This window comes from Coregonus clupeaformis, chromosome 20 (assembly GCF_020615455.1).
Source record: "Coregonus clupeaformis isolate EN_2021a chromosome 20, ASM2061545v1, whole genome shotgun sequence".
Lineage (NCBI taxonomy): Eukaryota > Metazoa > Chordata > Actinopteri > Salmoniformes > Salmonidae > Coregonus > Coregonus clupeaformis.
The window spans coordinates 16,446,478-16,580,426 of record NC_059211.1 but is presented as its reverse complement, the minus strand read 5'-3'; the positions used below and the strand labels follow the sequence as shown (position 1 = coordinate 16,580,426).

The window sequence follows — 133,949 nt, the reverse complement described above, 5'->3', positions numbered from 1 at the left end:
GGTAAACACGTGTATGTGACCAATACAATTTGATTTGATTTGGAAATTACCTAAAGTTCATTCAAACATGTTTTATTTGATTAAATTTTTTTGTTACTTTGTTTCCAATATGGCAGCAGAATAATTGGTTTTATAACAAAGAGTATAACCCTAACCCTAAAGTTGATTAATTAAATATATTTCAGAATGTAAATGAAAGAAAATGACTTATCCAAGGGCTTGCCAATGGTTCTTCCTTGCCATTTGTAAAGGGCCAAAAAGAGCCCGTCGGCAGACATTGTGCATGGCAAAATGGGCTCACTGAACCCTGGAAATGGGATTTGCAGCATGCCCGGATCTCTCTCTTTCTCCTTCTGCCCATTCCAACACTGCCTGCCACGCCAGCCTACTCCCAGACGTTTCCAGGGAAACTCCGCCAGGCCAGCATCTGAAAACAATTTGGTTCTTAATGAGAATTTACTTCACACAAGCGGTGTGGGAAAATGGGGACGGGGGGGGGGGAGACGACGACGACGGAAGGAGGAATGGAGTTCTGCTCCTTGGACACTCAACATTGACTGCCATGTTTATGTACAGTACTTGAAGGAATGAAACTGAGGCTTTAATCGAAACTGAAGTTTATGCCCCAAATGTCTGGGTCAAGGTTTTATTTTTCTATTAAGAGTAGGTATTTTGATGCTTCTCGGCTCACGTCCTCTGAAATTCCTCTGATCTTTTCCTTATGAAGTATTTGAGATGTATTGCTTTGTCTCTCCATATACTTGTACTTTTTGATTGCAAAATGGGTAGATGATATGATAAACTTTTGAAGTGTGACACTTCTCCCTTTCTCTATAATATTGGGTATCTAGGCTTATCAAACTATCAGCTCTCTCTTACTCACCTAATATTGCAAATGTATGTCTCTCCGATTAACCCTTTAAGTGGAAAACAGCCAGGCTTAATCTCTGGGACATTCCTCCCCAGACTTTAAATCGCAGCCCAATTAATGGCTGTGGTTGTTGTTTTAGTGGCTGATTATGTAATGACATTCTGTGCTCCTCTGTGAGGTGATTAAGTTTGCCATGGGGAGTAGTGCCAGCTTCAACTGGCGACTCTCTTTGTCCCTTGGTCCCTTTTCTCTCCCATTTTGTTTGAGGCCAGTCAGCCAGAGGCAAATTGTCCCTGCAGCGAGGGGCAAAACGGTTGGACGGTGCTGTGGTGAGTGTCCTCCTCCCACACACAAACTATGTCCCAGTCCTCAGCCCCTTGGTTAAATGTACTATAACCGAGCATAGAGGGGGGCTTTCAGAGTAAAGAAGCAACTTGTATTGTATACCAAAAAGAATGGTAGGCAGAGGGGGGTGGGGAGAGATGTATAGAGAAAGTAAGATAGTGTGGACTAAAAGAGAGTGGGGGAAAGGTAGGTGTTTGAATGTAGCTATTTGGAGACATTTCATTAAAATAAGTTCCCTATCTTACTGTATTTTACCATGTTAATATAATGTATGCCACTTGGTAGATGCTTTTATCCAAAGCCACTTACAATTAAATGATTGCATAAATTTCTATGTGATCCCTCTGTTGTGCAGAAACTCACTGCCTTCCTGAAGACAAATAATGTATACGAAACGCTCCAGTCTGGTTTTAGACCCAATCATAGTACTGAGACTGCACTCGTGAAGGTGGTAAATTACCTTTTAATGGCATCAGACCAAGGATATGCATCTGTCCTCGTGCTTCTAGACGCCTTTGACACCATCGATCACCACATTCTTTTGGAGAGATTGGAAACCCTAATTGGTCTACACGGACAAGTTCTTTATTTTTTATTAAATATTTTTTAAATTGTAGATTTTTTGGTTTGTTTTTATTTTCGCTTTTTTTGGGGGGGTGGATCAGCTTAATATTGCAGATAGATTGTATCTTCTATCAATGTAATTGTCTGCATCACTTCCAATCCCCCATGTTTTTTTTATATATATACAGTGGGGGAAAAAAGTATTTAGTCAGCCACCAATTGTGCAAGTTCTCCCACTTAAAAAGATGAGAGAGGCCTGTAATTTTCATCATAGGTACACGTCAACTATGACAGACAAAATGAGAAAAAACTTTCCAGAAAATCACATTGTAGGATTTTTAATGAATTTATTTGCAAATTATGGTGGAAAATAAGTATTTGGTCAATAACACAAGTTTCTCAATACTTTGTTATATACCCTTTGTTGGCAATGACATTTTTACATTTTAGTCATTTAGCAGACGCTCTTATCCAGAGCAACTTACAGTTGGTGAATCCTTTTTTTTTATACTGGCCCCACGTGGGAATCGAACCCACAACCCTGGCGTTGCAAACGCCATGCTCTATCAACTGAGCTACATCCCTGCCGGCCATTCCCTCCCCTACCCTGGGCCAATTGTGCGCCGCCCATGAGTCTCCCGGTCGCGGCCGGCTGCGACAGAGCCTGGATTCGAACCAGGATCTAGTGGCACAGTTAGCACTGCGATGCAGTGCCTTAGACCACTGCGCCACTCAGGAGTATACAGGTCAAATGTTTTCTGTAAGTCTTCACAAGGTTTTCACACACTGTTGCTGGTATTTTGGCCCATTCCTCCATGCAGATCTCCTCTAGAGCAGTGATGTTTTGGGGCTGTCGCTGGGCAACACAGACTTTCAACTCCCTCCAAAGATTTTCTATGGGGTTGAGATCTGGAGACTGGCTAGGCCACTCCAGGACCTTGAAATGCTTCTTACGAAGCCACTCCTTCGTTGCCCGGGTGGTGTGTTTGGGATCATTGTCATGCTGAAAGACCAAGCCACGTTTCATCTTCAATGCCCTTGCTGATGGAAGGAGGTTTTCACTCAAAATCTCACGATACATGGCCCCATTCATTCTTTCCTTTACACGGATCAGTCGTCCTGGTCCCTTTGCAGAAAAACAGCCCCAAAGCATGATGTTTCCACCCCCATGCTTCACAGTAGGTATGGTGTTCTTTGGATGCAACTCATCATTCTTTGTCCTCCAAACACGACGAGTTGAGTTTTTACCAAAAATTTCTATTTTGGTTTCATCTGACCATATGACATTCTCCCAATCCTCTTCTGGATCATCTAAATGCACTCTAGCAAACTTCAGATGGGCCTGGACATGTACTGGCTTAAGCAGGGGGACACGTCTGGCACTGCAGGATTTGAGTCCCTGGCGGCGTAGTGTGTTACTGATGGTAGGCTTTGTTACTTTGGTCCCAGCTCTCTGCAGGTCATTCACTAGGTCCCCCCGTGTGGTTCTGGGATTTTTGCTCACCGTTCTTGTGATCATTTTGACCCCACGGGGTGAGATCTTGCGTTTAGCCCCAGATCGAGGGAGATTATCAGTGGTCTTGTATGTCTTCCATTTCCTAATAATTGCTCCCACAGTTGATTTCTTCAAACCAAGCTGCTTACCTATTGCAGATTTAGTCTTCCCAGCCTGGTGCAGGTCTACAATTTTGTTTCTGGTGTCCTTTGACAGCTCTTTGGTCTTGGCCATAGTGGAGTTTGGAGTGTGACTGTTTGAGGTTGTGGACAGGTGTATTTTATACTGATAACAAGTTCAAACAGGTGCCATTAATACAGGTAACGAGTGGAGGACAGAGGAGCCTCTTAAAGAAGAAGTTACAGGTCTGTGAGAGCCAGAAATCTTGCTTGTTTGTAGGTGACCAAATGCTTATTTTCCACCATAATTTGCAAATAAATTCATAAAAAATCCTACAATGTGATTCTCTGGATTTTTTTCTCTCTCAATTTGTCTGTCATAGTGGACGTGTACCTATGATGAAAATTACAGGCCTCTCTCATCTTTTTAAGTGGGAGAACTTGCACAATTGGTGGCTGACTAAATACTTGTTTTCCCCACTGTATACTCCCCTTTATTACTTTTCAACCCCACCATCCTTTCCCTACTTGGAGTAAATTAGTGAACAACAATGCCCAGGCCTCTACTTCCGGTCTATACGTACTATCTACACCTTATGGACAGAGTTAATTTTACAATAATTCTATCAATATATATATATATATATATATATATATATATATATATATATATATATATATTTATTTATTTATTTATTTATTTTTTGCTCCTGAACTTCTTCTACTCTCAACCTCTCCGATCATTTTCATGATGTCCATCCGGTTTGCTTCTATATGCCAATTTAAATTGAAAGATTCTAATTTTTGAATCCGGTGTCGTTTTGCGTGTCAGTTCATAAACACTATGCCATGGGATCGGTACGTCAAAGATCTCTTCCCAACTATTTTGCAATCTATATGGGACGGCTGTCAATCCTTTGGTCCTTAAGTGAAACTGATATACTTTTTTATTTATCACAGTTTTCCTTAACCAATTATGTTCTTTAATACAAGGCCGACAGACAAGTTCCTTACTTTCTCCCCCTTCCACTTTCCTCTTCCACTTTTGCGGTAAGGCTGCAATTATTTGGTTGTAATTTTGAGTAGAGCAGACATTTCCATATGTTTTTGTTAGCTGCATGTGCGACATAACTCCACTAGTCCTACCGATGATATCATTTACGAAGATTATACCTTTTTTAAACATTCTATCAAAAAATAAAGGTTTTTTGTCAATTAGTATATTTGAATTTAACCACAATATTTGTTGCATTATTTGTTCTGTCGTTTCTGGAGGATTAAATTGAAATTGCAACCAACTTTCTATGGCTTGTTTTAGAAATAGTGATATTTGGGAGATTATTTCCTTTTCAAATAACTGAAAGTGAGAGGTTGTAATCTGAATAAAGGGAAAAAGGCCTTTCTTGAACATTGGGTGAGACAATCTTACTAATTTGCTTGAGAACCAGTTCGGATTTAAGTATAACTGTCACGGTTCTCTAAGACCGAACCCAGAAGCAGACCAGGACAAGGTGAGTTGAACGAATGTGAGTGTTTATTTACAGATAAAAATATGCAGAATAGTCCAGGAGACGGAGCGGGTGGCGGAGATGAGTAGGTGGTGGTGAAGTGGCAGATGAACTGATGGCACGGCAGGGGTTGGGTGAAGGTTCCGGGAGAATGATGTTTATGGCTAACGATCCGGCAGGGAATGGATGTCAGGTCAGAGCTTATGAAGGAGTGATGATCAGGACCAGGTGTGCCGAAGCTGATGAGAAGCAGGTGCGGGTAATCGAGAGATCACCCGCCTAGCAACGTCGCCCGGCAACCGGACAGGGTGCGTTCAGGCACCTTCGGGAAACAGGAGATTCAGAGCAGAAAAACGGCAACACAGGCAGGAACAGACTCAGGACGCAGGGTTCATGACAATAACTTTTGTATGACTGAAGCTTTTAGTGATAGGTCTAATGCTTTAATATTTAATAATTTCTGTCCTCCGAATTCATATTCATTATATAAATATGCCCTTTTAATTTTGTCTGGCTTGCCGTTCCAAATAAAATTTAATCTTTTTTTCTCATATAATTTAAAAAACTGTTCGCTAGGCGTAGGCAAGACCATAAGCAAATAGGTAAACTGGGATAATACTAAAGAGTTAATCAGGGTGATTTTTCCACAAATTGACAGGTATTTTCCTTTCCATGGTAGTAAGATCTTATCTATTTTTGCTAACTTTCTATTAAAATGTATTGAAGTGAGATCATTTATTTCCTTTGGGATATGTATTCTGAGTATATCCACATCACCATCAGACCATTTTATTGGTAAACTACATGGTAATGTAAATTTTTTATTTTTTAGTGATCCAATACGTAATATAGTACATTTGTCATAATTTGGTTGTAATCCAGAGAGGTTAGAAAATGTATCTAGATCCTCTATGAGGCTGTGGAGGGATTCTAGTTGTGGATATAAAAGAAAACATGAATCATCAGCGTACAATGACACCTTTGTTTTTAAGCCCTGTATTTCTAATCCTCTGATATTATTATTGGATCTGATTTTAATAGCTAAGATCTCGATGGCCACAATAAATAGATATGCCGATAGTGGACAACCTTGTTTCACTCCTCTTGACAGTTTAAAACTTTCGGAGAAATAGCCATTATTTACTATTTTACACCTAGGGTTACTATACATGATTTTGACCCATTTTACAAGAGATTCTCCAAAATTGAAATGCTCCAGGCATTTATATATAAACCCCAGTCGAACTTTATCAAATGCCTTTTCGAAGTCTGCTATGAATAGCAGGCCTGGTTTCCCATATTTTCCATAGTGTTCTATTGTTTCCAATACTTGCCTTATATTATCTCCAATGTATCTTCCATGTAAAAAACCTGTCTGATTAGAATGAATAATATCCGACAATACCTTTTTAATTCTATACGCTATACATTTTGCTAGGATTTTTGCATCACAACACTGAAGTGTAAGGGGCATCCAATTTTGTAAATGGACTGGATCTTTATATTTTCCACTTGTATCCTGTTTCAGTAATAATGAGATCAGACCTTCTTGCCTGGTTTAGATCTTATCTGTCAGAAAGATATCAGTTAGTCTCTGTGGATGGTTTGTCCTCTGACAAATCAATTATAAGTTTCGGTGTTCCTCAAGGTTTCGTTTTTGGACCACTATTGATTTCACTATATATTCTACCTCTTGGTGATGTCATTCGGAAACACAATGTCAACTTTCACTGCTATGCGGACAACACACAGCTGTATATTTCGATGAAACATAGTGAAGCCCCATAATTGCCTACCCTGGAAGCCTGTGTTTCAGACATAAGGAAGTGGATGGTGGCAAATGTTTTACTTTTAAACTCAGACAAAACAGAGATGCTAGTTGTAGGTCCCAAGAAACAAAGAGATCTGCTGTTTGATCGGACACTTAATCTTAATGGTTGTACTGTGAAGGACCTCTGAGTTACTCTGGACCCTGATCTCTCTTTTGACGAACATATCAAGGGCAGCTTTTTTCCATCTTCGTAACATTGCAAAAATAAGAAACCTTTTGTCCAAATTTATGCAGAAAGCTAATCCATGCTTTTGTCACTTCTAGATTAGACTACTGCAATGTTCCATTCTCCGGCTACCCGGATAAAGCACTAAATAAACTTCAGTTAGTGCTAAATATGGCTGCTAGAATCTTGACTAGAACCCCCCAAAAAAATCATATTACACCAGTGCTAGCCTGTTAAGGCTAAGGCTGATTTCAAGGTTCTACTGCTAACCTACAAAGCATTACATGAACTTGCTCCTAGCTATCTCTCTGATTTGGTCCTGCCGTACATACCTACACGTACATTACGGTCACAAGAGGCAGGCCTCCTTATTATCCCTAGAATTTCTAAGCAAACAGCTGGAGGCAGGGCTTTCTCCTATAGAGCTGAATGTTTATGGAATAGTCTGCCTATCCATGTGAGAGACACAGACTCGGTCTCAACCTTTAAGTCTTTACTGACGACTCTTTCTTCAGTAGGACCTACAGTTGAAGTCGGAAGTTTACATACACTTAGGTTGGAGTCATTAAAACTCATCTTTCAACCACTTCACACATTTCTTGTTAACAAACTATAGTTTTGGCAAGTCGGTTAGGACATCTACTTTGTGCATGACACAAGTAATTTTTCCAACAATTGTTTACAGACAGATTATTTCACTTATAATTCACTGTATCACAATTCCAGTGGGTCAGAAGTGTACATACACTAAGTTGACTGTGCCTTTCAACAGCTTGGAAAATTCCAGAAAATGATGTCATGGCTTTAGAAGCTTCTGATAGGCTAATTGACATTATTTGAGTCAATTGGAGGTGTACCTGTGGATGTATTTCAAGGCCTACCTTCAAACTCTGCTTTGCTTGACATCATGGGAAAATTAAAAGAAATCAGCCAAGACCTCAGATAAAAAATTGTAGACCTCCACAAGTCTGGTTCATCCTTGGGAGCAATTTCCAAACACCTGAAGGTACCACGTTCATCTGTACAAACAACAGTACGCAAGTATAAACACCATGGGACCACGCAGCCGTCATACCGCTCAGGAAGGAGACGCGTTCTGTCTCCTAGAGATGAACGTACTTTGGTGCGAAAAGTGCAAATCAATCCCAGAACAACAGCAAAGGACCTTGTGAAGATGCTGGAGGAAACAGGTACAAAAGTATCTATATCTATAAGTAAAACGAGTCCTATATCGACATAACCTGAAAGGCCGCTCAGCAAGGAAGAACCCACTGCTCCAAAACCACCATTAAAAAGCCAGATTGTGGTCTGCAACTGCACATGGGGACAAAGATCGTACTTTTTGGAGAAATGTCCTCTGGTCTGATAAAACAAAAATAGAACTGGTTGGCCATAATGACCATCGTTATGTTTGGAGGAAAAAGGGGGTAGCTTGCAAGCCGAAGAACACCATCCCAACTGTGAAGCACGGGGGTGGCAGCATCATGCTGTGGGGGTGCTTTGCTGCAGGAGGGACTGGTGCACTTCACAAAATAGATGGCATCATGAGGAAGGAAGAATATGTGCATATATCGAAAAAGCGTGTGCGAGCAAGGATGCCTACAAACCTGACTCAGTTACACCAGCTCTGTCAGGAGGAATGGGCCAAAATTCACCCAACTTATTGTAGGAAGCTTGTGGAAGGCTACCCGAAAAGTTTGACTGGCCGGCAGGGATGTGGGTTCGTTTCCCACGGGGGGCCAGTATGAAAAATATATATAATAAATAAATAAATGTATGCATTCACTAACTGTAAGTCGCTCTGGATAAGAGCATCTGCTAAATGACTAAAATGTCAAATGTAAAAATGTAGATAATAAACAGAGAGTAGCAGCAGCGTAAAAGAGGGGTGGGGGGGCAATGCAAATAGTCTGGGTAGCCATTTGATTAGATGTTCAGGAGTCTTATGGCTTGGGGGTAGAAGCTGTTTAGAAACCTCTTGGACCTAGACTTGGCGCTCCGGTACCGCTTGCCGTGATGTAGCAGAGAGAACAGTCTATGACTAGGGTGGCTGGAGTCTTTGACAATTTTAGGGCCTTCCGCTTGGACCATGTTAGTTTATTGGTGATGTGGACACCAAGGAACTTGAAGCTCTCAACCTGCTCCACTAAAGCCCCGTCGATGAGAATGGGGGTGTGCTCGGTCCTCTTCTTTTTCCTGTAGTCCACAATCATCTCCTTTGTCTTGATCACGTTGAGGGAGAGGTTGCTGTCCTGGCACCACACGGCCAGGTCTCTGACCTCCTCCCTATAGGCTGTCTCGTTGTTGTCGGTGATCAGGTCTACCACTGTTGTGTCATCAGCAAACATAATGATGGTGTTGGAGTCGTGCCTGGCCATGCAGTCATGAGTGAACAGGGAGTACAGGAGGGGACTGAGCACGCACCCCTGAGGGGCCCCCGGATCAACATTACATTGCAGCACAAGAGGCTGGTGAGGGGAAGACGGCTCATAACAATGGCTGGAATGGAGTGAATGGAATGGTATTAAAACATATGGAAACCATGTGTCTGATACCATTCAACTAATTCCGTTCCAGCCATTACAATGAGCCCGTCCTCCCCAATTAAGGTACCACCAACCACCTGTGTAGTGCATTATAACAAAATTAGTATTAGTATAATCAAATTTAGCGGAGCGACTGAGGGCATAACACAGTACACAAACTGAAAGCAACTCATATAAACAGCAGCACCCACAATAAATAGAGTAATAAAGGATTAAATCCATTTAAATAAATAAACAGCAGCCTTGTGGTCCTATGCTCCAATCTGGGCATGAAACAATTTGTTTCCTCCACTGGCTGCAGTCAGACCTCTCCCACGGCTCGCAGTGGGGAAGTCACCAGTCCCCTATGTCAGGTTGTTGTTGCTGACTGTGAACCAGACATATCAGGGGAATTGTCAAGAATGTTTTTTTTTGGAACTGGTCTGTTTCCATAGCCCCCGATGCCCTCAACAACCCCTAAGGCTCACACTGTGGAGAAACTTGTTCTTGAAATAGCAGAGGTGGTATTGTAAGATGGAAATGAGGGTAGAAGAAGAGCACAGATGACGTTTGTCACTGGATCCATGTAGACAACAGTTTTGTCTCAGACTTCACAATGTATTATTAATACATCGTGAGTCTGACATGTATGGTGAATTCAACTGAGTGAAACATGAGACAACGATTATTTCTCCCAATTGCGTCACACTGACTGAACTGACAAGAACAATTGTCGTGGCAGGATAATCATGTTTCAGCAATGAGACATAATCGTTGGACTTGGAAAGGTCCTTACACACATATCATAACAACAACACATCCTAACGACAGATAAACTCAATGTACAAACAATGGAAGGTCGATGTGAGAGCTGACATAGCTGTTCACTATGTGGATGACTAACAGGAGAAAACACCTCTGCGATTGCATGACACTACACAAGGAATTCAATTCATTTTCAGAAATGGGATGCACAGGCGAGAGTGGCTCATTTCCTGGTGACATCCAGGCTTCCTGTCACTAGTGTGTCCTCAGCACCCCACAGCGATACACACATCCTTCCTCAAAAATGTTGGGCCAGTAACTGAAAGGTTGCTGGTTTGAATACCCGAGCTGACAAGGTGAAAAGTCTGCCCATGTGCCCTTGAACAAGGCCTTTACCCTAATTTGCTCCAGAGGCACCGTACTACTATGGCTGACCCTGTAAAACAACACATTTCACTGTACCTATCCTGTGTATGTGACAATAAAAAGTTTGTATTTTTTTAAACACTGACTCCAAAAGTTGGAGAGCTGAGTTTGCAATTGTGAAATGTGACCACCGAAATATGGCTTTGCTAACAATGGGATGTTCTCTGGGCAAAAAGAAGAGGGCTAGAGGAAAATAAAGTGCAGGAAAGTGAATATGACAGAGGTAGCTAAGGTCATAACTTTACTGTAGCCTTACTCTTTTTATCTGCTGTTGAATAATAGCATCCAATCATACATCCCTTAGTAGGGTTTTTAAATGTTATGACCAGATGTTTCTAGACCTGGATCTCCTGAAAACGAAAGGATAACGCTACAGTATGGGGCATTCAGAAATGTTTTCGAGGCCACACAAATCCCCAACTACAGGAGAATATGAGGAGTAAAAGAAACGTGGAAATGTAAAACCAAGTTTAAAAAAAGATTCAGGTTGATTTAAAAGCTTCAGCTAGCCAATGTTGTGCAAACCTTGCAGTGACAAAAAGCATCTAGTTAATCTGGCCCTATATGGTAAATTAGCCAGTATGGTTGTGATGGAGCAGAGGCCCACCATAGTGTTTGATAGCGGACCCCAGTGTGTGGGTGCATCCCTGTAGAATGGCCATCTCCTTCTCTGGGGTCCTCTTAGCATTCACTGGAGCACTCATCACAAATGCAAAGCCCCAGTGTTCAAGTCCATGGGGCCTGAATGAGCCCCCTTTGTGCAGTAATTGGAGATTGTTCTGTTGAGGCTAACAAAGTAGTGCTGGTCCTCCCCTCCTCTTCTCCCTCTCTTTCCCACTATCTCCTTCCCTTCATCTCTCTTCACCACTGTCATTCTCATTACGCTCTCTACACTCTCTTCCCAACAGTTGTGTAACTTGTTGCATAAATACTGTACAGTATAAGCAAACTTTGAGCACAAACGTCTAGGATTGACTTATGTTTTTATGGAAAATCCTTGACATTGTTTCCTTTGAGCACTTGTGAACTTGTTTCTCTAGCTGCCAAATACTGCAGGTATTTGCAGGTACAGTGCCTTCAGAAAGTATTCACACCCCCAGGGCCGGATTAATGCAGGCGCTTACCGGGGCTGAAGCCCCTGGGCCCAGGCCCGTGGGGGGCCCAAGAGGCAGCAAAAAAATAAAAAAAGGAAATGTGTATATATACTGTATATATATTTTATTTATATATATATACACTACCGCTCAAAAGTTTGGGGTCACTTAGAAATGTCCTTGTTTTTAGAAAGAAAAGCATATTTTTTGTCCATTAAAATAACATCAAATTGATCAGAAATACAGTGTAGACATTGTTAATGTTGTAAATGGCTATTGTAGCTGGAAACGGCTTATTTTTAATGGAATATCTACATAGGCGTACAGAGGCCCATTGTCAGCAACCATCAGTCCTGTGTTCCAATAGCACGTTGTGTTTGCTAATCCAAGTTGATCATTTTAAAAGGCTAATTGATCATTAGAAAACCCTTTTGCAATTATATTAGCACAGCTGAAAACTGTTGTGCTGATTAAAGAATCACTAAAACTGGCCTTCTTGAGACTAGTTGAGTATCTGGAGCATCAGCAATTGTGGGTTCGATTACAGAATCAAAATGGCCAGAAACAAATAACTTTCTTTTGAAACTCATCAGTCTATTCTTGTTCTGAGAAATGAAGGCTATTCCATGCGAGAAATTGCCAAGAAACTGAAGATCTCGTACAACGCTGTGCACTACTCCCTGTCTCTAACCAGAATAGAAAGAGGAGTGGAAGGCCCCGGTGCACAACTGAGCAAGAGGACAAATACATTAGAGTGTCTAGTTTGAGAAACAGACGCCTCACAGGTCCTCAACTGGCAGCTTCATTAAATAGTACCCACAAAACACCAGTCTCAACGTCAACAGTGAAGAGGTGACTCCGGGAAGCTGACCTAGGCAGAGTTGCAAAGAAAAAGCCATATCTCAGACTGATAGATTAAGAGTCTGAGATATGGCTTTTTCTATATACACTATATACACTACAAGTCAAAAGTTTGGACACACCTACTCATTCAACGGTTTTTCTTTATTTTTACTATTTTTTACATTGTAGAATAATAGTGAAGACATCAAAACTACGAAATAACACATATAGAATCATGTAGTAACCAAAAAAGTGTTAAACAAATCAAAATATATTTTATATTTGAGATTCTTCAAATAGCCACCCTTTCCCTTGATGACAGCTTTGCACACTCTTGGCATTCTCTCAACCAGCTTCACCTGGAATGCTTTTCCAACAGTCTTGAAGGAGTTCCCACATATGCTGAGCACTTGTTGGCTGCTTTTCCTTCACTCTGCGGTCCGACTCATCCTAAACCATCTCAATAGGGTTGAGGTCGGGGGATTGTGGAGGCCAGGTCATCTGATGCAGCACTCCATCACTCTCCTTCTTGGTAAAATAGCCCTTACACAGCCTTTAGCAAATTTCAAAATACAATCGCCGGAAAAACGTACAGTTTGGAAAGCAAATGCCTTCTGCTGAAAAGAGAAGACTAATCCATCTGTAGAACCAATAAAACATTTTTTCACTACTACTCCCAATTTTTGGGGAACAGCAGCACTGTTTTTCAAAGTAGCTCATCTTGAGATAGGCTATTGCTCATCGGCCATCACCGTGAGTAGTAGCCTACGGCATCATCTTCATCATTAGGTGAGTCAGTGTGTCACTGGAAATTTAATTTAGTAGCCTACTGTAGCCTATAATATACTGAACAAAAATATAAACGCAACATGTTTCATTAGCTGAAATAAAAGATCCCAGAAATTTGCCATACGCACAAAAAGCTTATTTCTGTCAAATTTGGTGTACAAATTTGTTTACATCCCTGTTACTGAGCATTTCTCCTTTGCCAAGATAATCCATCCACCTGACAGGTGTGGCATATCAAGAAGCTGATTAAACAGCATGATCATTACACAGGTGCACCTTGTGCTGGGGACAATGAAAGGCTACTCTAAAATGTGCAGTTTTGTCACACAACAATGCCACAGATGTCTCAAGTTTTGAGGGAGCGTGCAATTGGCATACTGACTGCAGGAATGTCCACCAGAGCTATTGCCAGATAATTTAATGTTCATTTGGCAGTACGTCCAACTGGTCTCACAACCGCAGAGTATGGCGTCATGTGGGCAAGTGGTTTGCTGATGTCACCGTTGTGAACAGAGTGCCCCATGGTGGAGGTGGGGTTATGGTATGCGCAGGCATAAGCTACGGACAATGAACACTATTGCATTTTATCGATGGCAATTTGAATGCACAGAGATACTGTGACGAGATCCATTGTCATGCCATTCATCCGCCGCTATCACCTCTCGTTTCAGCATGATAATGCACGGCCCCATGTCACAAGGATCTGTAAACAATTCCTGGAAGCTGAAAATGTCCCAGTTCTTCCATGGCCTGCATGCTCACCAGACATGTCACCCACTGAGCATGTTTGGGATGCTCTGGATCGACGTGTACGAGAGCGTGTTCCAGTTTCTGCTAATATCCAGCCATTGAAGAGGAGTGGGACAACATTCCGCAGGCCACAATTAACAGCCTGATCAACTCTATGCGAAGGAGATGTGTCGCGCTGCATGAAGCAAATGGTGGTCACACCAGATACTGACTGGTTTTCTGATCCAAGTCCCTACCAACAGATGCATATCTATATTCTCAGTCATGTGAAATCCATAGATTAGGGCCTAATGAATTTATTTCAATTGACTGATTTTCTTATATGAACTGTAACTCGGTAAAATCATTGAAATTGTTGCATGTTGCGTTTATATTTTTGCCTCTTAATATTGTACAATATGTGTATCGCTTGATTGGCCTGGGCTATTGTTTGTTTGAATTCAAGACCAGATTGATCTCAGTTTGTCAGTGTCAAACTGTCATAGCCACTCATTTCGGACATTTGTGTGGTATAGAAAAAGATTCAGCTAATGTCTTCTATCATGTAAATGACATAGAATTGCATGAAATGTGTGGAAATCCTAAAAACACCTCTGCTCAACTGTAGCCTATGCCACATCGCAAAGGTTATTATAAAGGGACTTTTTTTTTCAAAAATACATTTACCACGCATCGAATTGCATCTTAGTGCACGGATTTGTTTACAGACAACTTTGGTGTGGGGGCTATAAAAAAAAACAAAGCCCCGGGGCCTATAATTTCTTAATCCCGCCATGCACACCCCTTGACTTTTTCCACATTTTGTTGTGTTACAAAGAGGGATTAAAATTGATTTAATTGTCATTATTTTGGTCAACAATCTACACAAAATACTCTGTAATGTCAAAGTGGAATAAAAATTCTAAACATAATTAATTAATGGAAAATAAAACACATAATATATTTTGATTAGATAAGTATTCAACCCCCTGAGTCAATAGATGTTAGAATCCCATTTGGCAGCGATTAATAAAGCTGTGAGTCTTTCTGGGTAAGTCTATAAGACCTTTGCAAATTGTACAATATTTGCCCATTATTCTTTAAAATATTCTTTAAGTTTCTTTCAAGTTGGTTGTTGATCATTCCTAGACAGCAATTTTCTTGCCATAGTCGTTCTGGACGATTTAAGTCAAAACTGTAACTAGGCCACTCAGGAACATTCAATGTCATCTTGGTAAGTAACTCCAGTGTATATTTCGCCTTGCGTTTTAGTTTATTGTCCTGCTGAAAGGTGAATTCATCTCCCAGTGTCTGGTGGAAAGCAAACTGAACCAGGTTTTCCTCTAGGATTTTGCCTGTGCTTAGCTCCATTCATTTATTTTTTATGCTGAAAACCCCCTCAATCCTTAACGATTACAAGAATACCCATAACATGATGCAGCTACCACTGTGCTTGAAAATATGGAGAGTTGTACTCAGTAATATGTTGTATTGGATTTGCCTTTCGGTTACTGGCCGAACGCTCTTACCTACTAGGCTACCTGTAATGTGTTGTGTTGGATTTGCCCCAAACATAAAACTTTTTATTCAGGACAAAAAGTGAATTGCTTTGCCACATTTTTTGCAGTATTACTTTAGTGTCTTGTTGCAAACAGGATGCATGTTTTGGAATATTTGTATTCTGGACAAGCTTCCTTCTTTTCACTCTGTCAATTAGGTTAGTATTGTGGAGTAATCACAATGTTGTTGATCCATCCAGAAGTCTTCTATCACAGCCATTAAACTCTGTAACTGGTTTAAAGTCACCATTGGCCTCATGGTGAAATCCCTGAGTGGTTTCCTTCCTCTCCGGCAACTAAGTTCGGAAGGACGCCTGTATCTTTGTAGTGACTGGTTGTATTGATACACCATCCAAAGTGTAATTAATAACTTCACCATGCTCAAAGGGATATTCAGAGTCTTCTTTCTGAAGGCACTGTACATGGAACTCTCTGCCACCCAGGTAACTCAAGCCAGCAATAAAACCAGATTTGAAGAGATTGTATTATGTATTGTATTATGTAGTGTTATGTATATTATGTATTTTATTTGTTGTTTTGTTTCCTGTTTGGACCCCAGAAAGTGTAGCCGCTTGGGGATCCTAATAAAATACCAAAAAATTGCACACATAGTTAGTCCATGGAACTTATTATCTGACTTGTTAAGCACATTTTTACTCCTGTAGTTATTTAGGCTTGCCATAACAAAGGCTTGCCATACTTATTAATTCAAGACATTCAGCTTTTCATTTTTTTTTCATTTGTACAATTTTCTAAAAACATAATTCCACTTTGAAATTATGGGGTATTGTGTGTAGATCAGTCACAAAATCAAAATGTTATACATTTTTAAATTCAGGCTGTAACAAAACAAAATATGGAAAAACTCAATGGGTGTGAATACTTTCTGAAGCACAACATTTTTGAGGATTATATATAGCCTACTTCTGTTACAGCTGACAAAACACCAAGATAATCCATAAATTCCTGTCCAATTTCTGGTCAAATGCTTTTCCATACATAGTGCAAACAGAATCTGGAAGAGAGGGATTCTAGTTGTCTCAGCTGAAATTGTTTCCATGTCCTGCCTGAGCTGGAAGGTTGAAAAATCTAGAATCCACTTTCCAAGCAGAATATTATGTGGGAGATCTAGACATAAAATTAGATGCCAAAAGACAGTGGCATGACTAAAATGAGGTAGTAATTGTTTAGTAATTATTTGGGTTAAACAAGAGGCAAGAGGCAAGATATCTGTATACCAAAGAGCACCAATAAGATTGTAAGTGTATTGACTGAAAGGTTATTTGGAGACACAGGTAGACAGTGGCCATTAGAAGAGCATTAGTCTACCTCTCTCCCTGCAATCTATTCATTAGTCAAGACTAAACTGCTCAATCTATATGGACTCAGGGCTGGATTCAATACGTATTGCCGAAGGATTGCGGAAGATCGACGTTATAGCTCGATTTAAATTTAAAGGCAATGTTTCTGCGTTACATTCACAGTAAACGCTGCAAATGTCGGCGCATGCGTAAATGACCTTTTAATTTTAACGTAGAACTTCCGCGATACTTCTGCGATATGGATTGAATCCAGCCCCCAATCTAGGTAATTCTACATTCCCTTAGGTCTCTCTCTCTCTCTCTCTCTCTCTCTCTCTCTCTCTCTCTCTCTCTCTCTCTCTCTCTCTCTCTCTCTCTCTCTCTCTCTCTCTCTCTCTCTCTCTCTCTCTCTCTCTCTCTCTCTCTCTCTCTCTCGCCCTCTCTCTCCCTCTCTCTCTCCCTGCTACAGCACAAGCATCCATGTCAGCTTTGGCAAATGTTTGGAAGCATTCTCTATAAACCACTACATTGGACATGGTCAGCTAGGGCATATCTTAGTTTGTTTGTTTGTTTTTGTTGAGGGAGGCTGGGGCATAAGCAAAACATTTGAGGAGGGGGATCAAATCAAATCAGACTGGTATTATTTACAAGCAATGAAATAGCATAGCATTTTTGAGTATTAAATTTCCAAGAGGTAACATACTATAGAACAGCAGAGGTCATAGCACTGAACCTAGAGCAACACTTGGGTATTTTGTAAAATGATTTGTCATCTGTCATCTAGCCAACTGTACAAATTGATTCCAGTCTGATATATAGGATTAAGGGGATAGAAAGATAGTGTAGGTGAACAACTTTTTGTTGCAAGAACTTAGGGGAAACAATGTTCAGATAGAAAGAGGTTTTCTTCATTGACAGAACAAGCATGATCTTATCAGTTACGAATTAATTCCAATGTGTGATTAAGTGTCATTTCACAATGTTGCCATTCTATCAAACATGACATGTTGTAGATTGCCTGCTAATGGAAAATGATGGTGATACAGGGGACAAGATGCTTGTGCACGTTCTCCATTGTTCTCTTCTCATTCTCACAAAAAAACACAAGGTCCAGCTGTGAAAACAGTCATTGTACAGGTTTCTATTCGAAAAAGAGCTGAAATACTGTACTACAACCAGTAACAGCTTTGAGCCCCTCAAAGTGCAGGACACACCGTGTGAAAGGGCAGTTGTTGTTATTGTTCAATAGGTTAGTTTTTTTGCTCTCATCCTGAAGACACCTCGGCTGGTCGACAGCTCTTGCATTGTTCTCACCCGGGCTGAAAAGAACTTGAAGACCATAAACATCTCCCCGGCTATGAATGTGACATTTGAGGCCTTGTTGAAAGAAATACAATGCAGCACTCTTACAATGGAACCCCCGTGCCCCTCATAAAAAATGACAGACATTTAAAAAATACATTGGTGACCGTATTTACATACTGTTATTATTACCCTACTGTCAATCACCGCCATACACAAAATACACAGTGTCCCCCAACGTTAATGTCTGACTCAGTCTGAAAGGTTAGTCTCAACGGGCACCTGTTTCCCAGGAAAGCCAAGGCCAGCTGTCGACTGTAGATAAACTACTCCACATTTCTCAGGCTGTAGTCTGCTTACACTTTGTGTGTGTTTGTGTGTGTGTGTGTGTGTGTGTGTGTGTTTGTCTGTATATCTGTTCTACAAAATATTCTGTAAGAAATATTGTGAAAATGTATAGCCTACTTTCCACAAAATATTCAATATTTACCACTAAAGATTCAACAAAACGTACAATTAGAGATATACAGTGCCTTCGGAAAGTATTCAGACCCCTTGACATTTTCCACATTTTGTTAAGTTACAGCCTTATTCTAAAATTGATTAAATAAAACATTTTCCTCAGCAATCTACACACAATACCCCATAATGACAAAGCGAAAATAGGTTTTTAGAAAATTGTTGCAAATGTATTAAAAATGTAAAACATAAAATTTACAGACCCTTTGCTTTGAGACTCGAAATTGAGCTCAGCTGCATCCTGTTTCCATTGATCATCTTTGAGATGTTTATACAACTTGATTGCAGTCCACCTGTGGTAAATTCAATTGATTAGAGATGATTTGGAAAGGCACACACCTGTCTATATTTGGTATTTTTTGGTGTTTGGTATTTTATTAGGATCCCCATTTGCTGTTGCAGAAGCAGCAGATACTCTTCCTAGGGTCCACACAAAACATGAAACAATACAGAACATTAATAGACAAGAACAGCTCAAGGACAGAACTACATACATTTTAAAAAAGGCACACATAGCCTACATATCAATACATACACACAAACTATCTAGGTCAAATAGGAGAGAGGCGTTGTGCCGTGTTTTGCTGTTTATTTGAGCATTATGAGATGGAACAGAGTTCCATGCAATAATGGCTCTATATAATACTGTACGCTTTCTTGAATTTGTTCTAGTTTTGGGGACTGTGAAAAGACCCCTGGTGGCATGTCTGGTGGGGTAGGTGTGTGTGTCAGAGCTGTGTGTAAGTTGACTATGCAAACATTTTGGGATTTTCAACACATGCATGTTTCTTATACAAGGAAGAAGTGATGCAGTCAGTCTCTCCTCAACTCTTAGCCAAGAGAGACTGGCATGCATAGTATTTATATCAGCCCTCTGATTACAATGAAGAGCAAGACGTGCCGCTCTGTTTTGGGCCAGCTGCAGCTTAACTTGGTCTTTCCATGCAGCACTGGACCACACAACTGGACAATAATCAAGATTAGACAAAACTAGAGTCTGCAGAACTTGCTTTTTGGAGTGTGTTGTCAAAAAAGCAGAGCATCTCTTTATTACGGACAGACCTCTCCCCATCTTTACAACCATTGAATCCATATGTTTTGACCATGATAGTTTACAATCTAAGGTAACTCCAAGTAATTGAGTCTCCTCAACTTGTTCAACAGCCACACCATTCATTACCAGATTCAGCTGAGGTCTAGAACTTAGGGAATGATTTGTACCAAATACAATGCTCTTAGTTTTAGAGATGTTCAGGACCAGTTTATTAGTGGCCACCCATTCCAAAACAGACTGCAACGCTTTGTTAAGGGTTTCAGTGACTTCATTAGCTCTGGTTGCTGATGTGTATATGGTTGAATCATCAGCATACATGGACACACATGCTTTGTTTAATGCCAGTGGCTGGTCATTGGTAAAAATAGAAAAGAGTAGAGGGCCTAGAGAGCTGCCCTGTGGTTCACCACACTTGACATGTTTGACATTAGAGAATCTTCCATTAAAGAAAACCCTTTGAGTTATATTAGATAGACAGCTCTGAATCCACGATATGGCAGAGGTTGAAAAGCCATAACACATACGTTTTTTCAACAACAGGTTATGGTCAATAATATCAAAGGCTGCACTGAAATCTAACAGTACAGCTCCCACAATCTTCTTATTATCAATTTCTTTCAACCAATCATCAGTCATTTGTGTCAGCATGCTGAAAGTCTGTTGTTAATTTGTTTACACAGAAATAGCATTGTATTTGGTCAAACACCATTTTTTCCAACAGTTCGCTAAGAGCTGGCAACAAGCTTATAGAAGCAGTAAAGGCAGCTTTACCATTCTTGGGTAGCGGAATTACTTTGGCTTCCCTCCAGACCTAAGGATAAAGACTTTCCTCTAGGCTCAGATTAAAGATATGACAGATAGGAGTGGCTATAGAGTCAGCTACCATCCTCAGTAGCTTTCCATCTAAGTTGTCAAAGCCAGGAGGTTTGTCATTATTGTAATTTTTCCACCTCTCCCACACTAACTTTATAAAATTCAAACTTGCAATGCTTTTCTTTCATTATTTCTTTTTTTTATGCATGAATACGATGGCTCACTGTTCATTGTTGGCATTTCCTGCCTAATGAAGTAATCATTAAAATAATTGGCAACATCAAATGGTTTTGTGATGAATAAGCCATCTGATTCGATGAAAGATGTAGTTGAATTTGTCTTTCTGCCCATCATTTCATTTAAAGTACTCCAAAGTTTTTTTCTCCATTATTCCTTATATCATTGATCTTGGCTTCATAATACAGTTTCTTCTTCTTTTTGTTGAGTTTAGTCACATAATGTCTCAATTTGCAGTAAGTCAACCAGTCAGATGTGCAGCCAGACTTATTAGCCACTCCTTTTGCCCCATCTCTTTCAACCATACAGTTTTTCAATTCCTCATCAATCCATGGAGCTTTAACAGTTCTAACAGTCAGTTTCCTAACAGGGGCATGTTTATCAATAATTGGAAGAAGCAATTTCATAAATTAATCAAGTGCAGCGTCTGGATGCTCCTTATTAATCACATCAGACCAACAAATATGTTTTACAATATCCACATATGAGTCACAGCAAAATCTTTTGTATGATCTCTTATACATTATTTTAGGCCCAGCTGTTGGAACTTTGGCTTTCCTGGATATAGCCACTATATTGTGATCACTGCATCCAATGGGTACGGATACAGCTTTAGAACAAAGTTCTACAGTATTAGTAAAAATGTGATCGATACATGTGGATGATCTTGTTCCTGTAGTGTTTGTAAACACCCTGGTAGGTTGATTAATAACCTGAACCAGATTACAGGCACTGGTTACAGTGAGAAGTTTCCTCTTGAGCGGACAGCTTGATGAAAACCAGTCAATATTCAGGTCCCCAAGAAAGTAGCCCTCTCTGTTTCTATCACATACACTATCAAGCCTTGGTGGCCTATCGCAACACCCCAAAAGAAAAGGCTTTAGATGTGGCAAGTGAACCTGCAACCACAACACTTCAATAACACTTGACATAAGATAATCTCTAAGCATTACAGGGATATGGCTCTGAATATATACAGCAACACCTCCCCCATAAGCATTTCTGTCTCTTCTATAGATATTATATTCTTGTATTGCTACTGCTGTATCATCAAATGAATTATCTAAGTGAGTCTCAGAAATTGCTGATATATTAATGTTATCTGATGTTAGCAAGTTATTGATTTCATTAACCTTGTTTCTAAGGCTATATATATTAATATGGGCTATTTTCAGCCCTTTCCTGGGTAGCTTATCAGAGATAGACATAATACTGAAAAGAGCAAACAAAGCAAGAGAACAAAATATACAGTTGAAGTTGGAAGTTTACATACACTTAGGTTGGAGACATTATAACTCTTTTTTTTACCGTTCCACACATTTCTTGTTAACAAACTATAGTTTTGGCAAGTCGGTTAGGACATCTACTTTGTGCATGACACAAGTAATTTTTCCAACAATTGTTTACAGACAGATTATTTCACTTATAATTCACTATATCACAATTCCAGTGGGGCAGAAGTTTACATACACTAAGTTGACTGTGCTTTTAAACAGCTTGGAAAATTCTAGAAAATGATGTCATGGCTTTAGAAGCTTCTGATAGGCTAATTGACATCATTTGAGTCAATTGGAGGTGTACCTGTGGATGTATTTCAAGGCCTACCTTCAAACTCAGTGTCTCTTTGCTTGACATCATGGGAAAATCAAAAGAAATCAGCCAAGACATCAGAAAAGAAATTGTAGACCTCCACAAGTCTGGTTCATCCTTGGGAGCAATTTCGCCTGAAGGTACCATGTTCATCTGTACAAACAATAGTACGCAAGTATAAACACCATGGGACCACGCAGCCGTCATACCGCTCAGGAAGGAGACGCGTTCTGTCTCCTAGAGATGAACGTACTTTGGTGCGAAAAGTGCAAATCAATCCCAGAACAACAGCAAAGGACCTTGTGAAGATGCTGGAGGAAACAGGTACAAAAGTATCTATATCCACAGTAAAACGAGTTCTATATCGACATAACCTGAAAGTCCGCTCAGCAAGGAAGAAGCCACTGCTCCAAAACCGCCATAAAAAAGCCAGACTACGGTTTGCAACTGCACATGGGGATAAAGATCGTACTTTTTGGAGAAATGTCCTCTGGTCTGATGAAAGAAAAATAGAACTGTTTGGCCATAATGACCATCATTATGTTTGGAGGAAAAAGGGGGTTGCTTGCAAGCCGAAGAACACCATCCCAACCGTGAAGCACGGGGGTGGCAGCATCATGCTGTGGAGGTGCTTTGCTGCAGGAAGGACTGGTGCACTTCACAAAATAGATGGCATCATGAGGAAGGAAAATTATGTGGATATATTGAAGCTACATCTCAAGACATCAGTCAGGAAGTTAAAGCTTGGTCGCAAATGGGTCTTCCAAATGGACAATGACCCCAAGCATACTTCCAAAGTTGTGGCAAAATGGCTTAAGGACAACAAAGTCAAGGTATTGGAGTGGCTATCACAAAGCCCTGACCTCAATCCTATAGAAAATCTGTGGGCAGAACTGAAAAGGCGTGTGCAAGGAGGCCTACAAACCTGACTCAGTTACACCAGCTCTGGTGTAACTGAGCTGGTGTAACTTATTGTGGGAAGCTTGTGGAAGGCTACCCGAAACGTTTGACCCAAGTTAAACAATTTAAAGGCAAATGCTACCAAATACTAATTGAGTGTATGTAGACTTCTGACCCACTGGGAATGTGATGAAAGAAATAAAAGCTGAAATAAATCATTCTCTCAACTATTATTCTGACATTTCACGTTCTTAAAATAAAGTGATGATCCTAACTGATCTAAGACAGGGAATGTTTACTAGGATTAAATATCAGGAATTGTGAAAAACTGGGTTTAAATGTATTTGGCTAAGGTGTATGTAAACTTCCGACTTCAACTGTACATTCAGCAGTCCATTAATCAATTGGTGTGTGTGTGTGTGTGCTGCGGAGTTGAAGTTACGGCTTGGCTCTCTCATCCCTTCCAGGCTTCTGGGAGGGAGGGTGGGTGGATAATGAGCCTGTCATAGAGGATGTAAGCCACACACGCTCTGGCAGCTTTCATGGCTGGGATAAGTTCTTTCCTCTTCTGGCGTACAGCTTCAGAATAGTCCTCGTTAAGAAATATATACGTTCCTCTCAAGTTCTTGGCTCTTTCCAGAACAGCTACCTTGTCCTTGAACCTCGGGAACTTGCCCACTATCGGCCTGGTTCTGTCACCTGGGCCTGTAGTGGGTTTTCCAGTCCTGTGGGTACTCTCCACCTCAATCTTCCTGTGGTCCATCTTCAATTTCTCAGAGATAATTTCCCTCACCGTCCAGGTCTCATGTGGAGATTCTGCAATTCCGTCCACAACCATGTTGTTACGCCTTGATTGTCCCTCGAGTCTGATTTATCCGTCATTGTTATCATGGATTCACACACAGAACTGATGTCCTCTCTCAATTACTTGCAGATTGCTGTAATCTTTCCGTTCTCCTGTTTCAACTCATCGAGCTGACCCTGGGAGAACTGCAAACTGTTCTTTAGGTCCTGGACCTCTCTGGTTAGGTTGTCCATTCTTTTATTAGTCAAATCCACCATTATTTCGACAATGCACTTGAAGCTATTTTCTTGTTGTTGTAACAATGTAACAATTTCCTTGTTGTTTAAAAGATCCTTCACATGTGATAGAGAGACACCACTGTCCTCGACAATGGTACTCCCGCCAGCTTTGGTCTTTGTCATGGTAGTTCGTAATGTAGGTTACGCTGTTACTCCTCGCAGTTCCAGACAGGGCAGATCACAGGGAAGATTGAAAACAACAAACAGCAGGGATCTAGACAACCACAAACCCGGGACAATCCGCGGTCCCAGCCACAATGGCTAACCGCAATGGCTAACCACAATGGCTATTTGACGTTGCAGCTAGCCTCAAGAAAAGGCTAGCTGCAACGTCAAATAGCTCCTCAGACCTGTCCTTGGTCGGCAGGATCACTGGACAGGGACTAGCAATCCCAGCAACTGATGCCAACTGTGTCGCAGGATCCAAGCTAAAAAGTTAGCTAGCTACTAAGGTCCCACAGTTGACAGTGCATGTCAGAGCAAAAACCAAGCCATGAGGTCGAAGGAATTGTCCGTAGAGCTCCGAGACAGGATTGTGTTGAGGCACAGATCTGGGGAAGGGTACAAAAAAATTCTGCAGCATTGAAAGTCCCCAAGAACACAGTGGCCTCCATCATTCTTAAATGGAAGAAGTTTGGAACCATCAAGACTCTTCCTAGAGCTGGCTGCCCCGCCAAACTGAGCAATCGGGGGAGAAGGGCCTTGGTCAGTGAGGTCACCAAGAACCTGATGGTCACTCTGACAGAGCCCTAGAGTTCCTCTGTGAAGATGGGAGAACCTTCCAGAAGGACAACCATCTCTGCAGCACTCCACCAATCAGGCCTTTATGGTAGAGTGGCCAGACGGAAGCCACTCCTCAGTAAAAGGCACATGACAGGCTGCTTGGAGTCTGCCAAAAGGCACCTAAAGACTCACAGACCATGAGAAACAAGATTCTCTGATCTGATGAAACCAAGATTGAACTCTTTGGTCTGAATGCCAAGCGTCACGTCTGGAGGAAACCTGGCACCATCCCTATGGTGAAGTATGGTGGTGGCAGCATCATGCTGTGGGGATGTTTTTCTGCGGCAGGGACTGGGAGACTAGTCAGGATCGAGGCAAAATGAACAGAGCAATGTACAGAGAGATCCTTGATGAAAACCTGCTCCAGAGCGCTCAGGAACTCAAACTGGGGCAAAGGTTTACCTTCCAACAGGGCAATGACCCTAAGCACACAGCCAAGACAACGCAGGAGTGGCTTCGGGACAAGTCTCTTAATGTCCTTGAGTGGCCCAGCCAGAGCCCGGACTTGAACCCGATCGAACATCTCCGGAGAGACCTGAAAATAGTTGTGCAGCAACACTCCCCATCCAACCTGACAGAGCTTGAGAGGATCTGCAGAGAAGAATGGGAGAAACTCTCCAAATACAGGTGTGCCAAGCTTGTAGTGTCATACCCAAGAACACTCAAGGCTGTAATCACTGCCAAAGGTGCTTCAACAAAGTACTGAGTAAAGGGTCTGAATACTTATATAAATGTCATATTTCAGGTTTTTATTTTAATAGATTAGCAAACATTTCTAAAAACCTGTTTTTGCTTTGTCATTATGGGGTATTGTGTGTAGATTGATGAGGAAAAAAACTAATTTAATCAATTTTAGAATAAAGCTGTAACGTAACGAAATGTGGAAAAAGTCAAAAGGTCTGAATATTTTCCAATGCACTGTATGTCTACATCAACATGACAAAATTGATAGCCTAAGTGTTTTCGCTCTGCTTGCGTGATATTGTGAAGGAAAATGCTTGTGCTTTTCTAATAACCAATTCGACTGGGTTCATACAAGTGACTGATTGATCGTGCCTGGGAGGAATCCTCACTATCAGTATAAGCAATTTAGCAGTACGCCCAGAACATTTTTTTGAGAACCGAAAGGGGTGTCTCAGTTTCAAGGTCTCAGCTTGGAGAGAAGAAGCCTCGTGAGGTACTGGTTGGTCACATGCATGAACCAAACGTTAATTATGAATTAATTATGAATAATGAATAAGCTAAATCATGCAAATATAACTTGTCTGTGTAAGCAGTATATAAGATAACTAACGGGACTGCCCCGGCGGAACTCCTGACAGACGTGTACTACTTGGTGCATTAAGTTTGTTGGAACCTCTCCAGCTTGCTGATAACAAAGAATGATTCGTTTAAGATTGACTTCAGGTGTCCCTGGTGATAATTTCCACGACAATTTAGCGATGAAAAAACAGTTCCCTCCTCCCCATGTAATATGTACTAATTATGGAGTTATTTGTTCATGTATGAAAACATGAGATTCCCTTTGACACATGCCGCTGGCAGTGTCTGGGCCCTCTGGTTGGTTACTGTAATGTGAGTTGAAGTTGTCATGACAGCAGTGGCTTCTGCTTCACTGACCCCCCCCTTCCCCAAATACAGCTGATTCCTGTCTCATTATTGGAGAGCAACAATGACCGCAAACAAAAGAAATCATGCAAATCATTCTCCGTTCAGATGACATAAAATGGAGGGTTGAGCTTCAGTATTTCGGTTTCTCCTTGTTGCCATTTACCTTTTCTAACCATCTTTAGAATTTCTAGTCAATAAACATTTGTGTTAGCTTATTACTTGTTATAGTTCTGTCCAATAGGGCAGCAAAGGAAAAACATGCACATCTGCTAGGTCTGGATTTATCAGGATTAGCCATCTCTATGTTTGTTTTGAAAACTTTTGTTCTTTGCCTTCTCTGGTAGTGAAGGGGTTTTAATGCCTTACCCAGACATCTCCATTGGGTATGGTACACCCATAACAGTGGGATAACAGAGTAAAGTACACCTAAGCACGATAACATTTAGACAAAAAAACACAGCAGCTCAAAGTCACTCACAAACTCTAGTTAGGAGTTGACCACAAGCTCAGATCTAGGATCAGCATACTATACCACCCATTATTAAAAATTAAAAAGCAAAAATGACTTTAGATCAGCTCTTGTGGCACGTTCTAAGCCCAATACATTCTGTGTTTCTTATTATACCTGGAGGCCACTGGGTGAGAGTGTGGGTCAATAACAAATTAATTCACCCCCAACGAGTATTATCGTATCACAATGTTGAATCAACACACATTCAAATGTCACAGACAGACAGAGAGACAAACAGGGCAGAGGGCATACTGACGTCTTATTCTGTTAATGTCAATGACTGACATGCACCGGACTGGGTGACGCCAAGGGGGTTTTCTCTCTACTGTTTGTGGTTTGACTTTGCAGTAAGAAGATTACCACTCAAGATCAACCAAAGAGATACCATAGGTAAGGAGAGACTTGTTGGCTTCCAGCGCTAAAATGCTGGCTTTAGCTTGGCAGGCTCACACAGTCTTGAGTCGAACCAAAGACTCAGGATTGATTTCGGATTTGATAGTAGGGACCCAGAAATGAGGCCAGAAGACTCCATGTATGTACAGCCTGGGTCCTAATGTTGGACCTCTTCATATGACAGACACATCATTAAAAAATAACATTGTTTCACACTCCTATTTCACATCTCTAAATATGTCTCTGTCTGTAGACAGCGTTCCTTATGACAGTTTCAAACACTGTTGAAGAGGAGGAATTGTTTAACAGAATCCCCCCTGCCTATTCCGTCTGAAGGGAATAACACATAAGGAATTTTAGCTACAGGATGGGAGAGCGCAATGACATCTGACCCCTGAGTTGTGACCCCTGTTATCTGATCTCTCATGTAATGCTGGCTGCCCACCCATCACACCGAAAGGCCTGGACACCAAAGGTTGTTCTCAGGACCCATGGCCCGCTCACTTGGCTTGGTTACACTTGTAACTTGTTCTGCACTGTTTGTGGACTTGGTGTTGTTCCTAGTTCTTATTGTTTTGGGCCACTGGCACTGCACTAGTACTGAGAGGCAGTAATGGATGAGAATATGCGAAGAGCATTGACACATCTGAATAATTGAAGAATATTGTTTGAATTGAATAGTGTGTGCGTAGCATAGAGTAATGTGGAAGGCAGTAATGGGATTTATACACACTTATGAATGCCATGCATAACTGGTTATTAGTATATTAATAACATGAATGGGACATTAGAGGGTGGAAGTTGCAGATAGATATCATCACTCATGTATTAGCTCTTACTTCATTGTAATCATACCAGGTATTAAGTAGACAAGCAAAAAGGCTTGGATCCATTTCTATGATCCTTCTGTTCCTTGATCGACCACTGTTTATTGACCACTGCACTACATTACAGATGGAGGATCTTATTAATTTGATCACCCTGTTGCAGGAGAACATTCCTGCAATGCAGGACATTTTAAACTTGTAGTTTATTTAAGGTTTAAAAAGGCTTCAGAAGTTTGTCATTTCCTCTTTGAAATTTCACGCTTGGTTTTCCCTTACGAAAAATATATCAACCCCTACAAAAATGTCCATGAATTATAATCCATATAATAATTCACATTTCCTGTTGCTGCAGGACTATTTTCCTGCTGTAGGAAACTGGCTCAAATTAAGATCCTACATCCTGTACATTTCCCTCTACATTCCAAATCTGTCGATATCTACATTATCAAGTGTGAAAGCTGGAAAAGCACGTTAATTATAGAAAATATCCATGGTGCTAACAACACCCCTCTCTTTGGATTCAGTTGTCCAACAGATTTCCTCTGCTCATAGACTTTCTTGTTGCTCTATTGTCACCTGGAACACAGTGATCTTACAAGAGGTTGTTCAGCTCCCTCCCTCTCTCACACACAAACACACATACAGGTTTGTATTGGCAATTAGTGTGTGATTGTATGGTATACTATGTATGCAGTGTATGTACCTTTATCACAAAACATGTATTACTCACTCACACAAGGTGTTATACCATCAACAAAGTGAATTAAACTATTTAGTGTTCAATGTTTGCTTACAACAAGAACCAAACAACAACATATAATAAGAATTGCGATAAGATCTCTTCCGCTCACTATAATGACTTGAGTCCACATCCCATGATTGTTTCTCCTTTTACCATTGGTCCACTGAGTGCTTCTAATGGGTGGTCTGTTGGGATCAGTGGGGTTTGCTAATAGCAGGAAAGAGGGAAATAAAATTGCAGGAAAGAGGGAGGCGTTTTATTTAGTTTCGTTATCATAAAACAATCCATTTACAATTCATTTGTTCTCACATTTCTAAATTGTTTCCTTGCAATATTTTGTTTTCCTATCAATAGTTCTGAGTTTATGTTCGGCTTTCAATATCATTCTTTTTGTGTGCAATACTAAGAATTTTGTTCTCCAGTTCAGAAGTTTTGCTTGATATTAATGGCACAAAAGTAACTAACTCACTAGAGGATTGCACCATATAATAACACTATTACTGTATTAAATGTGTTTAAAGCAGCAATCCTTAATTGAAACATTAACAAAGTGTTCTCCCTGCTACAGTTTCAGTAAAAAGCTGAGGGATGGGGCTGGAGAAATGCAACAGCTGTCAAATCCATAGACTACGCTATAGATGCAAAGACTATCAAAATAATAGTTTTAACCATGTTTTCAGGCTATACATTTACTTTGTTTACAAACATTGGAGTAAAACAAAGTTATATTTTTGGTTCTGATGGGGTTGAACTAAGCATGAGGCATTTATACATTATATTCTTCAAGAATCAATGGATACATATCATTAATTAATAAGTCCAAAAATGGATGTACAGTGCCTTCAGAAAGTATTCACACACCTTAACTTTTTCAACATTTTGTTGTGTTACAGCCTGAATTTAAAATGGATAAATTGAGATTTTTGGCACTGGCCTACACACAATGCCCCATAATGTCAAAGTGAAATTATGTTTTGAGACATTTTACAAATTAATAAAAAAATAAAAGTTTATACGTATTCAACCCCTTTGTTATGGCAAGCCTAAATATGTTCAGGAGTAAAGATGTGCTTAACAACTCACATAATAAGTTCTATTAACTGCAATAATAGTGTTTAACATGATTTTTAAATGACTACCTCATCTCTGTACCCCACACATAATTATCTGCAAGGTCTCTCAGTCGAGCAGTGAACTTCAAACACAAAGACCAGGGAGGTTTTTCAATGCCTCGCAAAGAAGGGCACCTATTAGTAGATGTTTAAAAAGAAAGCAGACATTGAATATCCCTTTGAGCATTATTAATCACACTTTGGATGGTGTATCAATACACCCAGTCACTACAAAGAGACAGGTGTCCTTCCGAACTCAGTTGCCGGAGAGGAAGGAAACCGCTCAAGGATTTCACCATGAGGCCAATGGTGTCACGCCCTGGCTCTAGGGACTCTTTTAAGTTGCGCCAGGGTGTGTAGAGTTTATGTTTTGTGCTCGTTGTGTCTAGTTTTTGTATATCTATGTTGGCCAGAGTGGTTCTCAATCAGAGGCAACGAGTATCAGCTGTTGCTGGTTGTCTCTGATTGGGAACCATATTTAGTCAGGTGGTTTTCCCACAGTGTTTGTGGGATCTTGTTCCGTGTTGGTTTGTGTTTTGCACCTGTGGACGTCACGTATCGATTTGTTGTTTTGTTCGTGTATCATTTAATAAATAAGTATGTTCACCTTCCACGCTGCGCCTTGGTCCTCTATATCCGACGATCGTGACAAATGGTGACTTTAAACCAGTTACAGAGTTTAGTGGCTGTGATAGGTGAAAACTGAGGGTGGATGAACAACATTGTAGTTACAACACAATACTAACCTAATTGACAGAGTGAAAAGAAGGAAGCCTGTACTTATAGAAATATTCCAAAGCATGCATCCTGTTTGCAACAAGGCACTAAAGTAATACTGCAAAAAATATGGCAAAGCAATTAACTTTTTGTCCTGAATACAAAGTGTTACGTTTGGGGCAAATCCAATACTACACATTACAGGTAGCCTAGCGGGTAAAAGTGTTGGGCCAGTGACCGAAAGGTCGCTGGTTCGAATCCCCGTGCAGACTAGGTGAGAAACATGTCAATGTGCCCTCGAGCAAGGCACTTAACCTGAATTTCTCTGGATAAGAGTGTCTGCTAAAACTGAGTACAGCTCTCTGTATTTCCAAGCGTGGTGGCTGCATCATTTATCGCTACCAAAGGAGCTTTTGCAAAGTATTGTTTCAGGGGTGTGAATACTTATGTAAATGACATATCTCTGTATTTCATTTTCTATACATTTGCAAACATTTCTAGAAACGTGTTCACTTTGTCATTATGGGGTATTGTGTGTAGATGGGTGAGAAAAAAAAATCAATTTAATCCATTTTGAATTCAGGCTGTAACACAACAAAATGTGGAATAAGTCAAGGGGTTTGAATACTTTCTGAAGGGGGTGAGGAATGTTTTCCTGGCACACGATAGGTCCCTTGATACCAGTTGAGCAACATTTGAACGCCACCCCTTGTAGAATCCATGCCCCGAATAATTCAGGCTGTTTAGGAGGCAAAGGGGGTTCGAACCGGTGCTAGATGTGTGTACCTTATAAACTGGCCACTGAGTGTATGTCGCCATTTGAACATGATCCATTAACCTGCCCCCCAAAAATGTGTTCTGTCCACTGTTCTGCGAATGTCCCGCAAAATATTCCCTTGTCCCGCATTTGGGCTTTTTAGATGTGGTCACCCTAATTCCACCGGTGGAAACATTGCTACTGCAACATGTTAACACCATCTTTTCACATGTGAGGAGAATAACATTTCAACCCCAGGTGTGAATCTACAATTCCACATGTGAAAGTGAGATATTCAAAGCTGTAAGTTTTCTTACATGTGAAATTGCAAATATGATTTTCCCTTTCACATGTGAAGTTGCAAGTTTACATGTGAAAAACAATCACGTGGAATGTTTTTCACATGTAAAAATGCAAACGTCACATGTTAAAATGTGATTTTCACATGTGAAACTACAAATTTGACGTGTTTTTTTTGTAAAGGTGAGCTCACCTGCCTCATATATAGGATAAGGAAACATGTTGTACTTTGGTATCCAGCTTAATTATAGCACTTGAGTTAATCATTTGATCATTCAGCATCTTCCCCTATAATCTGGAAGTTTAAATTGACTAGAAAAATACATCTTTAATATTTTAAAAAGTTCATGTTGATACAGTATCTTGCACGTTTGTGGGGTGGATGTTCGGTCTGATTTGTGCTTTAAATCAAACTCCACTCAGCCATTCATGACGCACAATTCTTAGGTTCCCTTTAGTAAGCACTCTTCAACTTCTCTATGACCTCATGAACACATAACAATAATCACTCTCTCCACAGGTGTTATTATGTATTATAAGCTTAGACTTTGAAGTAGTTATTCCCAAACCTCAATTTTCCCAAAGGGACGTTTATGACATCAGAGGAAGTGAGGGAGATGAGGAAGCAGTCTAATGCTTTCCTGTGCTCCCTTGGTAGCTCAACGCAATATCCACCTCTACACCCCTCCTCTCCCACTCCCAGACTCCAGAGAACTCGACTGCCTTCATCTTTCTATTCAACGGACCCCCCCCCCTGCTTTTCCTCCAAAGGAGGCCACAGGATGTAACTAGTCTGTCATAATTAGAGGAGCACTGTAAAAGCCCTTTTTTCATGGGTTTGATTTCTACAGTCAAGTTTAACTGACTCATTCTACTGCTACTGTATTCTGTCACTTGACTTTAGGGATCCAGGCATTGTCATAATACTGACATAGTAGCGATATAACGCTTGCCGTAACTATTAATGACGAGCATTGACATAAAAGATCAAATGATGCAACCATTCATATTTACTACTACTACTACTACTACCAAGTAGACTCCCCTCAGACATACAGTGGGGAGAACAAGTATTTGATACACTGCCGATTTTGCAGGTTTTCCTACTTACAAAGCATGTAGAGGTCTGTAATTTTTATCATAGGTACACTTCAACTGTGAGAGACGGAATCTAAAACAAAAATCCAGAAAATCACATTGTATGATTTTTAAGTAATTAATTTGCATTTTATTGCATGACATAAGTATTTGATACATCAGAAAAGCAGAACTTAATATTTGGTACAGAAACCTTTGTTTGCAATTACAGAGATCATACGTTTCCTGTAGGTCTTGACCAGGTTTGCACACACTGCAGCAGGGATTTTGGCCCACTCCTCCATACAGACCTTCTCCAGATCCTTCAGGTTTCGGGGGCTGTCGCTGGGCAATACGGACTTTCAGCTCCCTCCAAAGATGTTCTATTGGGTTCAGGTCTGGAGACTGGCTAGGCCACTCCAGGACCTTGAGATGCTTCTTACGGAGCCACTCCTTAGTTGCCCTGGCTGTGTGTTTCGGGTCGTTGTCATGCTGGAAGACCCAGCCACGACCCATCTTCAATGCTCTTACTGAGGGAAGGAGGTTGTTGGCCAAGATCTCGCGATACATGGCCCCATCCATCCTCCCCTCAATACGGTGCAGTCGTCCTGTCCCCTTTGCAGAAAAGCATCCCCAAAGAATGATGTTTCCACCTCCATGCTTCACGGTTGGGATGGTGTTCTTGGGGTTGTACTCATGTGTGTAGTTGCCGTGTAGTTGCCGTTTAGTTCTGGGCTGATCCCTCACCTTCCTCATTATCATTGATGCACCACGAGGTGAGATCTTGCATGGAGCCCCAGACCGAAGGTGATTGACCGTCATCTTGAACTTCTTCCATTTTCTAATAATTGCGCCACCAGTTGTTGCCTTCTCACCAAGCTGCTTGCCTATTGTCCTGTAGCCCATCCCAGCCTTGTGCAGGTCTACAATTGTATCCCTGATGTCCTTACACAGCTCTCTGGTCTTGGCCATTGTGGAGAGGTTGGAGTCTGTTTGATTGAGTGTGTGGACAGGTGTCTTTTATACAGGTAACAAGTTCAAACAGGTGCAGTTAATACAGGTAATGAGTGGAGAACAGGAGGGCTTCTTAAAGAAAAACTAACAGGTCTGTGAGAGCCGGAATTCTTACTGGTTGGTAGGTGATCAAATACTTATGTCATGCAATAAAATGCAAATTAATTACTTAAAAATCATACAATGTGATTTTCTGGATTTTTGTTTTAGATTCCGTCTCTCACAGACCTCTACATGCTTTGTAAGTAGGAAAACCTGCAAAATCGGCAGTGTATCAAATTCTTGTTCTCCCCACTGTAGATGCTTTCAAAATAAGACTATGCACAGGCAACTGTGTAAACATTGTAAACTGTGTAAACCAGAGGAGGTTGGTGGGAGGAGCTATAGGAGGACGGGCTCATTTGACTCCGTTCCATTTATTCCATTCCATCCATTACAATGAGCCCTCCTACTATAGCTCCTCCCACCCGTCTCCACTGATGTAAATATTGTAAACTTTGTAAACATTATAAACTGTGTAGACATTGTAAACTATGTAGACATTGTAACTGCGTAAACTGTGTAGACATTGTAAACTGTGTGGACATTGTAAACTGTGTAGACATTGTAAACTGTGTAGACATTGTAAACTGTGTAGACATTGTAAACTGTGTAGACATTGTAAACTGTGTGGACACTGTAAACTGTGTAGACACTGTAAACTGTGTAGACATTGTAAACTGTGTGGACATTGCAAACTGTGTGAACATTGTAAACTGTGTGGACATTTGTCACGATCGTTATAAGAAGCGGACCAAGGCGCAGCGTGATAACCGTACATCTTTTATTGCAGTACACACACGAACAAAAACAACAAACCAAACGATACGTGAAGTCCTAGGTTATACACCAAAACAAACCTTACGGAACAAGATCCCACAATAAACAGTGCCAAACAGGCTGCCTAAGTATGGTCCCCAATCAGAGACAACAAGCAACAGCTGCCTCTGATTGGGAACCACCCTGGCCAACATAGAAATACATGAACTAGAACAAAACATAGAAAATAACATATAGAAAATCCACACCCTGGCTCAACATATAAGAGTCCCCAGAGCCAGGGCGTGACAACATTGTGAACATTGTAAACTGTGTAGACATTGTAAACTGTGTGGACATTGTAAACTGTGTGGACATTTAAACTGTGTGGACATTGTAAACTGTGTGGCCATTGTAAACTGTGTAGACATTGTAAACTGTGTAGACAATGTAAACTGTGTAGACATTGTATACTGTGTAGACATTGTAAACGGTGTGAACATTGTAAACTGTGTAGACATTGTAAACTGTATGGACATTGTAAACTGTGTGGACATTGTGAACATTGTAAACTGTGTAGACATTGTAAACTGTGTGGACTTTGTAAACTGTGTAGACATTGTAAACTGTGTGGACATTGTAAACTGTGTGGACATTGTAAACTGTGTAGACATTGTAAACTGTGTAGACATTGTAAACTGTGTGAACATTGTAAACTGTGTAGACATTGTAAACTGTATGGACATTGTAAACTGTGTGGACATTGTAAACTGTGTGGACATTGTAAAATGTGTGGACATTGTAAACTGTGTGGACATTTAAACTGTGTGGACATGGTAAACTGTGTGGCCATTGTAAACTGTGTAGACATTGTAAACTGTGTAGACAATGTAAACTGTGTAGACATTGTAAACTGTGTGGATATTGTAAACTGTGTAGACATTGTAAACTGTGTAGACAATGTAAACTGTGTAGACATTGTAAACTGTGTGGATATTGTAAACTGTGTAGACATTGTAAACTGTGTAGACATTGTAAACTGTGTAGACATTGTAAACTGTGTGGACATTGTAAACTGTGTAGACATTGTAAACTGTGTAGACATTGTAAACTGTGTAGACATTGTAAACTGTGTAGACATTGTAAACTGTGTGGACATTGCTACAGTATGGTGAGATGAGAAGCAAGGCAGTTAACCCACTGTTCCCCGGCGGCCAAAGACGTGAATGTCGATTAAGGCAGCCCTCCGCACCTCTCTGATTCAGAGGGGTTGGGTTAAATGCGGAAGACACATTTCAGTTGAATGCATTCAGTTGTACAACTGACTAGTTATCCCCCTTTCCCATAGACTGACTGCTCATTAACAGATTGCACAATCCAGCTCTGGGACTTCGACTTCTTCTATGGGTGTGCTCCCAACCCATCCAATGGCCCGCTTCAATTAGACTCAAACCCATTTACATTCCTCTGACATGCTTAGCTGAACGCTTTTATCAACCGCCCCCTTCCCAAATAACCATCTTCCCCTCTGTGAGCCCCCTAAACCCAGCCACCACTTCAACACCCCTCCTTTCTGCAACAACCCCTCCATGGGTCAAGGTCCTAACGGTACTGTTCTATTTTTCTCTAGCGCTTGTTCAGTTTGTTCCCTCTTGAGACAGTTAGCAGTAATTATAGCCACAGTGGCAGTTGGTTCTGACATTCCTACAGGGAATATTCAAATGGATTTTTTGTGAGAGCAGTCCAAGCATTGTGCTGTCTTGTGTCCTTTGGCCTGCTGATCTTGTTAATCGGTTTAATCTCTTATTTAAAGGTCCACTATATCACATCTTCATCAAAAATATACCCATATGTTTTCGATATGTAAGGAGTAGAGCACCTGAGTTATATTGTATTGCAAGACTGCACTCAGTGTGAAGTCAAAGATGGAGGTAATCTAGAAGTTGTAGCAACATTAGCCATATTATTTCTGCCTTTCAAGATCTTTCTGGATTTTTTCAGTTTGAACACTGAAGAGATGTTTATTTTTATTTTGTTGTACTGTAGAGTGCATGCCTGAAATGTGGCTCTTTGCCAGGTTTTAATGAGGTGCACTTGATTACATTTGCACATTGTTGATAACAGACTGATTTAATTTCAATGCTTAATGAATTGCAATGCCATTGCCAAGAGCTGGTAGCCTGAGATAAAGGAATAATTTGAGTAATTACAGTTTGGAAAATGCCATACTCAGTGCGTGCTTGTATAGAAGGCTGGTTTCAACTGAACTATGCTGTCCCAAATTGTAAATGATGTACCACACATGATTTATGCTCTCATGGTGTATTTGAACAGTGAATTTTTTCTGGGAGGAGTCTAGTCGATGTATAGTTTAGCCTTCTGTGGCTAAAGATTGTGCTGCTGCCAACAATGGAACAGATGGGGCTATGGATTGTGCAGTTGACAGTATAAAGAATGAACAACATGGGGGATGGTACACATCCTTGTGTCACACCTTCGTTTACAGATTACGATGTAAGCACACTCCACTGGGTGTTTGTTTACTGAGAGCATTAACTGGGCCTTACATTGTCAACCTTCAAGTGTATCCTGATAATGTCTGACTTCCTAGAGATGGTAACACATTATTTGGATAGGCCATATGTAGATGCTCTACAGACTATCTACAGACTATCAGTAAAATGTCAACTAACTATCTATTAACCTTATCCCCATTCCTAACCCTTAACTTAACTCTTACCCTAACCCTAGCCCTAGCCCTAACCTTAACCAAACCCTTATTCGAAACCTAACCCTAACCGTAACCTTAGCAAGCAGTTGCTTATCAACAGATAGTCCGGATTTTCAACAAACTATCTAAATAAAGTGTGACCCTAGAGATCAAGGTGTTCATTGTATCATATTCTTACTCTTTAAATATGTACCATTTGGCTGGTTGGCTTGGTCTTCTTTGAAAGCACAGTATCTCATCAACTGGAAGACTGTGAGACATGAGGACAAAGCTGAATGATGGACACACTAGCTCTGTTTCCGAGTCAAAGGAGTTTATCACTTAGCAGAGAGTGAGCTGGATCTCCCTGTGGTCCAACTCTCCACGGTGATACAGGAAGTCCCCTGGAAAGGGGCCCGGACATCTTTCCCTCAGCACAGCAGAGAGTAGAGTTTGGCCCAATCACTACATTGTCCTCTCCCCCTCAGGGGGCAAGAGACTCATGATTTACAAACAATTCAAGACGATTTAAATGATTATATTCAAAGCACCCTGACGAAGGCTTTCAGCTGAAATGTGTTGTTTTCTAGTAATAAATAAGTATCTGTCTATTCAACAAAGTTAATCCATTATATCAACAACTATACCTAACATACTATCCTGTATGTATTTTCAATTTTCTTTGTCTTCACAAAACTGGCAAGCTACATTTATTTATGCTTTTTTTTTGGTACAAATCAGAGATGTTTTTTTAATCATGTTTCCTCTCTGTTTCATTTGATTGAGTGCTATTACATATTAATGAATATATTGAGCTGGGGGTGGGAGTGGGTTGTAATAGTTTAAAATTGGGATGAGACGCACCTTTTATGAGCATGCCTTTTACTTCCCAGCAGGGAGAACTCAGCGGGCTGGCCCTGGTGTTTCTAAACATCCCTTTTGTTCCTGGTGACATCAGGTGCCAGCTGGTACTTCCCCCGAATGACCCCACTTTCCTGGAGCATCCATAGAGGCGTAGACAGTACCTTCTGATCTCTCACCAGACGTGAACATTTCTCACTCCATTTTCCTGGAACAATTGGCCCAATTTCAATCCACACCTGAGCCAAGGCAAACAGATACAACAAAGTGAGGGGTCTTCCACATAATGTTATGTAATAAGGGACATTTATTGTGAAGGATCATGGCATGGGATATGACCCCTGTCTCTGATGCTTTGAGCTCCATATCATGATAGAGGAACTACTCAGTTAATAAGTCATGGCGGTTTATGAGACAAAAAGTTATTCAGATAAAGTGTACCGACTAAAAACCCGGAACTACATCCTGAGAGAGTCAAAGTAATAATAATAATCACCATGGTCATTGTAACAATAGTCATGTGTCATAGTCATATTTGTCTGAGAGTTTGGGTGTGCCGTCCCATGGCTTCCCCCTGGCTGCTCCACCTTTTATGGAAGGTTCCCAGCCATTCTAGGGCTCAGGCTCAGGGATGTGTCTGCGTTGTGACCTCACTTCCTCTCTAACTAAGCCCTATGTCACACACACACATCCTGGGTTGAGTCTTGTGGCCGGTCAATTCGAGCCAGGTCATTGTTTAGGGGCGTTGTGCCTCTAGCATGGACAGTGTGTACCAACAGATCCCAGGTCAGGAAACAGGGCTGGAAAACAAGACAAAGAACAGTCAAAACTTTGGCATGACATGCTGTGCACTGTGCTACAGGCATTTCCATTACCACATTTGTGAGTTCCAGTACACCATAAATTGATAGCATGTGGCAAGTGCTGAACGTTTTATTTTATCAGTGAAACTGTGTTTTACAATATGTAACAACGTGTTATCTTTGGACAATGGTGTCAAGGTTCACCATAGGTGGGGTTACTCAAATATCCTGAGACCAACCAGTTAGCCAGTTCAAATAATGACCATATCATATAGCTAACAATGTCTTAAATGTAGCTAATTTGTATTAATTATTACAGGAAAATAAACTCACAACAAGATCATTATTTACAAGTTAATGGCGAGCTAATTACAGAAAATAGCTTACGGTTGTATGTGTGACGAGATAAATGCAGGGCATTCTACCAAAGAATTTTTGAACTTGGACACTGTCTCGTTGGCCAAACGTTATGTCCTAATTTGACTTTGGCTAAATGACTAAAATGTAAAATGTATGAATCTACAGGTACCTAAAGCTAACCAACTAGGTTCAATGTTAGCTAGCTAACATTAGGCTATAACTAGCAATGCAAATGGCTCTGAGATGCGAATAATATTACTACACAGATCATACACGTAACGTTAGCTAGCCAGCCAGTACGTTTTAATTTACGATGAAAACAAATTTCTGACAAAATTAGAAACGTATAATATCTGAAAATGTAGAGTCTCTCACACATATACATGGACGAACGCTTCTCCCTCTCTGTCACGTATGCCATGGTTGCCCTTAGTTTGAAGATGTAATCCAGAGACAGGTGTTTTATACAACAGCTTTCTGTGTGTTCTCTTTTCGACTCCCTCCGCATATTTGCAATCCACCAGGTATTCCACTGATTTCAAAACTCGGTCCTCCAGAAAGTGGAGAGCTTTAGCAACACTTTTGCATCTCTTTCAAAAAAGCAGCATTAGAAAGGATTACCTACACATACTGAGCAGCTCATGTTATAGACAGAAGCGAGCTACATGGCAGACCAATCCAAACTCACCTCTCGGCATGTCCAGCCCATCCATTATCTCAGCCAATCATGGCTAGCGGGAAGGTTCCTGTCTTTTTCCGTGGCTAAACTAACTAGGCTCGTAATTTAACAATTGTATTCGTATTTACAGATGGCATACAAGTTTGTTATTAAGGCACATTAAAGTTCACATGTTCTAGAAGACATTTCTGCCCAAAAACGCATTTTGATATTATAATATTTTTAAACGTTCAAATGTCTCTCCTGTGAAGTATTGACGAGCAACATATGCCTAGTTTCCTGAAACGAGTCACATTTATAACCTTTCTGTTGACAGCAAAAAGAAACAGTACTGGGGTACTTTGTTTTCTTATGCAAAACTGTGTAAACATAAGCACAAGGTTTATATATGCAGCAACATCTCCATTTTAGATGTGATAACAGGGACCAGCCTGCCAGCATGGAATTTGTTCCTTCATAAACACATCCAGTGTGGCTTTGTCCCAGAATGAATTGGTCTGGAAAGGCAGGCTTTTGTTTGCCACTGACCAATCATTTTGGCTCAAGAACCTTGAGTAATACTTGACCTCTTAGGATCATCATCTATCATTGGTGTTTTGACATTTCAAAGACATAGAGACCTTATTGAAAGTCATTTTTGGATGTACAACCAAAAAGCCAGACATGGACTCACAATGTAATGTTTGCCGCAAGCTTGGCCTGTTAGTTAGTGGGTAAGCTCAAGTTGGTTTAGGACTGAACTAAATGTCCATGGTGCATTTTTACATGGCAGTGCAGGGAGAGAGACCAAGACTCATGACCTGTCCAAATCCTATTTCCTGTTCGACTGAAAGACAGAAAAATAAAGAAAAGATGAGGAGAAAGAGAAAAGTTGTGAAGGGGGCGTTCCTCCAACAAAAGACTCTTTCCTCTGAGTGCAGTTCACCCTTTTCAGGGCTTGGCATAGTTTACTCCGCACCATGGCGACAAGCTTAAGAACTAGCAGTGTCAATGCGCCTGTGTCATTTCATTATCCTGGTTCCCTCAAGAAAACCTCCACTGAGGGAAGTGAATTTCCCAAAGTTACTGTAACGTTAGACTCATTGGACAGAGACACAGTGTGACGTGACAGACATCCTAATATGTGTTTAGGTGGTAGAGTGGATAGTTCTTCGCTCCTGCCTATAAGAGTTCAAACTTGACAGAGAGAGCTTCACAAAATAGAGCCTCTCACCTGATTCCAAACCAATGCTTTCTGACAGAGTAGATCCTAAGTGAAGGACCCAACTGGACAAAATGTCCAATCAGAGGGATGGTGAGGGTGGCACAGTTCTATAGAAGTTACAGTTAGGGATAGGGATGTCCTTCCACAGTTTGCATTTCTAATATCAGTAAACAAGCCTTGCCAAAAGAGGCATGGGTTTGGATCCCACTGACACCATGTTATGTTATTAGCTATATGGATGAGGCAAGTTAGTTAAGTTAGACAATAATATGGCAACAATACAGTTCATGCATCTGGGTCTTTGAACTTGGCCAATACAGAAATAACCCTTTACAGGACAATGCCTATTTGATCTATGCCTGAAATAATAATCTAGCCAACATGACAAAAACCACAGTGTACAGCAGCCATGAGCCTTTCTGAATATCATTATCTATATCCATGACACAGTCAAAAAGAAGAGTATACTGTTTGCCATGTCAGAACTGCAGAAACTAATGAGCAAAAACAATTCACTGAGTAAAGATATATTTTTTATCAACAGTTACAGTACTTGACCAATTCAGTGTATGACCAAACAGTGATGTTACCATGAAAGAATTAAGAAGACACAAGTGGGATGAACAAACGAGGTCTACATATCACACCTAATGTACGCCCGAAACAGTTTGCTTGTTGTTACTGCATATTACAATGCACACATTCATATTTCCTATTTTACTCTAATTCCAGAGAAACCAATCGAAACTGAAATATGTCTTTAATTCCTGCAGAGATTATTATTTTTCTGCTTTCATTTTTCCACTGAAGCTGACAGATTATATTAGGAGCTTCCATGACTGGATTGAACACCAGTTTGATAACAGAAGACTAGTGACTTCTCTGTAGCTTGTTCTCACTTCTCCCCTCCCCACCACTCTTTCTCGCCACAATGATAAGAGCCTGATATCTCCTTACATAACATTGTTCAAAATCTGTGTGTTTGGACGAGTGTGTGTGGTTATTTTTTGTCCTGTGTTTAAAACACAAAGCACTCTTTTGTCTGAGAAATCTGCAAATCCCCTCTAATAAACGAGGGCTGGCCGAAAGGCTTATGCTGAGCTGGATCCCGCCGCACTCAGATTTGCCCCCCGACAACAAAGGGAATCCGAACGGCTTTCTGGAAAATGGTCTCCATGGAGATTTTTGCTCTCTTGTCCAGCAACACATTATGTAGATGACACACACACTTTTTCAAAAGTTTCACCAAACTACGCCACTTTCTCATGGAGCCAATGGTTCCAATATTCCACACACGGTCAGTCCTGGCATGTCCCGAACAGTCTCCCATCTTAGAGACCTTGGTGTTAACCCAGAGCATAAGGCTACTTCTCAAGGCTTCCCACAATGCTCACTTTAATGACAGGCAAGTTTATGCTGTAACAGTACTCATAGTGAACACCATGACAACTGAGATAATAGAACTGAAATAACCAGCGTCCCATGCCCTCAAACGATGTTATCTTTAAAAAAAATTAAAAACGATGATGAATCCCTCCTTTTGGGAATGTAGCTCCCATGATTACTTAGTCAATAAAAGGGAAAAGACTGAACCCACTGGGCACACACTGGTTGAATCAACATTGTTTCCATGTCATTTCAATGAAATTACACTGAACCAACGTGGAATAGACATTGAATTGACGTCTGTGCCCAGTGGTAAGTGTCAACAATTTCATTCTAGGGGGTTGAGAGACATTCCAGGGACTTCACAGCTAGCCATGTGGAGCTGATTACTGGTAAGGAATTTAAAGCTAAACGAAGTGCAGAACATGTAGAACACATCATTCCTTACAATCTCACCCCATATGGTTGTCTTGGCATCTCATTGCCATCTCTACTGATCATGCCATTGCATACTGTGTCCTGAGAGGTTAACACTGACTTTCTTAAATGGCGAGAATCTCAAGACCATGCTCTGTAGGCCTACCTCTGTTTGGGAAATAAATACAATTGGAACATGCTCATCTAAGATTCAATAAAGTGTTTTGGCCTGACAAGGTTGTCTTTTTGGCCTGCTTTTTGATGACAGTGCTTCTTTCTGTATGTCGTCTTTCTGGTCAATATGTAAATAAAGAGTCCCAAACTGTGTTTTGGGTGGGGTTGATTGGCGCTATCTATACTGACTGTGAGAACCGGATGGAGGAAAGAGAAAATGAACTTTTTTAGGGCTTCGGAGGGAAAAGGCAAGGATGTGGTGATTGTTATCTTTCATGAAATGTTGTTCTTCCCCTCCCCTTACAACTTATATTTAACTGTTTGAACTGGTGGAACTCTAAGGCTTGTTTGTTGATCTTAGAAACAGGATTTAGATAAGTGGTGGATGGGTCGATAATTAGAATTGGGACTCACGTTAATGCTTGTGGTTGGTCAGGGACAGAGTACAGAAAACGTAATTAATTTTCTACGGTTTTTACAAGGCCTGACAAGCATAAACTGTTCAGATGTTTTATATTTTCAACTAGCCATCCAACTACGCTTGTCAGTGCGTCTTATGTGTGAGTAATAGACATCTAGATATAGGACATACTTTGTTGCAGATGTATTTTTTCATTTTACACTACCTAACATGAAACCCTAGGAGGCCTTGTAAAAACCTTAGTAAATTAATGTAGTTTTCTGTACTCTCATTCATTGAGCATTTCCTGAGATCATATTCCTGGTGAATGCTTTATGAGAGCAGTTTAACGCTGTGAGTACACCCACAGGTATTTTACAACCCATGACTTGAAGGGGTTCCAAAAACACCTACGCTACTCCCCACCTTAAAACCCCCCGTTTTCTACCTCACGTCTAGGTAAATCACTTGTTTGAGGGAAAGTAATAAGAATGGTTGAGGGTTTCCTCTCCACTTTCTTTTCCACTCTTGCTTTTCTTTTAGGGGGTTTCCTTTTCTACACAGACACCCGACAAGGTCAACAGAACAAGAGAACAACAGTCATGTTACCAAACAGACTAAATTGATGTTGGTGTGTTCCATAATATAGTAGGCTACTGGGAAATCATTTGCTGCACTTAACCTGCCCTGCAGCACTTTGTCTGTTTATTGTATGTATTGCTTTCTTTTAACAGATGATTTGCACTCAATACTTATTTCGCTGTCCAGACCAATGGCTATAGTATAATGCTAAACTACAACATAAATCTAGAGTAGTACTGCCTATTGAGTTGAGTAGCCTACGTGCTCTCATTGTCCAACATGGATGACCTCGCCATAGTTTTCTAGGCTGTGCCAGGGTATGCTATGCTCAGACGTGGCCTCTGAATGTGTCTTTGTCATGACTTAAAATCTCAGTAGCATATAACTTTTGGTATCCTGTGAAAAATATACTACACAAACAGAAATCAATTTACGTCTGGGTATTTGTATTTGTATGGGTTCATATTGTATATCAAACATATACTTGTATGGAGTGGAGGGGTGCATTGTACGAAATATGATCAACCCATAGACATTCAAGTATTTTCGCAATCCAATAATTGTGTTGGTGTGAGTGTAAGGTTGTGGAGCTACATATTGGATGCAGATTCTGATGGGGTTGCACCTAGAGAAGGACTGAGGTAATGATGAACCAACCAGATGCAATAGAATGAAGAGATGGCAAAAAGAGAGTGGAATGGGGTGGTGGTGAGATGCGAAATTCAGCTGGCACATGGATGTGTGGAATGTCACTGTTGAAGTATCATGATGGATCAATTGGAGCACGATGGAGCATTTTCAGTACTAGTGAGTAATCAGAGCTTGACATGTTAAGACCCTACTTTTCCTCATGGGGCCAATGCAGGGCCGTGTATTCATGGATGCCAAGAGAAGCCAGGCTTTCAAAAATTTTTTAACCAAGAAAACTATTAAAAAACATTACATAATTTATCTTTCGTCTCTCTGTGTTTCATAATTTTCCTTCAATTCGCAAGAGACTGAATGAATCTCAAAGGAGAAAGGATCCGAGCGAGCGCAACAGCGCCCATCTGTCTCTCTACGTGTAGGCCATCTATCTGATGCTGTCTGGTCCAAACGAGTATGACATTGTTGCTGCCCGTAGCATTGAATGCAAGGGAAGCCAACGAGCATTTGGCCTCCCTTGATAGAAAAAAAGTATAAAAAATTTGCCAATCAGCGTTGAGCTCCACTGTGAATGGTCCTGTAGCACCAAAGAAAAGTGTTAAGGGAAGCCAGCTTGGATTTTGGCATCACTCCTATCAAATCGCATTGAGAGCTTACATCATTGACAGAAACAACTTGAATTGTTGCATCTCGTTGTGTTGTTGTCCTCCGGTGGCCAGCTAGCTAGCTAAAATGGGCCCTTTCCTAAATTAGCCATGGATGGAGATAGGGATTTGGACTTGTGGTTTTACTTAATTCTCCATACTGGCCAATGATTATAATGGCGATTCTGATCCAACCATTAATTCATACATTGTTGTGCCCCTGGCCTGAGAGGATGGAAGTTCAATATGTAGCTAGATGTAGAAGGCTAATGTTAACTAGCTAACGTTGCCCATGAATGGAAGTTAGGCTAGCGAGCAAGTATTTTAGCTAGGTAGCCTAGGACAACAAAAAATAAAAGTGTGTACTGTATGACAGAGTGATAGATCGTTTTATCAACATGGAAGAGAGGAGGATGGCATTGGCGTTTCTCTACAAGTAGGGTGAGTCAACATGTTTTTCTACTTGCACGAACACACGCACACACACGCGAATACAGAAATCAGAACCATGGACAGCCACATCATATTTAGCTTATGTTGATTGGACTAAATTGTTTTTGGTATCTTTTAGTTGTCACTGTATTAGACTAAGCAGAGGTGATTTGATGATGTTGAAATGTTGAAGTTGAAATGGTGCTGGAATTGTTGCGGCAGCTCCTGTTTTCTTTGCGACTTGCGGTAACTCTCTGTGGTTCTAAATCAGTAGTTGTTTAGTGGTCCGAAAATGACAGAAACATGAACTTGCTTGACCATGCTGTAGGTCATGTAACGGTCTGTTACTGTACATGCAATATGCTTTGTGGACTTCACTGGACAGAGGTTGCTATCCGGTTTTGTGATAAAACAAAGGTGTGGTTGAATTTATTCTGCCACTGTGTCTTCTTATTGTCTCGGCCTTTAGGCCTATATATCACAGTCGCCAAACAACGCAATTATCACAACACATAGGTTGTAATATGGGGGGGGGGCTTGGTTTTCCCAGTGATTTTACCCACGCACCACTACTGGGCCAATGTCACTTCATCTCCTTCACTCTCTCCTCTGAGAGTCATGAAACAAAGTCTGTGGAGCTCATAAAAGCACAAACCACTGTTTGTTAATTCCCTTTTCCTTTCTTCTTCTCGCCCCCCTTTTTCTGCATGGCTACTCTCCAACTGACCGCTTGGACGTTGGAGGGGAGGGGGAGGGGGTGGGGGAGGGGGGTAACTTGCCTAAAGTCCCAGCTGCTTTGGTTCACATTCGCAACGATGCGAGTCGTCAACTATCCCTGACCGTCTGAGTACACAAATTAGGATCTATTGATGAAAGACGACACTTGTAGTTTAAAGTCAGGTGCTATGTTCTCGCATTATATAGCGACGTCATGCAACCCAGTGAATCCTATCTTGTTTAATATATTTTCAAAACACTTTTTGTAAAGAAATGTGTCAAGTACAGCAGCAATGTGTACTATTATAGGGAAATAATTCGTATATAAAGTCCAGAGAGGTTATTTGGATGGTCCATCTATGGGCCCATTTGTTTTAGATTTATGCTGATGTTCTCCCTCCATTAGGCCACGTCGGGAGGACAAGTGGGGCTGAGTCCTGTCCTGGATGAATTCCGTCTAAGTAAAGGGGATCAAGAATAAACAAAGAAAGAGGAATGGCAGTGGAGCTTCCCAAAATGAAAGACCCTGTGTCTCTCTGCAAGCAAGCTTTTGATCTCCCTTGGTTTGATGGTCCAGAGAGCTGACAGCGATGGTGCCAATGCTCGCTCACAGATGACCAACTGGAGCATGGTAGAGCATGGCTCAATTGGTAGAGCATGGCGCTTGTAACACCAGGGTAGTGGGTTCGATCCCTGGGACCACCCATACGTAAAAATGTATGCACACATGACTGTAAGTCGCTTTGGATAAAAGCGTCTGCTAAATGGCATATTATTATATTCTCCCCCGTCAAAGAATGCACCAAAGAGACCTCTTGAAGGAAGGGTTTCCTTTGTTCGTTTTCCATGTTTTCCTCTTTCCTTTCAGTCATTTTCCTCTCTCTATGCTCTCACTTTCTCTTTCACATACAGCCACAAACACGTAAGGATTTCCCCCCACTAATTCAAATAATTACAAGAAATCACAAGAACATTTTATGACGTGATTGAATAGTTCTATGAATACATCAATACTTGGTGAAAGGACCTTTGGCATTACAGATGTGAGTATTTCTGGTTAAGTCATCTCCAATATATGATGCAGCCACAATCATGTTTGAAAGGATGGTTATGAATGGGTGATATACTGTACACACACTCAGAAGAGGGTATGGATATGCCATGTTTCCTTACTGCCCCACCTCCTGAGGGCATAGGGCTGGGCGGAGCAGAAGACCTGAAGAGACTGAGGGAGCAGCACATGTGATTCATGGGCAGAAGAAATGGGGCACAGGGGATGGGGCTGGGTCTCGCAGGGGATGGAGCTGGGTCTCGCAGGGGATGGAGCTGGGTCTCACAGGGGATGGAGCTGGGTCTCACAGGGGATGGAGCTGGGTCTCACAGGGGATGGAGCTGGGTCTCACAGGGGATGGAGCTGGGTCTCGCAGGGGATGGAGCTGGGTCTCGCAGGGGATGGAGCTGGGTTTCGCAGTGGATGGAGCTGGGTCTCGCAGGGGATGGAGCAGGGTCTCACAGGGGATGGAGCTGGGTCTCACAGGGGATGGAGATGGGTCTCACAGGGGATGGAGATGGGTCTCACAGGGGATGGAGATGGGTCTCGCAGGGGATGGAGCTGGGTTTCGCAGTGGATGGAGCTGGGTCTCGCAGGGGATGGAGCAGGGTCTCACAGGGGATGGAGCTGGGTCTCACAGGGGATGGAGCTGGGAGCAGAGACGATGGAGGAGGGCGGTTACTCATGCACATACAGCTTGACTTAATTTGGGGGCCCCAGGAGGGGGATAATGTACACAGCTGGTACATTCCCAGAGATGAAAACAAAAGGATTTCTAATAACAGAATTTAATAATTATATTATTGGTATCCTTATTGCTTTATATGTATTATTACTACCACAATGACTGCTGGCTTTGCCAATACTTAAAATAATAGTAGGTAATAATAGGTATCATAATAAATAGTCATCTTTGTGTTCGTTCCATTATTCTCTGTGTCCATTAAAATATCTAAATTCATGATAGTAAGCATACTAAATCAACTGCACCACATCTTCAATGCAGATTTATTTTTGTTTTTAGGCAGGCTATTCTGTTCAGATGACAATGGGAGAACATCTTCCTATTGATTTTAATAAAACATATTCACATTTTATCTATCTACTACTAACTCATAGCTTATTACTCTGCAATTACCATTCTACAATGTATTTTCTTAGTATATACATGGTCATTTCTGTATTGTAAAATAAAGTTAAACCCAAATGGCCACATCAAACCCTCACTTCATTAACAGAGGCTAAATTGCTGAGCTATACACTTTTGATTGACAGCAATTGACTCAGAAATGAACCATAGCCATCCCTCACCACCAAAGGGTTTGCGTTGTCCAAAGGAGCTTTTAAGTTTACAAACAAAACAGACCTACTAAAATGATGATGATCATGATGATGATGATGATGATTTTACTTGGTTTAGGTTGTACCAGTTGCCTAGCATTTATGGTGATTATTATTATGACTGACAATTATTCTCATTATTATTACTGTCTTTATTATTTAAAGATTGTACATCCACAAATGTTTCCAAATATTAATAGAAAAAATATTATTTTAAGGCACATATATTTGACGATTTGATATAATGACTTTTTATATATATTATATCGCCTATATTGCATTCGTTTACTATGTGATCTTGAAAATCTAATCAGAAATGGGAAGAATTTCATTCTGAATTTGATGCACACTAATTCAGTGTGAATTCACTGACTGGACAACTCAACTGGGATCAAGTTTCAAAATACAGCAGTACAACTGGTATGATGCATTTTGCATCATATGATGCATCATATGACGCAAACGCAGCATCATATGTTGCAAAAAGCATCATATAAGTCTTTCTGTATTTTGAAAGTTATATATCTTGAAAACTAGATTGCTGACATGCAAAACATTTTGGGACTATATCAACTATGGACTAATGAAACAAATACCAAACGATCGTTTTTGGGTGGAGTTTTCCTTTTATGGGGGAAGGGAGGGGGTGGTTTGAGATGACTTTACTCAGCCTCTCTGGCGCACGGTGCTCATTCCATGGAATCAAGCTGCAAACACACAGAACTCAGCCACCGGAAAATAAAATTTTGAGGATTTGTGCGAATATAAAGGTTGACACTTGCAATATTCTCATTGATGACGACTATTAAGGTAAGGAAACATTTACTTAATTTCTTGACTAGATTTTATTAATGTACATGGACTTGGCCGAATTAGTTTAGGTGTCTGGCCATCATTAAGAATTCAAATCAAAGTTGTGCCTTTGCAAAGTAATTTAAGTTAATAACTTTTTGATCATATCTTAAACAGAATAAATCGAAAAAACAGGTCTGAACAAAATAACGCGAGTTTCAAGCGCATTTCAAGTTCATGTTTAGAGATTCCGTTACATAGTTCTTGCAAGTTTTTGAATTTCTTTCAAACATTAAAAAATATATAGAATAACTTCGTAGCTTCCCAATGCGACATTTCCCCCGTCTCATTCTTAGCACAGTTCAGAATAGCCTACCATGATGATAATTTAGCCCATGCATCAGTGCGATACTTTTCCATATTGTGGAATTAAGCAAACAGTTCAGAATCAGGTATCATAATGATAATCGTATTCATAAAGAACCGGCCTGGGGTCCGACTTTTCTGTTTGTTTGCTTTTATTTGATCACGTATTTCTAAATCATTTTTACCCTAATTTACTATTGGACAAAATAATTGCCTCTGTCTCCCATTCACTTGTTTTTACATGGACTTTTGTTCTGTATATGTATTTTATGTTGAATTAGGCTACTGAATCCTCAGAGTATTAAATATTATTTTATTTTATGGAGTCATAAATGTTTGATTTTATTTATGACTGTTCTAAATTGGTATTTTCTCTATTTTTAGGAGTTTCATGATGGGGTCCAAGGACATACTCAGAACATCCTGTGCCAATAAGGATTATTTGATTGAGTGTCTGCAATGACAACCTATCAAGTGCTAAGGAATACCATTGCCAGCTGTGCCTTGGCCTGCCATCGCCCCTCAGTGGACTAAGTTGTGGACTACAGAATTTGGGGGATTTAAATTCAAATCAGAGCCATGGGTGACTCCATGTATTCCGACTTAATAGCCAGACACTACAACTTCACAGGAAAGCTCCGGAAAGTGGAGCAGGATTCCAGGCTCAAAGCGGACTCTGTGGTTTTCATCATTGTATGCTGCTTCATTATTCTTGAGAATGTCTTGGTCCTGCTTACCATTTGGAGGACCAAGAAGTTCCACAAGCCCATGTACTACTTTATTGGGAACTTAGCTCTATCAGACTTGCTGGCTGGGGTGGTGTACACTGCCAACATCCTGCTGTCAGGTGCCAACACATACAAACTGACCCCCACACAGTGGTTCTTCCGAGAAGGGAGTATGTTTGTGGCCCTGGCAGCCTCAGTCTTCAGCCTGCTGGCCATCGCCATCGAGCGCCACCTCACCATGCTAAAGATGAAGTTGCACAACAATGGCAACACGTGCCGTGTCTTCATGCTCATCAGCACCGTGTGGCTGATTGCAGCCATCTTGGGCGGCCTGCCCATCATGGGCTGGAACTGCATCCAGAGCATGCCCAGCTGCTCCACTGTGCTGCCGCTCTACCACAAGACCTACATCCTGTTCTGCACCACTGTCTTCAGCGTCATCCTCATGGCCATCGTGGTCCTGTACGCACGCATCTACGCCCTGGTGCGCACCCGCAGCCGCAAGCTGGTGTTCCGCAAGGTCTCCAACGGCCGCGTTGGGGGTAGCGCTAACAGCAAGAGCTCCGAGAAGTCCATGGCCCTGCTGAAGACTGTGATCATCGTGCTGAGCTGTTTCATCGCCTGCTGGGCTCCACTCTTCATCCTCCTGTTACTGGATGTGGCCTGCGACATCCGCATGTGTGCCATCCTGTACAAAGCCGAGTGGTTCCTGGCCCTGGCCGTGCTCAATTCAGCAATGAACCCACTCATTTACACGCTCACCAGCAACGAGATGCGCCGCGCCTTCCTCAAAACGCTCCTGTGCTGCAGTGTCTGCACCCAGCCCTCCGGGAAGTTCTCTCGGCCCATCATGGGTGCAGAGTTCAGCCGAAGCAAGTCGGACAACTCGTCCCACCCCAATAAGGACGAGCCAGAGTACTCGCCAAGGGAGACCGTCGTATCCTCTGGGAATATCACCTCCTCTTCTTAAAGGGCCTTCTGGACTGTTGTGAGAAAAGTAGCTCCACTGCTTAGAGAATGTGGATGTCTGTATATATGTTTTTGCGCAGTGTGCAAGTGTGTGTGTGTACATTATGTATATATGTGTATAAGTAGAGTGTGTGTGTTTGTATGTGGTTTTGTTGTGCTGTGGTTGTGTCTATGTACAGTATGTAAGTTGCCTCTTCAGTTTCCATTTGTTTTATAATTTCTCAAAGGGTCTGTCTTTGAGGCATGAGAAGAAACTCATCAGAAAAAAGGGCTAAACTGGAAGAAAGTGAATATCTCTGGACATCCAGTAGCCCATTCCAGAGAGTAGAACTGAAAGAGTTGTTCAGTTTGTGTCCTTCTCCCCCCACATGTTGAGGACTGCCAGCACTGAACTGAATTTTTTCATATTCAAAAGACAATGTCATAGGGAAGCACTTACAGTACAGCACCCAAAGTGTAAACTTGACTTTTCAGTATTGAGTTCAACCATGTTCCTTTTACAGATTAAGAAGAAGCCATTTTAGTCAAAGGTATTTTTTATGTATTTAGTACAGCACTTGTTGTAAAAGTGCTAATTAAGAACCATCAACTCATTATAGGTGTTTACTGATTCTCTAAAGTGTTGATGGAAGTGTGACAATAGTTTGCAGCATTTATTGTTCTTATTGAAACATTTAAGAAATACAATTAATGAAGCACTTGTATTTCTTCGACTTAACTCTGGAGGCTAGTACAATGTCAATTCTACCCCTTGATTAAGAATGTATTTTGTACTTGTAATTTGTTTTATTTCACTCTTATTGGATAAAGTTATCTTTGTAGCAATGCAATGTAGTTGCAATAATAATTTATATTCTGGTTGATGTGTGACAAAGGTCATCTTTCTTTTTCCAGTTATGATTTCTGTTTCGCTGCCTTAATAAAGGGGGATTCCTTTTAGATTTTGTAGATGCTGTAGCTCCAGCCATTTGTCTGTCCCTCAGTTTCCACTCTCAAAAACATACTCTCTTGTGAAAACCAGCATGCCCCAATATTAGGGAAGGACATGAGGTCGAAAACACAAGAGATTGACATATAAGGATAAACTCAATAGCACTCGTCCATTGTTGAAAGCACTGACCCCAATAATTACTTACATTTTTCATAAAGGAATAAGTGAATATAGACCTTACAGTAAGCACACACATCATCGATAGCTCACTGGAATAGTTACATTTTAGTCATTTAGCAGACGCTCTTATCCAGAGCAAGTTACAGTTAGTGCGTGCATAGAATATATTTTTTTTCGGACTGGTCCCCCGTGGGAAACGAACCCACAACCCTGGCATTGCAAACGCCATGCTCTACCAACTGAGCTACACGGGACTATAGTTCACTGAAACCTCCTATGGTTTGTTCAGTTAGTAAAGATGTGTTTTTGAGAACTGTTCAACACCCACAGCCAAGTACAATAGCGCTTATCAGTGGTCAATTAATCAGTTTGCCAAACTCCCATGTGGCCCCAAGTCATATCTTGTTTTTGTTTCAGTGTTTTGGTTAGCTCTTAATAAATATTGGAGAAAAAAATGGGTATTGTTGTCTTATCTTAATGCACACTGAGACCTGGTTTAGTAGGCCCAATACAGAATGTTGTGACTAACGAAAAAACCTATATTTCTAAACATGAAAGTTGTCATATTGTTACAGAAATAAGTTCTGCCACCTAAAAATGGGGGACAGTAGTGGGAATTGGATAAATATCTGTTAATAATAGGATAGTCATCTAAAGCAACTTTGGGGGACAGGTCCGCCACCGAAGGAAATTTACCCAGCTGTTTCAGCAGCAGTCCTGAAGGACAGGAGATGAGGACAGGGGGTAATCTCGTCCCCAGCCAGCTCTCTGTCAAACCGATAAACTGGCAAGCAATAACAAAAATGAAGTTAAACAAAAACTATCAAAACCAACACAAGGACCTCTGATAACCTGTTCGATTTAGAATAGCAGTATTGAATACTGTTTCTGCCTGGTGTTCCATTCAACACTGGTGTAAAGTGCTTAAGTAAATATACTTTAAAGTACTACTAAAGTCGTTTTTTTGGGTATCTGTACTTTACTATTTATATTTTTGACAACTTTTACTTCACTACATTCCTAAAGAAATAATGTACTTTTTACTCCATACATTTTCCCTGACACCCAAAAGTACTCGTTACGTTTTGAATGCTTAGCAGGACAGGAAAATTGTCCAATTCACGCACTTATCAAGAGAACATCCCTGGTCATCCCTACTGCCTCTGATCTGGTGGACTCACTAAACACAAATGTTTCATTTGTAAATTATGTCTGAGTGTTGGAGTGTGCCCCCGGCTATCTGTAAATTTTAAAAACAAGACAATTGTGCCATCTGGCTTGCTTAATATAAGGAATTTGAAACGATTTATACTTGTATTTTTGATACTTAAATATATTTTAGCAATTACATTTACTTTTGATACTTAAGTATATTTAAAACCAAATACTTTTAGACTTTTACTCAATTACTATTTTACTGGGTGACTTTCATTTTTACTTGAGTCATTTTCTGTTAAGCTATCTTTACTTTTACTCAAGTATGACAATTGGGTACTTTTTCAACGACTGGTCTAGATGCAGGGTTGAATCTTGCTCCTCCAATTTGACATAGTCTAACCTAGACTATATTGCACCAATTAGGAAACATTTGATTGATTAAATTATTGATTTTCCTGTTATTATTAGACTTTTAAGAAATTAGCTTTTGCTCCAAAGTTCCACAACGACTATATTTTACGCATACTCTGGGTCTTTGGAGTTGACCAGAAAATATGTCTCTTGTTTCATCATGCTGTAATAGAGAGCAGTGTACCAGTCATTGGTGTATGACAGCATTCAAATCAATGCTGACCCCTCCCATGTAGGCTACTTCATTCTGAATACCAGCTTCTTCCCTTAGGTAGGCTCTATCCGCTCCCAGAGGGCAAACTGAACAGATTATGCCCTCTCATTTCTTGGGGTAATCTTGGGGGCACACCTATTTAAACTTTAGTCTAAGACTATGGGGCACACTCAAGTCTAGTTATGGTTTACAATAAGTAAGATACTTAGCGCCTCCCTATGGCTATCTGCTGTTATTGCTTCATAAAGCAGATTTATAGGCCACTTTTGCGACCAAATTTTAATTACATTTTCTGTATACTTGATTCTGTATGTAGCAGGTGTAACACATAAAGAGATCCTCGCACTAGGCACACCACATCATTTCAATGTGGACATTTGGGCAATTGACATTTCAATGACATTTCAACCTTTATTCACCCACTGAAAAAGACAGCCAGAAGTTAGTTGAATTTCCAATATTTTATCACTATGCTTTCAACCATATAAAAGCACAACCAAATTCCAATGGAAAAACAATGTTAGATTTTTGGTGTAGTTGTCTTCTAAATGTGTTATCATTGTGCTTTCAACCATTTAAAAGCACAACAAAATTAAAATGGGAATACAATGTCAGATATTTTGTATTTATACCACAACTTAATGCATTATTTACATTTACATCATTTAGCAGACGCCCTTATCCAGAGCGACTTACAAATTGGTGCATTCAACTTATGATAGCCAGTGGGACAACCACTTTTCTTCTTTATTTATTTCTTTTTTTATGGGGGGGGTGGGGGGGTAGAAGGATTACTTTATACTATTCCAGGTATTCCTTAAAGAGGTAGGGTTTCAAGTGTCTCCGGAAGGTGGTCAGTGACTCCGCTGTCCTGGCGTCGTGGGGGAACTTATTCCACCATTGGGGTGCCAGAGCAGCGAATAGATTTGACTGGGCTGAGCGGGAATTGTGCTTCCGTAGAGGTAGGGGAGCTAGCAGGCCAGAGGTGGATGAACGTAGTGCCCTCGTTTGGGTGTAGGGTCTGATCAGAGCCTGAAGGTAAGGAGGTGCCGTTCCCCTCACAGCTCCGTAGGCAAGCACCATGGTTTTGTAGTAGATGCGAGCCTCAACTGGAAGCCAGTGGAGTGTGCGTAGGAGCGGGGTGACATGAGAGAACTTGGGAAGGTTGAACACCAGACGGGCTGCAGCGTTCTGGATAAGTTGTAGGGGTTTAATGGCACAGGCAGGGAGCCCAGTCAACAGCGAGTTGCAGTAATCCAGACGGGAGATGACAAGTGCCTGGATTAGGACCTGTGCCACTTTCTGTGTAAGGTAGGGTCGTACTCTGCGAATGTTGTAGAGCATGAACCTGCAGGATCGGGTCACCGCTTTGATGTTAGCGGAGAACGACAGGGTGTTGTCCAGGGTCACGCCAAGGTTCTTTGCACTCTGGGAGGAGGGCACAATGGAGTTGTCAACCGTGATGGCGAGATCATGGAGCAGGCAGTCCTTCCCCGGGAGGAAGAGCAGCTCTGTCTTGCCGAGGTTCAGCTTGAGGTGGTGATCTGACATCCACACTGATATGTCTGCCAGACATGCAGAGATGCAATTCGCCACCTGGTTATCAGAAGGGGGAAAGGAGAAAATTAATTGTGTGTCGTCTGCGTAGCAATGATAGGAGAGACCATGTGAGGATATGACAGAGCCAAGTGACTTGGTGTATAGAGAGAATAGGAGAGGGCCTAGAACTGAGCCCTGGGGGACACCAGTGGTGAGAGCACGTGGTGTGGAGACAGATTCTCGCCACGCCACCTGGTAGGAGCGACCTGTCAGGTAGGACGCAATCCAAGAGTGAGCAGCGCCGGAGATGCCCAACTCGGAGAGTGTGGAGAGGAGGATCTGATGGTTCACAGTATCAAAGGCAGCGGATAGGTCTAGAAGGATAAGAGCAGAGGAGAGAGAGTTAGCTTTAGCAGTGCGGAGAGCCTCCGTGACACTGAGAAGAGCAGTCTCAGTTGAATGACCAGTCTTGAAACCTGACTGGTTTGGATCAAGAAGGTCATTCTGAGAGAGATAGCAGGAGAGTTGGCTAGAGACGGCACGCTCAAGAGTTTTGGAGAGAATAGAAAGAAGGGATACTGGTCTGTAGTTGTTGACATCGGAGGGATCGAGTGTAGGTTTTTTGAGGAGGGGTGCAACTCTCGCTCTCTTGAAGACGGAAGGGACATGGCCAGCGGTCAAGGATGAGTTGATGAGTGAGGTGAGGTAAGGGAGGAAGGTCTCCGGAAATGGTCTGGAGAAGAGAGGAGGGGATAGGGTCAAGCGGGCAGGTTGTTGGGCGGCCGGCCGTCACAAGTCGCAAGATTTCATCTGGAGAGAGAGGGGAGAAAGAAGTCAAAGTATAGGGTAGGGCAGTGTGAGCAGGACCAGCGGTGTCATTTGACTTAATAAATGAGGATCGGATGTCGTCAACCTTCTTTTCAAAATGGTTGACGAAGTCATCCACAGAGAGGAAGGAGGGAGGGGGAGGAGGAGGAGGATTCAGCAGGGAGGAGAAGGTGGCAAAGAGCTTCCTAGGGTTAGAGGCAGAGGCTTGAAATTCAGAGTGGTAGAAAGTGGCTTTGGCAGCGGAAACAGAGGAAGAGAATGTAGAAAGGAGAGAGTGAAAAGATGACAGGTCCGCAGGGAGTCCTCCATTTCCGCTCGGCTGCCCGGAGCCCTCTTCTGTGAGCTCGCAATGAGTCGTCAAGCCACGGAGCAGGAGGGGAGGACCGAGCCGGCCGGGAGGATAGTGGACATAGAGAGTCAAAAGATGCAGAAAGAGAGGAGGGTTGAGGAGGCAGAATCAGGAGATTGGAGGGAGAAGGATTTAGCAGAGGGAAGAGATGACAGGATGGAAAAGGAGACCGTAGCGGGAGAGAGAGAGCGAAGGTTGCGACGGCACATTACCATCTGAGTAGGGGCAGAGTGAGTAGTGTTGGAGGAGAGCGAGAGAGAAAAGGATACAAAGTAGTGGTCGGAGACTTGGAGGGGAGTTGCAGTGAGATTAGTAGAAGAACAGCATCTAGTGAAGATGAGGTCAAGCGTATTGCCTGCCTTGTGAGTAGGGGGGGACGGTGAGAGGGTGAGGTCAAATGAGGAAAGGAGTGGAAAGAAGGAGGCAGAGAGAAATGAGTCAAAGGCAGACGTAGGGAGGTTAAAGTCACCCAGAACTGTGAGGGGTGAGCCATCCTCAGGAAAGGAACTTATCAAGGCGTCAAGCTCATTGATGAACTCTCCAAGGGAACCTGGAGGGCGATAAATGACAAGGATGTTAAGCTTGAATGGGCTAGTGACTGTGACAGCATGGAATTCAAATGAGGAGATAGACAGATGGGTCAGGGGAAAAAGAGAGAATGTCCACTTGGGAGAGATGAGGATTCCTGTGCCACCGCCGCGCTGACCAGATGCTCTCGGGGTATGCGAGAACACATGGTCAGACGAGGAAAGAGCAGTAGGAGTAGCAGTGTTTTCTGTGGTAATCCATGTTTCCGTCAGCGCCAAGAAGTCGAGGGTAGCATAGGCTGAGATTAACTCTGCCTTGTTGGCCGCAGAACGGCAGTTCCAGAGGCTCCCAGAGACCTGGAACTCCACGTGGGTCGTGCGCAGGGACCACCAGATTAGAGTGGCAACAGCCACGTGGTGTGAGGCGTTTGTATGGCCTGTGCAGAGAGGAGAGAACAGGAATAGACAGACACATAGTAGACAGGCTACAGAAAACGGCTACAATAATGCAAATTATCACTGTGCTTCATCTAATAGCACAACCAAATGACCTGGATGGCAGTTGAGATTACATTAAAAGTACATTGTGCAAGTGATTAATGCTGTTCGAGATTCTGCACAGATTATTATAGCAATTGTGAAGATCTCCACAAACATGCAATCTTTGCATGCTATCTTGAACTTGCATGCTTTCTATGATTACATAAGAAGACATTTATAGTTACAATAACCTCAAAATGTGGCCCTGGATGTGTTACTCATTTTAAGGTTGAATAAATACTGTTACATTCGTTTTTAAGATAGCCTTAGGTTTAGGCTATTTACTGTATTACAAAAGTAATATTGAATCGTGTTTGGTTGATAACGCAACATCAGCGGGAGCCGTGAATCTAACATACAGTGGGGGGAAAAAGTATTTAGTCAGCCACCAATTGTGCAAGTTCTCCCACTTAAAAAGATGAGAGAGGCCTGTAATTTTCATCATAGGTACACGTCAACTATGACAGACAAATTGAGAAAACAAAATCCAGAAAATCACATTGTAGGATTGTTAATGAATTTATTTGCAAATTATGGTGGGAAATAAGTATTTGGTCACCTACAAACAAGCAAGATTTCTGGCTCTCACAGACCTGTAACTTCTTCTTTAAGAGGCTCCTCTGTCCTCCACTCGCTACCTGTATTAATGGCACCTGTTTGAACTTGTTATCAGTATAAAAGACACCTGTCCACAACCTCAAACAGTCACACTCCAAACTCCACTATGGCCAAGACCAAAGAGCTGTCAAAGGACACCAGAAACAAAATTGTAGACCTGCACCAGGCTGGTAAGACTGAATCTGCAATAGGTAAGCAGCTTGGTTTGAAGAAATCAACTGTGGGAGCAATTATTAGGAAATGGAAGACATACAAGACCACTGATAATCTCCCTCGATCTGGGGCTCCACGCAAGATCTCACCCCGTGGGGTCAAAATGATCACAAGAACGATGAGCAAAAATCCCAGAACCACACGGGGGGACCTAGTGGAATGACCTGCAGAGAGCTGGGACCAAAGTAACAAAGCCTACCATCAGTAACACACTACGCCGCCAGGGACTCAAATCCTGCAGTGCCAGATGTGTCCCCCTGCTTAAGCCAGTACATGCCCAGGCCCGTCTGAAGTTTGCTAGAGTGCATTTGGATGATCCAGAAGAGGATTGGGAGAATGTCATATGGTCAGATGAAACCAAAATAGAACTTTTTGGTAAAAACTCAACTCGTCGTGTTTGGAGGACAAAGAATGCTTAGTTGCATCCAAAGAACACCATACCTACTGTGAAGCATGGGGGTGGAAACATCATGCTTTGGGGCTGTTTTTCTGCAAAGGGACCAGGACGACTGATCCGTGTAAAGGAAAGAATGAATGGGGCCATGTATCGTGAGATTTTGAGTGAAAACCTCCTTCCATCAGCAAGGGCATTGAAGATGAAACGTGGCTGGGTCTTTCAGCATGACAATGATCCCAAACACACCGCCCGGGCAACGAAGGAGTGGCTTCGTAAGAAGCATTTCAAGGTCCTGGAGTGGCCTAGCCAGTCTCCATATCTCAACCCCATAGAAAATCTATGGAGGGAGTTGAAAGTCTGTGTTGCCCAGCGACAGCCCCAAAACATCACTGCTCTAGAGGAGATCTGCATGGAGGAATGGGCCAAAATACCAGCAACAGTGTGTGAAAACCTTGTGAAGACTTACAGAAAACGTTTGACCTGTGTCATTGCCAACAAAGGGTATATAACAAAGTATTGAGAAACTTTTGTTATTGACCAAATACTTATTTTCCACCATAATTTGCAAATAAATTCATAAAAAATCCTACAATGTGATTTTCTGGATTTTGTTTTCTCATTTTGTCTGTCATAGTTGACGTGTACCTATGATGAAAATTACAGGCCTCTCTCGTCTTTTTAAGTGGGAGAACTTGCACAATTGGTGGCTGACTAAATACTTTTTTCCCCCCACTGTATCAATGATTAATTATTAAAGCCAGACTAAGGGCTCTATTCAATCTGTAAAGCTGAAGCGTTACAGATTCTGTGATACACATTTAAAGGTCATTTCCGATTGAGCCGACATATGCAGCGTTTACTGTGAATGCAGTCTCTGCTAAAGAGGAACATTGCCTTTAAATTTCAATCACACTGTAAAGCTGAACTTCTGCAATGCGGATTGAATAGAGCCCCAAGTAATTGTCACAGATGGAACTATACAAGACAGAAGATACAGTACATCTCCGTCAAATGTTGATATTTTGGTTGTGTTGACAACCAAACACAATTCAATATCCAGTGTCTACAGATTAATAATTGATATGTTGGATTCACATCTCCATCTCAACCAAAAATCTAAGTTAAAGGGCTACTTTGGGATTTTGGCAAGGAGGCCCTTTATCTACTTCCCCAGAGTCAGGTGAACTTGTGGATATCATTTTTATGTCTCTGCGTGCAGTTTGAAGGAAGTTGCTAACTAGCGCTAGTGCAATTTCTAACTAGCATTAGCGCAATGACTGGAAATCTATGGGTATCAGCTAGCATGCTGGCAGATACCCACAGGCTGCAATGACTGGAGGCAGATACCCATGAATGCTAGCAGATACCCATAGACTTCCAGTCATTGTGCTAACACTAGTTAGGATTGGCTCACGAAACCTACCTCTAACTTCCTTCATACTGGACACAGAGACATAAAAGTAGTATCCATGAGTTCATCTGACTCTGGGGAAGTAGATACAGGGCCTCATTGCCAAAACCCTGAAGTATCCCTTTAAAGAATAGTGCTATAAATAAAGTTTGATTTTATTTAGTCCTATTCTTTAACTTAGATTTTTGGTTGAGATGGTGATGTAAATCCAACATATTAATGATTGACTTGTAGATCACATTTGAAATCAACCAAAGCTTGAAACCCTAGGCCTACAGTGCCTTCAGAAAGTATTCACACCCCTTGACTTTTCCCACATTTTGTTGTGTTATAGCCTGAATTTTAAATGATGTTTTTAGAAATGTTTACAAATTCTTTTAAAATGAAAAGCGGAAATGTCTTGAGTCAATGGCAAGCCTAAATAAGTAAAATTTGGCTTAACAAGTCACATAATAAGTTTCATGGACACATTCTGTGTGCAATAATAGTGTTTAACATGATTTTTGAATGACTACCTCATCTCTGTACCCCACACATACTATACAATTATCTGTAAGGTCCCTCAGTTGAGCAGTGAATTTCAACCACAAACACCACAGAGGTTTTCCAATGCTTCGCAAAGGGCACCTATAGGTAGTTGGGTAAAAAACAATAATAACAGACATTGAATATCCCTTTGAGCATGGTGAAGTTATTAATTACACTTTGGATGGTGTATCAATACACCCAGTCACTACAAAGATACAGGCGTCCTCCCTAACTCAGTTGCCAGAGAGTAAGGAAACCACTCAGGGATTTCACCATGAGGCCAATGGTGACTTTAAAACAGTTACAGTTTAATGGCTGTGATAGGAGAAAACTGAGGATGGATCAACAACATTGTAGCTACTCCACAATACTAACCTAAATGACAGAGTGAAAAGAGGGAAGCCTGTACAGAATAAAAATATTCCAAAACATGCATCTTGTTTGCAGCAAGGCACTAAAGTAAAATTGCAAAAAATGTGGCAAAGAAATTAACTTTATGTCCTGAATACAAAGCGTTATGTTTGGGGCAAATCCAATCCAAGATATCACTGAGTACAACTCTTCATATTTTTAAGCATGGGGGTGGCTGCATCATGTTATGGGTATGCTTGTCATCGGCAAGGATTTTTTAAAAATAAAAATAAACAGAATAGAGCTAAGCACAGGCAAAATCCTAGAGGAAAATCTGGTTCAGTCTGCTTTCCAACAGACACTGGGAGACAAATTCACCTTTCAGCAGGACAATAACCTAAAACACAAGGCCAAATATACACTGGAGTTGCTTACCAAGATGACATTGAATGTTCCTGAGTGGCCTAGTTACAGTTTTGACTTAAATCGTCTTGAAAATCTATGACTAGAATTGAAAATGTCTGTCTAGCAATGATCAACAACCAACTTGACAAAGCTTGAATAATTTTTTAAGGAATAATGGGCAAATATTGTACAATCCAGGTGTGCAAAGCTCTTAGAGACTTACCCAGAAAGACTCACAGCTGCCAAAGGTTATTGTAACATGTATTGACTCAAGGGTATGACTACTTATGTAAATGAGATATTTCTGTATTTAATTTTCAATACATTTTCACTTTGTCATTATGGGGTATTGTGTGTAGATGGGTGAGAGAAAAAATTGATTTAATCGATTTTGAATTCAGGCTGTAACACAATAAAATGTGGAATAAGTAAAGGGGTATGAATACTTTCTGAAGGCACTGTATATGTATTGTCTATTTTTAGTTGAACTCTAGGTTGAATTGAAACAATAGCTGTTGATGACTTTAAAAAATGCTACATATGCCTAAATAGTATAATTTATGATATGACTTATAAAGTATGGTTATTACATTTCATTTGCTCTGCAAAACCCACACTTTGGAATGACTTCGATAGCAACAGTGAATCTATTTAGTTATGAATAGATCTCGCAATAATCATTCTAACAATAGCCCATTGGTAGTAGTCAGTGATAAATACCAAAGCTAAGCAGGGCTGGGCTTGGTTAAAACTCTGGATGGGAAACCAAAGTGATAGCTGTAAATAGATGGACACTCCAGTAGGAGGTGCTGCCCAGCCTACTACTTTTTTCTGACAGTAGATATAACGTTGAAGATCTGACACTGTTTCAAAGGTACAAATTCAAAATATTATGTACAATCTGATGTTGTTTCAAAGGTACAAAGGTACAAAAATTGAAACAACGTTGATTCAACCAGTTTGTGACCAGTGAACAATGTTGCTACTGACACATCATATTATTATTGTGTCATATGTGAAATACTAACTATTTAGGAATAATTTGAATAAAATATTGGCCTACTGTGGTCGTCTGTAGCTCAGCTGGTAGAGCACGGCGCTTGTAACGCCAAGGTAGTGGGTTCGATCCCCGGGGCCACTCATACACAAAAACGTATGCACGCATGACTGTAAGTCGCTTTGGATAAAAGCGTCTGCTAAATGTCATATTATTTTACCTGCTTGCGCTTTTTTTATTTTTATTGTCCTTCATTTGGATGTTGCTACTAAATCGCATGTTTTAGCCATCTAGCTAGTATTCAGACCTACATTGAATCAGCTAGCTCTATGTAAGATTTGACTAAGTTATATTTTAGGAGATTCATATAATATAATTCAATTATAAAATACTCAACACTTCCCTCCTAGTAGGCTAGTAGCCTGCTACTCCTGTTGCTCATTACAAGAAGAGCTGGTGTGGAAATCGAGCTATTCAAACTCCGCTCTACATTTGTTGCAACTCGATATACATTTGTTGCAACTTTCGCAGGCAAGTCTTTTATTTCGCAGACTAGTCTTTTATTTCAACTGTCGCGGATGAGCTACAGGTCACTTAGCACGGACCGATGGCGACTACTTTTGGATGTCTTTTTTGCTTGCGGTCCGGACGGACCTTGATTTCAATGTCCACTGACGTTGATTTTAGGGCCGATCCAGTCCGGACCAAATCTGTACCTATCATAGATGTCTTTGTTTGGTTCAGATTTGGTCCGGTCCGGCATTGATTTCAAAGACCACATACGTCCAGACCGGCCTATATTTGGCTCAAACATAGATGTCTATAATTGGTTCAGATTTGGTCCAGTACGGACCGGCCTTGATTTGGCCCAAACATAGACATTTATGTTTCACAAGTTTGGACAGCACAGTACAGCAGAGTACAGTACATTACAGTACAGTAAAGAAAAGTAGAGTATAGTACAATAGAGTAAAGTACAGTAAATAAAAGTATAGTTTAGTACAGCACAGTAGAGTATAGTACAGTATAATGTACTGTATCGTGCCCTACTTTACTCCACTGTACTGTACTGTACTGAATTAAACTATACTGTCCTGTATGCTACTGTGCTCTACTGTACTCTACTGTACTGAACTGTGCTGTACTGTATTCTGCTGTTCAAACTTGTGAAACATAGCCTAGAAGTCTATGATTCGTTCAGATTTGGTCTGGTCTGGACCGACCAAATGTTTGTTTGGGGGCGGCGCTCATTAAAACAATACACAGCATGCTTTGCAAGTGTTTCTTTTTTACATTTACATGTTCGTTTTGGTATTCAGCAGACACTCTTACCCAGAACGACTTACAGTCAGTGAATTCAACTACTGTAGAAAACAACAACATATCACAGTCATAGCAAGAAAAACATATTTCTGTAACCTTTATTGAGAATGCTATTGTAGTTGAAGTGGGCTGTTGGTTTATTCAGTATGTTGGAATACTTTGAACATCATAGCTGCCAGTTTTAAAGCTTTTGAAAAAGCTAACGTAAGTGCATGTGACAGATGGGTGCAATAATAAATAATAGTGACCGGGAAAACGAGGCTTTGTAACGACTTCGGAGCTTTCACCAAATTGTGCCGGAAAACGGTTCATTCCTCGGAGCTTCAATATCGGTTCACAATGCACATTAGTGATATCTGCTGGTCAGCAATAAATAGAAAAAAAACCCGCTTGGTATGGCAACTGCTTGGCACTTGACCGCAAGACATACAGAGGGTAGTGTGTACGGCCTAGTACATCACTGGGTCAAGCTCTCTGCCATCCAGGATCTCTATACCAGGCTATGTCAGGCCCTAAAAATTGTCAGACTCCAGCCAAACAAGTCATAGACTGTTCTCTCTGCTACCGCACAGCACACGGTACCGATGCACCAAGTCTGGAAGTCTAGTTTCCCCCCATGCTCTTCTAGGTACCAGTGAGAAACCAGTGTTAACTGTAAATGCACATGTTGTGCTTATGGTTAGCACAGTGGAGGGGAACTGTATACCCACCACCGTCCACACCGCCAGTTGTAGGGTGTACAGGGACGGAATTCATCTCGATCAGATTCCTTGCAAACATAACATGGCTGGAGCACAACTGATGGTATGGCAGGAAACTGTTCCATTCAACCTAATCAACTTAACCTGCACATATGATCTGAAGGCACAGAATTACTTCCAATCATGGTCCAGCGATGCAACAACAATACTGGTTGTAGGTAAGTGATTAATGGTTCTAGCTCCTAATGTAATATTTTTTATAACTGTTTTAAGATGTAGAATTATTAAGTTTCAATTATTATTATTATTATTATTTTATTTTTTGTTAATCTATGCTTCCTTTCAGATCCGGAAAGGATGGATCTTGGCAAGAGTCACATCAAATCTACTGTTGTCTGTAAGGTTCCATTTACTGCGCAGTACTTTAATGCCACTACTGCAGACAGCCAATGTGTCACACCCTGGCTCTGGGACTCATTATGTTGAGCCAGGGTGTGTTCATTCTATGTTTTCTGTTTCTATGTTGGGTGTTCTAGGTTGTTTATTTCTATGTTTGACTGAGTGACTCCCAATCAGAGGCAACGAGTGTCAGCTGTGTGCTGGTTGTCTCTGATTGGGAGCCATATTTAACTGTCTGTGTTTCACTTTGTGTTTGTTGGTTTTTGTTCCGTGTTCGGTCATTGTCACTGAGGACTTCACGAGTCGTTTATTGTTTTGTTATTTCGTGTGTATGCTTTAATTAAATAAAGCAAGTATGTTCGCAACTAACGCTGCGCTTTGGTCCACTCCTTCATACGACGTTCGTGACAGAAAAACCCACCATACCAGGACCAAGCAGCGTGTCCAGGAGCAGGCAGCCTGGACATGGGAGGAGATATTGGACGGGAAAGGGTCCTGGACCTGGGAGGAGATCCTGGCCGGGATGGATCGCCGGCCATGGAGTGAGACAGTTGAGAGGCGACGGAGAGAGGAGCAACGGCGTAAGCAGTGTCAGCGTCGGACGGTCGAGAGGCAACCCCAAAAAATTTTTTTAGGGGGCACACGGCAGGGGCGACTGGGCAGCAGGAGGCTGCCACAGGGCGATTAGGTGAGGAGGCCACCAGGTTAAGGGGGCTACTGGGCGCAGAGGGAGCAGGAGTTAGTGTTGCAGAGGATGGAGCTATTGGAGGCGATAAGGGAAAGGGTGAGAAATGAGGCACGGCGAGAGGAACTCGGTAGGCAGCTGAGGGAGCGGAGGGTTATGATGAAACCCAGTCCCGCTCCTCACACCAAGCAAGTGGTGTGCGTCACCAGTCCGGTCCGGCCCGTTCCTGCTTCCCGCACTAAGTGTACGGTGCACGTCGCCAGCCCAGCCCGGCCTGTTCCTGCCCCTCGCACCAAGCCTACGGTGTGCGTCGCCAGCCCGGCCCGGCCTGTTCCTGCCCCTCGCACCAAACCTACGGTGTGCGTCGCCGGCCCGGCCCGGCCCGTTCCTGCTTCCCGCACTAAGTGTACGGTGCGCGTCGCCAGCCCAGTCAGGCCTGTCCCTGCTCCACGCACCAAGTCTACGGTGCGCGTCGCCAGCCCGGTCCGGCCTGTTCCTGCCACTCGCACCAAGTCTACGGTGCGCGTCGCCAGCCCGGCCCGGCCCGGCCCGTTCCTGCCACTCGCACCAAGCCAGGGGTGCGAGTCGTCAGTCCGGCACAACCCGTGCCTGGGTCATCGGTGCCAATTCAGGTACCGCTCTACTGCTCCACTAAGGAGCTGAAGCCTACCGCTCCTGCTACGTCCAGTCCAGCTCCAGCCAGCGGGGCCAGACCGGACCAGGGGCGCTATGGGGGGTTTGTTGGAGGGTGGTGGGCAAGCCCGGAGCCGCCGCCGAGGAGGAATGCCCACCCAGCCCTCCCCTGTTTTGCTCGTATTTAGGCGCGGTCGCAGTCCTTTAGGGGGGGGTACTGTCACACCCTGGCTCTGGGACTCATTATGTTGAGCCAGGGTGTGTTCATTCTATGTTTTCTGTTTCTATGTTGGGTGTTCTAGGTTGTTTATTTCTATGTTTGACTGAGTGACTCCCAATCAGAGGCAACGAGTGTCAGCTGTGTGCTGGTTGTCTCTGATTGGGAGCCATATTTAACTGTCTGTGTTTCACTTTGTGTTTGTGGGTTTTTGTTCCGTGTTCGGTCATTGTCACTGAGGACTTCACGAGTCGTTTATTGTTTTGTTATTTCGTGTGTATGCTTTAATTAAATAAAGCAAGTATGTTCGCAACTAACGCTGCGCTTTGGTCCACTCCTTCATACGACGTTCGTGACACAATGCCTCTCAATCTAGGACAGGAAAGGAAAATGATTGTTGAAGCCATCAACAGCAGCAGTCTTTCTAATCAGATTTGTACATACCTTGTTGGGTTGTTTGTCAATTTTAGTGGCATAAAAAGTTATACTATGGAAAATGATATCTAGTATACCAATTAAAAAGACAAACAAAGGACATGTTGGATTTTTTGTTGGACCTGTGGAGGAGTTTGAAAGTGTGTACTTAATGAAGTTGATGGAGAGTTTCAGTCCAGAAAGCACATCAGGCAATCCAGGGCGACATTAATTTAAAAGACATGGATGGGGAAGCAGATAGTGAGGGGAAAGAAAGAGCAGTGTTTTAAATGGACAAAACTTACATTTGTCTGTCCGTAGTTGCATGATTATGCACTATTAACTCAAATTAACCCTCATTATATTATAAAGTCATGTTATGAAAGTGATATTTTCAACATCCTCAAATTTCAATCAATCAACTTACAACCTACCAAGCAAGAAGAGATAGTCTACTGCACTTTTCCTGTCTTTAGCTACTGCAAGTAAAAAATACATGAAGGAACTACAAGCACCATAAACATTTGTCTGACTTCAAAGTAATGCATTCTGGGAAGAGGTGTTCTTTTATCTAGCCTCTTCTCTGTTCTCTGAGGGCTTGTCAATGAGAAGAGAATACCACTTCCCATGATGCAAATGCACTTTTCCCCTCAAAATTGCGGTATCATGAAATGGGAAAATGAGAGAGAGTGGCGAAAGGAGTAACCGAGCAGATAAAATTGAACGTAAGTTAACGTGCACATAGACACATTAAATATGGAACAGTACCGCAGTTGTATCACGACGGTTCATTATGACATAGAAGTTGTACGGTGTTCTGTCTTTCTCCGTTTTTGTTGTTAGCTATATGGACGTTGAACTAGCTGGCTAACGTTAGCCACCTCCCTGTCGCGAGCAACGCTGGGGTATATTCTTCGTTTAGGCTTCTGCTCATCACCGTACTGCAGTATGTTACAGTGGCCAAAAAGAGCGCCAGGGCTCGGTTATAGTATTTGAGCGTTACCGCTGTGCAAGAACAACGTCAGCTCACACCATTTGTCAACAATGCACAAGCCATTGCAAGCTATAATTAATGCCATATTCTATGCAAGTTAGCCAGCCAGATAGCTTAGACAGTAGTTAATATGATGGTGCAGTACATAAATTAATTGCAACATTTCAGTGCCCGTGGTACAGTGCTGCTGGTTAATTTCCGAAAAGGTAAGAAAAGTTATGTCCTCTTTTGCTAAGCAAACTTTCTTAGTTAGGGTATCAAACAGTTAATCTCCAAGATATCTGCCCACTAATTTCCAACTTGTCAATGGTCTGTATGTACATGAAGTAAATTACAAGTGATTTTTCATTATATTGTATCATCTCAACATTATTATCATGTCCCTTCCCTCTGCACAGCCATAAGGGATCATACAAGGCAGCATGGAGCGAGCAGGCAGCATCCAACTGGACATCCCTGACTTCAGCAACTCTGTGCTGTCCCACCTGAACCAGCTGCGTATGCAGGGGCGGCTGTGCGACATTGTGGTGAACGTGCAGGGCCAGAGCTTCCGTGCTCACAAGGTGGTGCTGGCTGCCAGCTCCCCTTACTTCCGAGACCACATGTCGCTGAGCCAGATGAGCACCGTATCCCTGTCAGTCATCCGCAACCCCTCAGTGTTTGAGCAGCTCCTCTCCTTCTGCTACACTGGGAGGCTGTGCCTGCAGCTGGCTGACATCATCAGCTATCTGACGGCCGCCAGCTTCCTGCAGATGCAGCACATCATCGACCGATGCACGCAGATACTGGAGGGCATCCATCTGAAGATCAGTCTGGCGGATGTGGAGGAGGAGCTGGGGGCCGTAGGGGGCCATAGGGGGGCTGGGAGCTTGGAGGCCAGAAGAGGAGGCGGGGGATTAGGAACATCAGGGGGCTCGCGCTCCCTCAGCCCGCGCCACAGCAGCCCCAGGGTTCTGGGGCCTCGAGGAAGCAGTGCTGGAGGGGCCTTGGATATCCGGGAGGTGGGAAGCCCAGCGGGGGAGTCCATGAGCCCCCAGATGGTGGAGCACAGCGGGTTGGGCCCAGGGGGGCTGACTGGGGGGGTGGGAGTGGGCAACAGGCTGGGGAAGGAGCCCATACTGCGCATCAATCGGGCTGGCCAGTGGTACGTGGAGGCCGAGTCGGAGAGAGGGAGTGGTGGTGAAGAGGGGGAGTCCGTGCGTGTGGTGGACGGGTTGAGGATAAAGACTGAGAGGATGGAGGAGTGGATTGGGGCCGATAACCAGGAGGAAGGGAGCGGGGCGGAGGAGGGAGTAGCCATGATGATCGACACGTCCGGGCGCAGCTCGTTGGTGCAGGAGGGTTTTGTCACGGGGGCCAAAAGCTCTCAGCCCTCCAGCAGCTTCAGTGAGACAGAGAGGTGGGTACAAGTTCCAGGGAAGCAGGCACTTCATCTATGCCTTTATATAAAGGGAGAGTGTGCATGCAAGTTTTAAACTGAAGTAAAATTCAGTACAAAGTACCTCATAAAAGCACTTTGGGTAACATTTTAAGGTTGAGTGAAAATTCAATACAAAAGTAGCCTACTAAATGTATTACTAATGGAAGATGGAGTGCTAAGGTAAATGGCAAGGTGGAGCTGCTCACCGAACTGAGGTTTAAGGATCCAGTATCTCTATCCTGTTAGGTTTAGTCCTACTGGCAGTGTGGTGGTGATGGCCGAGAGACAGAGAGCCAAGAGTGAGTCACCCAGCAGAGCGGACAACCAGCGCCACACCAGCTCACAGGTATGTGTCACCCTCATCGACTGGTATTCTACCCTGGTGGTCAGCACTATGCATTCCCCAAGTCCACCATACATCGCTAGTCCTGTGGTTTGTTTCCCAGGGGGAGGAGCAGGCCGTGTTCGACATGGGTGGTTACGAGGAGTACCTGCGTGAACAGGTAGGTGACCGCTGGTTCCGCTACAACCCTCGGCTCACCTGCATCTACTGCTGCAAGTCCTTCAACCAGAAGGGCAGCCTGGACCGCCACATGCGGCTGCACATGGGCATCACACCTTTCGTTTGTCGCATCTGCGGCAAGAAGTACACCCGCAAGGACCAGCTGGAGTACCACATTCGCAAGCACACAGGAAACAAGCCCTTCCATTGCCACGTCTGCGGCAAAAGCTTCCCCTTCCAGGCCATCCTCAACCAGCACTTCCGCAAGAACCACCCGGGCTGTGCCCCTCAGGAGGTGGCCCACAGCGCCTCCCCAGAGACCACCACTGTCTCCTCCCGGGGGGCCCAGAATGAGGAGGGGTCGCCCAGCCAGGAGGAGCCAGAGGGGGGTAGCAGCGGAGGTGGAGGTGGGGCCTCTTTTGGAGAGGGTGCCCAGGCCTCGGTCTCCACCACTGGGCCTGATTGACCCAGTGGACCAGGGAGGGAGATGGTTGGGGTATGGGAGGAAGGTATAGGTTTTGGGGGGGCAATTAGGCTGTCATTTTGTACTCTCCTTCCAGGGGAGGAAAGAAAATATATCTTGAAGTTGCTTCAAAGGAATGGCTGAAAAGGGAGTAGGTGATTTCAGAGGGTTTCAAGTCCATCCAGGGTGTTATTTTTATAAGCATTTTTCAAATCCTTTCAACTGAACAGCAGGGACTGGAGTTCCAGAATGATGCAAAAGAGTAGTTTGATAGGGCACTTTGTATTATATAGTTATTTATAAGTGATATTTCCGCTTTAAACCACATCTACCTTCACAATACAAACTGAACAGATAAAGCTAACACGAAGAAATGCCACACACTCCAAAAACCTCATACAACACTGAATGCCGTGGTCTTTATTTGACTTGTCTATTTTCCCATGTTACAGTTTTATACTTTTGTATTACCTATTTACAGGTTCAGAATGCAGAAAAATAACAGGTTGAACTGGTCACAGTTTGGTCATATTGTATTAATATTGCCAAAACACTGTGCCAGTAGAATAACTACATACATACTCTCCATGTTTTCCTTTTGCCTTGAGACAATCTTGAGCAGTTGGGGGTCAATAATAGATAATCAGACTCCTCTTCATATATGCTCATTTTAAGTGCCAGAATGGCTTAAGAAATGCAATTGCACATGAAAAGTAGATATGGCCCAGTGAACCAAAAACGGTTAATTTGCTAGTAATAAGTACAATGATGAAAATAACACAACCTTCTTGACAGATGTCCGTCTTATGACGATTTTATGTCAAGGGTCAACATGGCTAAATGCTTTCAAAAGTGTACCATTATTTAATCTACAACAATTTTACAGATGTATTGTTAAGATATTGACAAATGTAAAAGAGGCCTTTTTAAAAGAGGACTCTTAATCTATCTGTATTTTACCCGCTAAAACCTCATATCTCTACATTCTTCAACTAGCACAGGAAACTCAATGGTCTTTAACCTCAGATAAGCTACAATAAAACTCAGTTACCTCTCACACATCACTACGCAATACAGCTCTACTCCAAGCAGATTGGTCGATGCACTCAGCAGAATTTACAGTATGTAATTGTTTTCTCATTTTTCTATGTTGTGGTTAATGTTAACTACTTTTTTTATAAGTGACATATTTTTCGCATAGGCACGTGTCTTCGGAACATTTTTATCTAACTCTGACAATGTATCTAGAGGATGTAAGAGACGAGACAAGTTTGTAATGGAGGACACTCGTATCCCTATTAGGGGAGTCCTAAGGAGGAGCAGGAAGGGAGACAAATAAGACTGTACTGTAGTACCACCCACGAGAAAGCAGGAGTTCACTGACTGCCATGGATGGCCCATCACCAGAGGATAGACACTCAGCCTGCATGCTTGCTACAGTAGAGTGTGCTCCATTGGAAATCAGTAAGAAGAGGAGGCATCCGGGCAACCAATGGAATTGAGAGGACAAGCCAAGGAACTTATTTCCCTCCCTTGCATGGAGGCCAAAATAACTATGCCAAGCACTTAAAGGAGGGGTTCGAAAGGATAGCATTTTTAAAGAATTATGTAAAAGGTATATATCGCATATGCATATTTAAAAACATTTGTTATATAAGAGTAAAGATAACCTAAACAACTTGCTAAGATGTTGAACACAGATATAATGGTAGCATAGTGGATTGGCTGTTTGTTATTTTTTTCCCTTTTAGTTTTACAGAGCTGTGAATCATTTGTGGGTGTGACAGGAGTTTTTATGAATGGGTGTATGCAAGTGAAAAACAGCTACTGATTTGTCCACTGGTTTTTTCTTATCCGAATTGAGAATACATTACACATCACCACAGTACACCTCGGTCTAGATTCGTCAGACAAAAACAGGTCAACATTTGTTACAACAAATATCAGGTATTTTTGTTTACTGTTTTTAAGTTTACTCTCTTTGTAAGTTACATTTAAGATTATGGAGTAAAAACATGCTTGGGCTAACTGCAGTGATATCTTAAAGCAAGCTTAATTTAGCAAGTGCGCAAAGCTTAAATATACATGTATTAATAAAACATTTTGTGTAAATGAAAATGCCATTATGGCAGTAGCAATTCAGCTATTATCTTACATTGAAACTAGGGATGCACAAATGTGGAAATGATGCCGGTCGCTTAGGGCCCCAGCCGCTAGAGTTTTTAGGAACTCAGCTGGGGTCTCAATTTACAATTTCGAAATTTGGTTGTGCATCAGCAGTTTTTCCTCTTATGTCAGTCACTGACTCACTCAATTAGCCCATGTCAGCTAACATTTTTTAGATTGTTAAGTTAGTCCAGCCAGCTATCTAAACTTGTAGTAATCATGGTCGAATTATTGAGCGGGCACAAAGGACACATCCCCATGGGCCTCCCATTGATTTTGTCAGTCACTCTCACTCAGATATCATATTAACATGGCAGAAGTTGTAGAATTCTAGCAAACTTGCTTTAAAACTGCAACATTTTCTCTGCGCCCCATGGCAACAAAAACAAATATTGCAGGAAATTAACTCAAAAGTTTTTTCTCTCTCTACGCCATCAAGAGGGGTCCACTAAAATGTTTTGCATGCGAAGCGGGGAGGCCCCCCAACAAAATGTTGCTTAGGGCCTCCAAAAGGCTAGGTGGAAAATCTTGGTCAATAACCAATATCGTCTTGTCCATGATGGCTGATACAGAAATTGTATCAGCCATCGTGGACACAATGGCATTACAGAAATTGTCAACAACTAGCTCTTTATCAAAAGGCCTTTTTCATCATTTATAAAAGAGCACGTTTTGTAAAGGTCCAACATATCTTCACCTAGAAACAAATGCATCTATCCAGTGCACAGTGTCATTTTATTTTAGCTCAGATTTAACCCCATACAATATTGGTCCAGAATATTTGGCCTATACTGATATGAAGTCATATCATTCATCCCTAGTTTTAATACTCAGTATTATGGTTTCAGCATGAAGATTCTTTACAAAACAATTTGAGTCACGCTTACAGATCATGCCTCTAAGCCAGTGGTCACCAACCTTGGTCCTGGAGAGCTACAGGGTGTGTGCCGACTTAGAATTAAAACATTCCAGTGCGTACATAGCATTCCAAAGTAGGACTAAAGTGGAATCATTTGAATTGACAGTTGATTTTCAGATACAGTAGATTTCAATCATCTTAGAGATTACATTACAAACCTTGATGCCGGCAAACCTGGAATCCAGATAGAAAAGTGTTCCTGCATTATAATGTGTACCAAAAAAAAGATTAGATTTTTAAACAATTACTATATGAAAAAGAACAACTCATTTTGTTAAATGTTTGGTTTTACAATATTTTTTCCACCAGGTACTGGGTTTGCCAGATTTCAATTTAGTTTGAATAGTACTCCCAGGCCTTTTTTGGGATTTGACCGAGATTGATTGTGTCATGCTGTTTTCTTTGTCTATTGCTTATAATTAAAATGGCCTTTGTTACTTTTTTAATAAGCTTTAACTGCGCAGAAGACAAATGTGTATTTGCAGTGTAAATATGATTATTGAACCCTTGTATATGTATTGTTACTGCTGAATGTGGATCGATGACAGGAACAAGCCATCTTGTGTAGGCTCTCCAGTTTCAGCAAACAGGTTTCCATCGTCTCCACTTACCTCGGTATGTCTTGTGAAGATTCTTACTAAGCTAGTGAGAGGGTGTCAATAATACATATATCGTTTATTTAAGTACTGTTCTGAAAAGTTCTGTTTTGACCCATCTGTCCAACTGTGAAAAACAACATCTAGCTAAAAATGTTAAGATGTCAAAATCAGGAATCCAAACATTTCAGTTACTTGAATGAATGGTCAAGCTGAGGCCCTATTTAGCATCAATGCATGTCATCTTTGTCATAGGTTTTCAATGCCAAACTTGGGAAAGTTTCTTTATCAATATATTTGCTCCAAAACATGCCAAATAAGGATTTATTAGGTGACATTTAATATATTCTACATTTTGTGCTATTATGTCTTTGTCTTGCTGATTCATTAAGGTCTCGTGTCTTATTAGAGGTTTCTCTTTATTACAGTTGTCTTGTGTGAAATGTCTATATACAAATGCATACATACAGTATATCCAATATGATTGACTGCAAAATGCTTACTCCAACTAATTGTTAAGCTATGTAATTAATTGCCTAAAATATTTAATTCTTAACGCAAAATATTATTTGACGTTAAAAATATATTCATTAACAAAGAATATCTCAAAGGAAATGGAATATATTAAATTACAATATTTTACATTTTCCCTGTCAAGAAATGTACAAAACCAGCTGTGGTCTTGCAAGACCTTGCAGGTTATATGTGAAGTTCCTTTTTTTTTGTTGCATGGTCCTGTTCCTGAAAGAGAAACAGCATTTCTTGATTATACTGTAAAGGGTCATGCTTTGGGTTGGTGGTATGAAGAGGGTTTGGTTTATCGCTTGGGGTCATTTGCAAGGCCAAAGGTTGATTTGTTTATTGATTTTGATAATGTGAAAAAGGGTTACTTCACAATAACCACTATATCATTTTCATTATTAAAGTATATTCTCTTCAAAGGAAATAAAGCACTTTAAGTGTTACTGTGATTGGCTGGTTTTATTTCTAATAAGGTCAGATTTAGCAGTTTGCTTACATGACAGGATGAGTACATGTGTGAAAGGATGTGTACCTGTATGTATGCCTTTTGAGTGTTTATTTAAAAGTGTCATTTTAAGGATGGTCCTTTCACCAACCAACAGATACTTAATCAATTACTCATTTGACAGATTTACATAAAAAAGTACTCACTCTTAAATACATCACAAAGTGGTCCACTGTCCATCCCATTTGGTTTATTTTAGATTGATACCGAGATCAGAAATAGGCAGTTACATGACATGAATGACGAATCTGAGGTTGGTGTGTGAATAGTGTGTGAGATCAGGGATCACAGGGGTCAGCCACTCGGCCGGTGAACACCATGGTGTTGATGGTGGACTCTCGGATGAACAGGAGGAAGGGCCGGTTGGCGACAAACACCTCCTTGTTTAAGTTGATGGAGCGGCCAACGGCCACTACAGCTGTAGCAGCAACCACCTTACTGCCTTCCTCATTCACCTGCAACAGTTGTTCGTTTATTTCTTAAGTTACTGGACACAAATGGTTTGAAAGTGTATGATCTTCATTGATTTAATGAAGTTAAACAATTATATTTTATGCTTGTCTGATTAGGCGTAGTGCCTCTCCTGATGCACATTTGATCTGTTAACAAATTACAGTTTTTTCAACTACTTTAAGTGATGATCCTTATGGATCCTGTACATACCTCTAGGAATGCTTTATGGAATGCATCTGAAATGTACAGATTATTCGCCTCATCTTCCAGGATGCCTGGAAGGCTGGCGTCCATGGGGCTGAAGAGGTCCTCGAGCCCCATGGCCTGAAGTTTCTCCTTCAGACTGAAGCCGTCTTCGATGCGGAAGCGTGGCAGCTGCACCGACACTGTGGTCTCCCTCATGTTATCCAGCCAGCCAGTCAGCTTCTTCAAGCCCAGGTTCTCCTCCACCTTACAACAACAGCAGATGTTCAGTGTGATTGGTGGTATGGTGGATGAGTTGAAGTTATCTAATGTGTCATGAATAGCATATGACTAAAACATGAATAACCTTGGGAGTACAATATAATTGTCAGTGAACAGTGTAAATGACGACAGTAGGCACCCAGGACCCACCTCAGACAGGGGTGTGTCTTTGAGAGGTAGGATCAGCACCATTGTGATGTCCTCTCCGCGGTACGGCAGCTCCAGCACCTGCACCTTGTCTTCAGTGAACCTGCCGTAGCGAAACTTGGTCTCCTGGTACATCATGGACACTGGGCACGTCTTGGACTTACTCACGTAGAAGTCAGCCTTGAAGCCGTTCTCTTTGTCGAATTTGCTTTTCCACTGACCCTGTGAGATAGCAGAAAAGAAGGCGACAGTTGAATGAAAGGCAATGGGTTCCTGGGTGGTGGCCAAAATTAAACTTGTTTTGGCCTGTCCATCCATAGGCAGCGCAGAACACAAAATGTATGAGAAAAATATACTCAACACACCTTGAAATAGATGGTGTTAACCAGGACCAGCACAGTGTTGGAGTTCAGCAATCCCTCCGGCAAAGTGTTCTGAATCCTGTTTTCCGTCTTGTTTGCGATCCAATCGTTGATGGTCACCCGTGACAGCTCTGGCTTCTCCTAAAAGCCCATGTTCACAGAATTGCACTTCTAACATGTCACATGCCTAGAACTACTTTGGTAACTCTGGAATTTAATTACTCAACACTGTGCAGTACCTTCAGATAAATAACATGTAGCAATACTCAACCTCAGTACATATAATTGATTACTTAACTCTGGTCCATAATAGTAACTCTTGTACACACAGTAATTGTTATTAAAGAGTGTATAATATCACATGCTATTTGTGGTGTGATAAGGCCAAATTAAGCAGTAGGCAATGGAAAATGCAAGAGGGAATTACCTTGAAATTGAGTGGCATGAGTTTGGCACCATACACCAGCTCACTGATATTCTGGTAAGTCTCACTGAATGCCAGAGACTTTTCTCCGAAAAGACGGTTGGCTGAGATCAGCTCTGTTGTCTTGTCTTTCTTGCGGTACAGGCGACAGTTTAGCTTGGCAAAGAAGAAATGCACTTGGTCCGACGTCTTCTCTTTGATTGTGTCAAACTCAAACACCTGAATTGAGATTGAGACAGAGGTCAGACATTGGCAGGCCTGAGCTGTTATTGGTTGTGGCTATTCATAAAAAAATTTACCGAAGAAGAAAGAGCAAGACAGACCGCGTGAACATGTTAATTGACAGAAAACCCAAATTTCTAACTTCCTCCTGCCTAATGTGTATGAAAAAAATGCTGGCAGCACCCAAGTAATCCTCAATTTGGAGCGCAGCTGCACGTGACCCGATCTTAATGCCCATGACAAATTTGTCAAGGTCAATAGCTCCAAATGTCAATGACTTACAAACCTCAAACAAACTATAAATTGTAGAAATTCATATGCAAATATTGAAAGCATTTAATGAGACAACTAAAAGATGTGCAACATGAAAATACTGTCCCATTTACATTGTGTCATTTATTGATGGTCCCTAACTAGCCCCAGAGATAGGCTATCCAATGACAAACCCACTTTTCCATGGTCGCAGACCAGCCGGCTGAAGCTAATTGGCGAAATAAGTTGGCTAGCACTACCTAGCCTAGGCAGCTTCAAGACACTAGACCTGGTTAGACTGTTTCAATTTATCTAAAAGGGTGAGTGACTGTGTACTGTTTTGGCAGAAGTGAATGTACAAAAGCTTGCCACACACATATTACGCTTCAGACCCCTTACATTCATAATCTGTTTGAGCGTGTTGTTGCAGGCACCCAGTTTGGTCATGGCGAAGGCTGTGGATATGCTGATAGGGGACATGAAGATGTTGGCCTCGCTGGGTTTGCCCTTGGCTAGCTGCTTGAACAAGGACAGGGCGAAGCGACTGTTCGCCTTGGACAGCTCCCACACCCGGGGATTGGTGTTCTCAGGGACTTTCTCCGGCTTAGCATCCGCTGTCAAGGCTTCGTCCTCGGGGCTGCGGTAGACGCACCTGGGCTCCAGGGGCACATCTTTGGGCTTGGCATGGCAAAAGTCATTGAACGCCTGGGAGGTTGACAGCAAGGCGAGGAGCAGCCCCAAAGTCCACACAAATTTGGACAACCTCATCCTGGGGGGAGAGGTGAGAAGGTGTCTGGGTCAGGTTATAGGAGGTTTATTCAACTCCTTTGGTCATTGGTCACAGGCTAATTTAGACTTGGGAAACCAGCTGTCTCTGTGGACTCTCTGGCCAACCGATGGCATGAAAGGATCAATGAAGCACCGGGGTAAGGGGGAACTAGCAGACACTGCAGCTCACAAGGACTAGCGTTGGTATAGGCTACAGTATGGTACTGTATACACATCTATTGTTTTAAGCAACCTTGAAATACTGCTACAAACCAGAGGAGGCTCCTTCAGGGAGGAGAGGGATGTCCTACATTTTTAGGAAACGTTAAAAACAATATCATTCCAATAAAAGCATGTCATACCATTGGCTTAACTAGAACAAATTCAAAATAACTTTCAACCTTCAAACCCTTCCTTTTTAAGTCACCAGCCGCCACTGCAGCACACATTCTAACCAACAACACTACTGAAAGTAACTTCCAAAGTTCAACTGTCTCTTTGCCTAGTGGGAGGCCGTTGTAACGTAGGGAAACACAACTTACAAAAAATAACAAAGCACACACTGGGGCTATCTCAACTTAAGATTTGGGGAAATTCATCATTTTAAAGAGTTTCCACTCAGTTTGCTCTCCCAGTACGATATATTTTAATAAAGTTTAGGGTATGTTATGTTATCACCTTATTAGAAGCACTTTTTTCTTTAAAGTGGATAATCTTTTTGTCCAGCACCTGTAAAAAAATTGGATGTCAGTAAAACCTCTCCTTTTAATGAAATTCATAACTCAAGAGTACCATGTAAGTATGTACAGTGGTCATGGTAGCATCCACATTTTTAAACATATTCTATTCTTATTTACAATTAAAGTGACTGTAAAATGAAAATACATTATTTACCATTCATTTCTTTTAGGCACAAAATAATCAGAAACACAACCAAAACGAACTGCAAATGCATCCAACAAGTTTGGAGAGTCACAAACTTGATGTAGTCATTGCGTGCTAGGAAAATGGAACCAAATACAAAACCTTTGACTACTTAATTTATATGAATCTTTAGGAGTGTTAATAATTTTGACCCCTAGCTTTTAGAGAAAGAAAACTATTACTTGTTAAACAAAATCTTTCTCTGAGCAATTGTATTAGTATAAAATAATTTGCCAATTATTTTAGGACACAATATAGCTCAGTATTTGAATTATTTATTTTATACAGTCATTATTGCTAATCTTTATCAAGGGTGTCAATAACTTTGGACCCCACTGTATATGAAAGGGATTAAAATAGCAACTAGGAACCACACGACAATGTAAAAAAATAAAGTTGTAAATTTGAAGACACCATTTCTGTTGAGAAGCTTGGAATTTACCATCTGTTTATTCAGCTAGCCATTGACAAATACCTGTTGCTAAATACGTGCAATCTTTGAACATAGCATCACCTCTTTCAACCAAACTAAACCCTACTTAACAATATTATGAATTGACAATGCCTTACCTGAGGTATATTTTCCTTGTAAATGACTGTGTGGAACCTAAGTATCGGCTACGAGTTGAGCTTGCGAGTCCCTCATAGGGGACAGGGTCAGTGTCCTGCAGTGCAAGTGGGGGGCTGGAGAAGGAAAGATTTACTCAGCTCAACCTTTGAAGTATTGATCGCTTCAGTTGAGTTGGTCCCACATGTGGATTGATCCAATGTTCTAAACACATCTTTAATAGTATGTTTACTCGTGGTCCTCTGTAGCTCAGCTGGTAGAGCACGGCGCTTGTAACGCCAAGGTAGTGGGTTCGATCCCCGGGACCACCCATACACAAAAAATGTATGCACGCATGATTGTAAGTCGCTTTGGATAAAAGCGTCTGCTAAATGGCATATTATATTATTATATGAAATAATACAATAGTGCAACATGCCAATACATAGAGAATGGTCATAGTGAAGAATAAATAAGTACAGCCTCATTTGTACAATTGTACAGAATAATATTGACATAGCAACAGCAAACCTGATCTCCAACCTGCTTAAATACCTCATACAAGGTGCAATATTGAGAAGGAATGTACATCTTTGAGAGAGATTTTGCTCTACATCACATTAACAGCAGTTGTTGTTTTTTTTTTGGGGGTCAGCTTTAATATTGCAGATAGATTGTAGCTTCCATCAATGTAATTGTCTGCATCATTTTCAATCCCCCATACATAAAAAAATATATATAAAACAAAAATATATTTAACATATTTTCCTTAATTTATTATTTTCCACCCCTCCCCTAATTGGAGTAAACTAATAGACAACACTTAGGCTTCTACTTCCAGCTTATACATACTACAGCGCATTTGGAAAGTATTCAGACCCCTTGACTTTTTCCACATTTTGTTACGTTACAGCCTTATTCTAAAATTGATTAAATTGCTTTTTTCCACACACAATACCCCATAATGACAAAGCAAAAACAGGTTTTTGGAAATGTTTGCAAATGTATTAAAAACTGAAATATAACATTTACACAAGTGTTCAGACCCTTTACTCAGTACTTTGTTGAAGCACCTTTGGCAGCGATTACAACCTCGAGTATTCTTGGGTATGACGCTACAAGCTTGGCACACCTGTATTTGGGGAGTTTCTCCCATTCTTCTCTACAGATCCTCTCAAGCTCTGTCAGGTTGGATGGGGAGCGTCGCTGCACAGCTATTTTCAGGTCTCTCCAGAGATGTTAGATCGGGTTCAAGTCCGGGCTCTGGACATTCAGAAACAGGAAGGTGAACCTTCACCCCAGTCTGAGGTACTGAGCACTCTGGAGCAGGTTTTCATCAAGGATCTCTGTACTTTGCTCCCTTCATCTTTCCCTCAATCCTGACTGGTCTCCCAGTCCCTGCCGCTGAAAAACATCCCCACAGCAAGATGCTGCCACCACCATGCTTCACCGTAGGGATGGTGCCAGGTTTCCTCCAGACATGACGCTTGGCATAGAGGCCAAAGAGTTCAATCTTGGTTTCATCAGACCAGAGAATCTTGTTTCTCATGGTCAGAGTCCTTTAAGTGCTTTTTGGCAAACTCCAAGTGGGCTGTCATGTGCCTTTTACTGAGGAGTGGCTTCCGTCTGGCCACTCTTCAATAAAGGCCTGATAGATGGAGTACTGCAAAGATGGTTGTCCTTCTGGAAGGTTCTCCCATCTCCACAGAGGAACTCTGGAGCTCTGTCAGAGTGACCATCGGGTTCTTGGTCACCTCCCTGACCAATGCCCTTCTCCCCAGATTGCTCAGTTTGGCAGGGCGGCCAGTTCTAGGAAGGGTCTTGGTGGTTCCAAACTTCTTCCATTTAAGAATGATGGAGGCCACAGTATTCTTAGGGACCTTCAATGCTGCAGAAATGTTTCGGTACCCTTCCCCAGATCTGTGCCACAACACAATCCTGTCACGGAGCTCTACGGACAATTCCTTTGACCTCATGGCTTAGTTTTTGCTCTGACACACACTGTCAACTGTGGGACCTTATATCGACAGGTGTGCCTTTTCAAATCATGTCCAATCAATTGCATTTACCACAGGTGGACTCCAATCAAGTTGTAGAAACATCTCAAGGATGATCAATGGAAACAGGATGCACCTGAGCTCAATTTCGAGTCTCATAGCAAAGGGTCTGAATACTAATGTAAATAAGATGTTTTTTTATTTTTAATACATTCGCAGAAATTTCTAAAAACCTGTTTTTGCTTTGTCATTATGGGGTATTGTGTGAAGATTGATGAGTATTTCTATTTATTTAATCCATTTTGGAGTAAGGCTGTAACGTAACAAAATGTGGAAAGAGTTAAGCGGTCTGAATACTTTCCGAATGCACTGTATACACAATATATTTTACAATAGTTATCCTTTTTCATTATTATTTTTTTCATCCTTTAAACTACCCTCAACCCCTCCCATCTATCTATGAAGACCATCCAGTTTTGATTTCTATTTGCCATATATTTTTCAACTGTGCTGTGATGTTTCACAAACGTTCTGAACCTTTCTATTCTCAGTTTCTACAGATTGTCAATTAAAGAAACATTTTTGCTAAAAGTATTAGATTATTGATCGATTGACTATTACTTTTCAAATCACCCAGCAGTGCTATTTGCAAAGTTAGCTCCAGGTGAATGTTGCAATTCTTCAGCCATTCCTGAACCTGCGACCAAAAACAAGCTACATATGGACAGTACCAAAACAAATGATCTAATGATTCTGTCTCTTCGCAGCAAAATCTGCAGAGCTGGGATGGCTGTATCCCCCATATATATAACATTCTATTGGTTGCAAGAATTTTGTATAATAATTTAAATTGGAAAATTATACATTTTGAATCCGGCATCGTTTTGTGTATCAGTTCATAAACCATGTGCCATGGAATCGGTACATCAAAAATCTCTTCCTTACTTTTTCCCCCTTCCACTTGCCTCTTCCATTTTTGCGGTAATGCTGCAATTAGCTGTGTGTTTGTAGAAATACAAATGACAGTTAAAAAAGCATAAGTTTCGCAATATTATTTAATTACAGTCCCTGCCAGTAAAGAATCACTGTTGCACATAAGTTACATTTTTCTTACATTTACTTCCAGTTAGTTTTCCCCTAGTACTTCCCCCCAAAGCAATTGTATTATACAAAAATGCAATCCAATTTTCACACAGTGAATTCTTTAAAAGAAAAATGGTATAACAGCTACATCCACATTGGAGAAATACACTTCTAAACATTCCTTAAGGGAGTATAATATAAAAACAAACATTTTCTTCTTCATCATCATGTTGAAGTTAAACATGTACCTTAATTTAATTAAGCAAACTCTTACAAGAAAACTTGGATAGTAGTAATCAAAAGCAATTACATTTCCCAAAGCAATTACATGTCCCAATTACAGTTCCCAAACCAATGAGTGTGTTCAGCGTGAACAAGAAAAAGAAAATGAAGAAATGAAGCGGTCTCTCCCATTGGGACATGGCCGCTCACATGGAAATCAACTCCCAATAATACCCATTGCCTGTCAGTGTGTGAGGTGTTACAATGTGGTTTAATGTTACATTTCATATTCACTTAACTTTTAAGTGATCCTGTGTTACTTGTTTTTATACTCATCATATGCAGCGTCTTTTACATAATCGTTTTTGCAGCGGTGGCAACAATTAAGCAGCGGTGGGCCACCACTGCTAAATGAATATAGGGGAAACACTGATATGATTGTTAATAAAGGACAACTAAGTCCAAATAAGTAATTAATTATGCAGTATTTAGTAAAAACTCAATGAATCACTGAAGACATTTCCTGGACAAGGAAGTAACATTCTTTGGAAAATAATTCAGTTACTCGTGTTGTCTTGGGGTATGGCTATCCTACTATCAAATGTTACTGCGTTTACCCAATACGAGTCAATCATCACACACACTTCATTTAAATTAGGAAATATAAAATAAGACTACCGGGATCTTCTCTCCACAACATCCAAAAACGGACAACCTTCTAGAAGGGTCGGAAAAATAAAAGCCCCTCGGAAAAGGCAGATGTCTTTCCTCTAATCAATTCTGGCGAGCCTAACACCATCTAAAACACAGACCAAACGATGCTACATGACAGCCAAAACATAATTTTCTTGGGATGTATGAAACAGACACAAAATGGCTATGTAAACAAACAGGTGAGTTTCCCGGTATCAATGGATCTTTAATATTAACTTGCGTTGCAGTTTTACAAGTGTAAAACTCGTAAAGATGATGATAGGGCTGCGAAGCTTCCGGGAAACTTACCCCAGCAGAGATTCTGGCACAGAACTCCTTTGTCTCAGAAAGGATAAGCGGTTCCTCGGCTCTGCATTGGCAATCAGCTGATTGACCCATCTTTGCATGACTGATTCGTAGAGACCATTTAATATAAATGCTGACTCTTGAAGGAGTTTAATTAACAGCTGCATGTTTATGTACTGTATAGACAAGCCTGTAGGTATGCATCTTAAACTTTGAAATAGTCAACCTGCTGGAAGGCACGTCACATTTCTTAAGCCTCAATCAGTGTGCTCAACAATAGAACGACTGAGAACAGACAGTATTCAAAAGATAGCAGTGCAGATATGGAGTGAAGAGAATTCCCATGCAGACACTATAAAGGATACATTTTGCCCCCGTTTTTTTCTAAAGAAGTGAATACTTCAAAATGAAAATGTATGTTTAAAAGGACATACTTAAACATGTTTAAGTTTTAATATTATATTAATTTGCACTGGTGCAAAAATGTTCACCTTTTTTCAAACACTTAAATATATGAAAAAAATCATTGAGCAACAGACAGGGCTTTGAACCACAGTAGTTAACTTAAAAGAGTTAATTAGCTTTCCCAGTGCGGGTAATGGCAGTTCCTTCTGGTTAATACCTCTGATCTAAAGCAGTTTGTAGAAACCACAACATGTTAAATGGACAACTCCACCACTTTTCAACCTCATTTTCATTATCTCCAGCACAATACCATTGTCAACATTTGTAAAAAAAAACGTTCTATGTTTTGTAGAAAAAAGAATTTAAAAAGTTAAATTCTACCCGATGACATCAAAAGTTACATTTTAAAAACAGTGATTTTCAAACACTGAGATTCGCAGTGACATGGTGACCAAAAAAATACCCTCCCTTGGGCTAGAAACTCGTTACAGGTTTTGAAAATCACTGTTTTTTTCTTTTCTTTTAATCCTACCCTGTGATGTCCCAGAGAAGCATTTTTTAGGATCGTTCTTATCATTTTAACCACATATCATAGAAACTCGCTGTTTTCACATATGTAGACACTGGTTTGGTGATGGAGATGATCAATGAGGTTGAAAAGTGGCAGAATTGCCCTTTAAGAAGTAGCCTAACCCATGAAACATGGCAATATAACAAACAATTTCAAGGTGTTCAATTCTTTTTGAAAGAGGTGAACCTTCGCCAAATTCTGTCTCTACAATGCATTACATCAAGGCTTTTGTATCCAATCTTTACGATTGTTCAAATGTCAATAGCTCTTTCCCAAGCAATAGTAACACCAAAAACAACAATAGCGATTATACATTTAAGAGGTCCCACCACAATTGGTGCTTTTAAGATTAAAGGATGTCTCGAGAGACCAGTTTATATTGGTCTATAAAATAGTAACAAACACATCAAAAAAGAGGCAAATAACTGAATAAATGTACAAAGAACGTACATTATTAGTCTAATCTTAGACAGCCCAATTCCTAAATACTGAGTCAAGTCACGGTAAAGCTGTACGTTGACCCACGTTCAGAGTGATCTCACAAGTTGGTAAATTAGCATCCCCTAGCGGCTAACACACCGACAACTCTCAACCAGGTCCTCAGAGGACTTTGATGTTCTCTGTAAAGGTGTCTGCACACCTTCAAGACAAAAGTAGGCATTATTAATCCACATTCAGAGAGCAATGACTCAGCCTTTTATGAGGAGACATGTTGTATTGATGATGACGCTGATGGAGGAACATACAGTATGTCCAAATACATCAAGCTGTCAAATAACCGTAAATCCAAATGCAATTGGAAGGATTGTTGGAGTTGATTCTACTGAATGGTTTGACAGATAGATTGACCAACAGAGTCATTTCCCCTCTGGAACAGGGTTTGTAAGCACTGCTTAGAACAGAAGTGACGCTCCTGGCATTAAAGTCAGGCTGAGTAGTACCAGTGTATTCTTGGTACATCTCAGGGCTGTCAAAGCCACAGAGGTCAAACAGGTCAGTATGATTTAGACCTCATTAAGCACATACATGATCAGTGTTTCCCCTATGAATTGTTTTGCGCAACGGTGGCAAAGTTGGGGGGTGGGGGGCAGACCCAAAAATGTTGAGGCCGTCCTCTTGGCAACAGAGACAACATTTTTATGTTTTAACACTAATTTCCTGCAATTGTACACATTTTGCCATGGGCGTAGAGAAAATCGTACTGTTTTAAAGCTAGTTTCCTACAATTCTACACATTTTGCCATGGCTTATGCCGTGTTAAATGAATATAGGGGAAACACTGCATGATACATATGACAAGCAAGTCATGTGATCTTGTGATTACGCCAATAGTTGTCACTGACCACCATTTCTCCAGACATTTAAATATTTTTGGCTGTGTATGTACACAGCATAGTTGACTGCAGTTCTGTTCAGCCCCAAAACTACAGATGCACATTTTGCACAATGATACATACATTCTATTTTTCTATGAACGGCTATAACTACTACAACAACCACCATAATTTAGCCACCACAATGTCTCTACACTACAACGCAATTCATTTCCCACTATGACAATAGTTTTAAGTCACATTCGTGCCAAAAAACCCGATGATACAGAGGTGACTAAAGCGAGATAACATAGTTATTAATAACAAACATGCATGATGCCATGCCAATTCATCATAATTATTCATGAAGGGATTGTGTCATCATGTCCTTGAAAATCTGTCTCAATTAATAAGAAGAGGGATGAAGGGACCATTGGTTATGGTTAGCATGAAGAGTAACGCAAACTGCATTGAGTAGTCTACATTATGCTCTGGTTAACAGTCATTTTCCATAATATTGCTTGCTAGAATGCTAACAAACAAATCTAATGCTCTGAAATAAGTACAGAAAAGGTTAAACTAGTGAAAGCTCAAAAGACAGCAACTTTTCAGGACTAATTAATATTTCAATATGTGCACAGAACTTCTATAGGAGACGAATGGACTTAAGTCAGTGTCATTGTCTGGCTTTGCAAAGAGCAAATGCAGTATAGTGTGTATATACTCTATACACATACAGTGTAAGCCGTTTCACATCTCAAATAAAATCTCAAAAGTGAGATGTAACTAAAAACATGTATAACATACTTAAATATTTCCATGAAGACAAAGACTTGATTAAAAGAAGTGTGACTATTTCAGTCGTTGGATATCTTGTGAATTCAAATGGAATATCCCAGCCATCATTTCACAATGAAACTTTTAAATACATTCCGTGAATTCATCTTACCTAGAAGGCAAGCAAACTTGTAGTTCATAATTTCATAGTCTGCATGTACAGTGGCTTGCGAAAGTATTCACCCCCCTTGGCATTTTTCCTATTTTGTTGCCTTACAACCTGGAATTAAAATAGATTTTTTTGGGGGTTGTATCATTTGATTTACACAACATGCCTACCACTTTGAAGATGCAACATATTTTTTCTTGTAAAACAATAAAGAAATAAGACAAAAAAAGAACTTGAGCATGCATAACTATTCACCCCCCCAAAGTCAATACTTTGTAGAGCCACCTTTTGCAGCAATTACAGCTGTAAGTCTCTTGGGGTATGTCTCTATAAGCTTGGCACATTTAGCCACTGGGATTTTTGCCCATTCTTCAAGGCAAAACTGCTCCAGCTCCTTCAAGTTTGATGGGTTCCGCTGGTGTACAGCAATCTTTAAGTCATACCACAGATTCTCAATTAGATTGAGGTCTGGGCTTTGACTAGGCCATTCCAAGACATTTAAATGTTTCCCTTTAAACCACTCGAGTGTTGCTTTAGCAGTATGCTTAGGGTCATTGTCCTGCTGGAAGGTGAACCTCCGTCCCAGTCTCAAATCTCTGGAAGACAAACAGGTTTCCCTCAAGAATTTCCCTGTATTTAGCGCCATCCATCATTCCTTCAATTCTGACCAGTTTCCCAGTCCCTGCCGATGAAAAACATCCCCACAGCATGATGCTGCCACCACCATGCTTCACTGTGGGGATGGTGTTCTCGGGGTGATGAGAGGTGTTGGGTTTGCGCCAGACATGGAGTTTTCCTTGAATGCCAAAAAGCTAAATTTTAGTCTCATCTGACCAGAGTACCTTCTTCCATATGTTTGGGGAGTCTCCCACATGCCTTTTGGCGAACACCAAATGTGTTTGCTTATTTTTTTCTTTAAGCAATGCCTTTTTTTCTGGCAACTCTTCCGTAAAGCCCAGCTCTGTGGAGTGTACGGCTTAAAGTGGTCCTATGGACAGATACTCCAATCTCCGCTGTGGAGCTTTGCAGCTCCTTCAGGGTTATCTTTGGTCTCTTTGTTGCCTCTGATTAATGCCCTCCTTGCCTGGTTCGTGAGTTTTGGTGGGCGGCCCTCTCTTGGTAGGTTTGTGGTGGTGCCATATTCTTTCCATTTTTTAATAATGGATTTAATGGTGCTCCGTGGGATGTTAAACATTTTTTTTATAACCCAACCCTGATCTGTACTTCTCCACAACTTTGTCCCTGACCTGTTTGGAGAGCTCCTAGGTCTTCATGGTGCCGCTTGCTTAGTGGTGTTGCAGACTCTGGGGCCTTTCAGAACAGGTGTATATATACACTGAGATCATGTGACACTAAGATTGCACACAGGTGGACTTTATTTAACTAATTATGTGACTTCTGAAGGTAATTGGTTGCACCAGATCTTATTTAGGGGCTTCATAGAAAAGGGGGTGAATACATACAGTGAGGGAAAAAAAGTATTTGATCCCCTGCTGATTTTGTACGTTTGCCCACTGACAAAGAAATGATCAGTCTATAATTTTAATGGTAGGTTTATTTGAACAGTGAGAGACAAAATAACAACAACAAAATCCAGAAAAACTCATGTCAAAATTTTATAAATTGAATTGCATTTTAATGAGGGAAATAAGTATTTCACCCCCTCTCAATCAGAAATATTTCTGGCTCCCAGGTGTCTTTTATACAGGTAACGAGCTGAGATTAGGAGCACACTCTTAAAGGGAGTGCTCCTAATCTCAGCTTGTTACCTGTATAAAAGATACCTGTCCACAGAAGCAATCAATCAATCAGATTCCAAACTCTCCACCATGGCCAAGACCAAAGAGCTCTCCAAGGATGTCAGGGATAAGTTTGTAGACCTACACAAGGCTGGAATGGGCTACAAGACCATTGCCAAGCAGCTTGGTGAGAAGGTGACAACAGTTGGTGCGATTATTCGCAAATGGAAGAAACACAAAAGAACTGAACTGTCAATCTCCCTCGGCCTGGTGCTCCATGCAATGATCATGAGAACGGTGAGGAATCAGCCCAGAACTACATGGGAGGATCTTGTCAATGATCTCAAGGCAGCTGGGACCATAGTCACCAAGAAAACAATTGGTAACACATTACGCCGCGAAGGACTGAAATCCTGCAGCGCCCGCAAGGTCCCCCTGCTCAAGAAAGCACATATACATGCCCGTCTGAAGTTTGCCAATGAACATCTGAATGATTCAGAGGAGAACTGGGTGAAAGCGTTGTGGTCAGATGAGACCAAAATTGAGCTCTTTTTCAACTCAACTCGCCGTGTTTGGAGGAGGAGGAATGCTGCCTATGACCCCAAGAACACCATCCCCACCGTCAAACATGGAGGTGGAAACATTATGCTTTAACACACACAGCCAAGGCAACAAAGGAGTGGCTCAAGAAGAAGCACATTAAGGTCCTGGAGTGGCCTAGCCAGTCTCCAGACCGTAATCCCATAGAAAATCTGTGGAGGGAGCTGAAGGTTCGAGTTGCCAAACGTCAGGCTCGAAACCTTAATGACTTGGAGAAGATCTGCAAAGAGGAGTGGGACAAAATCCCTCCTGAGATGTGTGCAAACCTGGTGGACAACTACAAGAAACGTCTGACCTCTGTGATTGCCAACAAGGGTTTTGCCACCAAGTACTAAGTCATGTTTTGCAGAGGGGTCAAATACTTATTCCCCTCATTAAAATGCAAATCAATTTATAACATTTTTGACATGAGTTTTTCTGGATTTTTTTGTTGTTATTCTGTCTCTCACTGTTCAAATAAACCTACCATTAAAATTATAGACTGATCATTTCTTTGTCAGTGGGCAAACGTACAAAATCAGCAGGGGATCAAATACTTTTTCCCCCTCACTGTATTCACGCACCACTTTTCCATTATTTATTTTTTATTTAAACTAGTAATTTTTTTCATTTCACTTCACCAATTTGGACTATATTGTGTATGTCCATTACATGAAATCCAAATAAAAATCAATTTAAATTACAGGTTGTAATGCAACAAAATAGGAAAAACGCCAAGAGGGATGAATACTTTTGCAAGACACTGTATCTGATAGCAAAATTATCCACATTACTTTTATTTATTGTTAGTTAAGTGTTGTTTTTTTAGGGATACATAAGCGGTGAATACCATTCAGTACCAGGTAGTTAACTAAAGATGTTGTATTACTTGAAATAAATGCCATAACTGGTTAGTACTATTTAATATATTTTTACTGCAGAAATAGGATTGTAAGATAAGTGTAACCGACAACACAAAAAGGTGACGCTAGTGTCAAACGTGACTGCACTATTCCAAATAATTACATATTTGGAAATATCAATCCAAATTGCAACATCAATGAAAGGGGTGGCAATAATTTAAAATGCAACATAATGCAACTGCAAAACTGCTGCACTTTGAATTTGTTCATATTTAGGAAAAAGCACTTATTTGGCGGTGTCAAAATGTCACTTCTAGTCTCCTCCCACCCTGCTGTGGTGGTTCTGCGGTTGTGTATCCAGTGATACGAACTGCTTTGCTAACTCTAGCTCTGTCGTAGCCCAGTTCAGTGGCCTGTCCCCACCTACGCACTGACCCCCATCCAGAAATGATTAACCCCTCCAGGAAAACAACATAAACCTTTTTACTAGAGCAACTTCTTGGAAGTTAAAATAAAAACGACACAATAAATGTCCGCTGCAGTTGGTGAAAAAGGTGATCAGAGGAGTGGAGATGAGGAGGAACTGAAATAGGAATTTCACTTTTCCTGTCATTCACCGTGTTATGGGTATGTGAGATAGCATACCGTGTCACAATGGTGGAAGTGAACCTCCACAAAAACAAAAAACCTAGGAAGTATACAGTAGATTGATGTATAAAAACAGAGTGGCTGTTTTAATCCTGCTCTGTACATGGTCAACTCTATTATGGCCTTAGGGAGCAGCCATGGCCATCATCGACTACACATTCTTAAAACAGAATGTGGTTGTAAGTTTTACCTTTCAATGTCATATCCATCCTCAGGATGAAAATACATATGAATAAATACATATCCTCAGTACAAACGATCCTTAAAGCTATGAAAGTGCAAACATATGTTTTGTAGATCAATGTCTCAAATTCCAGCCATGGTTAATGTCTGGCTTCGTTCCTCTGTTTCTTTTACTCCATCTTCCCATCTCTGGCCACCCAATCAACAGCAGACGAATGCTTGACACGCTGTGACTCCCTCCCACCCAATCCCTCACTGCATTTAAATTACCCCAAAAAATTTAAGACAGACCGCTTGAATGCCAAGCCTAAATGTACACTGAGTATACCAAACATTAGGAACACCTTCCTAATATTGAGTCCCCCCCCCCCCCCACTTTGCCTTCAGAACAGCCTCAATTCGTCGGGGGATGGACTCTACAAGGTGTCGAAAGCATTCCACAGGGATGCAGGCCCATGTTGACTCCAATGCTTCCCACAGTTATATCAAGTTGGTTGGATGTCCTTTGGGTGTTGGACCATTCTTGATACACACAGGAAAATGTTGAGCGTGAAAAACCCAGCAGCATTGCAGTTCTTGACACAAACCCGGTGCGCCTGGCACCTACTATCATACCCCGTTCAAAGGCACTTCATTTTTTGTCTTGCCCATTCATCCTCTGAATGGCACACATACACAATCCATGTCTCAAGGCTTAAAAATCCTTCTTTAACCTCCCTCCTCCCCTTCATCTACACTGATTGAAGTGTATTTAAGAAGTGACATCAATAAGGGATCATAGCTTTCACCTGGATTCACCTGGTCAGTCTGTCATGGAAAGAGCAGGTGTTCTTAATGTTTTGTATACTCAGTGCATATCCTTTTCCCTTTTCACATCAGCCCCATCCCAAAGCATGGATGGCAGAGGCTGAAGTAAATCTCATTTTCCAGAGTCTGAAGGTGGTGGTGGTGGTGGTGGTGGTGAGGGGGAATACCAAGAGGTCCAGGCCACTGAACTAACAACTGGATGCAGGGACGCCTTTGCCTCTTGTCTAGTTTGTTACAGTTTCAACAAAATCTCAATACTTCCCAGTTAAAAAGTGTTAACTCAGTTGGTAGAACATGGCGTTTGCAACGCCAGGGTTGTGGGTTCGTTTCACACGGGGGACCAGTATGAAAATGTATGCACTGCTCTGGATAAGAGCGTCTGCTAAATGACTAAAATGTAAATGTAAGAGGCCAATGTCATCTTCAATTTGTATTGTCTTGGCTTTGTAAAACTTATTCACAGCCAGTTGCCAACAAGTATTGTTTCTATGAAATGGAGAGCTTTTGACCAGATGTAAAAGTGCTCCTTCAACAGAGCACCAAGTATGAAATCCTGAAGTGGCAAGAGTGAAACTTAACAAAACGCTCTACAAAACAGGGTCTGCGAATTTCATTGCAGCTCAGCTACAAGAACTTACAATGAATTCCAAATACAAAGTCTGCATTTTAAAACTTGTATGTATGCTAAGCACGAGGATTGTTGTAGGGATGCTACTAAAAATGTAGCACATTGTGAAGCTAACGACTGAGATGTTATTCATGTCAATGCGATTATGGTGGCCTTGTCTATTTGAAACCAAGGAACTGGCCTCGTCGTTATATTCTTCTTCTAATCATTATTGGGTTCACTTCGAGTTCATGGAGCATAAATCTCAAAACCCTTGGTTTCCAAGGCAGAGAGAGATTGTAACCTAGTCATCGGCGACTCCATTACCCGCAGTATTAGACTTAAAAGCGAATCACCCAGCGATCATACACTGTTTACCAGGGGGCAGGGCTACCGACGTTAAGGCTAATCTAAAGATGGTGCTGGCTAAAGCTAAAACTGGCGAGTGTAGAGAGTATAGAGATATTGTTATCCACGTCGGCACCAACGATGTTAGGATGAAACAGTCAGAGGTCACCAAGTGCAACATAGCTTCAGCGTGTAAATCAGCTAGAAAGATGTGTCGGCATCGAGTAATTGTCTCTGGCCCCCTCCCAGTTAGGGGAAGTGATGAGCTCTACAGCAGAGTCTCAGCACTCAATCGCTGGTTGAAAACTGTTTTCTGCCCCTCCCAAAAGATAACATTTGTGGATAATTGGCCCTCTTTCTGGGACTCACCCACAAACAGGATCAAGCCTGACCTGCTGAGGAGTGACGGACTCCATCCTAACTGGAGGGGTGCTCTCCTCTTATCTACCAACATAGATAGGGCTCTAACTCCTCTAGCCCCACAGTGAAATAGGGTGCAGGCCAGGCAGCAGGCTGTTAGCCAACCTGCCAGCTTAGTGGAGTCTGCCAATAGCATAGTCAGTGTAGTCAGCTCAGCCATACCCATTGAGACTGTGTCTGTGCCTCGACCTAGGTTGGGCAAAACTAAACATGGTGGTGTTCACCCTAGCAATCTTATTAGGATAAAGACCTCCTCCATTCCTGCCATTATTGAAAGAGATCGTGATACCTCACATCTCAAAATAGGGTTACTTAATGTTAGATCCCTCACTTCAAAGGCAGTCATAGTCAATGAACTCATCACTGATCATAATCTTGATGTGATTGGCCTGACTGAAACATGGCTTAAGCCTGATGAATTTGCTGTGTTAAATGAGGCCTCACCTCCTGGTTACACTAGTGACCATATTCCCCGTGCATCCCGCAAAGGCGGAGGTGTTGCTAACATTTACGATAGCAAATTTCAATTTACAAAAAAAAAATGACGTTTTCATCTTTCGAGCTTCTAGTCATGAAATCTATGCAGCCTACTCAATCACTTTTTATAGCTACTGTTTACAGGCCTCCTGGGCCATATACAGCGTTCCTCTCTGAGTTTCCTGAATTCCTATCAGACCTTGTAGTCACAGCAGATCATATTCTAATTTTTGGTGATTTTAATATTCACATGGAGAAGTCCACAGACCCACTCCAAAAGTCTTTCGGAGCCATTATCGACTCAGTGGGTTTTGTCCAACATGTCTCTGGACCTACTCACTGCCACAGTCATACTCTGGACCTAGTTTTGTCCCATGGAATAAATGTTGTAGATCTTAATGTTTTTCCACAAAATCCTGGACTATCGGACCACCATTTTATTACGTTTGCAATCGCAACAAATAATCTGCTCAGACCCCAACCAAGGAGCATCAAAAGTCGTGCTATAAATTCTCAGACAACACAAAAATTCATTGATGCCCTTCCAGACTCCTTCTGCCTACCCAAGGACGTCAGAGGACAAAAATCAGTTAACCACTTAACTGAGGAACTCAATTTAACCTTGCGCAATACCCTAGATGCAGTTGCACCCCTAAAAACGAAAAACATTTGTCATAAGAAACTAGCTCCCTGGTATACAGAAAATACCCGAGCTTTGAAGCAAGCTTCCAGGAAATTGGAACGGAAATGGCGCCACACCAAACTGGAAGTCTTCCGACTAGCTTGGAAAGACAGTACCGTGCAGTACCGAAGAGCCCTCACTGCTGCTCGATCATCCTACTTTTCCAAATTAATCGAGGAAAATAAGAACAATCCAAAATTTCTTTTTGATACTGTTGCAAAGCTAACTAAAAAGCAGCATTCCCCAAGAGAGGATGGTTTTCACTTCAGCAGTGATAAATTCATGAACTTCTTTGAGGAAAAGATCATGACCATTAGAAAGCAAATTACGGACTCCTCTTTGAATCTGCGTATTCCTCCAGGGCTTAGCTGTCCTGGATCTGCACAGCTCTGCGAGGGCCTGGGATCGGGAGAGACACTTAAGTGTTTTAGTACTATATCTCTTGACACAATGATGAAAATAATCATGGCCTCTAAACCTTCAAGCTGCATACTGGATCCTATTCCTACTAAACTGCTGAAGGAGCTGCTTCCTGTGCTTGGCCCTCCTATGTTGAACATAATAAACAGCTCTCTATCCACCGGATGTGTACCAAACTCACTAAAAGTGGCAGTGATAAAGCCTCTCTTGAAAAAGCCAAACCTTGACCCGGAAAATATAAAAAACTATCGGCCTATATCGAATCTTCCATTCCTCTCAAAAATTTTAGAAAAAGCTGTTGCGCAGCAACTCACTTGCCTTTCTGAAGACAAACAATGTATACGAAATGCTTCAGTCTGGTTTTAGACCCCATCATAGCACTGAGACTGCACTTGTGAAGGTGGTAAATGACCTTTTAATGGCGTCAGACCGAGGCTCTGCATCTGTCCTCGTGCTACTAGACCTTAGTGCTGCCTTTGACACCATCGATCACCACATTCTTTTGGAGAGACTGGAAACCCAAATTGGTCTACACGGACAAGTTCTGGCCTGGTTTAGATCCTACCTGTCGGAAAGATATCAGTTTGTCTCTGTGAATGGTCTGTCCTCCGACAAATCAACTGTACATTTCGGTGTTCCTCAAGGTTCCGTTTTAGGACCACTATTGTTTTCACTATATATTTTACCTCTTGGGGATGTTATTCGAAAACATAATGTTAACTTTCACTGCTATGCGGATGACACACAGCTGTACATTTCAATGAAGCATGGTGAAGCCCCAAAATTGCCCTCGCTAGAAGCCTGTGTTTCAGACATAAGGAAGTGGATGGCTGAAAACTTTTTTACTTTTAAACTCGGACAAAACAGAGATGCTTGTACTAGGTCCCAAGAAACAAAGAGATCTTCTGTTAAATCTGACAATTCATCTTGATGGTTGTAAAGTCGTCTCAAATAAAACTGTGAAGGACCTAGGCGTTACTCTTGACCCTGATCTCTCTTTTGCGAACATATCAAGACTGTTTCAAGGACAGCTTTTTTCCATCTACGTAACATTGCAAAAATCAGAAATTTTCTGTCCAAAAATGATGCAGAAAAATTAATCCATGCATTTGTTACTTCTAGATTAGACTACTGCAATGCTCTATTTTCCGGCTACCCGGATAAAGCACTAAATAAACTTCAGTTAGTGCTAAATACGGCTGCTAGAATCCTGACTAGAACCAAGAAATTTGATCATATTACTCCAGTGCTAGCTTCCCTACACTGGCTTCCTGTTAAGGCAAGGGCTGATTTCAAGGTTTTACTGTTAACCTATAAAGCGTTACATGGGCTTGCTCCTACCTATCTTTCCGAGTTGGTCCTGCCGTACATACCAATACGTACGCTACGGTCACAAGACGCAGGCCTCCTAATTGTCCCTAGAATTTCTAAGCAAACAGCGGGAGGCAGGGCTTTCTCCTATAGATCTCCATTTTTATGGAACAGTCTGCCTACCCATGTGAGAGACGCAGACTCGGTCTCAACCTTTAAGTCTTTACTGAAGACTTATCTCTTTAGTAGGTCATATGATTGAGTGTAGTCTGGCCCAGGAGTGTGAAGGTGAACGGAAAGGCTGGAGCAACGAACAGCCCTTGCTGTCTCTGCCGGGCCGGTTCCCCTCTCCACTGGGGTTCTCTGCCTCTAACCCTGTTGCAGGGGCTGAGTCACTGGCTTGCTGGTGCTCTTTCATGCCGTCCCTGGGAGGGGTGCGTCACTTGAGTGGGTTGAGTTACTGACGTGATCTTCCTGTCTGGGTTGGCGCCCCCCTTGGTTTGTGCTGTGGTGGAGACCTCTGTGGGCTATACTCGGCCTTGTCTCAGGATTGTAAGTTGGTGGTTGGGGATATCCCTCTAGTGGTGCGGGGGCTGTGCTTTGGCGGAGTGGGTGGGGTTATATCCTTCCTGTTTGGCCCTGTCCGGGGGTTTCTTCGGATGGGGCCACAGTGTCTCCGGACCGCTCCTGTCTCAGCCTCCAGTATTTATGCTGCAGTAGTTTATGTGTCGGGGGGCTGGGGTTAGTTGGTTATACCTGGAGTACTTCTCCTGTCTTATCCAGTGTCCTGTGTGAATTTAAGTATGCTCTCTCTAATTCTCTCGTTCTCTCTTTCTCTCTGAGAACCTGAGCCCTAGGACCATACGTCAGGACTACCGGGCATGATGACACCTTGCTGCCCCCAGTCCGCCTGGCCTTGCTGCTATTCCAGTTTCAACTGTTCTGCCTGCGGCTACGAAACCCCTACCTGTCCCAGACCTGCTGTTTTCAACTCTAAATGATCGGCTATGAAAAGCCAACTGAGAGACCTGAGCCCTAGGACCATACGTCGGGACTACCGGCCGTAGTGACTCCTTGCTGTCCCCAGTCCACCTGGCCTTGCTGCTATTCCAGTTTAAACTGTTCTGCCTGCGGTTATGGAACCCCTACCTGTCCCAGACCTGCTGTTTTAAACTCTAATGATCGGCTATGAAAAGCCAACTGAGATTTATTCCTGATTATTATTTGACCATGCTTGTCACTTATGAACATTTTTGAACATCTTGGCATGGTTCTGTTATAACCTCCACCCGGCACAGCCAGAAGAGGACTGGCCACCCCTCATAGCCTGGTTCCTCTCTAGGTTTCTTCCTAGGTTTTGCCTTTCTAGGGAGTTTTTCCTAGCCACCGTGCTTCTACACCTGCATTACTAGCTGTTTGGGGTTTTAGGCTGGGTTTCTGTACAGCACTTGAGATATTAGCTGATGTAAGAAGGGCTATATAAAATAAAATTGATTGATTGATATATGAAAAAACAACGTTCATCCACAGAACAGAAAAAATATCAAATTCACGGCAGATACTGCTAATTGTAGACAAACTAAAGTTGCAAGTGTGCAATTTGTGTTGTATCAAATGAAGCTCCGTTGTCTATGCAGGCACTACATCCACATTTGCATATCAGTGGCTTTTTCAGTTACTTAGATATTCATAGCCCTTATATCCCAAATCCCTGTAAGAAACCTAGAACGGTCTCTCACCATTGTAAGCGAGGAGAGAGACTGTGCCTCTCTCCACACGTTTTGTAATGGAGTTAAAATGCTCTTAGTGGCTACAATCAGATTTTGCAAATGTGGATTTAGGTAGGGCATAAAAGACAGTTTGGAGGACCTGGTTGTGTGTTCCACTCAAAATGGTAGAAAGGTTTTAGCATTCAGAGGATGAGGGGTTCCCCAAGGCTCTGTGTGGTTAACTGATTGGTTGGTTGTAGTAGTGGTTGTTGTACCAGACTCCAGTTGTGTGGCTAGGAGCACGGGTGGACCACGCTGTTCTCCTGTCGGTCGGTTCCCCAGGTGGTGGGGAGGTCTGCGGACAGGCTGAGGGATGAGGTCTTGATGGTCAGGCAGGACAAACTGCTGCTGGCCGCACTGCCGTCCAGCAGGACACCACTGGAACCGTTACAGCCCTCACTGCAGGGAATGAACGGGCAGAGAGCGAGAGAGAAAGAAACAGAAAACATTATCAGCCAAACATTTTGTATTATTGTACAAGTGACAATTCTTCATTCTCCCTGAATTACATAATGACTTGTTATTTAAGCCATTGACATTGAGAACAGTGCAAGTAGCATCTCACTGGTGGTACCGATAGTGAACCCATCACTTCGGTAATCTCGGCACCCAGCACCAAATCTTGGCCGTGTTTTGTTGATCACAAGAGACCATCATTGCAGTTATCTAGCCCAAAGAAGGCTTTGGTGAAACGCAGGTCGCACTTATTTGCAAGCGTTCTTTCTATTGTTTTTACAGGTCCTTTGTGCAACCATCTATACTGAACAAAAATATCAACGCAACATGCAACAATTTCAACGATTTTACTGAGTTACAGTTCATATAAGGAAATCACCCAATCACCCACTGGGGAGCCAGGCCCAGCCAATCAGAATTCGATTTTCCTCACAAAAGGGCTTTATTACAGACAGAAATACTCCTCCGTCTCATCAGCTGTCTGGGTGGCTGGTCTCAGACGATCCCGCAGGTAAAGAAGCCGGATGTGGAGGTCCTTGGCTGGCGTGGTTACACGTGGTCTGCGGTTCGGAGGCCGGTTGGACATACTGCCAAATTCTCTAAAACAATGTTGGAGGCGGCTTATGGTAGATTCAATTCCCTGGCAACAGCTCTGGTGGACATTCCTGCAGTCAGCATGCCAATTGCGCGTTCCCTCAAAACTTGAGACATCTGTGGCATTGTGTTGTGTGACAAAACTGCACATTTTAGAGTGGACTTTTACTGTCCCCAGCACAAGGGGACAATGATCATGCTGTTTAATCAACCTCTTGATGTGCCACACCTGTCAGGTGGATGCATTATCTTGGCAAAGGAGAAATACTCACTAACAGAGAGGTAAATAAGCTTTTTGTGCGTATGGAACATTTCTGGGATCTTTTATTTCAGCTCATGAAACATGGGACCAACACTTTACATGTTGCGTTTATATTTTTATTCAGTATACGTTATAGCATCAAATGGCAGTAGTTTGTAATTTTCTAAAACCCATTTCAAACCAATTTGATATCTTATCTTAGATATTTTCTAGGTGTTTTTAACCTCCTAACCTAACATATGGAATTGTTTTAAGAAGGTCACACAAAGGATCATTTAGCTATTTGATTTTGAATTTAAAGATCAATTGAAGTATTAACATTGCAACATTGAATTTGGTCTTACTGCTATTAGCCCATATCGCATTAAATAACAGCTTCACTACATGGAACTGATAGTCCCCCCCAAAAAATCAAAAGGAAGTGTGTTCTGAAGTGTCTGTCCTATATCTGAGTGATATAAGAAAGATCAGGAAACTACAGTTGAAGTCGGAAGTTTACATACACCTTAGCCAAATACATTTAAACTAAATTTTTCACAATTACTGACATTTAATCCTAGTAAAAATTCCCTGTCTTAGGTCAGTTAGGATCACCACTTTATTTGAAGAATGTGAAACGTCAGAATAATAGTAGAGAGAATGATTTATTTCAACTTTTATTTCTTTCATCACATTCCCAGTGGGTCAGAAGTTTACATACACTCAATTACTATTTGGTAGCATTGCCTTTAAATTGTTTAACTTGGGTCAAATGTTTTGGGTAGCCTTCCACAAGCTTCCCACAATAAGTTGGGTGAATTTTGGCCCATTCCTCCTGACAGAGCTGGTGTAACTGAGTCAGGTTTGTAGGCCTCCTTGCTCGCACATGGTTTTTTAGTTCTGCCCACACATTTTCTATAGGATTGAGGTCAGGGCTTTGTGATGGCCACTCCAATACCTTGACTTTGTTGTCCTTAAGCCATTTTGCCACAACTTTGGAAGTATGCTTGGGGTCATTGTCCATTTGGAAGACCCATTTGCGACCAAACTTTAACTTCCTGACTGATGTCTTGAGATGTTGCTTCAATATATCCACATAATTTTCCTTCCTCATGATGCCATCTATTTTGTGAAGTGCACCAGTCCCTCTTGCAGCAAAGCACCCCCACAGCATGATGCTGCTACCCCCGTGCTTCACGGTTGGGATGGTGTTCTTCGGCTTGCTAGCAACCCCCTTTTTCCTCCCAACATAACGATGGTCATTATGGCCAAACAGTTCTATTTTTGTTTCATCAGACCAGAGGACATTTCTCCAAAAAGTACGATCTTTGTCCCCATGTGCAGTTGCAAACCGTAGTCTGGCTTTTTGATGGCGGTTTTGGAGCAGTGGCTTCTTCCTTGCTGAGCGGCCTTTCAGGTTATGTCGATATAGGACTCGTTTTACTGTGGATATAGATACTTTTGTACCTGTTTCCTCCAGCATCTTCACAAGGTCCTTTGCTGTTCTGGGATTGATTTGCACTTTTCGCACCAAAGTACGTTCATCTCTAGGAGACAGAACGCGTCTCCTTCCTGAGCGGTATGACGGCTGCGTGGTCCCATGGTGTTTATACTTGCGTACTATTGTTTGTACAGATGAACGTGATACCTTCAGGCGTTTGGAAATTGCTCCCAAGGATGAACCAGACTTGGCTGATTTCTTTAGATTTTCCCATGATGTCAAGCAAAGAGGCACTGAGTTTGAAGATAGGCCTTGAAATACATCCACAGGTACACCTCCAATTTACTCAAATTATGTCAATTAGCCTATCAGAAGCTTCTAAAGCCATGACATCATTTACTATAATTTTCCAAGTTGTTTAAAGGCACAGTCAACTTAGTGTATGTAAACTTCTGACCCACTGGAATTGTGGTACAGTGAATTATAAGTGAAATAATCTGTCTGTAAACAATTGTTGGAAAAATTACTTGTGTCATGCACAAAGTAGATGTCCTAACCGACTTGCCAAAACTATAGTTTGTTAACAAGAAATTTGTGGACTGGTTGAAAAACAAGTTTTAATGACTCCAACCTAAGTGTATGTAAACTTCCGACTTCAACTGTATGTATTTAACCCCTTACTTTTGGCACTAAACTATCTCCATATATACTTCCATTCATTTTTGGTACCAGGGACCTTCAGACGAGTTTTGTGAAGCTTGTGGGAGTCCTAGAGCAAAACAACCGACATGTCCTGTACGTGTTCGTGAGAGACTCACTTTTCCACAGATTGGTCATAATAGTTTGTAGGCCAAACAGTTCGGATGCTACAGACGTTTTTGTGAGAAGACCGATTTTTGGGATGTCTCATGGTCTGACAGACACAGCTCTACCTCTGCCACCTTTCACTGCAGTTGCGAAAGTGAGACATCGGCGGATGCGATGGATTGAGACGCAGCCAATGCAAAAAAGCTTAAACTGACGGATTTGGATGGGGGAATTTTTTTTATTATGCTCATTCGATTTCCGTGGGGCCGCGGAAATCGACTCTACGGGGTGAAGGGAGAATTATGGGGCAAACTTAACGGTTTCTTATGGCACAGCAGTTGAAATAAACTACTACTAGTCTCGCAATGTGCTGTTTACCTGAGAACCAACGAGTGCTCCTCTCTCTGCATTTTGTTCTCAGCCTGCCCATTCTCAGTGGGCTTCAGCTTGTACGCCCCGCTCCCATCATGAGATACATGGTTCTCCTGCAAGGGGACAATGGCACCACTGTCAGTTCACCACAATAGTGACTGGGAGACTGAAAGCTTGTACGTTTTGGAGTCTATATCAATATTGTCTTGGTAGAAATGCTTTCAGGCTGCACCCGTTGGGGCTCGCTTGTATTTCACGCTTTCATGTCTTATAAGTGGGATAGCAGTAGGTGACATTAGCCCAGGGCTACTTCGGCCCCGCTCCTGTTCGCAAAGCCTTTTTAGAGATGAAAGCAGGTTGTGTGTCTCTCCCTCTCCTGCTTCTGTCTGTCACTCTTTTTATCTCTATGCCCCCCCCCCTCCCCTCCCCTCTCTCACCAGGGCTATCTGGCGGGTCCTCTTGCCGATCTCCCTCTCCACATGGTGGAGCTCCAGGCTCAGCTGTTGGCTGGAGACGCTCCCCGACGACCACTCCCCCGGGCTGGGCTGGGCTGCCTGGGCAGTCTGCTTGTTGATCTGCTGATTGACCTGCTGGAGCTCCATCGTCAGCTGCTCCCTCTCCTGGAATGGCCTTTCACTGAGGTGGGCCTGAGGGGGCTGGGTGTACGGGGCACCACCCCATCCTGCACCGTTCCCATAGGGGTAGTCCGCTGTGGTGGACAACAAGAGCAGGTCAGACTTTGCCGAAATGCAGTAAACAGAGCAAAATCCCAAAAGGTGTGTATGTGTTCTCCCTGTACCTGTTGCAGCGGTGTGTTTGTGTCTGTTGGTCCCCTGTGGGGGGGTCATGGCCTGCCCTGGCCCGGCCATCTGGTAGCCCGTCTTGGGGGTGCGGGAGATCACCCCGAATCGCGAAACAGTGGGCAGGGAGCCGAAAGGTATGATAGGGTCGTCGTCTCTGGCCTCGGCCGACCTGCGCTGGCCCTCCACACCTTTCCCCTCAGCATTCTACAACACCCAGAGAGACCACAAACAGTGGAATGAGTTATTATGGTAACATTATAAGATGTTGCATAGAGAAAGTACAGACCCACACCAATGAAAATGGAAAAACTGTCGTTGAAAGATTTTTGTGAGCTTAACAGTGTTCTGAATAAATCACAGCACTTTAATCAGTCAACAAGGACAACCAATAGAATACTAAACGCAAGATAACCATTTGTCAAACAAGAAAAATGTAAACAGACATGGCCCTATTATAAGAGATGAGCTTTGGAAAATGTTTTGAGCCTCGTTGAGCCTTAGATATTCAGATTTGGAACTTTAAAAAAAGTGGTCAAGCTTTACACCAAACAAACAGAACATGGAATGAGATTAGATATTGATTGATGAGACTCACCATCCTCTCCATGCTGTCTTTAGACTTCCCCTCCTTGCTGCCAATGTAGGAGCCAATGGTGTCACATGACCAAGGAGAGTACTGGCTAGCGTAGTCTGGCTCACGATACTTTGCAAACGTTTGGGAGTTCTCCATGTACTGCTGTTGCTGACACACATAAAGACACACATTAGTATTAGCAAACTATTCCTTTAAGTAACTAACTGCTGTGGCAGCACCTGGGGCGAGGTGCCACTGCATATCACCATAGACACACCAGACGAGTGTAGCCTCTTACCTCCTGTGTGTAGTTGGACTCGTAGGTGTGTGGCAGCGTGGGCGAGGGGGCGAAGGGTGGGGGAGTGACCTGCTTCCTGTCCTCCAACTGGGCCATGATCTCCTGGCGTCGGCGGTGCAGGTAGTCCAAAGTGGGAGTGGGCTGGGGCCGACTGTAATCCTCCTGTACAAAAGGACATGCGAACACCTTTACTGTAGTACACTTTTGCAGCGATGGAAATACATTTTTTGCAGTGGATTTATCCTGGACACTATTATGATACATTCTTGAAACTCCGATATGTAAAATATATATATATTTTTGTTTTGCATGCAAGACTGTATGCTAAATGGCATATCTTATGATAATTGGCTGAGTAATGTCATTACTCAATCTGGATAATGCTGATGACTAAACTACTAAGAAGTAATTGCATAGGTGTTTAGAGTTATGGATATTGTGATTTATAAGAGCCTAGTACTGCAGACGTGCTTACCCTTGTGGCGTAGGGCCTCATGTGGCCGGGGTGGGGGCCAGGGGGGTGGTAACCCTCGGGAGGGTATCTTTCTCTGGAGGCCTCGTCCGCAGGCATAGAGGAGGGTTCCTCGCGGTGGGGATAGGTTTGTGGCGGGGGGTAGGAGGGGTGTCGACGGCCGTCGTAATGAGGGGGAGGTGGGTACCCATGGGGGTTGGCGTTGGAGAAGTGGGGACCCGAGGGCTGGGGGGGAGGGGGACAGTCACGCTCCTGTGGGTAGGTACCGGGGTAGGAGGACTCCGGGTAGGTGGGCATGGCCGGGTCGTTAGGGGGAGGGAGGTTTGGGACGTAGCGGGGCTGGGGAAGGTACTGGGAGGACTGGTAAGGGTAGGGGGGGTTACCTGAGAGGACACAGAAGAACATGGCAACATGATTGGTATTAGATAAGCACAATAGAACTACATTGGGAGATTGACAAGTCTAATTGCTCCCAGAGAGAAACAGTTCCTTTCATCAGTTGATGCGTCATAAGCTTGAGATACATAGATGTATACAAAAAAAAGGAAATCATAGGAAAAAGAGTGGTCTGTTCTGCCTTACCTGGGGGGTACTGGGAGGACTCGTACTGCAGGGCTGATGGCGGTGCCCTGGGCTCGGGGGGGCAGAAATGTTCACCCTGCTGTGAGGGGTACATGGGGGGCCCCCTGGGCACCTGCTTGTGCATGGCCAGGTGGTCCACTGCCATCCTGGGGTGGGCCATGGACCGATTGGGCACAGGGTCCAGTCTGGGAAAGACAAGAGGATATCAGTGTGTGTGTGTGAGTGTGTGTGTGTAACAGACGCTGTGTGTGTGTCCATCTACTCACAAGTCAGGGGGCGAGCCGGGTGCACTGTGGCTTCCCTGGGACTGGGGCTTCCGCATAATGGCCTCGTAGGAGGGGTCGGCACCGCGGGAGATGAGCTGGGGCATGGCGGAGCCTGTGACTGACGCCACCATGCCATTGGTCAGGCCCTTGTGGGCCAGCCCCTCCAGCATCCCCACCTCCTCGGGCAATAGGCCCACCTCGTTGAGCTGCGTCAGGGATAGGCTGAGGGGCCGGCGGGCAGCCAGACGCTTGTTCATCTTACGATACCTTCAGAAAGACGTGGTTAGTGAAAGAGGTGGACCTGTGTCTGGCCTAATGATAGTTGCCACACTGTCAGTGCTGAGCTGTGCAATGAACAGTAACTTTCCGCCAAACGTGCTATTGACATCAACACATAATTTACTATTAAGTAAAGTTGGGATTCTGCCCAATGATCCCCCATTGGGAGTGGCTCACGGTGGAATACTCACTTCTCTAGCTCGTCCTGAGAGTGGGCGAAGGTGCAGCTGGCTCCTCGAGGACAGCCCCCCTTCTGCTTCATGTCCCGACACATGTACGTCTTGTATTTACTGTGCTGGGGAGGCTGGGGAGGGGACACCACAAGGGCATGGTAATAATGGAAAAGACAAAATATGTTATTACTGTTAAGATCACTAACCCGCAGACAATCATAGACTGCTATTGTTAGCTTTAACAAGTATCATTCAAGATTCAAACAATGGTTGTGAGCATTAGGCACCAAACAGAAGAAAACTGACTGAAACAGGAAGGGACTACCTTTGTTCGTTTTATGTTACAAAACATATTCTGTTGCGTGCCCTAATGAACACGACCCTGGTATTATCTATTATTTCAGCCCTATTCTACTGATATGCTTTGGGGGATTGAGTATCTAGATTCAGACCTGTTGCGGGTCGCTCCCCTTCTTGCTGTGGTTCTGGATGAAGTCCACCAGGCCATGCACCACCGTTTTCACCGCCACCAAGCCCGTGTCCAGCAGCTCCCACGTGGGGGGAGGGGAGTCTAAGATGGAGGACAAGACGGGGTATTTTTTGGGTCAAATGCATTATACCTGGAAGAGCACTGGGGACACGGTCTAATAGGCCCTGTGAAAGTAATGACGACTTGCTTGCACGGCACAGTGTCGCTTACATTTTAAAACGCATACAATTTGGATTCCTGTTACATAACTTAGCTCATACTTTTAAAGTGAGCGTGTCGAGGGCTTTTCGCACTGCCGAGCCAAGCCAAACAAAGCTGTACTGAGCGGACAATGTCAAAATCAAATATTCGGGCCGGCACAGTTTGGTTCAGGTTGGCACGATAGTTTGAAAAGGGTATTGGTGTACTGTGAATGGACCAACCTGGGCTGGGGTCGATATTGGCAAGCAGCTCCAGGTGTGGTCGCAGACGGTTCAGGTTGGCCGGGTCGCCTGTCCTCTGCAGGGCAATGGTCAGCTCCTGAACGCTCTGAGCAAACGACGCTGGCGTCTGCAACTGATACACACACAAAGTCCCTGTTCAAATACACAGTAACAACACTACGGCTAAGCCAATATTTGTTTTAAATAAAAATAAAAACACACACACACACACACACACACACACACCTTGTCGATGATGGACTGCATGTGGGACTTGTGCGACTGGTCCCCATAGAGCAGAGAGGACCACTGGTCAGGGGCGATGCGGAGGCCACCCTCCATGGCGATCTGGACAATCTGGGAGTCATGTTCGCGCCGCAGCGCCTCGTATGTCCGGAACTCCTCCTTCAGCTGCATCAGGGACGAGTCCTCATCACGCTTGGTCACCTGAAGACACAGGGTAACAGACAGGACATAACATCAGGGTTGTGTTCATTAGGCACCAATATGAAGAAAATGCACTGAAAGGGGACTATTTTCGTTTTCTGCTGCAACATTTATTAAAACGCTTTCAGTTGCATGCCCTAAAGCATTAGGCCCTGTAGAGGAGCTGCACCAAGTGGCCTATGCTAGTCTTAGAACCGTGTATGGGTGTATGTTTGTAGGTCGAGTCAGACCTACCTTAAAGCAGGAGGCCCTGTAGAGGAGCTGCACCACGTGGCCTATGCTGGTCTTGGAGGCCTGGGGGAAGCGTGGCTCTAACCTTTGAACCACAAACAGCACCAAGACCTTCCTGGACAGAGCGGAGCCATCCTCTAGAGCCAGCAGCACTAGCTTCAGAGCCTCCTCCTGCATCGCTACAACAACACAACACATGCTTACTATTTTCACATGCTTACTATAGCATTCATTTTCTCAGTCGTTCAGGCCGGATGCAATTGAAACATTGGTGCATTGTCATTTAGGCCCAGTGTTATGTGTGTGTGTGTGTATATATTGTGTATATGTATGAGTGAGGGGCTTGCTCGCCATTTCGCCCGCCTGTGCTTGCGTCTGTTTGTATGCGTGTTACCTGGGCCGAGAAACTGGCAGCCCCTTGCCCTGACTGCAGCCCACAGGTTGGAGGAGAGCTGCTGGGGGTTCTGGTGCTGCAGAATGAGCTCAGTGACAGTGCGCTCTCCCAGGGACCTGGCCGCCCGTGTGGCCCTGACCCGGCCCTCCTCCTCCACCAGCTGACAGTGCACCAGGGTCACCAGCTTCCTCTGCATGGGCCGACTCAGAGAGCTTTGTGCACTGCTGGTGCTCAACCCTACACCTGGAGAGAGAAGAAGAGGGGTGGAGTGTTAGAGAAAGGATGGGGTTGTATCCATAGCAACATACAACCAGTGCCAACAGTAAGGGAGGAATTGTGGAACAGTAAAATACATGAGCATCAAAGTAAATGGATAAGGATGACAGGAAAATGTGAGGCTGTGAGGAGGGGGAGAGAGAAGATGCACCATTCAATAAACTCTAATTTGCTCTAGTTTTGCATATCTTTGATACCGAATGCTATCAGATCTTCAACCAAAACCTAATATTAGATAAAGGGAACAAATAACAACAATGACATACTTATTTTATTTATTTCAAAACAAAGTTATGCAACACCAAATTCCCCTGTGTGAAAAAGTAATTGCCCCCTTACACTCAATAACTGGTTGTGCCACCTTTAGCTGCAATGACTCCAACCAAATGCTTCCTGTAATTGTTGATCAGGCTCTAACGTCTCTTCCATGCAGAACTGCTTTAACTCAGCGACATTTGTAGGTTTTCAAGCATGAACTGCTCGTTTCAAGTCCTGCCACAACATCTCAATTGGGATTAGGTCTGGACTTTGACTAGGCAGTTCTGCATGCAAGAGTGGGCCATCATTTCTCCACAGCGATGTGAGAGACTGATCAACAACTACAGGAAGCATTTGGTTGCAGTCATTGTAGCTAAAGGTGGCACAACCAGTTATTGAGTGTAAGGGGGCAATTACTTTTTCCACACTGGGGAATTGGGTGTTGCATAACTTCATTAATTAAATTAAATAAGTATCAATTTTTTTTATTTGTAAACTCAGGTTCCCTTTATCTAATGTTAGGTTTTGGTTGAAGATCTGAAAGGAGGCAAATACTTCTTCACGGCGCTGTGCACTAGAATAGAATGTGGATTGTCATGAGTGGATACAAAGGGAGAGTGAGTGAAACTGATGCTATTTAATATGATATGTTGAGAAATTAATGCGGGGTGAATAGAGGCTTTTCCCATAATTAATGAGCCATGGTTGTGACTGTGAGCAGGATAAGGTGGTGTCTGACTGACCTCTGCTGTTGCTCAGGGGTTTCAGGTACAGAGCCAGCTCCTCCACACAATCACTGGCTTCCTCATAGTGGGCTATGTCCTCTGGCCCCGTCAGCAAGGTGGTAGGCTGCCGTTTGGGCACCTGGGGAGAGAAAACAGACACACCATGGTCACAACACACACGTTTAAATACAGTTTCCATTTCCATTGTGTGTGTATGTGTGTGTGTGTGTGTGTGTGTGTGTGAGCGAGACACTGCATATAAACAGCCTGAATTTAAATCAGGAACCAAAAAATGTATATGTTATATTAATATTTTGATTAATAAAAGGTTAAAGTGTACAACCATTTACATGTGTGTATCCTAGTAGGCATCTGATCAACCACTTGGTAGATGCAAGGTGGAGCATGTCTTGTCACAGGGCAAACCACACCAGTAATGGTGGGGCAGGGGTGAGATGTGATGGGAAAAAAATCAAAATGGAGGATAGATGGTGTGATGGGGCCAAATGCTCCTTCAGACCATTAAACAATCCGGAAGAGAAGCAGTATCCTGCACACTGCCTCCACAAACATCTGACACATGATCGAAAGAACCGTCTCTTGCAACTTCACACACACAAGTGCAAATTAGTTAGTTACTAAAGTAGTGGAAATTACTAAAGTAGTGGAAACCTGCTATTAGCGGGATGCTAAAGCAGTGGAGCTAGTGAGCTAACTGCAGCTTACTGATGACAAACATCGCTGCTAACTGAGGTAACGTCACTCGGTTAAGTGAAGCAGAAGTTAGCAGAATTCCTGTAAATAGAAAAGATGCCACTCAATGCCCCGTGGTGGAGTGGTAAACCACTCCAACAAGTTGAGAGCTAAGTTTTCTGAAGAAAGTTCATAAGCAAATTCTAAACTCGTGAAGAGGAGTTGAATGAGGAGAACAAGAGAGAACTAACAAACTTTGGGACTTTAAAGGACTGCTCAGGGATTCGTGCCCTCTTCTAGGTTTCGGGTTGGGCAAGGGACAAAGGCGGGGTGCATTGTAGTTCACTGTTTCCTGTCGTCCTCGGCTTGACTTGAATTAAAAAGAGGGGATAGGGTTGTGTGAGCATTGCGGATGCTATATAGATATGCGGGGCTCACGCCTACAAAGTTCTGATTGGCCTGTTAGGACTGATTGAATTAGGTTTCAGCGAATAGGACACGAGGGGCGTATCCCATAGTGAGATGTCGAACCAAGTCGACTGAAAGAGAACTAAATGATTATTTTGTACGTGTCATGAGAACACATAAACGTGAAAGCTACGCGCATGCACACACACTAACCCAGACACACACGCTAAAAAGTATTAGCCCTTTAACTAAAACAAATACACAGGCAGTCTTACACCCTCAGTGGTAAACTGGAAAAAGTTGTACCGCCTTCCCTTTTCAACGCAAGTTTTGCCTTTAGAATGGGAATGTGTGTATGAATGAAACTGCACTAGTTTGCAGAGAAACTGAAAGCAAACCTCTGAGCTCCGGTTCGAAGGCTGTTTGTTTGGGGTACAATTACTTTTCAAAAAGAGATGTAGCTAAAAAACTTAACCTCTGGTAAAAGGGTGTGCCACCGTGGTTTATAAATCAACCACCATGCCAGCTGGCCTCACTTCCTCATCGGTTTATAATAGTTCCCATGGGGGGTTTAAGGGAAGTGCTGGTTTGCCCTGTGTTGAAGGCATACCATCTCCATGTGACAAGGTATTATACCGTGTTATTATGGCCCAAATAGCTTTGGCAGAGGTACTACGTGACAGATGTATTGTAACACAGAAAACACTGCCAACTCCTTGCCTTTGCTACTCTCCACAGTGCTTTGGAACCACAGCAGTCCAGATCCTGCTCTTTGTAGTCATGGCCTACTAAAAGTAGGCCTACACTATTTGTGTACACTTTAACAGATATCTATAAATAGAAGTGGGGCTTTTGGATTTGAAATGGGAGCAGCTACAGGCGCAGCCAGAAACTGCGGCTGGTTAAGGGTTTTCTGGAATTATGATCTAGAACTTTCCTGTAGCTGGGAGCGCTTGGTCGTGGAGGGCGGGATGACGTACGTGTGTGTGTGTGTGTGTGTGTCAGAGTTCCTCCTCCTAGGCAAAGCCAATGACTCAGCAAACACTGACACTCATTTGCTCCCTCGGCATGGCTCCTCTTACAGCTGCCAAACATCAGAGGTCTGATGTATTGACGGGAAGGAGGGAGAGAGGGAAAGGGTGGGTGTTTGCCACATTGGCAAGTCCCGAGAAATGACCATCATAAGTAGCCTACCAAATTTTCTAACGGACAGTTGCTAACGGGCTGATACTCAGCGCTCTATTGTCTCTCTTATCACTCTGACATCAATGCAAATGCACAACATTTCTAATGGCTATGCAATTGTGTGATAAAAGAGCGTTTTGATGGACTATATTAAAAAGAGGATCCCAGCAGCTTTCTATAGGCTATGCCTACTATATTTATTTTCAAACTTGCCTAATACTAAGCACAATGCTTCACTTTACAACTGGAGTAGCCCATCTGGCTGGAATGAAAATGAACCGCGTGAAAAGCGTTCTCCATTCACTATTCAAGTGCATACGGATGACGTCTTTTTTCCCCCTGCCCCTGTTCTGACAGGTGCACGATAATGGCCCATTCTAAATCAAAACTAATTTCACACATAATATTTAGTATATTTTATTGACAAGATTAAATTGAGAATAGTCTGATTGGTGAGAATATTATCAATGATGTGTACAGTCTAAGGTAAGAAACAGCGCATGCTGTTCAAATCATAGTTGAATTCATCACGTAGCCTAGCCCATACGCCTAGATGTTTTTATAAGGTAAAACTAAAGTGGCCAAATAACTCTAAGCATAGCCTATAGGCCTAGAAACTCTGGAACAGGGTTGGAGAGCCCATAGCCTAGTGAAACGTGTTCTTATAACGCCCAGTCATTATGCAATCGCATGTGAAAACAGTTTTGACTAGCCACATTTTAAAAGAGTATCCCAGCTTTCTCGTGCAGCTATTTATTGCTCAATTCTTAAATTTAAGCACAAACTGGTGTAGTCTACCTGGCATATTAAAAACATAACCGCACGTAACCTCTATTTGCTATTCGAGAGCAGGCTACAGATGATGTTTTTTTTATGGGCCATTCTAAATAAAAAACTATTCCACACATACAGTGGGGGGAAAAAGTATTTAGTCAGCCACCAATTGTGCAAGTTCTCCCACTTAAAAAGATGAGAGGTCTGTAATTTTCATCATAGGTACACGTCAACTATGACAGACAACATGAGAAGAAAAAATCCAGAAAATCACATTGTAGGATTTTTAATGAAATTATTAGCAAATTATGGTGGAAAATAAGTATTTGGTCAATAACAAAAGTTTCTCAATACTTTGTTATATACCCTTTGTTGGCAATGACACAGGTCAAACGTTTTCTGTAAGTCTTCACAAGGTTTTCACACACTGTTGCTGGTATTTTGGCCCATTCCTCCATGCATACCTCCTCTAGAGCAGTGATGTTTTGGGGCTGTCGCTGGGCAACACGGACTTTCAACTCCCTCCAAAGATTTTCTATGGGGTTGAGATCTGGAGACTGGCTAGGCCACTCCAGGACCTTGAAATGCTTCTTACGAAGCCACTCCTTCGTTGCCCGGGCGGTGTGTTTGGGATCATTGTCATGCTGAAAGACCCAGCCACGTTTCATCTTCAATGCCCTTGCTGATGGAAGGAGGTTTTCACTCAAAATATCACGATACATGGCCCCATTCATTCTTTCCTTTACACGGATCAGTCGTCCTGGTCCCTTTGCAGAAAAACAGCCCCAAAGCATGATGTTTCCACCCCCATGCTTCACAGTAGGTATGGTGTTCTTTGGATGCAACTCAGCATTCTTTGTCCTCCAAACACGACGAGTTGAGTTTTTACCAAAAAGTTCTATTTTGGTTTCATCTGACCATATGACATTCTCCCAATCCTCTTCTGGATCATCCAAATGCACTCTAGCAAACTTCAGACGGGCCTGGACATGTACTGGCTTAAGCAGGGGGACACGTCTGGCACTGCAGGATTTGAGTCCCTGGCGGCGTAGTGTGTTACTGATGGTAGGCTTTTTTACTTTGGTCCCAGCACTCTGCAGGTCATTCACTAGGTCCCCCCGTGTGGTTCTGGGATTTTTGCTCACCGTTCTTGAGATCATTTTGACCCCACGGGGTGAGATCTTGCGTGGAGCCCCAGATCGAGGGAGATTATCAGTGGTCTTGTATGTCTTCCATTTCCTAATAATTGCTCCCACAGTCGATTTCTTCAAACCAAGCTGCTTACCTATTGCAGATTCAGTCTTCCCAGCCTGGTGCAGGCCTACAATTTTGTTTCTGGTGTCCTTTGACAGCTCTTTGGTCTTGGCCATAGTGGAGTTTGGAGTGTGACTGTTTGAGGTTGTGGACAGGTGTCTTTTATACTGATAACAAGTTCAAACAGGTGCCATTAATACAGGTAACGGGTGGAGGACAGAGGAGCCTCTTAAAGAAGAAGTTACAGGTCTGTGAGAGCCAGAAATCTTGCTTGTTTGTAGGTGACCAAATACTTATTTTCCACCATCATTTGCAAATAAATTCATTAAAAATCCTACAATGTGAGTTTCTGGGAAAAAAAATCTCAATTTGTCTGTCATAGTTGACGTGTACCTATGATGAAAATTACAGGCCTCTCATCTTTTTAAGTGGGAGAACTTGCACAATTGGTGGCTGACTAAATACTTTTTTTCCCCACTGTATATTAGTAGGCTATATGATTAAATTAAGCACATATAATATTAAGAATATATTTTCAAGTGCTTGTCAAATTGTGAATGAGAGACCGATGAAGTGTGTGCAGCATGCACAAGAAACAGAGCAGAGCACATGCCTTTCATGCAACTTTTTTCAAATCATCATTAGTCGCATCATGCAGCCTTAGAATGTATTAGAAATCAAAACATAGAGCCTAAGGTTTGTATCACGACTAAAGTTGTATGAATAACTCTAAATTAAGCATATGGGAGGACCTGTTTCAAATTACCACTTTGTTAACCGCTCAACACAGAATAGCCGCATGTGCGCACTCCCTCGGAAATCGTTAGGGGAAAATATACTTTCTATTTCATTCAGCTATGTTCAATTGTATTCTTCTTACTATAAAATAAGATAAAATAATGCCACATGAATTATAAGCAAAGTCTGTTAAATGAACTAGTGTAGCCCATGGCCATTTTATGGCATAGCCAGATCAGGGCCTAACATAAGGATGACTCAGAATATGCTATTCTGTTCTTCTGAAATAGGCTACATTTTCTTTATATCATAATGTTTCTTTAGACCTGCCTAAAATAAATAATGGATTTATTGTGATGGTGAAGTCTATATTAAATGGATTAATTCGACTTTTTAGAATGTAGATGTTCCAAAGGTCTGCATCAGTGGCTTGTAGGCTATGCTTGGAAGCACTGAAATGCTAAACGTGTTTATGTTAATTAACAGTCAATTACCATGAGACCGGCAGCTTTTTGCATGACAATTACCAGCTGACACAATTTCGTGACCAAGAACCCGATGGTCACTCTGACAGAGCTCCAGAGTTCCTCTCTGGAGATAGGAGAACCTTCCAGAAGGACAACCATCTCTGCAGCACTCCACCAATCAGGCCTTTATGGTAGAGTGGCCAGACGGTAGCCACTCCTCAGTAAAAGGCCCATGACAGCCCGCTAGGAGTTTGCCAAAAGGCACCTAAAGGACTCTCAGACCATGAGAAACAAGATTCTCTGGTCTGATCAAACCAAGATTGAACTCTTTGGCCTGAATGCCAAGCGTCACATCTGGAGGAAACCTGGCACCATCCCTACGGTGAAGCATGGTGGTGGCAGCATCATGCTGTGGGATGTTTTTCAGCGGCAGGGACTGGGAGACCAGTCAGGATCGAGGGAAAGAGGAACGGAGCAAAGTACAGAGAGATCCTTGATGAAAACCTGCTCCAGAGCGCTCAGGACCTCAGACTGGGGCGAAGGTTCACCTTCCAGCAGGACAACAACCCTAAGCACACAGCCAAGACAACGCAGGAGTGGCTTCGGGACAAGTCTCTGAATGTCCTTGAGTGATCCAGCCAGACCCCGGACTTGAACCCGATTGAACATCTCTGGAGAGACCTGAAAATAGCTGTGGAGCGACGCTCCTGTTTTTGCTTTGTCATTATGGGGTATTGTGTGTAGATTGGTGAGGGGAAAAAACATTTTATCAATTTTAGAATAAGGCTGTAATGTAACAAAATGTGGAAAAGGTCAAGGGATCTGAATACTTTCCGAATGCACTGTAGCTCTCCCACAAGAAGACTCAAAATATGAACCCTTTAAGACTTAGGTACAACAGCCAGAATAAGACAAGTGAAAGTTATTTAGTCTGTAACTGTAATTGGAAAATCCCATTGACTGGCAGAATAAAATCTGGCCCAATCCAGAATCGGGTAAACTACTACTACACAAGACAAATGACAGACACCAAATTCCCAAAACAGATGTTTGGTTTGTCAGTCATCACCAGTCCATGTATGAGCAATACAAATAGAGTGCTGTTCCCACGCTACATAAACATAACCTGTAGTCACCTCACCATGTGATACACAAACTGTCATTAGGAGAATAGTGGAGAGAATAAGGGGAGTAATTGTCCAATGCGAATGTGGGGTACTGTCCCAACAGTAACAATATCCATAATCTTATGAATGTGAAATTGAGTGAGTACCTAGCCTAGCATCTCATCCGAGTAGTACCTACCTCTCACCTGATTAGTACCTGAGTAGCACCTACCTAGCCTAGCGTCTCACCTGATTAGTACCTGAGTAGCACCTACCTAGCCTAGCGTCTCACCTGATTAGAACCTGAGTAGCACCTACCTAGCCTAGCGTCTCACCTGATTAGTACCTGAGTAGCACCTACCTAGCCTAGCGTCTCACCTGATTAGTACCTGAGTAGCACCTACCAAGCCTAGCCCATGTCTCACCTGTCCTCCCACCAGCTGCAGTAGGGCAGTGTTGAGAGGCAGCAGCTCGATGTCGGTGGCGATGGCTGTCTGGTCAAAGGGGCAGGCCTTGCGGTGCAGCTTGTTCAGGCACATTTTGCAGACGGTGTGTCCACAGCCCAGGCTGATGGGCTTGCGGACACTCTCCTCAAACAACTGGGTGCAGATGGGACACAGCAGGAATTCCGTCCATTGCGGCGCTTGCACAGGCATTGTAACCCACAGAGGTCTCTAGGGGAAGCACTGTGGCTTCGACAAATGACTTCCCTTTCAAATAAAGGTCGATCCTTCAGTGTGTTGGTGCGTTGCCACGTAGGGTGTTTTATTTTCAAAACAAAGTGATGCAAAAGATCTGACAAATTCCACTGGAATCAAAACCTCTTCTGAACATCAATTTTCTTCTAAACGTTCAGACATCATGAACATTCAGTATGTGGTATGACCTGAAAGACAAAGAGAGAGAACAGTCAACTACATACACCAAACCCAAATGGCAAACAGATTAATCCTGTGGGAAGAAAATAACATCCACATTTGCTTAACTACCTAACTATGCTATGACCAGCTAAAAGCAGCAATGGTGCAGCAGATGTTCTGAATTTGATTTACTTGTCTGCCCTTTCAGTAAAGGACAAAACCAGCTGGACGTCAATGAGACTCCCCTGTTGTCTTCACTCTGTGGTCTGGGAGTGTTGGGGTATCCCCCAGCAGCAGTCGTGTTCACTAAATGCCAGTAGGCTGATGAGTTACTTACAGTGGCTATTTTAAGGCCCTTCCTGTGTCCAATAAAAAGCGCTCATCTGAAAACAGGAAGTTTGGGGCTTCAATTGGGAGACAGCTTCTTGTTGCTGTATACGAACAGGTTACCGTAACTGAATATCCAAATTTCAGCTGCAGAAGTGAAACCCTAGCCTAGATGTAATACTGAAATTGATGAGTGAGGAGTGGAAAGAAACATAATTGACTGTCTCACCACATAACAAAGCATGGAGTTTCACATTATTTGTCACAGCTCTTTATGTAATCACATCCCGAACTATGATTCACTTCATAAGCATGTCTGAGCCTGTAGACAAAACACATTTCTGCTGCTATGTTGCTGTGACCCATTAGCCCGTATCAACTCCCTTTTCTACTAGAATTGATTTGAACATCAAGAACAATATCTAGGATGCCAATACAAAAGTCTGCTGTGTAAACCTCTCTTATACAAGTAGTGCTCTCAAATGCATCGAAACAAGACACAGCCCAACCCCCCCCAAAAAAAGACTCACCGCAAGAAGTTATGGATAATATGAAGAAAATGCATCTGGTGCAACATGAGTGGAGAGACAGAGGCGAATCACTCGTTAGTTTGTTGATTATTTCCAATGTACGAGGTAGTCTACTCCATGATGCTGGTACTGGTTAGCTAGTCTGCAGATAGAAACACTATGCGCCCAGTGCTGCCACTTTCTCACCTGACATGTCACTACAATGAGGAAGAGGTTCTCAGTTGATTTATGCTCCCGCAAGCAAAAACAAACTCAACAAAATTTTAATACGAATTTGCCTAAAGCCCGCACTTATCCTTGTATCTGGTTAAAGATGGACATGTGTAACATTCAAATTATCTATTTTGTTTGCGTACGTGCCCGTGCCACCGCTGGCCCCGTCACTATGGCATAATTTGGTCTTGTGGCCAGTGTCAAAAAAGTCACAACCGATGTCACAGGCAGGTGTCTTCGACCTGAACGAGGATTTCACAGGATGAAAATAGCCAGAGGGGTGGACTCAGTGGGTGAGTTACCAATCAGAGTAGGGCTGTGGCGTAGGTAGCAACACAAGTGTTTCGTATGAAATAGGAGCAGGAAACACCCTCACAGTGGTGCTTTGGTGAGTGGCCCAGGATTTGAGAGTGTTTAGCCTAAGTGCTGGGAATTGGCTGTAACAGGTGACATGTGATGGAACAACAGGGGCATTTCCTCAGTCAGTGTCTGACAGAAGGTGGGAAAATACCCTCTTATAAATTCAACTATATACTAATCAACACCGAGAAGAGATACATATCCCTATGTGTTTCTGAGAAGGCTGATAGACATTGAGGTCACTGCCTGGGACGGCTCTGGTTCCACTAGAAATGCAGTAGCAGAAGGCCATCTGTCATTTCCTTTAATGCTTCTGGACAAAACAAAATGGTGTAATAGGTAGGCTGTCTGCACGTGATCTAACAACACAAGACCTAATAGATAGTGAATGTAGTGCAGCCTTGTCCATAAAATACAACTACTTGAAATAGGGCAATTGAGGGAACGGGGATACCAAGTCAGTTGTACAACTGAATGCATTCAACCGAAATGTGTCTTCTGCATTTAACCCAACCCCTCTGAACCCAACCCCTACATCTCCTGAGTGGCGCAGTGGTCTAAGACACTGCATCGCAGTGCTAGCTGTGCCACTAGAGATCCTGGTTCGAATCCAGGCTCTGTCGCAGCCGGCCGCGACCGGGAGACTCATGGGCGGTGCACAATTGGCCTAGCGTTGTCCAGGGTAGGGGAGGGAATGGCCGGCAGGGATGTAGCTTAGTTGATAGAGCATGGCGTTTGCAATGCCAGGGTTGTGGGTTCGATTCCCACGGGGGACCAGTATGAAAAAAAAAAATTTACCAAAAAAAATATATGTATTCACTAACTGTAAGTCGCTCTGGATAAGAGCGTCTGCTAAATGACTAAACTGTAATGTAAATGAATCAGAGAGGTGCGGGGGGCTGCCTTAATCGACGTCATCGGCGCCCGGGTGCATTTTTAATTTTTGGCATTGGAAACGTCGTTGATGTAAGATCAGGCACAATAGTTTGAATTACGTGGACCTCAAATCAGAGATTTGAGGTCTATGTTTTCGTCTTTCACCCTCATCACAGACTGATGCAAAACATCCAGCAGTGATTTCTAGCCTAGACAAAATACAGCCTATGTCTTATCTGACTCCTTCACCAAAGTGAGGTTACAATTACATGACTACATTTACACCCAACTCCCCCCTGACAGTCTGGCTGTGTAGGCCAGGCCCTTGTACTCACATCTAACTTACGCAATCGTGCATAATAATAATAATAATATGCTATTTAGCAGACGCTTTTATCCAAAGCGACTTACAGTCATGCGTGCATACATTTTTGTGTATGGGTGGTCCCGGGGATCGAACCCACTACCTTGGCGTTACAAGCGCCGTGCACTACCAGCTGAGCTACAGAGGACATATTCAAAATGCCATGTAAATCATGATGTGACACTGACAGATTAATGTTGACTAGCTATCCTAATTGCAGATCTCTTTATAGCGTTCCCTTTATAGCTAATTTCACTTAGACAGGCTACCGGTGTAGAACTTTGTGAGATGTTATCCGACTGACTGTATTCTATCGGTCCCCAATAAAGTCAAGAAAGGCCTAAATCATAGTTTGAACTGTGGCCACAGCATACATACAGTCATGATGAGGATGCAGATGCAAACACTCACAGAGAGCAAACAATTTTTTTTGCCATGATTCATAATAGCTAACACTCTAAGGAACTGCATATACAGTCTTACACAACCACTAGTCACAGGCCTATTAATTACCCTACACTAACCAATCAATTCAATCCAGACCAGTATCTTTGATGTACTTGACCATTTGATCATCAAAACCACCACGTTTACAGAATATGTAAAAAGCACTAAGTAACAAGTAGTTGATCATGTTTGTTTTGTTTCCCTGTTCACTCTGGTTACGCTGTTGGATACATGAAGCCAACATCAACCTGGAAACCCAGTTTGAATAGCATGGGCACTTCCTTTGTTTTCCACTTTAACAGCAGTATGACCAAATGTTGTTAAGCCTCTGGAAAGGTATTAGTTAAAAGCATTTAAACATAGCAAGCAAATATATCACTACGGTGCAATGGAAACAATGCAAGAGTAGTTAGCTAGCTACTAAGTTACTTCAAAGTAGGCTAGTTAACGTTAACTAGCTAGCTAAACGGTACCCACCGCAACATTTGGCAAAATCCCTGATATAACCTAGCTAGTTGACTAGTTATAACGGCGTGTCTAGCTAGCTACTGGTGATTTAGTTAGCTTTAGCAGAAATATTAGCTACAGAGATAGCTTGCTAAGGGTAGAAAGATAGCTTGTTACGGGTAGGTAGTAATGCAAATTAAGTGGACACATGTAAACGTTAGCTAGAATAGCTAGCTAGCTAACGTAGCTAAGTTCCGAGCAAGCTAGCGTTAACGACGTATTGACACCGCCAACTGGCCCTGTTAGGTAGCTAGCTAGTAATAAGAAAAAAAATGTATTTTTCTTTTATCTTTTTATCTACTGCATGCACCTAAGGTCATCAATAAACCATGAAAAATATCTAGCTAGATTGGACGGCTAGCCCGGTTAGTTCGCTAACGATAGCTTAGCTACTAGCATAGCTAGATGTAAATTTGCCGCAAAAATAAAAACATGTCGAACATAATCCTTAGCTAGCCAACGTTAGCTGTTTATAGCTAATGTAGCCCCACCGGCAGAATATACTTACACTTTCCAATAAAATGCCATCAACCGTCAGCTGTTTCTATGATAATTGTGTTGTATTTCCTCGGTGTAGCTGGAGCCTGGCAGTAATGAGCTAGCTAGTTACTAGCTTTTAGGTAGGCTGTGTGTGTCAGACAGCATACAGAACACTAAGGAAAGACGTGAGAGAAAAAAATAGTAACACATAGGCAGGTTACTATAATACAATTTCTCAAAGGAAAGGGTTGCTAATTTCCTTTACATCATTTTAAAATTAGCACATGCATATCACTTTTGTTGTACAATATATTGTGCTGGAAGGTGCACTGATTGGTTATTGAAATAGCCATTTATAGTCCATCCCAGCCTCCACAAAGCAGTCATATGTTGGCGTTAGACCGCACTGTTACGTGCTCAACGTTATAAAAATGTATCAAATACAATCATTGTACTGTTTAAAAAATATACAACAACCAATTGGAGAGAACGTGCTTTGTGCATAGGCCTACCCTGTTCACAAAAGTTGATGTTGACCATTTGCAGCACACACAGTTTTTTTGGAGTTACCAGTTGTTTTGAACGCACTGAAGTCGGAAGTCGGAGATTTCCGAGTTTCCAGTTCCGAGTTCCCAGTTGTTTTGATCGCGGCATTAGGTGTGGCCTTCAGTGCAGCTCGCCACCTCTTCTCAGACAAGGTTTCACAGTGTGAGAGAGGGTTGGAGGTCGGAAATGACGGCGAGTAGTGCGGACGAAATGGAGGAAATTGAGAAAAAGTTAGGGAAGCAACAGCTGTGCTGGAATGCGAACAATATGGGTGTCAGTTCTGATGGTATGGAGCGGGAGGATGAGGGTCGAGGACCGGAATGGTTGGTAGTGGAAAGACATAGGAAGAAGAGAGATGATGACACAGAAAGCAGTGGAGCATCTAGTAAAGAAAGCATAAAGAGGGCCAAGCAGGAAACAAGAGTAATGATGTGTTGGAGTGGAGAGTGGTTATAGTGTTTGACGAGACCACAGTGCCTCACTTACACCCTATTCAACTAATTAATGCCGTAGAGAAAGAGGTAGGTGAAGTGAAATTAGCTTGGTTCATTGGAAATGGTAGATTGTTAATATTGTGTGGTAGCCAGGCTCAGCAAGAGAAGATTCTGAAAATGGAAAAGCTTAATGGGAAGAAGATTAAAAGCCATGTCCCTGGTGCTTATGCTAGATTGAGGGAGTCATCACTGGGGTCCCAATATATATGTCCACAGATGATATTAAAGAAAATGTGAAGGGAGGCAGAGTGATTGAGGCCAAAAGGTTGATCAGTAGGAAAGAGGGTCAAAGAAGTGAAAGCTTGTCAGTGATTCCTTAGTTTCAATGTTTGAGAATTTGTCCCATATGCAATGCAGTGTTTTAAATGCCAAAGAATGGGACATGTAGGAAAGAAAATATGTGCCAAGTGTGGAATGGCACATGATTACGGTGAATGTGGAAGCAATGTGAAGGTTAAGTGCTGTAATTGTGGGGGAGAACACAGTGCAGCATTTGGTGGATGCCAGGTACAGAGAGAGGCTAGAGAGGCTCTGAGATATAGGATCAGTCATGATGTATCACGTGCAGAGGCCTTAAAACAGATTGGTAGAACTACAGTGCAGACTAATGGAGCTTACATGGATGTACCTGTAGTAAGTGGACCTACTGTAGGTGCTGGTGCTGCTGATGGTCCTGGCATGGTTTCGAGGCCTGTTCAGAAATCTTGTGCTCATGAATGTGCGGTGTCAAAGGACACTTTGATAATGAATACATTTAATTTCAGTTTTTATTGGTAAGATTATCAGTACGACTCAGATTGTGGAAAGCAGAAATGCCAGGTTGAAGGTTATTGTGGAGAAGGCAAAAGAGATATTGGGGTAACAGATGTTACTGTTGAATTGGTTGTTGACATGCTGAACAATCCTAAGGGTGGAGTGCATGATATAGATCAAGTTTAATGGGGTTGGGGAGGGGGGAGGGTGTGGTAAATGTTAGGGATTTATTTGGTTTAGAATTTTATTTTCATGGTAGTGCAGAATTGGGCAGATCATGATTGATCGTATATTCCAGCACAGTAGGTGGCGCCATGCACTTTAAACGTTTGTTTGCGGACCGCCATGATATCATAGAAGAAGAAGAAGAAGACTATGTTTTTCTCTGTTCCCAGTCAGACAGCACAGGGAGTGTCTCACATGGCACAGCAATATCTAAAGAATCCAGAATGTCCTGCAGGTGTTGAAGATGTGTATCTAAGGGAGTGAACGTTATTTATATTGAGGGATACCTGGAGGTAATCGGACCTCTTTGAAATGAAAATGGAGGCCTTCCCTTGAGGAAAATATATTTTTTACCTGGCCCTTCCCGAGCGTTGGAAAAAAAACATTAAACCCTCCCCCTCCAAAATGATGATCATTAAAACAAAATAGCAGGGAATATTAAATCCCTTTTTAGTAGGCTATCAATGTTGCAGTCATGATTTCTATAAAAATCTACCCGTTGTAGAGAACCACTGCTGTATTCATACCATGTTCATGTTATCTGCTAGAGGGCGGCATTTACCAATGTAAGCGTTAAGGACCGTCCACACCAAGGACGATAACTATAACGATAAATTATACATAACTATAAAATGTTGGCGAGCATCCACACTAGAGGAAAGTTTATCGTTCTACAGTAGCCTACACCATTTCAATCAACTGATCAAAGCATCCTACTGCATGCTGTAGCCCTATTAATAAGGTACAACACAGACCATTTAGTGCTTCAGGGTGTGTTCATTGGCATAGTGACAACTGCAAATAATATTTCAATGTAGGCTGCATGTAGCTTAATTAAAAAATAAATAAATTACATGTAGAAATTCAACAACAAACACTGTTTAGCCTCCCCATCTTTGCTCCCATAAAGAAATAGAGCCTGCGAGAAGAGCCCTGTGTGGCTTCAGGCGATTCGGTGTGGGAAATGTGGGGACCTGGTGTCCAAGAAGGCTACACATAGCTATGTGGGTGGAAAACATTTAATCACAGGTAAAACATTTAACTTGTTTAGTCTAGTCTGTTTGTAACGCCACTCACTACTTGTAGCTGTTTAGGCTGTTTGTTTGTGTTTTTGGTCTTCGCTAGCTTAATGTTCCTGTTGGTAGCTAGCTAGCACCAGAGAGGAAGAGAGCCCAACTCGGCTGAAAATCTGTCTCCCTCCAGCAGGTGGCGTTTTCGTTGTTTCACCCACCAATTAAGGAGTTTTTGTATGGATGTCAATGAGAGCATATCGAATTTGTAAAAAAAAAAAAAAAAACTGTCTTATTTGCTGCGTGAGGTTTATTTGATCTAATAGATGTTTCGTAATGCTTAAGTTGTGACGAGTTTACTGATATAAGTAGAACATGTGACATCCAGGCAATTTTGAGAAAAAACACTTTAAATCAGAGTTGTCTCGAGATGGGTATGCATATTCATGTTAAGAAAAAACACTCGAGATGGATATGCATATTCATGACTTGAGGCTAGTAGCATAGCATCTCTCTCAATTGAATACAAGCGGTTGACGTCAACAACCCTTATTGAATATTCAAAAAAATTATTACAATAATGAGATGTATCCACCAATCCAAATAAAGGATAGGCGGGAGCTAGACAGCCCGCCATGCCGCTTTGTGGACAACGACTCCCATTGTTAGGGCGGAGAGACGTATCTTTTCAGGATATTCATAATCTTTGCTAGCAGTGAGCACTCACTCACTCACACCATCACAAAAAGGAGCATGAGGGAAGCCCTACAATATTACGTTTTTCTAAGTAGTGAGAACACTCGGGAACAGGCAATGTTAAAAAGTCATCTTTAGACATGTTTTACTTTGCTTAAATGTAGTTTTGTAATTGACTAAAACAAGCAGACAAAAATAATGGGGTAACCATAGTATCAGGACAAGACCCAGATGCAGACAGTTAGAATCACAGATGTTTATACAAAACAGGGGGCAGGCAAAGGACAGGTCAAGGGCAGGCAGAGGTCAGTAATCCAGGGCAGAGTCACAAAGGTACAGAACGGCAGGCAGGGTCAGGGCAGGCGGAATGGTCAGAAATCCAAGGCAGCTTTAAACAGGTACAGAACGGCAGGCAGACTCAGGGTCAGGGCAGGCAGAATGGTCAGAACCGGGAGGACTAGAAAACAGCAACTACAAAAACTCGAAAACGGGAAAACACGCTGGTAAGACTTGACGGGACAAGACGAACTGGCAACAGACAAACAGAAAACACTGGTATAAATGGGGACAAATGGGAGACACCTGGTGGGGAGTGGAGACAAACACAAGACAGTTGAAACAGATCAGGGCGTGACACATACAGTGGGGAGAACAAGTATTTGATACACTGCCGATTTTTCAGGTTTTCCTACTTACAAAGCATGTAGAGGTCTGTAATTTTTATCATAGATACCCTTCAACTGTGAGAGACGGAATCTAAAACAAAAATCCAGAAAATCACATTGTATGATTTTTAAGTAAATAATTTGCATTTCATTGCATGACATAAGTATTTGATCACCTACCAACCAGTAAGAATTCCGGCTCTCACAGACCTGTTAGTTTTTCTTTAAAAAGCCCTCCTGTTCTCCACTCATTACCTTTATTAACTGCACCTGTTTGAACTCGTTACCTGTATAAAAGACACCTGTCCACACACTCAATCAAACACCATTAGTAACACACTATGCCGTCATGGATTAAAATCCTGCAGTGCACGCAAGGTCCCCCTGCTCAAGCCAGCGCATGTCTAGGCCCGTCTGAAGTTTGCCAATGACCATCTAGAATCTAGATGATCCAGAGGAGGAATGGGAGAAGGTCATGTGGTCTGATGAGACAAAAATATAGCTTTTTGGTCTAAACTCCACTCACCGTGTTTGGAGGAAGAAGAAGGATGAGTACAACCCCAAGAACACCATCCCAACCGTGAAGCATGGAGGTGGAAACATCATTCTTTGGGGATGCTTTTCTGCAAAGGGGACAGGACGACTGCACCGTATTGAGGGGAGGATGGATGGGGCCATGTATCGCGAGATCTTGGCCAACAACCTCCTTCCCTCAGTAAGAGCATTGAAGATGGGTCGTGGCTGGGTCTTCCAGCATGACAACGACCCGAAACACACAGCCAGGGCAACTAAGGAGTGGCTCCGTAAGAAGCATCTCAAGGTCCTGGAGTGGCCTAGCCAGTCTCCAGACCTGAACCCAATAGAACATCTTTGGAGGGAGCTGAAAGTCCGTATTGCCCAGCGACAGCCCCGAAACCTGAAGGATCTGGAGAAGGTCTATAATAATATAATAATAATAATAATAATAATATAATATAATAATAATAATAATAATAATAATAATAATATAATATAATAATAATATAATAATATAATAATAATAATATAATAATAATAATAATATAATAATAATAATATATAATAATAATAATATAATATGCCATTTAGCAGACGCTTTTATCCAAAGCGACTTACAGTCATGCGTGCATACATTTTTTTTTTTTTTTTTTTTTTGTGTATGGGTGGTCCCGGGGATCGAACCCACTACCTTGGCGTTACAAGCGCCGTGCTCTACCAGCTGAGCTACAGAGGACCACGGTCTGTATGGAGGAGTGGGCCAAAATCCCTGCTGCAGTGTGTGCAAACCTGGTCAAGACCTACAGGAAACGTATGATCTCTGTAATTGCAAACAAAGGTTTCTGTACCAAATATTAAGTTCTGCTTTTCTGATGTATCAAATACTTATGTCATGCAATAAAATGCAAATTAATTACTTAAAAATCATACAATGTGATTTTCTGGATTTTTGTTTTAGATTCCGTCTCTCACAGTTGAAGTGTACCTATGATAAAAATTACAGACCTCTACATGCTTTGTAAGTAGGAAAACCTGCAAAATCGGTATTGTATCAAATACTTGTTCTCCCCACTGTAGGTTATTTTCCCCAACAATCTAATACCGACTGGGTCTATAAAAAAAGGATACAAAACACATCTACAGATGGCTATATTGGTCCGCTAATACAGGACTGGTAAAGGCTTTACTTTTGTGAAATTATTTTTTTCAATACACACATTTGGAAAGTATTCAGACCCCTTGACTTTTTCCCCATTTTGTTACGTTACAACCTTATTCTAAAATAGATTAAATTGTTTTTTCCCCTCACACACAATACCCCATAATGACAAAGCAAAAACTGGTTTTTAGATACCAAAAAAAAACTAAAATATCACATTTACATAAGTATTTAGACCCTTTACTCAGTACTTTGTTGAAGCACCTTTGATAGCGATTACAGCCTCGAGTCTTCTTGGGTATGAAGCTACAAGGCTGGAAGTTTCTCTCTCCCATTCTTCTCTGCAGATCCTCTCAAGCTCTGTCAGGTTGGATGTGGAGTGTCGCTGCACAGCTATTTTCAGGTCTCTCCGGAGATGTTAGATCGGGTTCAAGTCTGGGCTCTGGCTGGGCCACTCAAGGACATTCAGAGACTTGTCCCGAAGCCACTCCTGCATTGTCTTGGCTGTGTGCTTAGGGTTGTTGTCCTGTTGGAAGGTGAACCTTCGCCCCAGTCTGAGGTCCTAAGCACTCTGGAGCAGGTTTTCATCAAGGATCTCTCCCAAGTTCTCTCATGTCACCCCGCTCCTCCGCACACTCCACTGGCTTCTAGTTGAGGCTTGCATCTACTACAAGACCATGGTGCTTGCCTACGGAGCTGTGAGGGGAACGGCACCTCCTTACCTTCAGGTTCTGATCAGACCCTACACCCAAACGAGGGCACTACGTTCATCCACCTCTGGCCTGCTAGCTCCCCTACCTCTACGGAAGCACAGTTCCCACTCAGCCCAGTCAAAGCTATTTGCTGCTCTGGCACCCCAATGGTGGAACAAGCTCCCCCACAACGCCAGGACAGCGGAGTCACTGACCACCTTCCGGAGACACTTGAAACCCTACCTCTTTAAGGAATACCTGGAATAGTATAAAGCAATCCTTCTACCCCCCCATAAAAGAAGAAGAAAAAAATTGGTTGTCCCACTGGCTATCATAAGTTGAATGCACCAATTTGTAAGTCTCTCTGGATAAGAGCGTCTGCTAAATGATGTAAATGTACTTTGCTCCGTTCCTCTTTCCCTCGATCCTCACTGGTCTCCCAGTCCCTGCCGCTGAAAAACATCCCCACAGCATGATGCTGCCACCACCATACTTCACCGTAGGGATGGTGCCAGGTTTCCTCCAGACGTGATGCTTGGCATTCTGGCCAAAGAGTTCAATCTTGGTTTCATCAGACCAGAGAATCTTGTTTCTCATGGTCTGAGAGACTTTAGGTGCGTTTTGGAAAACTGAAAGTGGGCTGTCATGTGCCTTTTACTGAGGAGTGGCTTCCGTCTGGCCACTCTACCATAAAGGCCTGATTGGTGGAGTGCTGCAAAGATGGTTGTCCTTCTGGAAGGTTCTCCCATCTCCACAGAGGAACTCTGGAGCTCTGTCAGAGGGACCATCGGGTTCTTGGTTACCTCCCTGACGAAGGCCCTTCTCCCCCGATTGCTCAGTTTGGCCGGGCGGCCAGCTCTAGGAAGAGTCTTGGTGGTTCCAAACTTCTTCCATTTAAGAATGATGGAGACCATTATGTTCTTGGGGACCTTCAATGCTGCAGACATTTTTTTGGTACCCTTCCCCAGATCTGTGCCTCGACACAATCCTGTCTCGGAACTCTACGGACAATTCCTTCAGCCTCATGGCTTGGTTTTTGCTCTGACATGCACTGTCAACTGTGGGACCTTTATATAGACAGGTGTGTGCCTTTCCAAATCATGTCCAATCAATTGAATTTACCACAGGTGGACTCCAATCAAGTTGTAGAAACATCTCAAGGATGATCAATGGAAACAGGATGCACCTGAGCTCAATTTCAAGTCTCATAGCAAAGGGTCTGAATACTTATGTAAATAAGGTATTTCTGTTTTTTATTTGTAATACATTTGCAAACATTTATTTGTCATGATGGGGTATTGTGTGTAGTTTGATGAGGAAAACTGTGTATTTAATCCATTTTAGAATAAGGCTGTAACGTAAAAAAATGTGGAAAAAGTCAAGGGGTCTGAAAACTTTCTGAATGCACTGTATATATATCTATATATATATATATATATATATACAGTACCAGTCCAAAGTTTGCACATACCTACTCATTCAATGGTTTTTCTATATTTTTACTATTTTCTACATTGTAGAATAATAGTGAAGACATCAAAACTATGAAACAACACATATGGAATCATGTAGTAACCAAAAAAGTGTTAAACAAATCAAAATATATTTAAGATTTTAGATTCTTCAAATTAGCCACCCTTTGCCTTGATGACAGCTTTGCACACTCTTGGCATTCTCTCAACCAGCTTCACCTGGAATGCTTTTCCAACAGTCTTGTAGGAGTTCCCACATATGCTGAGCACTTGTTGGCTGATTTTCCTCCACTCTGCGGTCCAACTCACCCCAAACCATCTCAATTGGGTTGAGGTCGGGTGATTGTGGCGGCCAGGTCATCTCATGCAGCACTCCATCACTCTCCTTCTTGGTCAAATAGCCCTTACACAGCCTGGAGGTGTGTTGGGTCATTGTCCAGTTGAAAACAAATGATAGTCCCACTAACCAGATGGGACGGCGTATCGCTTCAGAATGCTGTGGTAGCCATGCTGGTTAAGTGTGCCTTGAATTCTAAATAAATCACAGACAGTGTCACAATTTGTGTCACAATTGTCTTGAACGCACTGAAGTCAGATTTCCGAGTTCCGAGTTGTTTTGAATTGCGGCATTTCTACCGCAGTTCTTGTTGCACTAGCTCCCTACGTCATCCCTACAAGCGTTCTTTGATTTGCCAGATACTCTACACGACCACGTTCTGGATACGCCAAGCACAAAGAGGGACTGATCGAACAGCCAATGGAAAGGTAAAAGCTAAATGCCCACCCTGCCGGGCTCAGCAAGGAGAATGCGAGAGAGAGAGAGCAGGGTTGTACACCGAAGTTACACATAGTCGAATTCAATACGTAAATTCCAAAATGCTGACAAATATTGAAATGTAATCGATTACAAATTACATGACCCTCCCCTGGACTAAATAAAAAAAGACTAAACCCTCCCCCTGACTGAAATAAAAAAAGCATGACCCTCCCCCCTTTTCCTCTGGGTAAAAATTGTGTAAATTTCGACCGGTCTCTAAAACATATTTTATAATGTTCTACCTAATATACACAAGCACAATCATGACCAAAACCTCCAGCCACCTGAACAGTTTATTTCCCCGTGCTGTGGCCCTTACCAACCAGCCATCTGGTCCATAGAGACTAAAGGACTATGCACTCTATGCTGCACACCGCATCAAGCCATCTCTGAAGGGCTGACAAAATATATGCACTATACTACATTTGCACTCTGTTCATCTCTCTGCTTTTAGATATATTCATATTGATACTGTAAAATTGCACATCCCACTGTACACTCTTAGAAAAATAACTCTTCCCCATAGGAGAACTCTTTTTGGTTCCAGTTAGAACTCTTTTGTATATCCACATCCTCTTATGGTTCTATGCTCACTCTACCTATTTGTATATAATGTATGTAAACTTTGTTTAAACTCTGCTGTCTGTATTCTGTCTCTAAATGTTGTCTATCACTAGCAGCACCATATCACCAAGTACAATTCTGAGTGTGCAAATGTACTTGGTGAATAAAGGTGATTCTGATTCTGATATCACTACAGTGAAAGAGGTGTGATTGGCAAGATGTAGGTCCAGTTCTATGATGAATGAATAACTAGATTTACAAAATGATTAGAAAAATACATGTGAATAGTGATTAGACACAACACTGTGTGATAATCTGGTAGGCCTATCACTGGACATTACCATCTGGGTCTCCAATTCCTCAGCAAGTTGGGTCAGAAGTTTACATACACTCAATTAGTATTTGGTAGTATTGCCTTTAAATTGTTTAACTTGGGTCAAACGATTCGGGTAGCCATCCACAAGCTTCCCACAATAAGTTGGGTGAATTTTGGCCCATTCCTCCTGACAGAGCTGGTGTAACTGAGTCAGGTTTGTAGGCATCCTTGCTCGCACACGCCTTTTCAGTTCTGCCCACAAATGTTCTATTGGATTGAGGTCAGGGCTTTGTGATGGCCACTCCAATACCTTGACTTTGTTGTCCTTAAGCCATTTTGCCACAACTTTGGAAGTATGCTTGGGGTCATTGTCCATTTGGAAGACCCATTTGCGACCAAGCTTTAACTTCCTGACTGATGTCTTGAGATGTTGCTTCAATATATCCACATAATTTTCCTTCCTCATGATGCCATCTATTTTGTGGAGTGCACCAGTCCCTCCTGCAGCAAAGCACCCCCACAGCATGATGCTGCCACCCCTGTGCTTCACGGTTGGGATGGTGTTCTTCAGCTTGCAAGCAATCCCCTTTTTCCTCCAAACATAGCGATGGTCATTATGGCCAAACAGTTCTATTTTTGTTTCATCAGACCAGAGGACATTTCTCCAAAAAGTAACTCTTTGTCCCCATGTGCAGTTGCAAACCGTAGTCTGGCTTTTTGATGGCGGTTTTGGAGCAGTGGCTTCTTCCTTGCTGAGCGGCCTTTCAGGTTATGTCGATATAGGACTCGTTTTACTGTGGATATTGTGACGTCACGAGAGGCTACACAGCTTTCAGCGGGATTGCTCAAGTAGTGCAAGGAGACAAGGTTCAAACAAAACAAGGATTTTATTATAGGTCTTGGGAAATTAACGAAAATATAACAAAATTCTGTTCTCTTGTGGCTCTTTAAGGGTTAACAGTTCAGGGATGTCTCTTCCACATCCAAAATCATAATTCTCACTCGCTCAGATAACTTTTCCCCAGCCTTACTGTAGTCCACGTTGCAGCTAGTGGCCAACCCAGCAAAAAGTCCTTCCAAATGTCTCTCACGTATTTCCACAGGTGCATATATCCAAAGGTGAGTATTTCCCAAAGGTAAGTATCTCCAAATCCTTATATTCCTCATGGAAGTGGACGTGCAGCACTCTTGTCCTCCAGAGAGCCCAGGTTGGAGACTGTGTCTCTTCACCCCCCACACACTCCCTCAGTGTGTCTCTTCCCTTCCCAAACCTTCAGCTCATCAGCTCCTCATTTGTTTCAGCTGCGTGGGAAGATTGGCCATAGAGGGGTGGAGTTCCCGACCATACCAGCAGATGGAGCCATAGCTGTCTGGGTTTGCAGCCACCTCAGGGGGATGTAACGTCCCTCCAGGACACAGCCTCTCGTGACATCACACATCCCCCTCCTCGGGACCGACGTCCTCGTCGGGGTAAAGGCAGCGAAGAAGGCATCACGCCGGGAGAGGGCGTCCGCATTGCCGTGGTGCTTGCCAGCCTGCTCTCTCTTCAACTCCTCCACCTCTAGGACCAGGGACTCAGCCTCCTGTTGTCTCTCCTTGAGTTTCTTACTGAACGCATCAGCCTTGGTTTTAGCAGAGTTTAGCTTCTGTTGAGCAGCTTTCAGTTCCTTCTCTCTCTCTGCCTCCGCATTCTTCATCTTGTTCTCCAACACCTTGTACTTCTCCTCTGCCTTCTTCTGGACCTCCTTACTACTGCGCAGGGTCTCCTCACACTCCTCGATGGTCCTGCGCAGCCTCTCCAGCTCCTCCTGTTGCTTAGGGAAGGAGCTCTGTTGGAGTTTAGCCTGGAGGATATCTAACTCTTCTGTCTTCATGTCTAACTGTTGCTTTAACAAACGATACCTCTCAGCGGACCCCTTCAGACCAGACAGTTCTTTGTCCAGATTCTGTAGCTCCGTCTCTGTGTCGGTCTGGGCACCTGCCATCCCTATCCGAGCCCGGGCGGGAGTGAGTAACTCGGAGGATTGCACCGGAGCCTTCCCAGGATGAGTCTTGCCTCTCCGTTTCCGAGGTACTCGGGTTATCCTCTCCTGAGACTCTCTCCAGAGTGGGTAAAAGGCTGGGCAGTCTCGTCCAATTAGGACAGGGACGGGGAGGGAATCAACCACCCCCCGCCGTCGTGTGTATGGTTCCCCGTGTGCTGGTCATTGTAAGTTCAGTAATGGGGTATTCTCTGGTGTCCCCATGGACACAGGAAACTGGGAGGACTTTCCCCGGGGTCAGACACGTTGGGCCCACCAAATCCTTACGCACCAGGGTGGCCCGGCTACCAGAATCCAGTAAGGCCTCCACATCATGGTGATTCACAGTTACCGGGCAGGTGGGGGGTCGATCTGGGCCGCCATCTACGACTCCCAAGAGCGAGGCAACACGGTGTGTGGGTGCTGAGCTGGAGGACTCCGCAGTGGGCATAGGTTCATCGGCTGGTTTCCCA

General features: G+C 42.4%; 4 protein-coding genes across 5 annotated transcripts; 2 read left to right on the top strand and 2 right to left on the bottom strand.

Annotated features, from left to right (window-relative positions):
- The first annotated feature begins 50,052 nt into the window (after positions 1 to 50,052).
- On the top strand, positions 50,053 to 53,192 carry LOC121533699 (sphingosine 1-phosphate receptor 1). Its single transcript, XM_041839854.1, has 2 exons — positions 50,053 to 50,286; positions 51,019 to 53,192. The coding sequence occupies exon 2, from the start codon at positions 51,214 to 51,216 to the stop codon at positions 52,330 to 52,332; it is 1,119 nt and encodes a 372-aa protein (XP_041695788.1). The 5' UTR covers positions 50,053 to 50,286; positions 51,019 to 51,213; the 3' UTR covers positions 52,333 to 53,192.
- Positions 53,193 to 68,948: 15,756 nt separating this feature from the next.
- LOC121533700 (zinc finger and BTB domain-containing protein 37-like) lies at positions 68,949 to 74,002 on the top strand. 2 transcript variants are annotated; one of them, XM_041839855.2, is made up of 4 exons: positions 68,949 to 69,025; positions 69,693 to 70,693; positions 70,961 to 71,060; positions 71,161 to 74,002. In XM_041839855.2, exons 2-4 carry the CDS (start codon positions 69,717 to 69,719, stop codon positions 71,680 to 71,682), a joined length of 1,599 nt encoding a protein of 532 aa, XP_041695789.2. In that variant the 5' UTR covers positions 68,949 to 69,025; positions 69,693 to 69,716; the 3' UTR covers positions 71,683 to 74,002. The 2 variants fall into 2 exon arrangements, with proteins under 2 accessions (XP_041695789.2, XP_045061276.1); XM_045205341.1 differs by lacking the exon at positions 68,949 to 69,025 and adding an exon at positions 69,033 to 69,500.
- A 2,555-nt stretch (positions 74,003 to 76,557) lies between these two features.
- LOC121533701 (antithrombin-III) lies at positions 76,558 to 81,090 on the bottom strand. Its single transcript, XM_041839856.2, has 8 exons — positions 80,975 to 81,090; positions 80,159 to 80,209; positions 79,112 to 79,481; positions 78,242 to 78,457; positions 77,818 to 77,955; positions 77,456 to 77,674; positions 77,051 to 77,290; positions 76,558 to 76,842 (listed from the first exon to the last, which is right to left on the bottom strand). The coding sequence occupies exons 3-8, from the start codon at positions 79,478 to 79,480 to the stop codon at positions 76,666 to 76,668; spliced, it is 1,359 nt and encodes a 452-aa protein (XP_041695790.1). The 5' UTR covers position 79,481; positions 80,159 to 80,209; positions 80,975 to 81,090; the 3' UTR covers positions 76,558 to 76,665.
- Positions 81,091 to 99,073: 17,983 nt separating this feature from the next.
- LOC121532931 (roquin-1-like) lies at positions 99,074 to 122,092 on the bottom strand. The gene is made up of 19 exons (XM_045205781.1): positions 122,043 to 122,092; positions 121,559 to 121,703; positions 116,992 to 117,452; positions 109,960 to 110,080; positions 108,683 to 108,925; positions 108,292 to 108,467; positions 107,857 to 108,057; positions 107,611 to 107,743; positions 107,151 to 107,269; positions 106,717 to 106,829; positions 106,247 to 106,513; positions 105,981 to 106,165; positions 105,402 to 105,781; positions 104,927 to 105,088; positions 104,650 to 104,796; positions 104,051 to 104,258; positions 103,689 to 103,960; positions 103,258 to 103,364; positions 99,074 to 99,739 (listed from the first exon to the last, which is right to left on the bottom strand). The coding sequence occupies exons 3-19, from the start codon at positions 117,220 to 117,222 to the stop codon at positions 99,574 to 99,576; spliced, it is 3,231 nt and encodes a 1,076-aa protein (XP_045061716.1). The 5' UTR covers positions 117,223 to 117,452; positions 121,559 to 121,703; positions 122,043 to 122,092; the 3' UTR covers positions 99,074 to 99,573.
- Between the last annotated feature and the right edge of the window lie 11,857 nt (positions 122,093 to 133,949).

What these genes read in the sequence shown, in the direction of transcription:
- LOC121533699 (XM_041839854.1), top strand. Translation starts at nt 51,214, where the DNA reads ATGGGTGACTCCATGTATTCCGACTTAATAGCCAGACACTACAACTTC.
- LOC121533700 (XM_041839855.2), top strand. Translation starts at nt 69,717, where the DNA reads ATGGAGCGAGCAGGCAGCATCCAACTGGACATCCCTGACTTCAGCAAC. An exon ending in AGCTTCAGTGAGACAGAGAG is followed by an intron (nt 70,694 to 70,960) that starts GTGGGTACAAGT and finishes CTATCCTGTTAG; the next exon opens with GTTTAGTCCTACTGGCAGTG. An exon ending in AGCGCCACACCAGCTCACAG is followed by an intron (nt 71,061 to 71,160) that starts GTATGTGTCACC and finishes TTTGTTTCCCAG; the next exon opens with GGGGAGGAGCAGGCCGTGTT.
- LOC121533701 (XM_041839856.2), bottom strand. Translation starts at nt 79,480, where the DNA reads ATGAGGTTGTCCAAATTTGTGTGGACTTTGGGGCTGCTCCTCGCCTTG. An exon ending in CGCTCAAACAGATTATGAAT is followed by an intron (nt 78,458 to 79,111) that starts GTAAGGGGTCTG and finishes ATCTCAATTCAG; the next exon opens with GTGTTTGAGTTTGACACAAT. An exon ending in TCCATAAAGCATTCCTAGAG is followed by an intron (nt 76,843 to 77,050) that starts GTATGTACAGGA and finishes CAACTGTTGCAG; the next exon opens with GTGAATGAGGAAGGCAGTAA.
- LOC121532931 (XM_045205781.1), bottom strand. Translation starts at nt 117,222, where the DNA reads ATGCCTGTGCAAGCGCCGCAATGGACGGAATTCCTGCTGTGTCCCATC. An exon ending in ACAGGGCCTCCTGCTTTAAG is followed by an intron (nt 108,058 to 108,291) that starts GTAGGTCTGACT and finishes CTGTGTCTTCAG; the next exon opens with GTGACCAAGCGTGATGAGGA. An exon ending in TGCAGTCCATCATCGACAAG is followed by an intron (nt 107,744 to 107,856) that starts GTGTGTGTGTGT and finishes TGTGTGTATCAG; the next exon opens with TTGCAGACGCCAGCGTCGTT.